Here is a 144,179-nt window from a genome sequence, read left to right on the forward strand (position 1 = left end):
TCGGCATGCACCCCGAAGTGCTGGCTGTCCAACTCCTACCCCACACGGCCACCTCCACCCATCGTGAAGCAGCTCCGTGTTCGCCATGGTGATTTTCGAGTGGTGCTGTCCTTGTTGCCGCCCCACGTGTCCAAGCGAAATTCTTCCTCTCATCCATGGCTTGTGCTGCCGTCTTCCCTTCATCTACCAATGCGCCACGCATAGCACCATCCATCGCCATTTTGGCCTATAAATAGGCCATAGCATATCCAAATTTTGGGGGATTCCGATTCGAGTTTTATACCCCTCTCTCAAAGCTTTTCTTCTTATTGTAATTTGAATGTTTTATGTGAATTTTGTGGTGAGTCCAAGAGTTGTGAGAATTTTTGTTGTGCTTGGTTTTGTTCTAGTTTGAGGGAAAATCATTTGGGTTGTTGCCGTGTAGTGAAACCCATTTTTGGGTATTATTTTGCCGTGTGCCGCTGTGGTGCCGCCTCTTTGTACAACTGTTCTTTTCGTTTGATCTTTCAGATTATTTACATTCGTCGTGTGTATGTAATTTTCCAATTTTATAAATAAACTGTTGTAATTATATTTTGTAAACTGTTATCTTTGTTGTAAATATTGATTGTGTTTGAATTGTTGGAAATTGGGCCTTGGGCCGGATTGGAGGATGGGATTACGCGTGTAGGTGTGAAACTGTATTTCGGTGTTTATTGAGAATTTGTAAATGAATTATTTAAATGCGTATTCTAATAAACTGTTGAAAAGCATATTTATCGTTTTATTAAATTGTGCAGTGATGTCACGATATCTGTTGGAAATTGATACTGTTGCGTGGGTGTTTGTGTTTCACGACCCCAAGTCGAGATGGGGCATTATCTCGGTGGAGCTCCTCTGGCCACTCGGGAGCGTAACAGACTGAAGTGACATTCCCTGAGTTGTCGCAGGGCGACGACGGGAACGGACGAGACGGTAACGCTCTTGTACCGATTCCGTGACCTTTGGCTAGCGAGGTTAGAGGATGCTTGGCCATGTACGCGTTGAGCGCGGAACTGGGCATCGCTCATTACGAAGTCTCATGCACGGACGTTACCCGTGATGTGACGAAGAGAGCCAGGTTGTGTGGACGGTCCATAGGGGAGATTGTGGCGCATGCTTAATAAAATAATTGGACCAAAATGAGATTTTGGCGTGAGTGGTTTAAAAAAGGTATTTTGGAAAAAAGAACATGTGCTGTTGTTTTATGTGGATTATGTCCGTATGGGGACGCGTGATTTTTATATATCTCTTGGATGTTATTTTGGCTAATTACTTGCTGAGATGTCATAATCTCATTGTGGTGTTTTATCCTACGATTCCGTTTTATGATGCCGTAGAGTCTGATGCAGAGCCTGAGTTTGAACATGAGGGGCAGACTCCGCCAGAAGTATAAGTTGCTGATTTGTTGTTCAGCGTTTTGGGATTTGTTTTCCTTATGATATTTCATGTCTTTAATTTATCTGTCGGATGACTGTATAATTCTTGTAAAGTTATTTTACTTTTTTTGAACAAATTTCTGGTATTGAATAAAGAAAGACCTTTTTATTTCTCCGCTGTGAATATTATTTTGTACACTTATTGCATGTTGTACACACTCTGAGCACTGGTCGTTGGGATGAGTGATCCGTGTTGTCATTATCTCGGTGTCACGAACTCCACTAAAATATCACGTGGGGATCGAGGGCGCCACAAGTGAGACCCTGCTGGGATCACCCTCACCACCCATGCCCGCCCCGTCCGCCCACCCCTACCAAACATAATCTTAAGCAAATATGACAAAAATAATATTTCGACCTTTTGTTTGTTTCTTTATTGTTTAATGATAAATAAAGTAATAAGTCATTTTCCTATCATTATCTAGCTTATAGTTTTAAACTTTTAGGCTCAATCCCCTGAATGAATAAATAAATAAATAATTAAATAATTAAAAAAGCCAAATTTATATGAGAAAATAAAGACAAAATCCATGAAGCAGAAAAATAAGGCAATCTTGTCCTATAAAAATGGTGAGCAAAGGCAGAGAGATCTGAAGATGCGGAGCTAGCTAAGTAATAGAAGGTAAACATGTGTACTCGTGGATAAGGCTTGACAATTAAAGATATTCCAAAAGCCATTGAACAACTTTAACGGACAAATTGCCATAAAACAGGGTCAGTCAAATAACGCAGAATAGTAAATATCTCTTGGGTTTATACTTTATTCCTCTTCCATCCTTCAAAAGGATGAGATGATATAAAACAAAAATCTAATCTCGAGTATTCCTCCAATAATTACATTCTCTTGGATGTCTTAAAAAAATCAGATTTTTTTTGAGAATTTTAATGATTTGATTGTAAGTAAATTTATTAATTATTGTACTAATAAGTCAGTCATTTGAGTTATAAAATAATTTAATTTTAATTTAGATCAGTCAGTAGCTTAGAAAATATAATTTTCATAATAACTTAGATTGTTATTATTCTATAATTTGATTTTTCTGGATATATTGAATACGAAAATATTATTTATATACTTATAATTTTTACTCACATAATAATACATACTGACGTGTTAATTATTAATATATTAAAAATTAAAACATCCAATCATTTAAAGAATTATACTGATCTGGCTTCATGAACTAATTATAAGAATTATTATTATTATTATTATTATTATTTTGCATAGTGAGAAATCAATAAACCTCAAGTCGATCTCATTCCTTTAGTTATATTTACGTAAATTGCCATGCACCAGTCCACCGTCCGAGTTAAAAGGCTGGCCATTGCTTGTCATCCGTACTGAGCGGTAGCACGTCACCGTGCTATCACCTTTCAGTGGCCACGTTTTGCCAAGTGTCGAACACCCAGAAAGCCAAGGAAAAACATTTATAAATAGCGTATTGAACTGCTTCAGACACTCTCACAAAACCAAGGTGTAGCGTAGGGTTTAATGACTGCTTCTTCTACACCCTCTTCATATTTTTAAGAACTGTTTTGAATCAAAACGATTGATTTGGTTTTTCTACCTCACCTTCTCTCGCTCCCCATTATTGGATGATTATTTTTAACTGTTATTTATTTTTTATTTTTTTTTGGGAATTCGGCATTTTCCACCGGTAAGTGCTTTTTTTCTTCTCTATCTAGTTTTCGTCCCTATAATGTATTGCCATTGGAGTACTGATGCAACGGTGGAATCGATTATATAAGTATTTATGTTATATATTTTTGAGTTTTTGCATATGAGTGAAAATGTTTTATGAATTGATCTAGTGTTTATGCAAATCATTTTTGATAAATACCATGAAAATGGTATTGTATACGTAATCATATTATGGTCTGAATGACAATTTATACTGAGGACTATTTGTAGGACACGTGCTTCTGCAAACAATTTTTATGGGTTTTTCATTCTTGTCAGTTTTTAATGATATTTCACTTCTTGGGTGGTTGTGGAAGGTTCAGTTAGGAGGAATAACACGTTTAAACTAGGTTAGAGGAGGGAAGTATGGAGCCTCTATGTGAGTTTTGTAGGGTGGCGAGGGCAGTGGTGTATTGTAAATCAGATTTGGCTTGCCTTTGCTTGCACTGTGATGGGTGTGTACATTCTGCTAATTCTTTGTCCCGAAGGCACATGCGTTCTCTCTTATGTGAAAAGTGCTACTACCAGCCTGCAATTGTCCGATGCATGGATGATAAAATGTCTCTTTGTCAAGGCTGCGACTGGAATGGCAGTGAGTGTTCAAGGCTGGGGCATCGGTGCCACCCATTGAATTGTTATACAGGTTGCCCTTCTTTGGAAGAGTTGTCAAGGATTTGGTCCTCACTTCCTGATATGCCCCCTTCAAGTGGTTTTGATAGTGGTTGGGAGCACGTGAGCACACTGCCTATAGATGAGAATTGCATCAGCAACTGTTTGGAACAAAGAGACAGTGAGGGATCCTTTGGGTTGGTGGCAAGCAAGCTGAATGAACTAGAACCTTGCTCTAAGTCTGACCCTTGGATGGAGCTGTCTTCTGTGATTCAACCGAATCCAAATTCCATTCCACGCTGCAGAGATCAAGCACCTCTCTTCCCTGAAGAATCAAGTTTGCCAAAGGTAGTATTTTTCTTTGCTCTTAACTTGGTGAAGCAGATAGTTATGTGCTAAGATTTTTGTCTATTTTATTTTTAAATAGTTACATGGTGTCTATGTCTATTTGAAGGATATAGCCTTTTTATTTGCTCTTTGAGATTTAAAGAACTAAAAGTAATTCCCTAAAGTACATTTTATCTTCCTTGTCAAGTACGTTTTGAAATTCTGAGCCATTCATTGATTTCCTTCATGTGCTTCAGGATGCTTCTGATTTCAAGGATCTTGGAATTTATGATGGCAATGATCTCTATGAAGGTCTTAACATGGGTGATATTCCATTAACCTTAAAAGATGGTGAGATATTTGGCTGTCCACAAGGTACTACCAGATACCAGTTCGAGGATGGAGGAATGGAATGCCAATCGATGGAGAAAAACTTATCAGTCACTGAATCTAATGGTCCTATTGAGAGTGCTTTGGAGGTTATATCCTTCACTTGGATTTTATTTCTTTTTTTTTACACATAATCTGCTACCGTTATTCCACTTCTCTTTTCGTGAAATTCCCTTGTCCAATCTAGAACATAATGCATCCATAAATATCCAAGTCAATTTGTTTGCATCTCACATGATTATGGGCACATTTTCATATTGACATGTGAATTACTGCTGAGTTATACTTCTAATAAGAAGCAATAGTTTATCACAAATCTTATCTGTATAGTGCACAAAAAAATTGCAAAGTCCTATTGATCAGCATTTTAAATTACATTCCAAAACGCACCTATTTTTGAGAACTTCTTATAATCGAAAATGATAAGATTCATTTTCATGAGTTTTGTGAAATTCAATTCCTTTATGAACCAGAAGCCTACTATAGATCCATTTTTGCACCATTTAATTTGGTAGGGCTCAAATATGGCTTTTAAGCACTGCTACTACATTAAACTATTCATTTTTGCTTTTGTAAGCTAGGTGTGACCTTTTATTCTGTTATTACTTAAGTGGAGAACTTTTTTCGGTGGGCAAGACTCACCTTGTGTATTGCGGCAGGCATCTTCGTCAGGACAACAAAATTGTGTGGCTTTTCAATCTTCTCATCTTGGTGGGTCAACTAGTGTTATGCAGTCCATTAATGGTAATGCAAATTTCTTACCAATGAATCAACCTTGCACTGGAAACCTAAATCTGGGGTTACCTACCGGGCAAGTTCACTCAAGCATGTCACTTTCATTATCCAACATCACGGGTGAAAGTAGTGTAGCTGATTATCAAGATTGTGGATTGTCACCCGTATTCCTAACAGTTGAATCACCTTGGGAATCAAATTTGGAGGCTAGCTGCCCACAAGCAAGGGAAAAAGCTAAGATGAGATACAATGAGAAAAAGAAAAGTCGATCGTATGTGTCTCCAATCTCAATTTATATATATTTTTTAATTCAATCTTGATATATATGTGTGTGTGTATATGCATCCTTTTGTTTTTATAATATAAATACAATCTTGACGTATGCATCGTTTCATTTCCAAAAGTACTTCAAAAAGGCATCTTTTTCTATTTCTACCCTTTCAAATGCTCTATATGATAAGTCTAAAAAAATGGATTATTTTGGTATTCATTTCAGTCTTGATCCTGATATATTTAGGAAAAGATAAATGTGGCCTCTGACACCTCTTTTGTACATCAAAGTACCATTTACTCCCATATAAACATTTCGATAATAAATGAATACTGGTATTGCTTCTCAATTACGATTAAATTCCATAGATTATCTTTATCTTCCTTGTACATCGTTTATTCACTGAGGTGTGCCTTAAGACATCTATCATTTCATAAAATCTATGTTTTTGTTTTTGTTAATGTATAGGTTTGGTAAACAAATAAGATATGCCTCACGCAAAGCCAGAGCTGATACTAGAAAGCGTGTGAGAGGGAGATTTGTGAAAGCTGGAGAAGCATATGATTATGACCCTCTTGTGGCAAGGAACTTCTGAGCCATATCACCCAATGTCCACTCCTTGATTTGCATGGCAATGCCTGCTCGGATGAGGTAGTCCTTGCAGTAACTAGATTATGTTTCATGTCTGAGATTATGGATATCAAGATGATCTATATTAAATACAATTTTTATGATTTATGGGCACTTTTATCTGATAAAGCTATGTTCTATCACTTTATGAGATTAGGTGTTCAACTCAATCATGCACGTATAAAGAAAAAACTTATTGCAAAATTTTACTATGAGGATGAATCTTAAGGTCTTTTTCCTTATCACGTGACAAGAACTAGTTGTCTCATTTTATGCTATAGACTTCGTATCATGCTCTTATATCTGCTGGCCTGTTTATTTTTCCCGATCTCAGAGTGGGATAGTCCACGTTCCACTGAACAATCATCTTCCTACAGGTTGTTTACCTTCTCTGTCTCTTTCTCAGCCAATCCAATATTGTAACATGTGCTTTGTTCCTTTATTTTGGAACCATTACAATGCACCCTTAGTTTGATTATGCACCCTTTCTTGGAATTATCTTGATTTTCTCCTTTAATCAAATGGCAGCAGATTTTGTGCACATTAGCATATCTTCAGCACTGGTAGCCCTTAGAATAAATTAGACATTCACTTCTCTGGATTCTGGAATCCGTATACTGCCTCACCTAATATTTTAGTAAGTCTTCCAACTAATTTCTTACGTAATGTAACTTTTTATATTTAATATATCACATACACTCATATATAGGCAATTATTTCCAATTTCACCAGTCAATATCTTACTCTTTTGTTTATGTTTTGGCAATGGCAACAGATAATCAGTCGGGAGATGCAATTGACGAAGAACCTCCTGTGAGAACCTTTGGTTCATGTCCTTTTGTGTATTCTAGCAAAAAGCCTCGTTCCCTTTTGCTGCCCCCACCTCCAGAAACCTTGCCATAAGGTAGAAACATTGTCGCAAGTCATTTTCTATTGTCTTTGTTGCATTATATATTTAATCAGTTTTTACTCAGATGTAATATTTTTTTAACCATATTCCCATTTTACAACTTGTAATAAAATTACAGCTTTCATATCAAAGAATAAATAGCCAATACACTTTCTGTTCCATTACTGGAATATTTTTGTTATAAGAGTACATGTTTTAAGAGCACTTTCCTACTCTAGGTACTTTCTCAATTCTTGTTTCTGTGCTAGAAATTAAAAAGAGGGTACGATCTACAGCATTGCTCAAGCTGGTCAGATATGAACAGACCAATTGAGCACTTGACTAGATATTTGATTTATGGTTTTCTTCTTGTCCTCTTTTTGCATAGAAAGACTAGAAGTAATGATCCATTTCATTTAACAGGAAAAGAGCAAAATTAAACTTCAAGAGTGTCTGGCTGTTCTAAAGTTAAGAACATTGGCAAAGGAAACATTATATTATCTCTTATAATTAAAGATTATGATTAAATGATTATGAATAAGACTTCTGTTGGGAAAAAAGTACTGGCTACAGTTTGAGAGTGCGCTATTTGGTAAAATTTCTTTAGAAGGATGGCAAGGAAGTCCAGAACATGAATTGAAGCAAGCTTTCTGGGTAAGAGTTTGCAATCATCTGGGAGCTGTATATATCAATCTTGTGTGCTATTTTAGCAGCAACTTTAGCTCCCTTTAAAGGACGAATCACCAATAAAGAATTAGTGAAAGATCACGAGGCAGCAACTGAGCTGACATTTTATAATGTTGAGCTATTTGGACGTACTCTTGGTGCTGACGGTATTCCTCACTACTACTCCACATCCAGGATCTCTCCCTTCTGCTGAACGTCATTTTCTTTTCTTTTTTTTCGTTTGGCTAATCAGTGCTACTCTACCAATTACCTCATGTATAACGAGTGCAAACTGCAAGGCTTGGCTTAACTACAAGAAAACTATTTATTTGCGGCTAGTTAATTCTAGCGAAATGACTATTTACAGTTAAAATGATTATGTTTTGGTCACAAATAGACTTTTCGTCACAAACAAATGGTCACAAATATCTATTTTTCTTGTAGCGTGCGCTTGTGGTATTATTAGGATGGGTGTGTGTTGGGACATCTCACATCTCTCGCATATGAATGGTTTATCTCTGTGATAGTCTAGCAATGATCAGAACAAAACAGGTGGTGGGGTAATAAGAACAATACATGAGGTCATACACTATACAAATGTTTTAACAGAATGTGGAACAGATGATGGAGCCATGAATTCTTGGAACTTCTGGGACATTCGGGTTTGCTCTTTATATATGATTTTAGTTCCATTTCCTTATTAGATAGTGACGTGATATTGTCCTTCAATTATTATATCAACTCTTTTTTTTTTCTTAAATAATAACGTACTAAGATACGAGTGGAACAAGGATATATAGTATATAAATCGCTTTTTCTTCATATTTTCTTTCCCAAAATCATATTCAAGGGTCATCTTTTTTTTTTTTTAGAGTTATAAATCTGTATCAACCATTGATCAAATCTAGAGTAACATGAACAATCTATTCATTATTTTGAGGCTACTACGCATCCTTTTTGTAACAGATATTTACCCACCAGCATATGATATATGGATCACCTTCTTAATTTACCACCACAAATTCCTTCTGGTATATGTGGTGAGACAGATTTTTGTCCACAATATAGCTAGCTAGCCATCTTTGTGAAGTAAAGTTCAACAATTTATATGTGAATGTGAGGAGGATCAAAGAAAAAATATGCATCTTGTTGAAGTAAATATGGTTAATTAAATTTTATACCCTTGTGATTCATATTACCATATATCATTGGTTTAGACTTGTATATGCTGTTGCAACTAACAAAAGGTCGATGATCCCCTAGCGAATCCGGTAACCCAGAAACATATGAAATTCACTGCTCTATGTAATGGCCAATATTTATATATATATATATATATGCTTCATAGATACAAATCCTCTATGCCAATGGACAAACAAAGAGTACTGACAGCCTCAAAAGAAAAGGAAAAAAAAAGGAAAATACATGGTGAAAGATAAGAAAATACTGATCTGAAACAAGAATAAAAAAGTGAATATCATAGCAGCAGAAAAGGCATTTTTAGCTTCCTCGAGCACTGCTTCCCTATGTCCGAATTACATGAATGATCACTTCCCTCCGACAAACTTACTATTGTTGGAAGCATCACCTCGAACGAAGCTCCAAGAAGATATCGTTGAGTAAGGTTTTGGCATGTGTTGCAGAGAAAGCACCTAATATGCCTGAGGGCTAAGAAATTAGCCCCATGAACACATTTATCGCATTTTCTGCACAGAAAAGCATCATCGGCTTGGCAATAGAGTGAAGCCCTGGAGCCACAGAGCTCGCAAGGCACCGTGACGGCGGTGGCACCAGGCGGCGTATCTTCTGCATCTAGGTGGGTGGACTGCAGCCTGCAGAGGCCACCTAACTTTTCCTCTTCTAGTCCTCTGCACATTCTTTAGAAGCTGAGTATGGCGTGGCAATGGCATAGAAGTTTGAGGAATTAAAGTAGCCTTTTATAGAACGTACGTACACAAAATGCAAAAATTATAATCCCACCTGAAAAGAAAGATTAATTTTTTCTTCTTTCGTTGGCCACACGTTATTATTTCACACATGGGGGCCATGAAACTGAATTATGTCCGAGAATTCTTCAATAATGACAGCCTTTTCTTTTAGCTTCGTGGGTTTTGGTCATGTCAAGGAATGATAAAGTCTACAAGAGGTTTGGAATTTGGATTAGAGATGAATTGAGATGGTTTGTAAATAATAAAATAAAAGTTAAATTATTTATTATATTTAGTGTGAAAATTTAAAAAAGTTATTTTGAGATTTGAAAAAGTTGAATTATTTATTATATTTTGTATACAAATTTGAAAAAGCTGTAATGATGAGATGAGATGAGTCGAGATGAGTTTTGAATCCAAACCTCTCCTATTAGTTTAAGTAATGAGGTAATCTCATATATTCTGTGAATAATAATAATAATAAAATATTAAATAGTAATAAAGGGTAAGTAAAAAATAATAATAAAATAATAAATAATAATACTCTACTACCCAAACTAGCCCTAAGACTTATAGTAGAGAAATTATATGATTTATATAGTCTTAGGTATTTGGATAGGAAATTTTAGGTCTAGTTTATTTTTACAAATTATTTCATCTCATTTCATCTAATCATTACAATTTTTTAAATTTTTACATAAAATATAATAAACAATTCAATATTTTCAAATCTCAAAATAAAAATAATATTCTAATAATATTTTCTTAAATTTTTAACTCTCATTTCATCTCATCTCATCTCATCTGTATATAAAAAAAAAGAACGAGAAAAATTATACTCCATCCAACACAATATATGAAAATAGAAAATTAATGAATTGAAGAGCTGCATACCACAATCGAAAAAGGAGTGATTGGGGGAAGTAGTAGTAGAATATAATTTGATTGATCCAAAGGTTCCTTTTAATAATCGAGCAAAATGGAGAATTTTTGTGACACCACTAAATTTGACAAAATAGGCAAAGATAAAACTTGAATAAACCCTTTATGCTTTATGGGATTCTTGGGGAGTTGTTAATAGCCATGATTTATGTTGTTGGGTGGTTAGCAAGTCAAATTGGGTTTCTAAAAAGAAAGCTTTCTTCTATGGCCATGAATTTTTTAGCCATTTTTATTTTGGGACCCACCTACTTGGAATAGAGTTCTTTGCATGTAGGATAAGTTATGGGGTTAGGATATTATAAATATTATTATTTAAAAAATTCTTATTATCAATTATTATTTATTATCTTATATCACATATTTTATATTTTATAAAAAATATTATCATATTTTATAAATAAAAAATTATAAATATATAGTATGAAAGTAAATAGTGATTGATATATATATATAGTATTATTTTATTTATTTTCGCACTATTTTTCGACCAAAAATAATACGAAATTGGAAACTGATTTGACTTGTTTTGTATACATACGTACACCCTTGGTTGCCTGCCCACTCTCTATTGGAACCCCATATTTCATGGAGCCCACGTGGCAAGCGGGGAGAGGAGAGGGTGTCCTTGTCCACACATTGAGAGTTAGCGTTGGTACATCAAGTCCACATGTGTGGTTGAAACTTGAAACTTGAAAGCTTGGAGCTCTTATAGATTCCATCCAGATTGTGACTGAATTTTTGGAAATTATAAAAACGACTGTAGAAAAAGGTTTTAAAACCATAACCTTTGTTATAAGCTGTTTTGTTCGATTTTTAAAATTGAATTATTGTAAGACATAAATAATTAATAGAAAGTTATGGGTGCTGCTGTCAAAGAAGACTGAACTTCTTGACGATACATTCGTTTGGTTAGTTAACTACTCTCAATTCATCTTAATTCATCATTACAATTTTTTTTAATTCTAATATAAAATATAATAAACAATTCAACTTTTTCAAATCTCAAAATAATAATAATATTAAAAAATAATATTTTAACAATATTTTATCATCTCAACTCAACTCAACTCAACTCACTTCAACATCCAAACACAACCTAAGAAATACAAGTTTGCAAATTTCATCTAGGCTTACGTGGATATATTAGACTAGACTCAGTTTAGATTCAGAAATATTTATAATCTATCTAATTTTATCTCATTATTATAATTTTTTTTAAATTCTCATACAAAATATAATAAATAATTTAAATTTTTTTAAATCTTAAAATAATAATAATATTAAAAAATAATATTTTAATAATATTTTATTTAATTCATCTAAAACTATCTCATCTCATTCCACTATCTGAACGAGTCATGAAGATTCTGTTTCTACTTGTGTTTTATTGGTTATATTTGGACAAGTATGAATCAAGACCGTAGGCATACATTCTTTTTATATTTTTCATGCGCATTCGATTCGAATTCCTTGCAATTAGAACACACATTTCTACAATTGATGCGTGCAAACATAATTCTTGTGAATATTTTCGATTTGGATAAAGATACACTTACAATTCTTTTATAATTATTTTAAAATTTATTTTAAATCAATCAATATAATTGTGACAATTTATTAAAATATAATATTATTAATTTTACACAATAACCCTTCAATTTAAATAGAGTGGTAAAATAATTATAGATTAATTATAAATTTATCGTTTTTCATAAATAAATACATGTATATGTGTGTATTAGATTATTAGTTGAGAACGAAAAGATCACAACTTTGGTCAAACCAATGAAGGAAAAAAAAAAAAAAAACAAGGGTTGTAGTTTATGTTAATGGGACCGACGGTCCGAAACCATACATGAGTAATATCCCGATCGATCGAATCAACAATATCTACTTGCATGATCAAAAAAGAGAAAAGAAAAACAATATATACTTGCAAAGGGTTTGCAACCTCGATCCTCCCTGCAAAACCCTCTTCTCTTCTGATCGCCACAATTCCATATCATGAAATCGAAAAATGACACGATAATAATTGTAGGATTCTTATAACTTTGTAATAATTGTTGGATTCTTATAACTTTGTAATTCGTTACTGTCCAGTGATTTTTAGAAGAGTAATATTAGATATAGTTATGAATTGTATAAGTGTCACATGTACACTCATTTTAAAAAAAAATATAGTTCACTATTAAAAAATTAATTTTTTATATGAGTCTTATATTTATTCATTTTTTTTAAATGAATAAACGCACTTACGCACTATATTATAATTACAAATATCATTTTTCTTAATTTTAAAAATGTTATTAGATAGAGTTGAGTTGTCGACTGAACTTAATTTTAACCTGCTTAATTTTAATATATAGTTGGAATTAATGTTTCCTTTACAGCGATGGAGCAGCATTGTTAACGATTATTAGCTACAAAGTACTGTTCAATTAGGGGCAATGATTTTATTTCATCATAGAGCTCTTTAGAAGAGCTCTTTAGAAGCTTCAAAGTTTCAAAACCTATGGAGGTCTCGTACCCTTGTGGTTGTGTAAAACAACATTTAAGATGTGCATGTCTTGTGGTTGAAGTCTATGATCTTCTTCTTCATCTTCCCCTTTGCTTATATATATACGATGATAAACAACTACGAATGTTGCTAACATATAATGAATAATTTTTTTGAATAATCCAAACTATTCCAATTTATTGCACGAGAGTTTTTAAACTAATGTGTTGCTGCATGAGTTTAATAAAGTTATGAAAGGCTATTGGTGGAGTCAGTTAGCTGATGAGAGGAAAATCCATTAGATGAGGTGGGATCAAATGGGTAAGGCAAAGTCCCTAGGAGGCCTGTGTTTTAGGGATTTTGAGAATTTTAACTTAGCACTACTGCCAAGCAATGTTGGAAAATTGTTCAAGACCGTATCTCTTTAGCTGCTCAGGTACTCAAAGTTAAATATTTCCCAAAGGTTGATTTCAATCAAGCTAAACTAGGAAGAAATCCTTCATACATATGGAAAGTTTATTGGCAACAAAACCTCTACTGGAAGAAGGCTTGATATGGAGAATAGGAATGGTGAAACAACAAGAATTTGGTATGACGAGCTCCTTCAAGCCTCATAGGAGCTCGTCATAGTGCAATCTGGTTCCTCAATGCAGATGCTAAGGTGGAAGCTCTAATAGTGACGTCGGATGATTCGGCGTCAAATAGACTCTGATACAAAACAATGGAACCAGACCTTACAGAAGGACATTTTCTCGGATGAGGAAGTAGAAATCATTAGGACCATTCCCATCAACCCCTGCAATAGGCCATATAAGCTAATTTCGAGAATCACTTTCAATGGCCTATTTTCAGTTAAGAGCGTTTATCATCTCCAAGGCGAGTTGCAAGAAAGTGCTAAAGTCGATCCTCCAGTAGCAAACCAAATAAGGAAGTATGGATTAAGATCGACATCTGGTTATCCCAAATGTAGGTAAGACTTTCATGTGGAGAGCCTGCTTAAATGTCATTCCCACAAAATCCAACTAGGCCTACTCATTCGGGCCAGATTTGTTTTTCAGTCTGATCCGAAACCCGGTTATCAGGGTTTCGATTACGGGTCCCGACCTCACGTCCTGACTGTGCATGGCATGCACAGTGCAGGTGCACCCTACAGCACACCAAGAGGCTCGCAGCAACCCGATTGACTAGCCCTCGCCGCCTAGGACCAAACGCGGCACGCCTAACAGGCGCATGCCGCCAAACGCACGAGAAGCTCATGGCAGCCTGCCATGAGCCCGCTGGACTTGCCGACAGCCACCATTAGGACCAACGATGTCCTCTGTCCCCATTGGGAGGGCCCCCGGCCACCCCCACGAAGGCGGGGCCCATGTAACACGTGCACTGGTGGACATAACCAAAGCTACACAGCTTAGCCCAACCCTGGCACACCAAGGGCATCGGCGGCCACCATGTGGACCGTAGGCTTTGCTTGTCCCTAACTGAGTGTCCACGTGAGTGAAGACTGCACGACGGGCAACAGGTCAACAAGGCACCGATCTGGAGGGATGAAGGGATCATCCCTCCAACCACTAGGGGGACCTAAGACAACCACCAGTGGCCACCATTAGGGTCACCAGTTCACCAGTGGTCTTTGTTTCCGGTGGAGCCTCCCCCTTCACAAAGCTGCGACATTCACTAGAGTACACGCATCTAGGATGCGCATCGTGTAGAGGCTAACGGTGGCTGTCGACAAACCATTAAGGCTGCCGGCATGCTGCCTCTCAATGACAGAGAACTTCAACGAGACCTTTCCCACAGGCCATGGACTTCCTAGCCATGTATTACCGTGTGTTGCTCGGCCAAGGTACATCTTGACTCGCCTAGTACACAGCCAAAGAGTCTCAACCCACCCAGTGCACGATCAGAGGAGTCTCGACTCGCCCAGTGCATGGTCAAAGGAGTTTCGAATCTCCCAGTGCACGACAGAGGAGTCCCGACTCACCTATGCACGACCAGAGGAGTCCCAGACTCGCCCAACCACCATCCAGACTCGGCCACATGGCTACGTGCTGCATATTTAGGTGTGACAAGGTGTATTTTTAGGTGCAAACAACCACCTCAGCCACTCACCCGCCACAGACAGCCACCATCTCGACCCAAGCTTTAAGTTGCTCAAACACGACCTCCTTGAACTCAGTGTTTATACGGCCACACGACTCCACGGCAATAGGGCTTGGGCACAAAGACCCTTGGCATGAAGTCACACGGTTTAAAGCGATAAAAAGGCATACAACTCAGCCACACACACAAAAAAAAAAAAAAAAAGGAAGAAGGAAAGAAGGAGAACGAGGAAGAAAATAAACAGCAACCAATACTGGGCAATTTTCAGTCAAACGGAAATTGTCTATAGAAGCTAAAAAAACTCAGTTTGTCTTTCTAAATTTATGTGAATTCCATTTGCAAAACTGGATCCTGTAGTGCGAGACACTGGATATAAAGCCCCCACACAGGCACCGCCTAGACAACTTAGCATGTCCTCATCGGGATGGTCTTCTTGGCATTAACACTCATGCGGGCACCCCGGGCCTCCGTTTTCGTTGAAACACAGCTGCTCATTAAGCCCCGCCGACACACCTCAAACCTTCGTCGCACTCCTACTAGACAAATCAAGTTCGTAATCTCATACTTGTGATTGGTAATTATCCATGCTAACCGGCTTGGCTTCTGTAGCATGGTCAAAGCGTCCCAACTACTTATCTCCCTCACTTTTACGAGGGTCAAATAGGCAAGTCCAGTCTGATTGTACTGCTTGACCTCCTAAGATTACAAGACTTAGGGCGAGTCCAGTCTAAATGTACTACTCAGCCCCACTCGCGACGACTAGGGCCAACGAGGCAAGTGCAATCTAAATCTACTGCTTGACCTCCTCTAAAGATTACAAGACTTAGGGCGAGTCTAGTCTAAATGTACTGCTTAGCCCGCCCTCACAACGGCGAGGGCCAACGAGGCGAGTCCAGTCTGAATGTATTGCTCGACTTCCTCTAAAGTTTACAAGATTTAGGGAAAGTCAAGTCTAAATATACTGCTCGGCCCCCCTCATAATGGCAAGGGCCAACGAGGCGAGTGCAGTCTAAATGTACCCCTCGCGACAGCAAGGGTCAATGAGGTGAGTCCAATCTAAATGTACTACTCGACCCCCCCTCACGACAATGAGGGCCAACGAGGCGAGCCCAGTCTAAATGTATTACTTCACCTCCTCTAAAGATTACAAGATTTAGATCGAGTCCAGTCTAAATGTACCACTTAACCTCCCTCACGGCGACAAGGCGAGTCCAGTCATACGAACTACTTGACCTCCCTCATGCGAAAGAAGCAGGTCTAGTCTTTTGGCTGCTCGGCTTATCACAATTTTCATAACAAATCAACAGGCAGGAAAGATAAGGGACTGCCTAGCCTCCTAGGCGCTTGAATAGATGAGCAAGTCACTTGACTAACCGGTCCGGTTTGGTCCGGTTTTGGACAAAATTTGGGATCGGGCCGGTATGCACCGGTTTGGCAGTTTTAAGAATCGATTCCGCATCGGTTACCCCCTAAACCGATACTTCCGGTTTTACCAATTCCAGTCCAATTTTTTGATTTTATTATACTATATTATATATTATATTATATAATACTATAGTGATAATATATTGTAGTATATTATAATATATGTATTGTAGTAAATCTGGAGTTGCCAGGTTTGTCCCACCTAATTACTTCAGTGGTCGGAAATAATGAGGAAAGATGCTTGAGGGTACCTCCAACTGATAAGGAGATTCACGAGGTATTGCTCTCTATCCCGAAGGATTCAAGTCCGGAGCCAGATGGTTTCAATTTTCTATTTTATTTGTCATGTTGGGAGATAGTGCGCATGGATGTTAGAAAGGCAGTAGCTGATTTTTTTTCAAGGTATGGAGTTGCCGAGATTTTATACTTCATCATTTATTGTTCTAATTCCCAAAGTAAAGGACCCTTCAAGTTTTGATAAATTTCGGCCCATTAGTTTGTGCAATGTGATCTATAAGGTTTTTGCTAAGCTCATTATGAATAGATTAGCACAAGTGTTGGACAGTATGATTTCACCAGAGCAGGGAGCGTTCGTTAAGGGTCCGAGTATTTTTCAGAACATTTCTCTCACTCAGGAAATGCTGAAATTATTACATCGAAATGCTCGGGGTGGTAATGTGTTTATGAAAATTGATATGTATAAGGCATATGATAGGGTCAATTTGAGTTTTTTGTTACACGTTTTGCACAGCTTTAATATCCCACCTGATTTTTGTGCTGTGATTAAAAATTGTGTTACAACGCCATGGTTTTCAATAATGTTGAATGGAACTTTCAAAGGTTTTTTCAAGTCTAAGAGAGGGCTTAGGCAAGGTGATCCACTCTCTTCGTATTTATTTATTATTATAGAGGAGGTCCTTTCTAAGATGATATAGGAAAAGGTGGCTGAAAAGAAAATCCAATTCTTATCCCATCCGGTACATTCCCCTGTGGTATCTCATTTGTTATATGCTGATGACATCGTTTTGTTTGCAAATGCTTCGAAAGGCACAATTAGATGTTTGATGAATGTTCTAAAACAATATGAGGGATGGACGGGTCAGAAAGTTAATTATGAGAAGTCGGCGATTTATTTTTCTAACAAGTTGTCTCAACAGCGAATTAGTGACATTCGGAGGGTGACTGGCTTTGTGCAAGGTGAGTTTCCTTGTAAATACCTGGGTGCACCAATTGTGGATGGTAGATTATCTGCTAGGCATTTAGATTATTTAGTAGTGAAAGTTGAAAATAAATTGGAATGATGGAAGAGTCGTTTATTGTCTGAAGGTCGAGGGCTCATTCTGTTGCGACATGTCCTTTCGAGTATGCCAATTCACCTTATGTCAATAGTTCAAGTGCCGAAATGAGTAATCAAGAGGCTAGAGAGTTTATTCTCATCATTTTTCTGGGGAGAAAAAAATGAAGAAGGTAAAAGAAGGTGGAAGACGTGGAATACAATGATTGTTCCACTAGAGGAAGGAGAAATTGGCATTAGGAAGTTGGGGGAAATTCAACGCTCTTTATTTCACAAATTTGGGTGGCAGCTATTGACACAAAATAGTTTATGGTCGAATTTTTTTTGAACTGAGTATGTAAAGAATAAGCAGCTAAGTCTGTGTTTGGGGAGTTTTTTAGGTTCCAGTTTTTGGCAGAAAGTTGTGGAGGGGATTCCTTTTATCCTAGAAAATTCTAAGTAGAAGGTGAATGAGGGTGACGTATCTTTCTGGTATGAAAAATTTTTAGATGATGGTCCTTTATATGACCTTGTGCACTAGATAGAATTTCCTGAGATCAGAATTAGAGAGATGTTGATTAATGATATCTAGGATATTGAAAAGTTGCAAGATATGGTCGGTCCTCAATTGGTGACAAGGATTATGGAAACTATTGGCAACTTGAATAATAAGAAGGATGTGTTAATTTGGCTTCCAGATAAGAGGGGTTCTTTCTCTGCAAAGTAGGCATGGGATATCCTTCGAGTTAAATCTCTTAGGAATGATTGGTTTCGATGGGTTTGGAATAATCTACTTCCAAAAACAATGTCTTTGTGCATGTGGAAGGCAATGTTCGGGTGTCTTGGTGTGGATGAAAAAATTAAAAAGGTTGGAGTAGCGCTAGCTTCTTGTTGCAACTGTTGTAACAGGGGTCAAGTTGAAGATTTAGACCATGTTCTGGGAAGCGGCCAGTTTGCAAGATCTGTGTGGTGCAAGGTCTCGGCTGAAGTGAATATTCCTTTTGACCCACAGCAACTGTGGCGTGATAGGGTTCGTGCTTGGTTCAATAGAGCATCACGGCAATCTCAGGTAGGTACTTTAATGGGTCTTATTCCTATAATTGTAACTTGGAGGTTGTGGAAAAGGAGATCTAATGCTCGGATGGAGGGAAAACATGAGAATTTGGGAGTAGTTTGGTGGTCAGTGAAATTCTGGGCTCGGAATGTAGCTGAGAAAATAGAAAATGTAAAAAAGCTTTCTAAGAGGGATATGGATGTTTTAAACAAGATGGATATTAAAATTGTGGAAACGTATAGAAGAAGGTCACGTATTGTTCGCTGGTCTGTGCCTAGTCCAGGAAGATTTAAATTGAATGTTGATGGCTGTAGCATTGGTAATCTTGGAGAAAGTGGTAGCAGTGTTAGAAGGATTGAGATTATGCAAACAGCTGGGTTTTAGTAAAATTGATATTGAATGTGATTCTTTGGTGGTTATAAACTGGATTGCCGATAAGAAGTGTAATGTTTGGTACCTCTGGGATTTTTGGGACAAATTAGTGGCTCTGTTAGAGGAATTTGATTTTTCTATTAGTCATTGTTTTAGAGAAGCTAATAGTGTTGTGGATTTGCTGGCGAAATCGGGGGCTCGATGAGTGAATAATGTTGTTCGGTGTGTTGGTCATTTGGATATAGAAATTAGGGGTTTGTACAGATTGGATAAGGTGGGTATGGCTTATATACGGGTTTAGTCTGGATTAGTAGGCGGCGTGGTGGTATTCTTTGTTTTTGATTTATTTATTGGTTGAAATAAGTTGGTTTTGTTTTTGGTTACTTGGGTTTTGGTTTTTTTGAATATTGTAACCCCCAAGTTTATAAGTTGTAGCTATGGTTTTCCTCCGTCAAAGGTGAGGAGTTATTAATAAACTTAGGACGGAGCCACTGTGTGTGGGGCTACCGGCTCTTTTTAAAAAAAAAAATTATAATATATAATTGTATTATAGACTACAGTGATATAAGATTTTAAAATTTATTATTATATGAATTAGTAATTTATCATATAATACAAAACTATTTTAAATATAATTATATATTACATATAAAAATTATATACAATATAAAAAATTATAATATATATATGAACCAGTCTGGTTCTGTTCGATCCGGTTTTAGAAAAAGAAAAATTGAAACTGAATCGATTTTGACTAGTTTAAAAAAAATAAAATCGGTGCCGAACCGAACCAAACTCTGTACTGGTTCGGTCAGGTCCAGTCCCATTTATCGGTTCACCGATTTTTTTTACACCCCTACCGACCAGCCTCGCGTGCATAGAAGCCGAGCTCTTTGCTTGCACCTTACGCGATCGAGCACATCTCACGCCCAAAGCCGAGCTCCCCATTTGCACCTTACGCGGTCGAGCACATCTCTCATCCAAAGTTAAGCTCCATGCTCGCACCTTACGTGGTCGAGCCCATCTCCCTCCCAAAGCCGAGTTTCGTGCTTGCACCTTAAGCTGTTAAGCCCATCTCCAGTCATAGCCGAGCTCCGTGCTCGCACCTTACGCAGTTGAGCCTATCTCCCGCCTAATTTTGCTCTTGGAAGTCTTTACTTCCTAACGCAAGCGGAAAGCAAGGGATCCACTCCCAAAATTTATTTTGTTACGGAGATCTGCATTTTTGTTGTATATTTTATCTTAAAGATTCTCAATGTCTCTTTTGGAACAAATTCCTCTTAAGAATTGCGGGCAACTGAAAATGATAAAATATCATAGGCCCATACTGGGTTTCCAAGCCCAGCACAATATGAGGGACTCATTAGGAAGGAAGGATGGGACAAAGAGCTAAGGAAAGAAAAGAGTACCAAGAGGAAAAGTGGAGATGAGACATAAATGAGAGAAGATGAGACATAAAGCGAGGGAGGAGCAGAGGATAAAGAGGGCTTCTACTAAATGACTAAAGGGGACTTCGACTTCTTGGACTTCTTCTTTGGCTTCAGCTTCTTCAACCTCACGAGAGGGACTCCAGCGACAAGATCTCAACCAAAAGACATAGCTTATATCTCCATCGTACAACAAGGATGAGAGATCATGAGAGACTGTAAAACAATCATTTTATTGTAGATCCTCCCTTCCCCAAAACCCCCCGTATATGTAGGCTTTACGCTAAACCACGTAAATCTGTTTGTCCTCGTCTCTTATTTTCTCTGCATAAATTTACTGTTCACTGCTATGGATGAACGCAATGCACACCATACAGTCACACCAAACCATCGTCAAGGGCTCCATATGGCATCGATCGAGGCCTGAATAGTCTAAGTGGGCTGGGAATAACTCTTTCTTCCCTTTCAGCCTGTTGCACTATTTTTAGGTATTAACAAAATCCTTAAAAGACTTGACTACCAGTAAGGCTATCAAAACTCTGAACAGTTGCTTGTTTGGCTACAAGGAAAGCTATACCAATAATGCCTTGGCTATATCTGCTATAACTGGTTTGGTGATGGTGCCCTTCTGCATACAAGCTGCCACTTGTGGTTGCCCAGTGAGAAATATGCTCTTCCAGTTGCATCAAAATTCACTTCTATAGTATCTCTGGCTGCTTGTCCCATACAAACTCACCCTGTTTTCTTCCCAAGTCAAGATGACCTTTTTAGAAAAATTTATTATATACTTTGGGAGTATGGAGGATGTGTTACTCTCGTACTATCATAAGATGCCATGTAATTAAAATTATTTTATGCAAGCAATAACTTTAATTGACATGACATCTTATGATATAATAGAAATTCCACGTATCCTATAAATAATTCTAAAAGGGACTAGACAAATTTTCTTGAAGTGTAACCATAAGAAAAGGTTTACAATTTAAAAATAAATAATAATAATAATAATAAGGAAAAGAAACAATAAAGCCACTAACACATTAATGTTTCGAAACTGCAGTAGTGCCTATATTCTCATAACAACTTCACAGACTCACAGTTGTCTTCTTTATACATATCCTAATCGTGGGTTGGATGCTTGGATTTGGTACGACCTTGAAGAAAATTTCTTCATACCTGTCTTGATGCCATAAACCACTGAATGAAAAGCTTCTACAGTTTCTTTTGTTAGTGATAAATACAGGCATATATAGAAACAGGCTCATAGATTTTGATAATATATCTTTGTCCAATCCTCTACATCAATTAGTATTATGATAACAATTTCCCAGGACATAATCCACCGAAAATACATATAAAGCAGTTGAGGAACAACCTGTCATTGCCATACCCATATGCTCTTGGTGATATGTACACCAACTCCAAAAACCAAACCATAAAACAACAATAATTTCATTCTAATGGGTTTGTCGTGTTTGTAATTCTACCTTTATATATATAATTCCTAGCTCGATCAGGTGCCCATATTCCGATCATTTCTCAGTTACAAACTTTCTTTCACTCTGCGTTCCACCATTGCTCTCCAATTTCTGCTTATTACCCAGAAAATGGCAATGCTAAGAACATTGATGAGCTTGGCTATTTCAGGCATGCTCATCAAATTAGCCATGGCAGCAAGTTACACAGTCGGAGGCCAAAACGGTGGGTGGGATACAACCACCAACCTGCAAACATGGGCATCATCCCAATCATTTTTAGTTGGAGATAACCTAAGTAAGTAACGTACACCTTTAAATGAATCACCTTCTATTTCACCAACGATCTGTTTATGCATTGTGGACTTCATCGTGCCTGCATGTTTTCAAATTGACATCATTCAGCTTTTAATGACTTATATGTTCACAGTTTTTCAGTATGCACCAAACCATGATGTGGTTGAGGTTTCAAAGGCGGACTATGACTCCTGCCAGGCAAATAACCCAATTCAGTCCTACAATGGTGGCACCACAACCATCCCACTTTCTTCTCCGGGCAGTAGATACTTCATCTGTGGAACAATAGGACATTGCAGCCAAGGAATGAAGGTGGAAATAGACACTCTTGCAGCATCAGCTCCAACAACCGCATCTCCTCCAGCAATCCCACCGGCTTCCTCGGTGACTCTGGTTCCTAATCCAGCTCCAGAAAGTTCTACTTCCTCACCAGTACCAGTACCAGCACCAGAATCAACTTCCCCGCAGCTGCTTACTCCATCACCATCTGACTCACCTTTGGGTAGTCCTGCCTCATCCTCTATTATTCCTTCAACTGAATCCACTCGAACCTCTTCAAGTGGATCTTCAACTGAACCACCTCCCCCATCAGCAGCACACAAAGATAGTTTCCTTGTCATCATGACAATGGGGTTAAGCCTTTTTGTAATGATGATGCTTCAGGCATACTAAGCATCTGATTAGTTTTATGTACGTGATGAATGTGGATGGGTTATTTCTGTAAGCTACCTGATGCATTTGGTAAACAAGTTCATGATCGTAAAAGCATTTAATACCATGTCATTGACAAATTTCTGATTCAGAATAGCATCAACCAACCTTCGAATAAGCACGTGATGAATCAAGTTGGCTTTCTTTTCCGCTTATCCAAAGAACATAGCCTTCCTCTAATCTTCTTTCTGCAAAGCCCTCTACAAATTCACTTTCTGCAAAGAAATTGATTTTTTTTTTTTTTTTGGCTGAACCACTAAATCCTGCCAAATAGATACTAATGCACAGTTGCTGATGGGTAATGGAGTAGTTAAAATATTCCAAACTAGTGGGAAAAATACAATATATATTAATCTCAGGCGGCTCTACCTTCTACAGTTGGAAACCAATCCCGGACCCAACCCCAACAGACAGGCTAAAAGATGACCAACTACAGTACCATTGGATTCACTAATAACCCCACACTCAACAAGTTCCAACCTCCGCAAGCTTGGCAATTAGATTCTTTACAAGCTGTAGAAGATTTTGACAATGCAAAAGATCCCACTCCATAATTTTCCTTAATGGCGTAGTGGAAACGATTAGAAGTTCAATAGTTGCCCCAAACAGAAAAAAGAAAATAAAAGGAAGAGTTGTGTCTTCCAAGCCGAGGCAATTTGCCACAGAAAATTGGTTCTTTCCCCACGTTTATTCAAAATCAAATCATCCCTTCCTCTTACAATTGCCATCAAATATATGTGAAACTTAACAAGGAAATCAAACGACTGAAAAGGAAAAAACATTCAACAGTATTGGTGACAAAAGTATTGAAACGTTCCATCTGTTATATTGAGGATAAAAGTCAAATTCAAATTAAAACAGAACACTACAAGCCACAGCTTCAGAAAAGTCAAATTCAAATTAAAACAGAACACTACAAGCCACAGCTTCAGATTGATACAAATCTGTTCTGTTCATTAGCATTGTGATATAATTTTTGAATTTCATAGCTTATGTATAGGAGGAAGTTGTTATCTACATGTATATTTAAACAGTCGTATACTCTGTAATTTATGTGCAACGCAGAAATATTTTATACATTCTATTTCTTTGCCTTTGAAGTTTTACATGGTATCATCCGCCAGTAAGACTAACGTCTAACCGATCCACTCCAAGATGCCTGCGTCTAGCCTTCCCACCTTCAACCCATCTTCCTCCATTAACATTACTAAACTCACACGTCTAAACTTCCCAACATGGAAAGCCACCATGTTACCCTACCTCAAAGGCCAAAAGGTCTTCGGCTATATTGATGGCAAAATCCAACAGCCAGCCAAAACCATTACTGCATCTGATGGTTCTACAACTCCCAACCCATCCTTTGATATATGGGAAACTCAAGATAATCTTATCCTTAGCTGCCTCAACTCTTCTCTTACAGATGAGGTATTGGCCCAGGTTGCCCACCACAGCACCTCTGCTGAAGTTTGGACAGCTCTAAATTCTGCCTTTGCATCCCAATCTCATGCTAAAGCTGTCCATGTTCGATCTCAACTCTCTACTTTGCGGAAAGGGAGTCAATCTGCAACTGATTATTTCATGACGATCAAACGTCTCACGGATGAATTGGCCATTGCTGGTCAAGCACTGAAATGTGATGATATTATCACATATTTACTTGCTGGACTTGGTCCAGAATTTGATTCTCTTGTTTCCATGGTTACTCACCGTGACAGTACTCCTACCTTGGAGGATATCTATTCCATGCTCTTGACGTGCGAGGCTCGCATCCAGCATAATAATCAGGCTCTCTCCATAGCCACGGCTTCGGCAAATGTTGCCACACGGCAACCATCTTTTTCAGGAGGACGTAGTCGTGGCCACCCATCAGCTTCTCGAGGTAGGGGGCGTAATCACTTTACTAGCAACCGTGGAAATGGTCGCAGTGGCAGCAATTTCTGCTGTCAATTATGTGAGAAGCCTGGTCACACGGCCTCTCGTTGCTGGAAACGATTTGATCCTCACTTTCTGACTCCACCACCTCGTTCAACACCTCAAGCAAACATAGCCTCGACCCAACCTCAGCAGCACGTGACTGAACAAGAGTGGCATCCCGACACTGGTGCCACACATCATTTGACCAATGACATAAGTAATCTAAATATCCGAAGTGATGATTTTTGCGGCACTGATCAAATTCAAATTGGTGATGGTACAGGTTTGCAAATCACTCATACTGGAACTGCCTCTTTATCAAATTCATCTTCATCATTTATTCTTGATAAAATTTTAGTAGTGCCCCAAATTACTAAAAATCTACTATCTGTTCATAAATTTACTGAAGATAATCATGTCTACTTTGAGTTTCACAGTTCTTTTTTTCTGATTAAGGATTACTCGGGGAACGTCCTACATAAAGGATCTGTGTCCAATGGCCTTTACTGCTTCTCTCCCTCTCTTCAACGCTATTTTTCCTCTTCTTTTGTTGGTGCTAAGATCTCTGTTGCAGACTAGCATCGTCGTCTTGGTCATGCCTCGTATGTTACTGTTCGACATGTGCTTGGCAATAATAAATTACCTGTTGGTTCCAATAAGAGACAAAATGTTTGTCCTGAGTGTGAGATGGCTAAAAGCCACAATTTACCTTTTTCTCCTTCCATTCATTCTGTTTTAAAACCTCTTGAATTAATTTGCTCCGATGTCTGGGGAACCAGCTCGGTTGTTTCTAGTTATGGATCTCGTTATTATGTTTGTTTTTTGGATGCATTTACTAAATTCGTTTGGGTATTCCCTTTAAAATTAAAATCTGATGTTGAAACCATTTTTATTCAATTTCAAAACTATGTTGAACGACATTTTGATTTAAAAATCAAGGCTATTCAAACCGATTGGGGGGGTGAATATCGACGTTTAAATACTTATTTCAAAACCTGTGGAATAAAACATCGTTTAGCTTGCCCTTACACACATGAACAAATGGGTTCCGTTGAACGTCGCCATCGTCAAATTGTTGAAATGGGCTTAGCTTTACTCGCTCACTCAAATTTACCAAAACCTTATTGGGAAGACGCTTTTTTAACTGCAACTTATATTATTAATCGTCTTCCTTCAAAAGCCCTTAACAACAAATCACCTTTTGAAATGGCATATCATCAAAAACCCAACTACTTATTCATGCGTGTTTTTGGATCCGCTTGTTGGCCCAATTTATGTACTTATAATAAACATAAAATTGATTTTCGTTCTAAAACTTGTATTTTTCTTGGTTACAGTCTCTCACACCAAGGATACAAATGTTTTGATTTAGCCACAGGAAAAATATATGTCTCTCGCCATGTCATTTTCGATGAGTCTTTATTTCCATATCAAAAAGAGAACTCCAACTCCACTCCTCCTGAACTAGAAATTTCTTTCTTACCACTCTCTATCTATCCCTTCAGTTCCCCAACTAACACTGCAGGTTCAATCATATCTTCACCTCACCAGTTGCCAAGTGATCACGCCGTTCTGCAAAATCCGACACATTTGGATATTTCTTCTACTTTGTTATGCTCAGATAATGCTCCAGTACCAGCAAGGGATATTCCACAAAATTCAAATATTGTTGGTGAAAATATCTCACGTGATACTCCACATATCACTCCGGCTATAAACCAGCGGCCCCGCATGCTTACACGATCTCAGACGAACTCCTTAAGGCCAAAAACACCTTATGTTGGTATGGCTCATTATCCATTGCTGGCTGCTTACTCATCATGCCTCCTCTCTTATAGAACCTACTTGTTTCACTGAGGCCTCTAAACAACAACACTGGTGTGAAGCCATGGACGTTGAGTTTAATGCTCTCGTCAAAAATGGAAATTGGGATCTTGTTCCACCCAAACAAAGCAATAATCTTGTTGGGAACAAATGGGTATTCCGCATTAAAAAACATGCAGATGGTAGTGTTGAACGTTTTAAAGCGAGACTTGTGGCGAAAGGGTATCATCAATAACAAGATGTTGACTACACGGAAACCTTTAGTCCCGTGGTTAAGCCCGGGACTATTCGGTTATTATTATCTATAGCTATTACAAAACAATGGAGTATTCGGCAAATTGACATCCAAAATGCTTTTCTTCATGGCCTCCTGCAGGAAGAAGTTTTTATGCAACAGTCTCAAGGGTATATTCACCCTGATTTTCTCAATCATGTTTGCCGTTTAAAGAAGAGTTTATATGGCCTTAAACAAGCTCCCCGAGCTTGGTTCTCTAGGCTAACTGAAAAATTGCAGCAAATGGGATTTATTGGTTCCAAAGCGGATACCTCTTTATTTACGCTTCATAACAATGACTTCTCTATTTTTATCCTCATCTATGTTGATGATATAATCATTACTGGGACCTCTTCCAATGAAATTGATAAATTTATTAAGGAACTCGGCGCTACCTTCCCAGTAAAAGATTTGGGCAATCTATCCTATTTTCTTGGTATTGAGGCTTTGTTTGTTGGCCATGATTTATTTTTGACTCAAAGAAAATATGTTGTTGACCTCTCACAACGAGTGAAAATGGATGAAGCAAAGCCTTGTTCGACGCCCATGAGTACAACCTGCATGTTATCTAAGTTTGATGGCCATGATTTTTCTGATCCTCAGCTTTATAGAAGCACGGTTGGTGCTTTACATTACTTGGGTTTCACTCGTCCTGATATCGCTTTCGTTGTTCACCGTGTTAGTAAATTCATGCACCACCCAAAGGACACTCATTGGCAGGCTGTCAAACGGATTCTTCGGTATCTTAAACTCACGGTAAGTTATGGACTTTATTTCACCAAAAATAATGATCACTCTCTTCAAAGCTTTAGTGATGCAGACTGGGCTGGAGATAGAGATGACAGACGTAGTGTGGGGGCATATTGCATTTTTCATGGATCCAATTTGATCAGTTGGAGCTGCAAACAACAACAAATTGTTGCTCGTAGCAGCACTGAATCCGAATATAAATCCCTCTCCAATACAGCAGCTGAGTTACATTGGCTTCAGTCGGTTTTACACGATTTGCGGCTTCCATTAGTATCCACTCCAAGGTTATGGTGTGATAACATTGGAGCTATTTATTTATCCTCTAATCCAGTTTTTCATGCTAGAACTAAACATATTGAAATTGATTTTCACTATGTTCAGGATCAAGTTTTAGCAAAAAAGCTTCAGGTTTCATTTCTATCAACTAAGGATCAGCTAGCAGATTTATTAACAAAACCACTATCTTCTGCTCGTTTCAAACTTTTGCGGGACAACCTTCATGTGCAAGACCTACCCATTCGGTTGAGGGGGCGTATTGGTGATAAACATCAACCTGACTGTAACAGAACACCATAAGCCACGGCAACAACTGATATGAAGAATCTTTCCAATTTTCAAGTTACTAATACTTCGGGCAATCCGTTCCATCTGTTATATTGAGGATAAAAGTCAAATTCAAATTAAAACAGAACACTACAAGCCACAGCTTCAGATTGATACGAATATGTTCTGTTCGTTAGCATTGTGATATAATTTTTGAATTTCATAGCTTATGTATAGGAGGAAGTTGTTATCTGCATGTATATTTAAACAGTCGTATACTCTGTAATTTATGTGCAACGCAGAAATATTTTATACATTCTATTTCTCTACCTTTGAAGTTTTACAAAAAGGAAACAACTGCAATATAAACTTGGAAACAAAATTTGATTGCGTCTACAGCTTGATAGTCGGTTTGTGCATCTCTGAAGTTTCCTTATTGGTGCCAAGAATAATTGAATCAAGGATCGGGTTCTGATATTGCCAAACTGATATCGCCCACGTCCTGCATCAATTCCTCCCCACTTAAAATCAAACTTGCCTCAAAGTTTGGCTCTTCCTTAGACTGTTCATCAGGTGGGTGATACTCAAATAAGTCAACAACATTGAACGTGGGAGAGATGGACACGTTCTCGGGGAGATCAACCACGTAAGCATTGTCACTAATTTTCTTCAAAATGCGACAAGGTCCATATTTCCTTTCTTGTAGCTTGCCATACGTACCTGCTGGAAAACGTCCCTTCCTCAAGTGGACCATCACCAAATCCCCTTCTTGAAACACCTTAGCTCGCCTATGTTTATCCGCAACTTGCTTATACTTCATATTGGCCCATTGTAAGTTGCTTTGCACTTCCGCTTGGACTTCATGGACCCTCTCTGCCAAGTTCTCAGTTGTCACACTCATCCCAGGAAATCTTGGAAGGGGAACTAAGTCAAGAGCATATTTTGGGGCCGTAATATAAACTACCTCAAAAGGGCTCTTTCCGATTGATATGTTCTTCATGCTGTTAAAGGCAATATCGACTTGTGGAAGATTCACATCCTATTGTTTCGGCTTATCACCTGACACGCAACGTAGCATATTTCCAAGCATTCTATTGGTCACCTCAATTTGGCCATCAGTTTGTGGGTGACATGTGCTGCTATACTTGAGAGTAGTCTCAAATTTCCTCCATAAGGTAATCCAAAAATGACTCAGAAATTTTATGTCCCCGTCGAAAGTGATGGTCTTTGGAACACCATGCAGGCAGACAACTTCTTTGAAAAACAATTGGCTACACTCAAGGCATCTGAGGTTTTTTTGCAAGGGATGAAATGAGCCATCTTTGAGAACCGGTCCACCACCACAAAAATGGAGTCAGCACCACGCTGAGTCCACAGTAGTCCAAGCACGAAATCCATGCTCAAATCCTCTCAAATATTCTGAGGAATAGGTAGAGGCGTGTACAATCCTGTATTCTGAGCTTGGCCTTTCTTCACTTGACAAATGGGGCAACGCTGTACAAATCTTCCCACATCCCTTCTCAGTTGAGGCCAAAAATAACGGTCAACTACCAGAGAAATAGTCTTGCCGCACCCAACATGGCACCCCAGTCCTCCCCCATGCAATTCAGGCATAACATGCTCACGTAGAGATGTCTTGGGGATGCAGAGTTGGTTTCCACGAAAGAGATACCCCTCTTGTATGTGGAAATCTGATTTTGGTTGTCCCAATGTGCACTACTTCCAGGCCTCGGCAAAATCCTCATCACCTTCATACATTTCTTTTAGTTGCTCAAACCTCGTTATCTCTGTTTTCATGGTCACCAATGCAGATGCTCGCCTACTGAGGGCGTCGGCCACTCTATTTTGTTGTCCCGATTTGTGCTTGAGGACCATTGTAAATTTTTACAAGAAGCTAATCCACCTAGCATGCATCCGATTCAAACTATTCTGTGTATTGATGAACTTCAAGGCGTGGTGGTCACTGTATAGAACAAATTCCCGCTGGATTAAATAATGCTCCCAATGCTTGAGAGATCTAATCATAGCATAAAACTCAAGCTCGTAAGTCGTCCACTTGCGCCTAGCTTCATTTAATTTTCACTAAAAAATTCCACAAGACGCCCTTCTTGACATAAAACTGCACCAATGCCAGTAACAGAAGCATCGTACTCAACTTCAAATAATTTGTCAAAACTAGGAAGGGCAAGCACAGGTGCAGTGGAAAATTTTTCCTTGATGTTGTTAAGGCTTTCTTCTTGCTCTTTTCCCCAAAAGAAACGCCCCTTCTTCATGCATTCCATAATGGGGGCTACCAACGAGCTGAAATTCCTTATGAATCAGTAGTAGAAAGTGGCCAAGCCATGAAAACTTCGGACTTAGGTCACTGTAGTGGGGGCCGGCCAGTCCCAAATTACACGAACCTTCTCCTCATCTACATGGATTCCTTCAGCACTCACCATAAACCCAAGGAATAATAGCTTGTTGCTCAGAAAGACACACTTTTTCAAGTTAATAAATAACTTGTTAAGAGAAAGTGTTGACAAAACTTCCCTGAGATGTTCCAAATGTTCACTCTCGCTGCGGCTATAGATGAGGATGTCATCTCAGTAGACCACCACAAACTTCCCAATGAACGGCTTGAGGGCTTGGTGCATAATGCGCATGAAGGTACTCGGCACATTCGAGAGGCCAAATGGCATGACTAGCCATTCATACAAGCCCTCTTGGTTTTTAAAGTCGTTTTCCACTCATCCCCCAGCCGGATTCGTATTTGATGGTATCCACTTCGTAAGTTAATTTTAGAAAAAATAATGGACCCTGAAAGCATATCCAATAAATCGGTTAATCTCGGAATGGGGAATCGGTATTTTATCGTGATTTTGTTAATGGCGCAACTATCCACGCACATCTGCCAACTCCCATCTTTCTTCAGAGTGATCAATGCAGGCACAGTACACGAACTCATGCTTTCTCTTATTAACCCTTTGTGAAAGAGGTCTTCGACTTGTTTTTGTAGGATTTCATGCTCACTGGGACTCATCCTGTAATGCGGCAGATTCGGCAAGCTCACTCCCGGGACCAAGTCAATGTGGTGTTGTATATCTTGCATGGGTGGCAACTCCTTGGGCAACTCAAATGGCATAAGATCAGAAAATTCTGTCAAAAGATATTGGACTTGAGGGGGTGTGTCGAGATGGTCACTCACTTCTTCTCCTTTCACCACTAGAGTCCAAATTTCCCTCGTCTCCTTAACCTCCTCCAAAAACTGACTCTCACATATAGTAAGTAGATTATTTTTTTCTTCAACTCGTTGGGAGCTAGTGGCCTTGTCTTCGGTGGGCATTAAAACAATCTTCCTATCTCGCCACCAAAAAGAATACAAGTTGTCCCTCCCTTTGTAGGTAGCATCCACATCAAATTGCCATGGCCTTCCGAGAAGGATATGACAAGCATCCATCTCCACCACGCCGCATAAACCCTCGTCTTGGTAGTATTTTCCAATCGAGAAAGTAACACGGCAAACATTACTAATCCGAGTTTCTGCTCCTTTTCGGATCCAGCTAATTTTGTAAGGACGTGGGTGTTTTTCAGTCTTCAATTCCAGCGCATTAACGAGGGCTTTAGAGACTATATTCTCGCAACTTCCATTGTTGATAATAACGTTACACACCTTGTTTTTGATAGTGCATTGTGTCTTAAAATGAAGTGCCGTTGATTTTTCTCTTCCACCTTCGGAGCAAGGAGAAGCCGTTGTATGACATAGTTGATAGGCTCCCCTTCATCGCCTTCCACAAATTCCTCTACCTTGCCCTCTTCACTACTATCAAATTCTCTTGGTTCATCATCTCCTTCTTCAATCATGTGGATTGAACAGCGTGTGAGGCATTCATTGGACTTATGTCCTTGTTGGTTGCACCTGAAGTAGTTTCCAGTCATTGGGCGAGCATACGGGTTATTACTTCCTCCTTCCTTATGCACAGGGGCTTCGAATGTTGACTACTGCTCTCTCCTCTTTGAAATTTACTCTGTGGTGGTGGTCGTGCTTCCATAGACTGTTGTGGCGAGGTGTAAGGTTTCTATTGTGGTGTCTGGTTCGGCATCCTTGGTCAGCCAGTTGCATCTCAATCTTCATGGCCAAATTTACCGCTTCTGCGAGAGACCACGCAGTGTGCAGAGACACTTTGTCTTGTATAGCAACATGCAAGCCTCCCATGTACCTTGCGATTTGCTGCCCTTTCGTTTCTGACAAATTATTGCAAGCATTAAGTTGATAAAATTCTTCCGTGTACTCGTGCACTGTCCTTGCCCCCTGTTTGCAATTTTGGTATTGCTGATAAAGGATCTGCTCATAGTCCGGAGGAAGAAATCTTGCCCTCATTAGACGCTTCATCTTGGGCCATATGCGCACTGGTTGCTTACCTTGCCTCCTTCGGTTATTTTGCATTTGTTCCCACCAAGCCCAAGCACCACCACATAGTTTATAGGCGACTAGCTTCACCTGTTGTGCTGAATTTGCATATAATCAAAGAAATTTTCTACCTCGAGCATCCAGTCAAGAAAACTTTCAACGTGAAAGTGCCCATTAAAACAAGGCAGATCAATTTTGATTCTGAAATTGCTGTTGTTATCCAGAGCTCTCCTAGCCTCAGGGTTCCCACGAACGAGCCCCTCCCCTTCTTCATCACTAGAGGAATCATTTAGTGCTTGATTCCTTTGTGAATGTGCAAAGTCACAACCTCCTCTTGGTTGATTCTCAGTATCCTGGTTCCTATCGCCCCCAACACAAGCTCCAGTGACAGTTGCTTGAATTTCTTGCAACATACGTTCTATCCATTCGAAATGTTGTTGGTTCCTTTGATCTTGAGCCTTCACAGCTGCCCAAATGGCCTACACACCGTGTTCCTCCTCTTGGGTGTTGTCTCTCGCCATCAAGCTAGGTAAAGCCTTACTCTAATGCCAAACTTGGCATAGCGGACACTATTAGAAGTTCAATAGTTGCCCCAAACAGAGCAAAGAAAATAAAAGGAAAGCTGTGTCTTCCAAGCTAAGGCAATTTGCCACAGAAAATTGGTTCTTTCCCCACGTTTATTCAAAATCAAATCATCCCTTCCTCTTACAATTGCCATCAAATATATATGAAATTTAACAAGAAAATCAAACGACTGAAAAGGAAAAAACATTCAAAAGGAAACAACTGCAATATAAACTTGGAAACAAAATTTGATTGCGTCTACAGCTTGATAGTCGGTTTGTGCATCTCTGAAGTTTCCTTATTGGTGTCAAGAATAATTGAATCAAGGATCGGGTTCTGATATTGCCAAACTGATATCGCCCACGTCCTGCATCACTTAAAGAGGAAAATTCTGTGTAACGATGCCTCTAAGGGCCCGACCTCTTTTGTCACCCAACTGGCATTTATGGGGACGGACACTTTTAATTTCCATGTATGGTGAAGGCATAAAGCTTCGGAAAGGAGATTCTTGATCATCGACATGACACGGTAATTCTAGAATTTCCGAGTCTGGTCTTCATTAAGACCTTTTCCGGCCTATCGAGATGACGCTAGAGGCATTGTAACACAACCTAATCCAGTACATACTAATGCTCGGCTGCCATTTACGACTAATTCAGAGACCATGAAGAAAGGATTTCAGAGACCACACTCGGAAATTACAAGTTTATATACATAGATGTTTCACCCATAACAGTTACAAGTTTACATAAATGTTTCACCCATTTACATACTCTTTAAGAAACCAACATAAACGCAGTTAAGAAGTTACAGAAAAACAGAATTAAAAGAAACATCCTTGCCTTACAAATAAAATGAACTAAACCATGGATGTCTTCAATTTTAAGCAACTGGAGGGCGTAATACATGATCCTGTGATGTGTCAACTAAAGCAGGTGGCATGAATTGCCACATGGCAATACTGGGGTAACCAATGAAAGGTATTAGCTTGTTTCTAGAAGCCTGTCCTTCAGCAGCAAATGCAGCCACCATTGAAGAGGAATGAGGCAGGAAGCCTGATTGCCCACTCATTGCGCTGACCTGCTGCTCCAACTTCTCTTTGTCTGCCTTGAGCCTCTGCTTCTCATCCCGAAGCTCATTCTTCTCAGACTGCACAAAGAAGGGCAAGCAAAATTACACCAATGCACCCAGTTACCCATATAAAATGGCAAGTACTCAGCCAAAGATGACAGGATGCGGATGCGGATGAAGAAGCAATGTCTAAATTAGAAACATCATGCAAATAGATAAAGAGATCTGACTCAGAAATAACCACACCTTCAATTCTTTAATCTTCAATTGCAAATCCTCATTTGATTTCTTCAGCTTCTGAGCTTCGCTTCGTAACTGTGTCATCATTCGAATAGCATCAATCAAAATAGCAGTCTTGTCTGTTTTGGCTGGCCTTCCAGGCTCCACAATAGAACCCAATTCAAGGAACCTTGAAATCATGCCAAATTTGATTTCCAAATTAGGGTACAGAAAATATGGAATGAGAGAAGATAAAAAACACTAGCATGCCTCTCATTTAGACAATCTCTACGCAATTTCTCCCTGCATGCTTTTGAGCCAGTTGCACCATTTGTTTCAGGCCTCAACCTATAAAACAGTTGGCAGAAATATTAGGTAACATGACATGAGACAGAGAGCGCTACATATTCACACCAAAATGCATGGTTGCCAATCCAACATCAAAAGTCTGCCTATGTTGTAAGATACGTTTTTTTTTTTCCTTTTTTTTTTTTTTTTTGTCTTTGGAAAGTCTATAAAATATGCATGTCATATTAAATGATTTCCAAGGAAAAAGTCAAACAATCCAATATGAATAAACAGAATATCAGTAGCTAAAGTAGCACATGTGAAGTCTCAAGTGCAGACACTATTTATTCCGAGAAATGTGAACATAACTGAAGAATCCATCAGGTTATGAAGAATATAACGACAGGCACAAAGTTGAGGCTCAAGATGACACCCATCCTCATCCATTTCTAACTGTCTCAATTGAGAGAATCTCTTAATGGTTGAGAGTAGAAATGTCAGGAGTTCCTGCCTATTGGCAGATAGTTCAATGTGTACATGAGTTGGGTGGTGGTGGCAACTGAAGTTGTGTCCATTGGCAGATGGGTTTTCACAAGGCGAATGTTCAGTTCAATCTATTTCTGTTTCAACTTTGAAACAAATCACAATCTACTTCTGTAAAAATTATATATAATATATCTCTATATAAACATAAGTAGGTTGATAATAACAGCCTATGTTACCCATGAAGATGATCACTGAAAACCTTACATCAGAAAATGACTACATAAACTTTTTTTTAAAAGGAAACTTGTTTTAATATTTTGTAGCAACTCTTTCTAAAGAAAAGGGAAGAGATATTTACCGTTTTCGAGAAACGACATCCTTAAGGTTATCTGAATCTCCAAAAGAGCATTCCACTATCATACTGGAAACAAGGAGTGTAGCTATATATCAAGATGTGAATTAAAACTGAGTGAAAAAAATAATATCCCTTTATGTCCAAAATATCAGACGTGTAAGGATAATTTAATCTATTGCTTCTGTTCTGAATTAATTACACGTTATAAACTTTCTTTTGCATCTGACTTGTAATTATATGATCCTAATCTATATTTTCTGCATACATGGGTAGCTGTCTTTTGTTCATTAATAAAATTATCTTTCTGGTAGGAAAATCTTTTTTTCTGAATCCTGTCAAAGAATTATATTTCGAAAGGAAAAACAAAAAACAAAAAGAAATTATGAACATCGTGTCATCAACAACCATTAATTAAACAGAAAAATATTGCAATTTGAATAATTATAAGTTGTAGGTTCAGATTTTTGTATCTGAATAAGGTAAACTTACTGCTCTTAAATTATAACAAATAAAGCGCAACTCAACAACGCTGATTGAGACCATTTGTTTCCAAAACATGCTGTCGTTTAGGAAAAAGCATATGTTTTTGGAATTCAAATGGACTTCAGCCACTTCACTGAACAAACAACTAAAAGGAAATAAGTTTCAGAATCCCCACTATCTCCTTTTATTTTCCTTCACTTTCCCGGTAACCAAACATGAAGTTAAAGGAAATAAGGTACAAAAACAGATCCCCCCACCTGCTATTGGAGGAACAGTTGAAGGGTTGTGGTCCCCAGCTGAAACTACCGGAGGCCGGTGCCCGCAACGGGCCGCCTGTAACGGATATGTCACCCATAATTTCATAGTCAAAGAGCCAATTAGAGCTCTCTGAGGAATGAAGCTCCATATTTCAGTGTGCGAGGGAATTCAAGTGTGTCAAAGACTAAGAGCACTGCCCAAGTGGCAACTATTTAAAAGTAACGAGGACTTCTTGTTTGTATGTATGGAAAGGGAGAGAATTGGGAAGAAATTGAGAGAGTGATGTCAGCGGTGCTCGAGTATCCCACCACGTCACAGCATGTCATCCACTTCTTAAAGTCAACAAGGGTTTTTAACGCATGGTTTGGATACGAGAATAGATTAAGGGCAGGATTGAGTGAGATGAGATATAAAATTTTTATTTTATTTTATTATTATATTTTTTTAAAATTTTTATATAAAATATAATAAATAATTTAATTTTTTAAATTTTAATTTATTTTTTTTAAATCTTAAAATAATAATAATATTAAAACATAATATTTTAAATTCTCAAATAAATTACAAAATTTTGATCTTATCTCCAAACTTGCTTAAACAGAAAGAAAAGAAAAGAAAAATTTGTTAAGAGTAAATTAGTACTGAAATTATTTATAAATAGTTTTAGTTAATATTTTTATTGACTTTGAAAAAAAAATAGAGATAAAGTTGAATAAAAAATTATAAAATTAAAATATTATTTTTATTTTAAAATTTAAAAAAGTTGAATTTTTTTTATTTTATTTAAAAATTTGATAAAATTATAATGATTTAATGAAAATATATGAAAGAGAAATTGAAATGCGTATGTGTTTTGACTAATGTTTAAATATTAAGATGTGATTGAATGGGATGAAATGAGACCAATTGCGTATCCAAACAAGGCCTAATTTTAAAAAGATTAATTCTAAGGATTAAACGTATATGTAGTTACTTTATCGTTTTCACACGTATGATGAATGCCTAAAAAATTATTTTTAAAGATGAAGAATATAAATAAGTAGATTGAGATTGCTTGTAGTGTATGTTTAGATGCGTTAGAATTGGGAATAATTCCAAGAAACCGGATCTTAATATTTTGGGTCACGGTTCTTATTAAATAGTGAGCTATTACTAATATTAAATTGATAATATAAAGAAATTGTCTATTTTGAATAAATTTCAAAAAAAAAAATTGTCTATTTTGAATAGTGAGATGAAATAAGATGGTTTTATATAAAAATTAAAAGTTGAATAAAATATTATTAGAATATTATTTTTTAATATTATTATTATTATTAGATTTAAAAATGTAGAATTGTTTATTATATTTCATATGAAAATTTGAGAAAGTTGTTATGATAAAATGAGATGAGATTAAACCGTTTCTGTATCAAACGGGACCAGAATAACAAATATTAAGCATATAAAATTTATGTTATTTGTGAAACATAATATATCAATGATTATTAGTGATTATTCAAGGAGAACAATGACAGTGATAATTATATCTATATGACTTACAATAATATAAATATCATAATAGTAAATTAAAAAAGAATGAATGACTTCATAGGTTGGTTCAACGGCGCTGGTTTCACCTAATATCTATATAAGAGTAATAATTTATATAAGTTTAAGTATATAAATCTGATATTGTTTTTTTTTTTTTTTAAATAAGTGGATAACATCATCAAGAAAAGTGATAAATCTTTTTTTTTTTTCTTTTCCTTATGAAATCTACATTTTAAAAAAATATTTATTGGAGGCTTAAACACCAAAGATTTGTACCGAGCATTATTATATATAGGGTAGTGCTACTATATCATTCAAGTTTGACCATTGGTTATGCTCTTTAATATAAATTGTATTTTTTTAAAAAAATATTTTTTAAATATTCTTAAAAAATAAAAAAATTAATACTTTATTAATCACTTTATTAATTATTAAATAAAAAATATTAAAAAATCAAATAAAATACATGAATGATTAATTTAAAGAAACAAATTTAAAGGATATAGTATCATTCATATATATATATATATATATATATATTCAAGTATTTTCTGTTACTGTATTTCGTGGCATGTTTACGCAACCGATGAATTATGTGGCATGCGCACAACCAAGAATTAAAAAAAAAAAAAAAAAAAACTACAAAGTATAATGTCATGTGCTGACGAGGACTTAGATAAAGATTCCACTAAATACTTTATTCACTGTCATATCAGTGTCCCACGCCGCCGGCCCACGCCGCCGGCCTTTACAATAATCACATAATCTATAATACATTTCGGAGACCTTTTGATCATTAGGCGTGGAATAAAAAACGATTAATCAGAATCGGACCGGACTGAATTGAATTGGCGGATTTAGAGCGATATTGATTTGGTTCGATCCAATATCCATATTATATTATTTAGAACTAGTTAAAATCGGTCTAATTCAATTTTTTTTTTCTAACGTAGGATCGATTCATCTATATATATATATATATTAATTTTTTATATCATATAAAATATTTTTATATGATTTTTCATATTTTATATTATATGAAAAATTACTAATTAATATAATATTAAATTTTAAAATTATATATCATTATAGTCTATTGTATTAAGAGTTATACTAATATTATATATTATAATATATAACTATAGTCTATAATATAATTATAATATATATTATAACATACTACAATATATTATCATTATATTATTATATAATATATTATATTATATATACTACATAATATATCGAAAAAATCATACTAGAATCGATAAAACCAGAAATACCGGTTTAGGGGTGTAACATGTGCACTATTGGCTCTTCAAATCTTAAAACCAGTATATACCGATTCAATTCTTCAAACACCGAACCAGACCAGTGTTTGTTTAAAAGGAATTTTGCCATTAAAGTTAAACAAATGATCGGGAGAGATTGTCAATAAGGCATGATTTGTTTTCAAAAATGAGATGAGATAAATTGAGATTAAAGTTAAAAGTTAAAAAAAATATTACTCGAATATATTTTTTTAATATTATTTTCGTTTTGGGATTTGAAAAAGTTGAACTGTTTATTTTATTTTATGTAAAAATTTAAGAAAGTTGTAATGATTAAATGAGATGAGATGAGGTGATAAAAGTTGTGAAAACAAACGAGGTCTAAGGCCTAATTTGGATAGAGAGATGCTTCAAACTTATCTCATCTTAATATCCAAACATCACAAGTACAAATATTTTTTAATTTCAAATTTTCAATTTCTTTCATTTAATCATTATCTAATGATTACAAATTTTCAAACAAAACACAAAAAATAATTCAAATTTTTAAAATTACAAAACAAAAATAATATTAAAAATTATATTCTAACAATATTTTAACTTTATAATATTTTTATTGAACTTTTTCTCTCATTTCCCAAAATCTCATAAAACATTTTAATTCAAACTATTTATAACTATCTCATTTCAACTCAAATATCTAATTAATATTCACAAATCATATAAACTCACTATTCAAACCAGGCCTTATTTTAACATCAAGCCTTAGCCTCAATTGTTACCCGAAATAATACTATTCTTATATAATAATGAGTGATTAGTTGTTTGCCAAATTATTTGTGAATGTAAACATAAGAATAATAGGAATAATCAACTTTACAAAATGCATATTTGTCCAATTGTAACGATATACGTGCAATTTTTTTATAATTTTTTATACAAACATGTTCTAAAATGAGAATATTTTTATAAGATAATATTACTTCTATAAATTGTTTTACCAAAATACCCCTTATTTAGAATATGATTGTAAATAAAGTTGTGTGTCTATCATTTTCTGTATAACCAATATATGATCCTAACTATAACACATTGTTTAGTTGGTTATAAGTATTAGGCCAAGGCTCAAGGTTTTGAATACCATGTCGTGTCAGACTAGTAATCGACACAGGGAGATATGTGTTTTGTACGGGATCAAATACCGACCGCTCTGGTGCATTTCGGTCAATACCGACTGGTTTTCAATTTGCCGGCCGATATTTTATATTTTTATATCTTTAGTGTATTTTCATAATTTTCACTCAAATTTTCACATCTAAAGACTATTTTCTTAAATTTTTTTAATCATCTTTTCCCAAGAATTAAAAATCAAATCCCTACTCCCCTTTTTGTGATGAAGATGAGTAATTTTTTTTAATAGTTGAATTGAGATCTTAGAAGTATTATTGAGTTTTATAAATATGTGTTTTAACTTTTTAAGACTTGCATTGATGTTATTTTGAAATATAATTTATACATATATAATTAATTTATCTATATATAGACTATCCCGAAACGGTATCCTAAAGGTACCAGTACCCGAAAGATATCGGTATTGAAATATTTCGTTCCAGTACCTTAACCAAAACGGTCACTGAAATGGTATTCAAAACTTTGCCAAGGCTACCTTTGGGAAGGATGGTCTTCTAAAGCTGATGTGATATCCCGTATTTACGTGTATTTTGACTAAGGAATTATTGCATTTATTAAGATTATGAGCTTTCTTGTTTTAAATTTTAGATGATTTACGTGATATTATTTTAAGATTTTTAATTGTTAATTCAATGTGTTTTCTTGTTATTAATTATTGTTCATTATTTAAATTGCTCTTTATTTTAAATTAATTTATTGTTGGATTTAATTAATTTATTTTTATTTAGTCACTATGTTTAAATTATTTTATTTAACTCGTTGTTTTGAAATTATTTTCGTTGGAGCATTTTTGTGATCCAAGTTGTGAGGATTAGATCTCATTTCTTTCCCTCACATTTCTTTTTTCTTTTTTCTTTTTCCTCTTTTTCTTTCCTTCTTCTCTTCTTTTTCTTTTTTCCTTCAATTTTTTCTCCTCTCTCTCTCTTTTCCTACGCGTGACTCATCTCTCTCTCCCTCTATCTGTTGCGTCGTCCTCCACAGCATCGTCGTGCGCCACCCATTTCTGTCACCACCCCTCCAAACCATTTCCCCACCGACCGGCGACCTCACTCCTCCATTTTCAGGCCCTCTCGTGTCGCCGTGAGCCTCCACGCACGGCTTCAAGCAGCGGCACCCATTGAGCTTGCACGCCGCCGTCGCGCCGCCATTGGCTATCACCTCTTCACCACATCACCGGCGATCCCCCAGCTACCTAACCCACCCACCTCAACTCCGATCCGTCACCAGTGAAGTCCATCCATCTCTATTTTCGATTTGAGTTTTTTGGACTTCAATCGCCGCCTACGCCGCCACCCATAGCCAACCACCACCACTATTAGCTTCACTAACATCCATAAGCCCTTCCCTAGTAATCTCAAGTCTTCGTTTGTCTCCGTTCAAAATCTAGCATTTTGAGACCTATGACATTGTGCATTTTCTCACTGTTATTTTGTTGTGTTGCCACTTTTAGCACATCCGTGATCCTTCGAAAATTATATTATAGCACTGTAAGTATTTTTTCAAAGAACTTTTGAGATTTAAATGTATTTTTACACTAACTCATATTTACTGTGAACTAGTTAGTTATGCCGGACTGAGTCCGAGGAGTAAGGGGGTCGGTTGGATTGGAGGATGGAGTTGTTGTGTGATTTGATTATGTTGGGTTTTGTTGACTAATGAATATTTGTGTTGTGGCATATACAATGCATTTACACGCATGTTCATGTCTGTAAATGAAAACTGAGTTTTCGTATAATTGCATACATGTTCATGTGCATACTTGAAATACTGGGTTTTCTTGTGAGAAATGATTTTGTGTATGTTTGAAATGATTGGATTTACTAGTTTGAGAGAAAGGAAAAGAGACTGTAGGGATAGTGGTAAGCAGGAATGGTGGAATAGTCCTGCCTGTGATTCCAGCCTACGGTGCACGCGGTAGTGATGGTGGTATAGTCTCGCCTGTGATTCCTGCCTACGGTGCATGCGGTAGGGATGGTGGTAAGAAATGATGATGGCAGAGTCCCGCCTGTGATTCCCGCCTACAATGCTCTGATAGGTACCCCTTGTGTGGAAATGAATTGTAAGGATGGTGGTAAGCAATGATGGTGGTAGAGTCTCGCCTGTGATTCCCTCCTACGGTGCATGCGGTAGGGATGGTAGTAAGAAGAGATGGTGGTAGTCCCACCTGCGATTCACGTCTACAGCGCGAGCTGTATGGATGGTGGTAGTCCCGCCTGTGGTAGGAATTCTTATATAGTTGGTAAGCAGGGATGGTGGTAGAGTCTCGTCTGTGATTCTCACATACGGTGCACGCAGTAGGGATGGTGATATAGTTTCGCCTGTGATTCTCGCCTACGGTGCATGCGGTAGGGATAGTTATAAAGTCCGGATAATGGTAGAGTCCTGCCTGTGATTCCCGCCTACGGTGCATGCGGTAGGGATGGTGGTAGTCTCGCCTGCGATTCCCGCCTATAGCACAAGCTGTAGGGATGGTGGTAAGCAGAGATGGTGGTAGTCCCGCCTGTGGTAGGAATTCTTATATAGTTGGTAAATAGGGATGGTGGTAAAGTCCCGCCTACAATGTCTGATAAATGACTATGTTGAGTTATTTTTTGGGTAAATGACGGATTATGATTTAATGGTTACGAGCACCATTTTCTGGGAAAATGGTTGGTTTATGATTGGACCATTTTCTGAGAAAAATGGCGGATATTATTTATGGCGTGTTTTGGGTCAAATGAGATTTTTGGCGTACGTTGGAAAATAATCATTTTCTAGGAAAATGAGATTTTTAGGTTACATTTGTGTTTCATCCTGTACTCATGTTTGTTGGCTACATTAATGCATTTTTATCTCTTGGATTGCTTGGTTGATTACTTCCTAAGATTCATAATCTCAAGGGTATTCGATACCCTGCGGTACCGTTTTATGATATCGTAGATTTTAATGCAGATGAGGATGAAGAGCTTGAGGATTCAGCTCTGCCGGAAAAGTGATTTGGAATCACTTGCTCGTGTATTGGGATTTGTCTCCCACTTTTTGGCTATGTATTTGGTTTGTATTATATTTATATTAGATAACTGTATAACTTTTTAAAAGCAATTTATTTTGGATATATGTATTTAAATATCTGGTATTTAGTTGGCTAACTCTTAATTATCCACTACGACTTTTGTTGTGCACTTCTTGCATGTTGTACACACTTGAGCGCCTATCGTTGGGATGTGTGACCCATGTTGTCATCATCCCGATGTCACAATTCTTGCGTTTCCGTACGTGGGGGGTCGGGGGCGTCACAACTGATGTTACTACCATTTCATGGGATAATTTGTCATCTTTCTCTGTTAATGTAAAATGAGTGTGACAACCTGTGTTAAATTATGTTGTAACTTCTTCAGTGTTAAGTGGCTGAAGAAAACTGATAAAATGACAAGGGATTGAAATCAGCTCAATATGGCTTGAGCTAAGCTTCATACAAAAAGTTTGCTTGACTTGGACTCGATCTATTGCTTGAGAGAAGCTCATTCAAAGAGTTCGTTCGACAATCGCTCAACATGACGCTCGAGCCAAAGCTCATATAGAGAGTTCGCTCGACTTAGTGCTCGAGCTGAAGTTCATACAGAGAGTTCACTCAACATTCGCTTGACATGGTGCTCGAGCAGTATCCCAGATAGAAAGTTCGTTCGACATATGCTCAACTCATGATTGGAGCGATGCTTGGAAATAACGTGCGCTCGACACTCACTCGACATATTGTTCGAGCGAATGTTCAAGAGTATGACCTTGACTAAGTTTTCAACGTCGTGTCTCATTGTGGCTATGAAAGGAAACTTGTTTGTTCCTTCATAAAGCAAGCATGTACAGAACATATTGAGAGCTAAGAAAGAGAGAAAAAGATTCTATTTCAGATACTTCAGTTTTCTCTTGAAATCAGATCCTCATCCTACTGTGCTTAAGGTCAACTATTGCTAAATCAGTTGGTGTGAATGTTCTTTAGTTGAAAGGGATTCCAAAGCTGCCATTGAAGCAAAGATCAAGAGGTTCTCATGGTGAAGCTATAGAAAGGCTGGAGCTTTGGAGCTACATGTGTGCAAAGATCGAATAAGTCACTTGTGATGTTGCAAGCCAGATTTAGCTACTACAAGGGTTTTGTGAATGTTTCTAAATTAGTTGTAACAAACTAAATTTCTATAGTGGATTTTTTGTGGTCACTTACGCTCGGAGTGTTTTTAGATTTTGAAGAAGTTCTTCAAATGAGTTTCGACTTCGTGACCAAATTGTTTTGTTTATTATTTTTATGTGAATTATTTCATTGATTAACTGCTTGTTTGACAACATTTTTAAATAGTACAGTAAAATTGAAAAACACCTATTCATCCCCTAAGAGTTGTGTTAGGTTAGAATCATTGATTTTTCATTCTCCACTCATATTCTCATAGCCCTTAAATGCATAATAATTTTTAATTTCCATATATTTTTGTGTTTGTCTCTCATATATGTGAGGTATTGAAATTCGAATAACAAGTTGAGAGAATATTTTATAAAAGTATAGCACGAATATCTTGTGAGAATGTTTTCTGAAAGCATATAGTGTTGTCTAATTATAGTTGTTTAGTAATACAATTCACTTGACAACTTGCCCAACTCGATGAGGTGGACCTGATATGTACGTAGCTACGTGTCATGATTGTCGGTAGTACATATAAAATGCCCACTGCAGAGGGGTCGTACCATAAATTTATTTGCGCATCATATGTAGCAAAAGAGCATGGGGTCATATGTTAAAAAATTTGTGGATGTGTCGGTCGATGGCATGTGCTATGCATTTTCTTCAACCTTTGTTGCACAAAAGCCAAAATTTTCATAGGCCCACACGTTCACTAACTTCATGCTAGCTCTGATTCTGTGCTCCCAAGGCTTTTACCTTTATGAATTCTGTCAAAATTATTACAAGTCCCGACTGAAAATACACCAAGAAAGATTAACGCCCTCTTCCCACGTGAACACCCTGAAAATTGGCACTGCAAGACTACTCAGAGCATCCCTTTCCAGTTTGTCCTGTGGTTGGGGAATGTTCAGAAAGCCACGAGACGCCCCCCCCCCCCGGCACACAGAAAAACTTTCCTCGTCTAAATGCCTAGGATTCTAAACCTGTCACCTCAGACCTTTTGACTCTGTAGGTCAGCCACTCCATTCATATAAATAAATAAATATATATATATATATAAAAGAGTAATATTACATATAATTATAGAATATATAAATGAAATATAGTTATTTTAAAATAGAGTAAAATTTATTATTAAAAAATTAATTTTTTTCATATAAATTTTATATTTATTTATTTTTTTTCAAAATGACTGCATAACACTTATACACTCGCGATTGCAAGTATAATTTCTCTATATATATATTGTAAAGAGTACTGCTAGCCTGTATTTTTTTTTTTTTTGTTTTTATCCCTTTTTTTAGAGATTTTTTAATATTAAAAAATAATAAATTAAAAATATTATTAAAAAATACTTCCTTAATTAAAAAATAAAAAAAATCATTAAAAATACTTTAAAGTAAAATAAAAAAATTATTTTTATGAGTTTTTTAATAATATTGTGATTTTTTTTTATTTTTTTTAAATATTTAAAATTTTTTAAAAAATTTATATAAAATAAAAAAAAATACATGTTAAAGTCAGTGGTAGCTCTCAATGGTGGCTCTAACATTATTCTAATGTAAAATTGCAAAAAACAATTATCCCGAATCTTGTCATTTACCAACTTACCAAGTCAGAATTGGTAGCATTACCCTTTTTACCATTATGCTTTTTAGACCATACCATTCATTAGAGATATCACTACTTGTCTTTTGCATATATAAATAGTAATATGTTGTGAAAAGTAATGTATATTTATATTTTTAAAAAGCCTACTCTGAGTGTATCGCTTGAATTTTTTTTTTATTTTTATTTAGTGATTAAAGAAGTAATTTTAAGTGTATTGATATATTTTTATTTTTTAAAAATATTTAAAAATATTAAAAAAATATAAAAATAAAAAAATAAAAACTCAAAAAATAACGTGTTGTCAAACCGAGTAAAATACACTGGGCGGCAGAGTAATCTAACTCTTATATTTTTTATAAGAATAATACGAGGAATTGAACACCATCCCAAAGGAATAGAAAAGCAAAATCTGCAAAGGAGTTGACAAAGCAGGAGGTGCACGAGGAGCAAGCATTGCTTATGACAACAGCCAAAATAGGAGGTGCACGAGGAACAAGCATGCTTATGACAACATATGGGCATCGCGCATCGGTGGAGAGCAATAAGATTGGTGGAGGCAGGGACGAGAGGCCAAGCACCGCGGGGGTGCGCCGCCAAAGGCTCTCATTTGTATATATTACAATTTATAATTGGCATTGGGCAATGCTCGTAAATGTCCGATCTTAAGGGCTGTTTTGCAAATTGTCAACAATTTCTTAATAGATCTTTCTTCTATATCATCAAATTAGGATTTGGTCTCATTTAAAATTTTATGATAACTATATTTTTTTTCCTATTTTATTTCAAGTAATTAAATTGTGAATTAGATTATTTTTCTTTTAAAATTTATAATTATCTAGGTGAAACATATTTAACAAAAGAAATCTTGCATTTACTAGATAGCTAACTATGCAGAATGCAATTGTGTTATTTAAATTTTTTTAAATGTATGACGTTAATGCTATACATTATTTAGCAAAGTACAAAACTTAATTTATGGTTTACATATATATTACCTTTTTTTATAATTTCTATATAGATCGTTTTCATAATTCAATCTCTTCTCTTAATTGCAACATATAAAAAGTATAGATATAAAATTACTGGTATTCATAGAAGAATGCAAGTTTGAAATTTGTTTTCTTTCTTATTTTTTTACTTGGTTTTTTTTATCAATTTGTTAGATGTGTTCCAAAAAATTTTCAATTCAACTATTCATTCTAGACCTAAGCTGTATTTAGATGTTGAGTTGAGCTTAGTTGAATTGAATTCTTTATAAATAAGAGTATGTTGAGTAGTATAGGAAGTTATGTGGGACTCATCTAAACTAAGTTTAAAGTGTGTTTGGATGTTAATATGAGTTTAGTACTTATATGAGAAATTGAAAAAGGTTGTGGGTCATACGTATAAAAATGTTTTAAGTTAAAAAGGGTCGTAGGTCCTATGTGTAATATGTAATAAGGTTTTGGGTTGGGATGAGTTTAGTAATTTGAATGTTTAGATGTTAGATTCAGTTTAAAGTTAGACTGAATTCAATTGAATTTAGAAACCAAACGCAGCCTAGGTACTCTACTCTTCCAAACTTGTAATCCTGGCTTGGTTCTTGGGTGAAGGCATTGTTGCAAGGTGTGGGGAGAGACTAAGAGTAGAGGAGAGGCACATGGTAGTCGGCAAAGAGAAGAACAGAACACATAGGTCTAGAAAGAGGGGAGGCAAATTGCGGGAAAATAATGGGGTGAAGGTGAACAAGAGGATTGCAAGCCTCCCTCCCCAAATACAAGAGGGATCGAGTCGGAGTCAACCTTACACTGCAACTTCAAATCGGTCAATATATAGGGCAGACAAGATTAGGATTTTCTATAATTTGGAGATATATAAATAAAACTCGTCGATCTTACTATATTTAAAGGTTTTTGTGGACAATATTTAAAAGAATAGAGTCTACATGTTGCACTTGTTTCTCTCCAGATTATAGAAAATGTTTAGGAATAAAAAACTACAATAAATCTCAGCCAGGACAAGTAAGAAAACAAATGCAATGAATGGTAACTGAAGTAACTAACACTAAAAAGGCAAAAAAAAAAAAAAAAAAGGTTAAACGAGACATATGCACCAAACGTTTGGATAATGAGATGAGATGATATGATTTGAGATGAATTATATAAAATATTATTTTTTAATAATATTATTATTTTAAGATTTGAAAAGATTAAATTTTTTTATTATATTTTATATAAGAATTTAAAAAATTATAATGATGAGATAAGATAGATCAAAATTGTTTCTCTATCCAAACAGGCCTAATTCAAATGGCCCAATGCAGGCTGGTCCCTCAGCAAGCATACAACTTATAAAGGATGTAGTCAATGTAGCTCGGAGGTCCCATTTATTCAACTATTCTTTATTTGAATTAGTGTAAAAGAAATTCATGATGGCATATTGTAGAAAAGGAGATACCTGTAATCCAATCAATCAAACAATTAGACAAACCCATGAAAATCAGATAACCATTGAACATTGCGAAAACTTGACAGCTCGACCTAAACATTTAGCCAATGTTAGTCCTAATTACTCGCATTAGCAACAGCCAATCCACTGTTAAAAAGACAACCTAAACGGGGCAAGTTGGAGTGACAGCAAGAGTCGGACAAATTCAAAAAAAAAAAAATTGTATAAAAAAATGCATTGAATTACCAAAGATTCGTAGTAACAGCAGGAAAAAAGATGCTCCAAACCGAGGAAACCAAATCCACAGTTACGAAAAACCAGAACCAGGAACAGCCCACAACGTCGACCACATTGTCCTATTCCTAAGATTTACGTTAAAAAAAAAAAAACCAAACAAACAAAAGAGCTAACCATGCACAGGGCCGGGTGTCACCAGCGCAGGACTCGGGAGATTTGATGGCGGCGACGCTATTGTAGGAGGCTGCGGTGACGGCGGAGGAGGAGGTGGGTCAGAGTATGGTGGGGGTGGGCTTAGGTTTGAGTACGGTGGAGGTGGGCTCGGGCTTGGGTTAGGATTAGGTGGCCTGGGCTGGTTGGAGGTGCCGGGATCGGGGCTTGGATTCGGATTAGGTGGGGTAGGTGGGACAGTAAGAGGGTTGGGGAGGGGCACCGCTACCGGAGAAGATGAATAAGAATGGCAGGAGTCGCCGGAGCATTTATGGGTCTTCTGGAGGGCGTGGCGGAGAAGTCCAAATCCCAAGACAAGACCTAGAACCACCAACACTGTGACAATGAAGATGAAGATCTTTGTAGCTTTACCCACATAACACATTGCTTCTTTTTTCACAGTGGTGGACTGAGGGTTTGCTGATTCAAAGATTTGAACTCGGGAATTCTCGAATCTGATATGGGTTTGTCTTTGTTTGTCTTAATTTTCTCATCAGTCATGGCGTTGTGGGTCTGAGCTAGAGAGAGTGGGGTGAGCATTGGGGGGTTGGTTGGTTGGTTGGTTTTGCTGTCTGTTGTTTTAAGGATTGGGACAAGGGTTAGATCAAGACGCTTGTCACGTGAAGTCTAATTAATGTGCTCTTTATTTTATTTTTTCTAAGAAAAATAGTATTTTATGATTATATCAACATGCGTAAATTTTATGATGAGTAATGAAATCATATAATACATTTCATAATATATTTTATAATATATTTCAGTAATATTATTTTATAAAATATTTAATTAAACTATCATTTATTTTAAATTATGGTTATGTAATATATTGTAAAAAATAATATGTTTATCAAGATGCATGTCACGTGTAAATTATATATATATATTTTTTAAAAAATAATAAAAACGAGATTTATATAAAAAAAATTAATTTTTTAATAATTAATTTTATTATTTTTAAAAAAATAATAAGTAATACTTGCATAATTTATGATTATATCAAACATTATTCTTATTTCTAAACAACTTTATGCTCGAAGCCTCGAACGAATTAAATGGTATAAGAGTTAATGTGCAATATAAAATAGGATTTAGCTTGAGACCAATAGAGTTAGATGTGAACAGTCTGCGTGTCTCGTAATAAAGAACAAGGTATAGAAATTGTTTTGGGATACGTGTCACACAGTGATATATATATATATATATATATAGAAACAGAAATAATAATTACAATCGTAAATATATAAATACTATACAATCATTTAAAAAAAATAAATATATATGATATTTATATAAAAATAATAATTTTTCAATAATAAATCTAATTCATTTAAAAATAATTACACGACACATACATACTTAACCACTGCATATAACATTATTCCATATCTAGTAGGTTTAGTACTTACACGGAATTGATCCAAATCTTGCCTTAAAAGCATTCCGATCAGCTTTTTTAAATCCTTCAAATATCTAAATTTTAAGAAATAAATTTAATTTTTGATAAAAGTACCTCTTCATTTCAGACTTTATTTTAAGATAAAGTTTTAGAAATGAACAGTAGCTCTCTATATTTGGAGAGTACTGTTAACCCCTAAATCACTTTATATAAATATATATATATATTTTATTTTGACAAATAAAATAAATTTTTATTCCAAACATCTATATTTTTTCTCATAATCATATTTTTTATAGTTGAAATTAAAAAAAAAATGTCACTATTAAGATGATCCAAATATTTTTTTTTTAAATAGTATTATTACAAAAGTACTAATTTTAAAAATATTATCATTTAGAGAGATGGGTAGTTTAAAAAAATTGTTACAGATAAAAAATGGAAAATATGAGTGCAACAAATAATGACATAATTACGAAAATGTGAAAAAAATAAGTTAAAAAGTTTTCTTCAGATCATTCCTGAAAAGACAAAAAAATGAGTAATTAAAGATTTACAAATAAAAGAGTAGAAAAAATAATAAAGAAAAATTAAAAAAATATTATTTTAATAGAACAGAGAAAAAATAAGAAGTGAAAGTAGAAGATTTTTTTAAGATGAGTAAAATTTAGAAAAAAAATTTTAAGAAGTATGTTTTTTAACCAAATTATAAGAAAATTTATAAGAAAATCGATGAGAATTCCTAGGATATAGATCTTATAAGAAAATTTATTATCAAGCCCTTTCTTCCTTGTTTCGAAATATGTAGGAAAAAAAAAAGAATTTAAAGTTGCATTTGGGTGTAGAGAATCTCATAGATCATCTCAGATATTTTTGTACGAATGATCATTTCAGATACCCTCGTCCCAAACACATAACGGGCTTGTTTGTTTTCGGAGATAAGATGAGATGAGTTGAGATTAAAATTAAAAAATTAAATAAAATATTATTAAAATATATTTTTTAATATTATTTTTGTTTTAAAATTTGAAAAAATTAAATTGTTTATTTTATTTTGTATTGAAAGTTTAAAAAGTTATAATGATTAAATGAGATGAGATGAGATGTTTTTTAAAATCAAACGAAGAGTTTCAAATGTCAGTACATCTTCAAAATTTAAATAAATATAGATGAAATGATTTATATTAGAGTAGTCAAATAGTGAGAACTCCAAATTTGAGCTACGGTATTTCCAAATCTACCTTCATACGTACAGATTTTCAAAAGTGATATTTTATTCCAAAACATCATACCAACTGCATTCCAAAAGTAATATTAATACATTCTGCTGTTTTTTTTTTTTTTTTTTTTAACTTCACATTTCTGGTTGTTTTTTTTTTACTTCACATTTCTAGTTGTTGTTTTTTTACTTCACATTTCAGGTTGTTTTTTTTTTTTTTTAGTTTTTTGCTTCACATTTCTGGTTGTTTATTTTTTACTTCAGATTTCTGGTCCTATAATCTACTCCTCATTCCAGGTGCCCACATGAATTCAAGGCTTCAAATGATTTTGGCCTTCTCTTGATTTGACCACATGAATTCCAAACTGCAATTAGGTTGAAGAAAAAAAAATTAGTTAAAAAATAATAATTTAAATAAAAATTAAATGATTAATTAACATATAGTTACTATAGTTGCAAAATATAAAAAAAAATTAAAAATATTATTATTAAAAAAATAATATTATATTATTATTTTGACTAATTCAATGTGAGATTATAACTTGAAAGATTTTGACTTTATGAAAACATGTACTTTTAGCTAAATTTTAGAGATGACTTTGATAAAACTAATATTAATGCTCTTATTTCATCTCAATTGATGGGACTTACCGCTTTTTCAACTTTTCATAAAAAGTTATCTATATCCCAACTTACTTCGTACATCCAAACTCATTATTGTTCACTTTTTAAATGGGATCCACTCTTACACAAAACTCATTCAAATATCTTAATTCACTACTATTTTAAAATATTCTTATATATTTTGAGATACTCTTAACATTCAAACGAAGCCAAAACAATCCCAATAGGGATTAATATATTTCTTTGCTTTAAAGTCACATTTGACAATGATCAATACTACACTTCATTCTAGGTTTTATCGTTCATAGTACATTAATCAATATGAAAAATATATTTCTTTTTAATTATACTTAAAGACTAATATTGACATGGCAGTCTTCTCTTTTTTTCTTTCTCCAATTTTCCTTAAAAAAAACTACTTAAAATATGATGCACATTTCTCATGAACTTCTTTTCGTTCCTCTCTTTTTTCTTCCAACTTAATGATGACACTTAAACCGAAGGGTTGCTTTCATTACACACATAACCCAACACTCTACAACACGAGCTCGCGACAATCATGCATCACATATATTTTCATTTATTACTAATTTAATGGTAGATATATGATATATTAAAAAAAAAATATGTCTACAATAGCATAAGGTTACATTCTCTGTTTTTAGTTTTAATCATTATCATATATGTTGATATACAAGTTGGAATAGTCCTCTTCTTCCCAAATTTTGTATTCCTTTGGATGAAACAATTTATTATTTTTTTTTTGTTATAAATAGCCTGTGATGTTAAGAGTCTGATGACTTAATGACATATAGTCTGGTTCTCTAAATTAAGAATCTGATTGAAAACTCTCCACCCCCTTATAAAATATAGCTTGTGATTTGAACATTTAAGCCAGAAATGTCTTATTAATGGAAATGTCGTAATTACTAGAAAAACAAAGGTAGGGGTATAGTCAGTATAAAATGAGAAGTTAGGGAGTCAATCTATAATTAACGAGGATATAAATACGGTGATTGGAATTAGCCGTCAAAAGAGGGAATACATTGAGAATCGATTCAGACAGACAGGCATGTATGCCATATCACTCCTCAATCATGATGCTTCATAGGTGTAACTCTTCCTTAATTATAGTTTACATTTGTTTATTCATTATTATTTTTTATATAACTTGATTAATTATTTTGAGTAATAATAAATAAAAAGATATGAGAGGAGAGAGATTGAGAAACTCATAAAATTATATTATGAATTGAAGAATTAGGGGCGGGGGCACCCCTTCCCCACACCCCGAATGGGGGGGGGAGGGTGGTTTTCACCCTCGTCCCCAGCCCCTAGGATGCGGGTGCAAGGTACCCCACCTAGGTGGGCGGGGCTGATTCCCAATCCACCCCGCCTCCTTCTACTTAAAAAAAAATATTACGTTTTATTTGATTTAAAAATTATTTCTAAGTATAAAAGTAATTAAAAATATATTTTAGATCCAAATTATAAATTTAAATTTTGTAAATATGACTATAATTTAAAATTTATGTAATTTTTAAATTTGCTAATATATATTTTGTGTAAATTGTAGTGTATTAATTTTTAAACTATGTAGTTTTTTAATTTTTCAATGCATATTTTGTGAACAAGTTTAACAAATTGTAATATATTTATATATACACAATTTGTAAATATATAAATATATATTTATGTTTATATATATATAATATATATATATATATATAAATGTAAGCGGGGGCGGGATGGGGGAAATGCGGGATGGGGTTGGGCCCTCCCCGCCACCCACCTCCGCTATGGGCCCTAGATGTGGGGTAGGGGGCGGAGCGGAAGCGGGGCGGGGCAGCGGGGGCGGGACCCCGCTATCCACCCCTATGAAAAATGTCTAAATGTGAGTTAGTATTGCATGTAACAAAAAATAGATTTTAGATGTCTTTCTAATATATAAATGCAATAGAGTGAATCTTTTGTGGAATGGCTAGCTTTTCTGCATATAAATGCAAGAGAAATACTCTAACTATAAAGTGATTCCACAAAAATAATCCCGAAGGAAAGCTGTCATTCATGAATAATTAATGCATGGCTACCACAACCACAAGCTAAGTTCATATATATATATATATTGAAAAATATTTTAACTACAAAGATATTTTATAAAAGTAAAATCACAAACTAAAATTCTATCAATAAGTTAATTTTGGTCGATTTATGAGATTGATATTTTTTTATAGGAAAATATCAATAACATTGAAACAAAGAGCATTACAAATTGTTCTTATCAAGTCATATAGCTTGAGATTAAGACATAGGGACATAGTCCCACCACATTTCAATATTCTCCACATTCCATGCCTATCTAGCCAATCGATGTGCAGCCTTATTACCCATTCTTGAATATGTACTACTTTTCACTCATGAAAGTTTTTCAACAATCTATGTATTTCTTTCAGTAAATTTTCAAGAGCTGAAAATTCTCCCCAGATAATTGAAGTTCATTAACAAGTAATAAGCAATCATTTTTCATAATTAGCTTCGAGATACCCCATTGAACACAAAACTGCAACCCCCTCAGCATAGCTAGAGCTTCAATAGATTTTGGATTCTTTTTTTTTTTTAGAAGAGCCGGTAGCCACATGTCCAATAGTGGCTCCGTCCCAAGTTTATTAAAGAAACTCTCACTTATAGCGGATGAATGCCGTGGAACAAGAAAAACAAATGGGAGAATACATCAAAGACTCTCAAACAAAAACAACCATACTCTAAACATGCCTAGCAAAACATGAAAGAATACATCAAAGACTCCCAAAAAAAAAAAAAAAAACCAACAATCCCCAAAACAACAACTACTATAAACAAGCCTAAAAAGACCTCTAAAACTGCCTAGCAAACAGGAAAACTAAGACTGAATATAGGAATACCCAATTTGTTCGGCCTAGCCAGGCCTTAATATGACAAGGAAGACTCTGGGTATCCATGTAAAACATATCCACACCCATTGCACCTTCCTTAGCTAAGGAATCCGCCACTGAGTTCCCTTATTTGAAGCAATGACGACACTCAACATCCATCTCTTCAAGATGATCAACAATAAGATCCCAGAAATCCCACAAATATCAAAGAGAGCAATTCCTGGACTTAACCCAGGACACCACCACCTGTGAGTCACAATCAACATCAACATCCCTCCAACCAGCATTTCTACAAAGCCGAAGGCCCTCAAGCAAGGCACGGAGTTCAGCCTCTGTATTGGTATAGGACCCAAAAGTTTTAGAGAAAGCAAAAATAATTTTGCCATCCTTGTCACGAAGCACTCCACCACCACCACCACTCCCTGGATTACCTAAACTACTCCCATCCACATTCAATTTAACACGATTATAGGCCGGTTTGGACCACCAAACCACTCTTTCATTTTTATGCTTAGGAACGACAAGGGGAATGTCAAGACTTGCTAGAAGCCTAGTATCGCCGATGCTCAACTTATCAACTTTGGATATACTATCTATCACCACATGCACCCAGAATTTAATCGAATGCCAAACCTCATTCACAGACTCATTCCTATTTTCCATCCGGGCCTTACATCTGCGTTGCCACAATCTCCACACAACAATGGATGGAAGTAGATCAGTAAGAATCCCAACTTAGGATTGACGCGTAGCATGTCGAAACCAAGCTAAAATACGTTCCCTCCAGCTCTGGATAGCCACAACGGAACACCCATCTCAGTGGAAACTTTCCTCCAAAGGGCAGTAGCAAAATCTCCACTACCCAGGACATGATTAATATCTTCACATTGCCGATTCTCACAACAATTACAACAAGAGACAATAAGAATACCAATCTTGCGAATTTGATCATCCACACTTAGACAATTAAATAAAGCTTTCCACGCACAAATGAAATCTTACTAGACAACCATTTATTCCAGATCCACAACGCACCATCCATTTTTGTAACTCTGACACGAATAATCTCCCAAGCCGACTTGGAAGAGAAATCCCTGCGTTTATTCGGAGTCCAAATTAACACATCGTCTTTATTCTTCACCCCACCCACCGAAGCCATAACCTCTCTGGCCAGTTACGGTCTAACGAGCTGATTGAGTTTATCCACGTCCTAACAGTTCTACACCACTATATCTTTCACCCTAAGATGAGTCTCCGAGATGTCATTAGCCCTCATACATAAAGGTCCTGCCTCCATATACTTGTCAAACCAAAGAGAGACCTTGCCTTCCCTTACTTTCCATTGAAGAACATTTGTCGCCTCATTTTCCACTTTACTGCATGCTAGAATAACATCACCCCGTTCATTTCTAAGAAAATCACCCACTCCCGCTTTCCTTTGATAAAAAAACATAGCATCATCTACATTTAGCTTCAAATATCCTGGTGGAGGGGATTTCGAGTAGCACAACAACTTTGAGTCTTTATTCATAGAGGGTTGCACCTCCTTTTGAGCTTTTTGCAAAGATATAGCAAACTCAATTACATGTGTTGGTTCATGATACACATTTTCAAAAATAAGTTTGTTCATTCTGAACAAAAATTCCCATGCAATTGCAAAGAAAGTAGACAGATCCTCATGATTGCCTCTTCCTTAACTAAATTTTCCAAGTCCCAAAAAGACATAAATTGATCAACTTTTTGTAGAGCTGGGATATAATGGTTCCAATTTTGACGGATTTCTTTATAGAAAAACATGCCATGTGAAAGGTCCTCCATTTGTTGTTGACAAAAAGTACATTTATCTTCCACAACTACATGTTTCTTTTTCGGATTGTTGGCAATCCATCACGACAAGCTATCCATGTAAAGATCTTTATTTTGTTAGGGAGTTTCATCTGCCATAATCTCTTCCAAAATGACACATTTCTGGATTCCATGGAGCTTGCTCCTACACTCTGCTTTAATTTGTTATAAAAAGAACTTACATGCACTTCTTACACAATATATCTCATTCTTTTCTTGATTCCAAAACTACTTTTCTTTATTGGAATTGGGATAGATAGTATTTTTAAAATTTTTGCTGCAGTATTTGGATTGAAAAGAGCTCTAATTTTTTCACATTCCACCACTAAGTATTTTCATCAACAGTTGCCTCCCTATCTTCTACAATAGTCTGATCAGTAAGTTGTTTGACAGTAATGTCAGGTATCCAAGGGTCATGAAAAACTTGAACAGATTTTCCATTACCAATTTGCCATTGACATCCTTATTGAAATAACTTGGTAGCTTCTCATATTCCTCTCCAGGCATAAGAGGGATTTGGACCCAATGTACAAGCAAAAAAGTTTGTTTTAGGGATGTATTTTGACTTATATATTTTGTGAAGTAACGAATCCTGATTCTGCAAAATTCTCCAGTCTTGTTTTGCTAAGAGGGCTAGATTAAAAGTCTTCAACTCTTTAGACCCTAGTTATCTTCTATACTTTGATTCATACATCTTTTCCCAGTTGATCCAATGAATTTTGTTTTCCTCTTATCACTTGCCCATAGGGAAAACCTTTTGTATCAAAAGATTCACTTTTTACCTTCCAGTTCTCAAACTCTCGATGGTTATGTCCTAGTTTTCCACAGTAGTAACAGAAGTCTGGTAATCTCTCATATGTGAATCAGACCCAATAAGAGTTGTTTATTCCAATATTTATTTTCTTTCGCCACTAGAGAGGTTTTGTTATGTCTAAACAGATTCTAACTCGTATAAATTCACTCCATTCCAATTTCCATTTCTCCAAATCCACTTCCATAACTTTGCCTAGAGAATTCCCAATGAGATGACAAATATACTCGTTACGTGTCGTTACGAGTAGGTCATGAATGTGAACCAGAATAACGACTCTGTTATTTGAATTGGGTGCACCAGCTGAGTGCCATCAAATTCCTTAATCAGCACCATATTTTTATCAAACGTCTATGGCCCCCCTCACGTTGCACCCTTTCCTTGTCTCTAACATCTTCAAATTCAGCAAGTAAAAACACAAACCCTACGTCTTGAAACTTGATAGGCTTCACAGGTCTCTATATCTTCTTCATCGTCTACTTGAAAAGCCTTTCTATTGTAATCTTTCGTTGTGCGAAGTCTAATGATGAAACAAATTTCTCTTGGTATTGCATCTTCCAGAAGACTTGTCTCTACTTGAATCTCTTCCTGCTCTTGTTTCGTAAGGGACATCCTTGCATACAACTTCTCCCAGTCGTCCTCCATATCAAAATCACTTCTATCGAAAAAGATGAGAAAAACCTTTACACAGACAAGATGAAGACCTAGAGAGAGGAGTATTTTGCTTAAGAATTTATGAGACTGATATTTTAATTGATTCGTGATTGATTAATATAACATAATCGAGCCTAATATTCAAGGTTTTGATTGGATAATATCTCAACATGAATGATGCTATATTGAGAGATCCATTTCACCCCAAAATGGTCGACATTATGTTTAAAAACAAATATATAATCGACATTATTACTTCAATCTTTACATCTTTATCTCATGCTGGTCTCATGCATATCATGTAGCAATTGATTTTGGATCAAGGTTCCCTTAATTTTTTGTTAAATGCCAGCCAATCAAATATGCAATCATTTGTCTGTTTATAAATGTTTTGAAATTTAATACGGTAGAAAATTAGTATATTTATAGTTTCCTTGCGAAAATATAATTATGATGGCTAAAATCAAAGTCGATATATTATAAGTAACTACAATTAGCGTTAATTATATGAAAAAATCTATTCATCATCCTAATCCTCTCATTATCTCATGATGTGGCATTAGACGATAGGCTTACAAGTGATATATAATAAATAGTCTCCAATCATCTTATGCCACATCATAGGATGATAGAAGGATGATGAGAATTAGGATAATGAGTAATATTACTCTAATTATATACCGTACTATCACTCAATTATTATGTATATTTCTCCCACATATTAGGTCCTAAAAGTCTAGGGATCCAAATCGTGCAATCAACTCCAGAACGTGATCTTCAAATAATTTTGAACCCCAAAAACTTCATACAAAGTAAAGAAGCTAAAGCGCGGTATGGCCCTGGGCCTGGGCCTGGGCCTCGACCCAACCTAAAGCGTTTACCTGTTGATAAAAGTTAGGCATGGGTAACTTAAGCTTAATGGTTGTTTATTTTATGCTCTCCATTACCTTTTATCTCTGGGATGTTTCAAATATCATTTCTCTTCCATATTAATTTGTTCAAATGGGTTTTTCATTCATTTTTTCCTTCCCAATATATAAAAGTTTAATTGTTTTTGCTAATTCTGAAAAAGAACAAATAGAAGACAGCGACTTGGGATAAGAGAAAAATTGCAGAAGAAACATGGCCAGGAAAAGTTTGATTTGGGATTGCGCTTTAAAGGGTGCATGCAAACGTGAGGACTCCATTAAAACTCCACAAGGATGATATATACACTATTATCACAGTCTCTTATAGAGCACACAAGCTGGAATATATGCTTTAACCATTAAACGTACGAACCTATAAGCCAGTATACTTCTCTTGCAAGCAAAAGTTTCTTCCATAATTCCAGTACTGACACTAGTTTGTTCATTCTATCAATCTTTGCTCTGCTGCTCGACTATAAATAGATATATATATATATATATATATAATATATATATCAGCACAATATCATGAGCTGAACGCATGAGTGATAACCATAGAAAGGAAAGAAGCCATAGTCAGGATGGCAAGCATTTTGCAGTCAACACAAGGAGCAATTGGTAAGATACTGTGGCTTCACCATGAGCATTTTCATTGGGAAATGCCGCCATCTAATCGGGCTAAAGGTGCACGAGGAGGAGCAAGGCAATTAAAGAGGCAAGAACTACTGAAGCATGCTCTCGCCTCTAGTGTGAGTCGTATCGTGAGGATTCCTCAAGCTGTGGCATCTGAGATTTCCGCCACAGAACAAGAGGTAAGTTAATTACAAGAATTCTTGTGCATCAATGATTTCTGCTATCTAAATATCATAAGCTGTGGTGACGGCAACCCTCACTGAATTCAATAGCCTTGTCAAATGTGCATAAAAACAGTTTTGTCACATCAGGGGTCATCATTGTCATTTTGGAAACTATAATGGCAAGAATAGCTCAAATAAGCCAAAATGACCACAATCCTGTCTCATTTGATTTGGCTGTACGCTACTTGTGTGTAGCCAGATGTTAGCTTTTCATGAGACTGACACGAATCTAGCCAGCTATCTCCCACTTCTGCAAAAGGGATTGGGGGCATCTAGGCCCTTAAAAGTGCGGTCCAGAAAGTAGTTCTCATGATAATGATAAACCACTCGGTTCTTACTTCTCATGGCCCAAAGACACAGTTATATTTATGTGCACTCTTTTTCATCCAAAGATCAGGTACAGTAGATAATGACAGATTTTTTTCCCTATAAAAGGAAGTAGGACTGAAGTTAAAGTGGAAGCATTTCATCCTCTTTGTACTAAAAAAATGCAGGCTCAAACATCTCTCACTTGCAATGAAAAGATGATGGCAAACTATGTCCCAGTCTACGTAATGCTCCCGGTAAGTTTCAACAAACCGATCCTCTTCACTCGCATTTGATCTATGCATTCTAAGATGGTAGTTAACTGCTGACTTTTTTTCTACGGCCAGTTGGGAGTTGTTACAGTTGACAATGTCTTAGAAGACAAGGACAGGCTTGAGAAACAGCTCAAGGAGCTACGCGCAGCTGGTGTGGATGGCGTAATGACAGATGTCTGGTGGGGGATTATAGAATCCCAAGGGCCTAAGCAGTACGATTGGAGTGCTTATAGGAGCTTGTTTCAACTTGTTAGAGAATGTGGGTTGAAGTTACAAGCCATAATGTCCTTCCACCAATGTGGAGGGAACATAGGGGATGTTGTCAACATCCCACTTCCCCAGTGGGTACTTGACATTGGAGAATCAGACCCCGATATCTTTTTTACCAATCGCACCGGTAATAGGAACATGGAGTACCTCAGTCTTGGTGTTGATAACCGGCGTCTCTTCTATGGACGAACTGCTGTTGAGGTAAGTCTAGTGAGAACTTCATTCTGCAATTTAGGCTCATGCTGCTTATCCAAGTACTACAAGTGGTATTGGTCATGTATACACTAGTATTCAAATCACATGGTTTATTGCAAAACAAAATCCATTGTCTGGTGATCTTGTCCTGGGTTCAATCAATGATGTTGTCCGATAAATCAAGGAATTAGTAGTGATATCTTCTTCCAAGGGTGCTCTCTGAAACTGCAATATATATGACTGAACTCACTGGTTGCTGTAAATGCAAGCAGATGATTGCCCGACATCGAGCAAAGTAACCAAGATTAGATGGGTTATCCAAATCCAGTTTCGTAGTTTGTTCAAGTACGATGATGATTATGACCTTTGATGCCAAATGACTTGGATTTTCCCTACCTGCTTCGAAAGTTATAGTCAACATGGTAAATCCAATACAAGTATCACCCACCTAGGTAGAAACCTGCCGATGCATTCGTATAACTTGGATTTTAGGGTGGCCAATAAATACAATTGAAAAACCATTGACAGACCTCCTCACCAAGTCCAATATTGCCAACCTTGATTTGGATTGTGATTAGTTCTGAAATCCACCAAACACATGATCATGACCTGTTACATACTAACTTTGATTTGTACAGATATACAGCGACTGCATGCAGAACTTCAGAGAGAACATGTCAGATTTTTTAGAAGATGGATTTATAATAGATATTGAAGTGGGACTTGGCCCCGCGGGGGAGTTAAGGTATCCCTCTTATCCACGAAATCAAGGATGGGTCTTCCCGGGCATTGGAGAATTTCAGGTGAGAGTGGTTTTTTGTACTTGTCTGTCCTCGGGAAAATTCCTCTAGAAATAGGTTTTAGTTTCGTTTTTTTTTTAAAGATGTTTTCATCTCTAAGACCACACACTACTTGTTTAAATGCTGCAGTGCTATGACAAATATCTCAAAGCAGAATTCAAAGAAGTTGCAACAAGTGAAGGTCATCCCGAGTGGGAAGTGCCAGATAATGCAGGGACATACAATGACACTCCCGAATCTACAGAGTTCTTCGGATCAAATGGTACATACCTCACTGAGAAAGGGAAGTTCTTCTTGACATGGTATTCTAACAAGTTACTGAGCCATGGTGACCAGATCCTGGATGAAGCGAATAAAGCTTTTATGGGCTGTAAAGTCAAGTTAGCAGCCAAAGTATAATATCTCATTACATTACAAACATCTCTTACTAACAGTACTAACCATCTTCTAGTTTCTATCCACAAAAAACTCATACATCATTTTGAAATCAGGTCTCCGGAATCCACTGGTGGTATAAAGCAGATAATCATGCTGCAGAGTTTACTGCAGGATACTACAACTTAAAAGATAGAGATGGATACCGACCTATAGCAAGGATGCTGTCCAGGCATTATGGCATTCTGAATTTCACATGTCTTGAGATGAGGGACTCTGAACAAAGTGCTGATGCCAAATGCGGACCTCAGGAACTCGTTCAGCAGGTAAGACTTATAATATCCTGATTCTATTTTTAAGATCTACTGTCATATTTATCAATTTCTTATTGAGATATGCTTTTTCGTGTGGTGGATTTGTAGAAGATTTTCATTTTAAATATGTCTTTTTTAATAACATCAATAAATTTGATGTTCCTTTTTTTCCCTTTTGTTTTTGACTATTATATATTAGGGGAAACAGTTCCTCTGAGTGTGTCTGTGAGAGAGAGAGAGAGAGAGAGCTTTTCCAACCTCCCAACTTTGCTTCTCATGGAGGTTCCAGTCACCTCTAAAAAAATTGATTCCATTAATTATGCATCTTTTGGAAGAATAATGTGAATGGACAAGGTCGTTACAAATCCACTCGGTTGATCTGTGGCACATGCATTTGCAGGTTCTGAGTGCAGGTTGGAGAGAGAACATTGACGTTGCAGGAGAGAATGCTCTTTCAAGATATGATCGTGATGGTTATAATCAAATCCTTCTAAATGCTAGACCTAATGGTGTCAACAAAGAGGGCAGACCAAAACTAAGGATGTATGGGGTGACGTACCTTCGTTTATCTGATGATCTAATGCAGAAAACGAATTTCAATATATTCAAGACATTTGTGAAGAAGATGCATGCTGATCAGGTAAGGCAATGATCCTATTGATTGTTATGTACTTCAAAAAGAATATGCTTCTTGAACTTCAAATGATCAACTGCTCTCTCTCTCTCTCTCTCCCTCCCCCTGTAGGATTACTGTCCAGACCAAGGAAAGTACAACCATCACATAGGTCCATTGGAGCGGTCTAAGCCAGAGATGACAATTGAAGATCTGCTAGAAGCAACCGAACCAATGGAGCCATTCCCATGGGACAAAGAAACAGATATGAGTGTCGGTGGTGCACTTGCTAATTTGATAGACAAGATCTTTTCTATGTTTAAGTGAGAACACAACCAAATGAGGAAATAATTAAAAGTCAAAGAATCAATTGAAAAACTTTTTGAGTATCTGATGTTCAAATAAAAGCTCCGAATTTCCTATTTCTGTATTAAATGTATAATTACATCCTAGTTAAGTATAACTCACCAATAATCACCGCATGAACAGATTCCATCTTTAAAGTGGTGAAACCTATGGATATCTCGCATAATAATTTCTCGACATGTGATCTTAGAAATTAATTTTGTCACCGTGTGGCAATCCCCACATATGCGAAGGTTTTTTGTGATCCTAATGATGGTCCCGGGACCGGTGTTAATAAGAGCAAAAGCAATGGCTAGTCTTTCACTATGACCCCAAAGCATCTTCTCCTTTGCTTCTTCATCAACATTGTAAAAAACTGAACTTGTATCAGGCTTGTATCCAGCCTCCTTCAGTCGCTGATTTAAGCTCTCTAACTTGGTGTATATATCTTTTGTCTGTTGGTGAGACCTATCTCCAACTATGAACCGATGAACCATCTTGTCTACCTCAACAAAACTGCAGCCTGGGGGCTTTTTCAGTCCTTTCCTTCTGACCATGGCTCTTACCCTTTCAACATCATCCCACCGTTTCTTGGCAGCATAAATATTGGAAAGGCAAACATAGGCACCCACCCCATTTGGGTTCATTTCAAAAACTTTCTGTTCCAGAATTTCGGCAAGATAGACATTTTGGTGCAGCCTGCAAGCTGAAAGTAGTGCAGCCCATATATCACTGGTAGGAACAACTTCCATAGTTTTGATAAGCTCATATGCTTCATCTAAGTGCCCTGCTCTTCCTAGAAGATCTACCAAACATGAATAGTGAGCAGGTGTAGGCTTGACATTGTACTCACTGAACATTTGATGGAATATTTGTCTTCCCTCATTGACTAATCCTGCATGACTACATGCTGATAAAACAGAAGTAAGAACACCCTCATCCGGAAGAATATTGTTTGCTATCATAGCATGAAAAATGGAGATGGCCTCTCCTCCCTTCCCATGAACCCCATATCCCATAACCATAGCACTCCAAGAAACCAAGTTCTTTTCCGGCATCTCATCAAAAACCCGACGTGAACAAGTCAAGCTTCCGCATTTGGAATACATGTCTATGAGGGAAGTTCCCACAATAGTATTCATACCAAACCCTTTCTTAACAAGACATGAGTGAACAGAGGTGCCGAATTGTAAGGCTGTAATCTGATCACAAGCTCCAAGAACTGTTACAACAGTCACTTCATCAGGCCCTTCTCCTCCTTTAACCATTTCACGGAAAAGTCTTAAGCTCTCAAAAGCATCTCCACTCTTTTCACAACCTGAAATCATAGAATTCCAAGAAACTTTATCTTTTAGCTTGATCTCATCAAATAGCTGCCTTGCGTATGCCATACAGCTACAACTGCAATACATTTCAATAAGAGCATTCCTCAAAAACTTATTAGAAAACTCAGCATTGTTTCGAACAATGTAACCGTGTAAAGTTTTCCCTGGCTTTAAGGCCATTAGACCAGCACAAGCAGAGAGGATACCAAGCAAAGTAGTCCCATCCACACCAAATCCAGAATTTGCCATCATATCAAAAACCACCAAAGCCTTTTTGGGGTTATTATTTTTCAAATAGCCCGATATCATCGTGTTCCAAGACGTTACATCTCTCAGAGGCATTCTATCAAATAGCACCCTCGCCGTTCCCATATCCCCAAACTTCGAGTACATCGCAAGCAGAGAATTACTCACGTAAATATCAGACTCCAATCCACTAATCACTACATCACCATGAACCCTCCTCCCGATATCCACAAGCAACAAATCGCCACAGGCCTTGAGAACAAACGGGTACGTGAACTTGTCCGCCTTCCATCCAAAACTCAACATTTCACGGTACAAAGCAACGGACTTTAAAGAACACCCACTACAAGCATATCCCCTGATCATGAAACTCCACAAGAAATTATTCTTCGAACCAATCGCATCAAAAATCAACTGGGCTTCTGCCATACGGCCACAACTCGCGTAAAAGGCAGCGAGTTTGGTGTTCAGGTAAGTGTTCTCTTGGAGAGTACCGCAAGTGGTCACGTGAGCATGTAGTTGCTGGCCTTTTGCAAAGGATTTGGTGTTGGTGAGGGACTGCAAGAGGGTTCCACATTGTAGGGAGGAGAGAGTGAAACCAGTTTGTAGGAAGTGGGAGGTGGGGATATGAAGAGATTGCTGGAAGAGGGCTGGGATGTGGCCCTTGTGGGATTTGAGAAGTTTGTGCGCGAAAGTGAGGGTGCCATTCATCAAGGAGAGTGGAGATGCTGAGAAGTGGGTGGGCGGCTCAATGAGGGTTCTATTAGTTTCAGTTTCAGGGGTCGTTTGGAAAGCACACTGGTACTGGTACCACTTCAGTTGAAAAAGATTGTTGCGCTGTGAATAGGTATTGGTACTGCTTTAAGAGAGAGTCTATATTTCGAAATACCGATAGTTTATTTTGCATCAAATATGCTACCCGTTTCCTGGAATTGTATACGTAGGTGTCTGCTAGCTTGTGATATAAAGGATTCAGAATTAATGGCGGAAGATTCAGCAGATTCTAATGGAAGAAGATATAGGTACCAAGCTTTGATTTCTTGAATGGTATTGAAGATATAAGCTTTGTTTACGTCTATTTTACAACTCAATTTAATTGTGTTACTTTATTAAAAAATAATTTCAATTTTACAAGACACCATACCACCCTTCCAGATCGCCATCATGGGATTTGAACGGCCTCATCTAGTCTTGTACTTCCTCAGTAGGCTGAAAATGATTATTTCTCCAGTTCTTGTATGATTTTTGACATTAACATCATCTATAATATTCTATTGAGTAATTGATTACAGAGAACATGAAATCGGATTATCCTGAATATTTTCTCCCCATATGTTTTTAATAAATTATCGACTGTTCAACATACTAAGCTGACTATTATAGTGATCATGTTTTATATTTTGGAATGTTTATATAAATAAATACTACTTGCCGAAGAGAAATTGGGGTCCAACCATAACATCAGAATGGATGTCAGTTAGCAAGTTAAACCAAACTTGGTAACTAATTCTAAAAAATGCTAACCAATTAGCCTATTAATATCAAATCAATTCTAATCAATAAATAAAAAATTTCCAATTTCATGTGTGGCCACTTTAACCAAAATTAAGCAATATTTACAATTTTAAGTTATGCAAATCATGCACATTGTCTTAAAAAAAATAGATAAATTTAAAATTCACATAAAAAATTTATTTTTTTAATAATAGATTATATTTTTTTTCGAAAAAAATGACTAAATTTTGTACATCTTAAGACTGTATCTAATATTATTATTATTATAAACATGCATTTATAGGATACAAAGAAAACATAAAAAATAAAAGGAACTATAATAAAGAAGTTGCATCTCATGATTTTCAGCTCTACTTTATTAGGACTGAATATAGAAATACCAACATAAATATATGTGAAAGAAATATTACGAAATTGGGGAAGGCAGATGGGTCCCAAAATCAATTAATAAAGACAAACCAAAAAACAAAATAAAGCCAAAAAAACACAAAATCATGGGTGTCCGACATCGTTCTCCCCACGTTTCTTTGAGCCTTGCACGAATCACGCGTCATTCTCTCTCCCCCTCTCTCTCTCCTCCAAAAGCATGACATAACGAACAAAAATCCCAGCGCGAAAATCTTCCATTGGAAATCACTGAAAGAACAAAACCGTTTTCACCATTTTTTATCCGTAGGACCCAAAACTCTGATTTACGCATGGTCTTGAGTTTCTTCGGTTGGCATGGGGGCTTTGCATGATTTGGTTTCTTGATTCCTTTACATTCGTTGGATTCTTGCAAAACATATTGCATTCAGGTCAGCGACATTGAGTTTTATATCTAAGATTCGATTAGTATTGATTCTGTATACGTATCATGGTCACGTTCCAATCCCGATTCTGAGCTTTCTAGATTGAGAAAACATTGAGGCTTATTGACGAAACTGTACATGAAAGGCTTTTTGAGAAGAAGGAGGACTAGGTTTTTTTCTTGTTGTAGAGACTTGAAGGATTTTTATTTAAGTTTGATCAAATGAGAAGGAAAATATGTGGCGGTTTGAGTGATTTGGAGAACATGCAATGGGATTGAGAAGGGCAGGCTATGCAGTTGTTTTCGTGATTTTGCTTTGTACATTGTCAATAAGAGGTTCAGACGTGAAGATCAGAGAGATAGCAGTAACATTCTTTAGCAATGCAGATTCCCCAGAGACAGATGGTAACATGGTATGAAACTCATGCACTTCCCTTTATTTTTAAGCATTATGGGTACTAAAAGAGTTTTAGATGTGATTTGAAACCATGATGCAGTTTTGGTTTAAGGATGTTAGATGTTTTGAATAGGCTGCCTTTGGACTCTGCTTAGTTCTTTTTGTGGAAATTGTTAAAGGAGGAAAGTTTGTCAATTCGGAGCTGTTGACAAACTACTTTTAACATATTATTAATGATTACTGCTTCTAGACGATCAGTTGAATCTATCAGGCCCCTATCTATGTTGTAAAATAAAGTTTGGGTTATTAATTTTTGGAATGGAGTAGTCTGAAATTATATCGAAGTGGCCAGGTGTTCAAGAGAAAGAAAAAATTTATCAAAATTCTCTTTGGCACAAAAAAGTACAGGGAAAAAGAAAAGAGTCATTAGTTCTGGCCTTTGATAACAGGACAACTCCTGGAACACCTTAAGCCCCGTTTGGTTGTTAAACTCATCTGAGTTCAACTCAGTTTAGTCTAATTTTGAGCTAAATCTAATATCCAAACACCCAACTTTCAAATTACTAAACTCATCTCAACTCAAAACCTCTTTACACGTGGGACCCACATCCTTTTTCAATTCAACACTTCTTTATACGTGAGACTCACAATCTTTTTCAACTTTACATTAATACATCTAAACTTATCTTAACATCTAAACACATTTAAACTCATCTTAGGTGGACTCTACAAAACTCACTCTACCATCTCAACTCACTACTATTCATAAAGAACTCAACTCAGCTCAATTCAGCTCAACTTTTTCGTTCTTAAAAGTTAAAGGAGGATCTTAGATAAATGTCCTTCCTGAGGAATTTGAGCATTCGAATTTTTTTTTATAGCTAGACAGCTAAGAAATGGTTTCAATAAGATATGCTTTTGGAATGGTGGGAAGGAAGAGTAATTTTCTGATGTCTTGCCTCCTGTCTCATTTTCATAGTTTGAAGTTTATACATGACACTTTATTGCAATTTCTTAGGAACTTTTGCACCTTCTTGTTCTGAAATGATTTCCATTGAAAGCACAAGATACTCTTTTTGTATTGGAAGTTTAGCAAGCTGGGTAATCGAGCATTCAAGGTTCATTGAACATTTGTGTTCTACTCTTTGTTAATTTGTCTCTTCCCCAGGCATGTGACATCAGGGGCCTCAAGTTAGGATGAGAAAAAATTTGATTTCTATTGAAAACCCATTTACAAACATGGGTAGATCAATAAACTAACAACACATTGGGGCTTCAAATGATATGACGGTTTTCTTATTGAGCTATGTCAAGATTCCCCTACCTTAAGTTCAAGGAACTAGTCTTTTTGTTGTTGTTTGAGTTGTTCCAAGGTTTTCCATTAGACAGAAGCAAGTGATTCGTGTATGAAATAAGTTCAATTCCTATTAATGTCTTCCACATTTGAGACACACAAGATCAACTAGCTCCCAAATTGCCAATCCAAAAAAATAAAAATGAATACCAGATCTATTGTACCATCCGAACGCAAAACTGATGCATACATCCAGCACTAAATGATTTCAGTTTTTGTAATCCTAACGTAAATGCATATTTCTTTGCGTACATGTATAGAAAACCTCATTTTTTACATCATTCTTTTCTGAAAAGCTTTTCCTTGATAAAAGTAAGGCTTTCAGTGAATCAAGATATGTCAGTGTGGAGATATAGCAACTGCAATTAAGGATTGGAATGGGATTTTGTAGTTCTTACACTGAACTCACAGAGAAATATTAGGAGTTTCCATAATAAGTTGATCAATTTCGGGGTATTTGATGAAATATTTTTACTGCAGGTGGAAAAGATATGGATTCGTTGCAGGAAAGAATTGATAGACAGGAAAGAGACTCTTAAAGAACTTGAATTGTCTATCCTTCATGAAATAACAAGGGATATAATACCAGCATTTTCGACAAATGGAAACATAGACAGATCTTTGAGAGTTCTACCTCCCCATGTGAGACAAACAGTTTTGGATTGCTTAAGAAGAAAAAGTCTTTTGTTTCATGGACCTAGCAAAGGGGCTTGCTCCGAGAATGGGATCATTAATTGTGTTGAGTGGCTTTTCAGTTGGCCTAATGTCCCTAGAAGATATCTGGTTAGTAAGTCAAGTCGAATGAAACCACCAAGCCCTGCTCCAGCTCCTATCCCAGCATCAACATCTCCTAGGAGCGGACTGGCACCATATAATCAAGTACCTGCCAGTGCTCCATCTCCAAGTCTAGGGGCACCTGTTGGGGCACTAGAAGAGACATCTTTTTCACCAGATATTATTGACCCAATTGCTCCACCTCCTCCTCATAAAAGTTCTCCGCCTGTTCACCATGTTGTTCCACAAAAGTCACCAAAAAAGCATGATAGCAGTCAGAAGGAAAAAATAGTCCTTATTACTGCCACTGCAGCAGGAGTCCTTGCCTTTGTTGCATTGCTCCTACTTTGTTGTCTGAAGGGTAGTAACAAAAAAAATGGTGCAAAAGATGGAAAAAGAGATGAAAAGCCTCTTCTCATGTTAAGCATGAGCGACTTTTCTGCTGGTATGCATTTATCAGGATTTTTTGCTCATTATTATCTCCAATTGTGGTGCATGTTGTGATGATCTCTATAAAATTAATCCTTCAGGTTCCTCACAAAATTCTGTTAGTCCAGGAAATTCAAGTAGGAAAGATTTCATTTTTGACAGTGGAAAGAGTCCTTTCCTTATCAATATGTCTTTGAAGCATGGTAACAATGACCCATCACCAGCTGGGGCCCCAGCATCAGAAGGTGCAGAGCCAGCACCGTTTCCGCCTTTAAAACTTCCACCTGGAAGATCAGCTCCTTCGCCTCCAGCTCCACCAAGTACACGACCTACTCCTCCTGCTCCTCAGCCCCCACCACCTTCTAAAGTTGGTCGACCTCCACCTGCTCCGCCAAAACCGAGTGGGAGAAATCGACCTTCATATCTTGGGCCACATCGTCAAGGAAACAATGGTTCTAGTGAGGGATGTGATCTTGATGGGGAATCTGAAGCTCCAAAAGCCAAGTTAAAGCCATTTTTCTGGGATAAGGTTCTTGCCAACCCTGATCAATCAATGGTCTGGCATGAGATCAGTTCTGGATCATTCCAGTAAGAACAGAACTCTACTTTTTCCAATAATAAGCAAAAGTCAACTGCGTCAACTTAACCACTAAATGCTCTACAAAATTTTTCAGGTTCAATGAAGAGATGATAGAGTCTCTATTTGGTTATACCAATATCGATAAAAATAAAATTGAGCGCAAGAAAGAGTCAACTTCACTTGAACCTACCCAGTATATTCAGATTATTGATCCTAAAAAAGCACAAAATTTGTCGATTCTTTTACGAGCACTGAATGTGACAACAGAAGAAGTCCTTAGTGCTCTTCAAGAAGGTCTCTCTCTCTCTCTCTCTCTCTCTCTCTCTCTCTCTAACTCTCTATTTCTTTCAGTGTCTTGTTTCACGTCCACCTAGACAAAGTTTTTAGTCATGGATATGATTAATTGTTGGTTTTGAGGCATCGAAAGCATATTAGTAATTAATTGAATCAGGAAATGAGCTTCCCGTGGAACTCCTTCAAACTTTGCTGAAGATGGCACCAACAACAGAAGAAGAACTGAAGCTCAGGCTATTCAGTGGTGATCTTTCTCAACTGGGCCCTGCAGAGAGGTTCCTTAAAGTCTTGGTTGACTTCCCTCTAGCATTTAAACGAATTGAGTCACTTTTGTTTATGAGTTCAGTTCGAGAGGAGGTCTCTACTGTTAAAGAGTCCTTGGAAACTTTAGAGGTGAGACACTAAAGATACGAATTCTGTCTCCCATCTAATTTTATACTGCAAGACATCTCATATTATATCTTCTCTTTCAGTAGATGTGCAGTGCTTCACGATTGTGGACTATGGAACTTTCATGGTTTATATGCTACAGAGTATTTATATGGATGAATTTAACTTTAATGTTCCAGATCCTTTGTCCTTCTATGGAAAGGTAGCCAGATGTTTATGGTTAGATAATAATTTCTCATTTTCAAATGCAGGTTGCCAGCAAAAAACTAAAAAGCAGCAGGCTATTCCTAAAACTCTTAGAAGCAGTTCTTAAAACCGGAAACCGCATGAATGATGGTACCTACAGAGGTGGTGCCCAAGCGTTTAAGCTTGACACACTCTTGAAATTGTCTGACGTAAAGGGAACTGATGGCAAGACCACACTACTTCACTTTGTTGTCCAAGAGATCATTCGTTCTGAAGGCATACGAGCAGTCCGTACAGCCAGAGCAAGCCAGAGCACCTCTAGCATGAAAACAGATGATTTTGCGGAGGACTCCACTGAAGAATCAGCAGAGCATTATCGTAACGTTGGTCTTCAGGTGGTTTCAGGTTTAAGTGGTGAACTTGAAGATGTCAAAAAGGCAGCATTCATAGATGCTGATAGCCTAAATGCTACAGTGTCAAAACTGAACCAATCAATGAAAAAAACAAAAGATTTCCTATATGCTGAGATGAAGAGTTTGGATCATGAAGAGAGTGAATTCCATCGTGCACTGGCCAATTTTGTGGAGTGTATGGAAGCTGACATTTCAAGGTTACTGGAGGAAGAAAAGAGAATAATGGCTCTGGTGAAAAGTGCTGCAGATTACTTCCATGGTAAAGCAGGAAAGGATGAAGGCTTGCGGTTGTTTGCAATTGTACGTGATTTCTTGAGAATGTTAGATAAGGCATGTAAAGAGGTTAGGGATGCCGGCATGAAGCCGTTGAGGACTCCAAAGAAAGAGGCTCCATCAGCGTCTTCTTGTAAAGAAATTCATCAGCAATCTTCAGATATACGTCAACGACTATTTCCGGCGATAGTGGAGCGGCGAAAGGACGACTCGAGTTCAGATGACGAGAGTCCCTCTACCCTGTAGGTTCATTGTGTCCAAATTGTCTTCCTTTTATGAGTTTGCTTCTCAAACTACCGTTCAGGTTTTTTTTTTTTTTTTTTAATAATAATGAAGAAAATAACTATTAGTAAAGTGATATATTTTTTATTTTTAAAAAATATTTAAAAATATTTAAAAAAACTGTTAAAAAAAATGAAAACAAGAAAAAAATAATTTGAACTCCATGTACACTTGAGGAGACAAGTTCATGGAACTATCATCAACCTATTTTAAATGTACAAATTATTTCATTTTATCTAATTATTATAATTTTTTTAAATTTTTATATAAAATATAAAATATAAAATATAATAAATAATTTAATTTTTTAAATTTAAAATAAAAAAATTATATTTTAATAATATTTTATTTAATTTTTATCTCTTAACAAACGAAATCTTATTTTGGCACGTGATAGCTAGCGGTTATTTTATAGCTTTTTTAAAGGCTAGGAAAATAAGAATTATTTTATTCTCTTTTAGGCTTGTTTGATTCTTAAATCAATTTCAATTCATTATCATAACTTTTTTAAATTTTAATATAAAATATAATAAATAATTTAATTTTTTAAAATTTTAAAATAATAATAATATTAAATAATAATATTTTAATAATATTTTACCATCTTATCAAAACTGAATTTAACATTCAAACATAACCTACTTTATTATAGTTCTAATTATTTTCATTTTCTTTAACACCAGTAGCCAGTAGGGCTTAGCTCTATAGTTCCCGTAGATAGGAGAAGGAGATTTTAGAGAATGAGATAATGTTGCGATTGAATGTTAAATTGATTTGAGTTGAGGTGAAAGTTAAAAATTAAATAAAATATTATTTTAAAATTTGAAAAAATTGAATTATTTATTATATTTTGTATTGAAATTTAAAAAAGTTATAATGATTAATTTGTGAATAGTAATGTGATAGTTTAAGTTAATATTTTATGAGGTTTTGAGAAATAAGAGAGAAAAAGTTGAATAAAAAATATTATAAATTTAAAATATTTTTAAAATATTATTTTTATTTTGAGATTTAAAAAATTGATTTTTTTTTTTTTTTTTAAGGATTGAGAGAGTTGTAATGATTAGTTTAAAAAATTTATAATGATTAGTTTGAGAATGCTTATTTAAAAAAAAAAAAAAAAATCTATTATCTGTTTAAACTTAAAAAAAAAAAAAAAAAAAAGAAAAAGAAAAACCGATTCAAGTAAAAAATTTATAAAATCTTTTTATCTAAAACAAGATTAAAAAAGTCATTTTAACTGACAACTTTTTCCACTATAATGTTTTTGAGTAATTCTACTTACAACCGTGAAGTGCGTAACCGCCGCGTAATCGCTTTAGAAAAGAGTGGGGTCCACTATTAAAAAGTTAATTTTTTTCATGTGGGTCTCATGTTTTATTCATTTTTTTCAAAGCGATTACGCGACGGTTACGCAATTCACGGTTGTAAGTATCTTTTCTCAATGTTTTTAATGACGGGGAGGCCCTGCCGCGGGGGACTATACGTTTGGTCACAAACAGTAATAAAAAAAATAAAAAGAAAAGAAAAAAAATTTTATTTGAGTCTCCAAATGAAAATTGCATGTGTAAGTCATTTACTAAATAGAAAAAGAATACTATTTTAATAAGGATATTATTATAATTTTAAAAAAATTTAAAGATAAAATTAACTAGACTTGAAATACAATTCTCATTTAAAGAATATATATAGCATTGCTCTAAAAAAAACTTCATTTTAGTGGCGGTAATAATGTGATGTTGGGAGACAGTTTTTCGTCACAAAATTTTTCATGATGGTTTTTTTATGACTTTTTTTTATTATTTGTAAAAGTTTTCCCCCTTAATCATTCCCCTAAATTATGGAGAATATTGTAGTAAACCGGCAAACAATATTATCTCTGAATTAGAAAAGGAAAGAGAAAAAAAAAAAAAAAAACTAATTGGCAATTATATGATCACATTTGCCATTCTAGAGAGCTAAAACTTCAACGTGAAGAGACCGATTAGGAAATGAGTAATGTTAAATATAGTCATCTTATTCGTTAAGAATGGCAGTGGTAGAAACGTAATATGCAACACTAAACAGAGCATGAACAAAACACAAAATCCCCCCAATGGACAGAAAATGATGGTGTGTGAAACCGCAAGAAGCGTTGGACTTGTGATTTGACCATGTCCCAATCACCAGCGTGCCCAATCCGACGGCAAATATTATCCTGATCATCAGAGATCAAACATCAGATAAATTAAATCATGGCGTGCATGCTAATAATTAATTAAGACATGATTAATTACCAAGTGAAAACGAGGCATGCCACTGAGAGTTGCCTGCTTGGGGAAGCCTTTTCGAACTCTTCCTGAGAGCAAATGCAATTGCACCCACCAAGCAAGTTTGCTATGACATGGGCTATACACAGAACTCCTGCTGCTGCTAACCCTAGCTTCAATGCCTGTTTGCTTGGGTCTCGACACTCGAATATCCACAGCCTCATGTGCTTCACCTTGTTTTCTTCAACTTCGGCTTCAATACCCAGAATACCGGCCACGACATCCAGCCCCACGATCAATATGCAGATGAAAGCACCAGCTACCTTGCCCATTTTGGTGAAGTACACAGATCAGCACTTGAAGATGGGTCTTTGAAGAATAAATCTTCTCTCTCTCTCTCTCTCTCTCTCGAATATTGAGCACTTGCTAGCTATAGTATGATCTTTTAGATATTGGAGCGAAGATTAAGGGGGAGAGTTTTAAAAAGAGTAGAAAAGTTTGTAGCATAGCATGGATACCAGCTAATAGTTCATGGGGTAAGTGGGGAAAAGCTTCTTTTGTCTACACAGTGCATAAATACTTTAATTTGCTTTCTGTGTCTTCTTTCTCTTCTTTTTTCTTCAAATCTTGGATTCTTTTCTTGGGGGAGAAAGGAAAGTAGGGCATAAAACAGCTCATAGATGAGCGTGCAGATCGAGGCATCCATCTGATATATGGCCCAGATGAATCGGTGCAATTCATTGTGTTTCTTTTGACTTTTAAGCCATGGTTTTATATTCATTCACTTCAATCGAGTTAAAGTGGGGGCGCGCATGTCACTCCCCTGTCAAGTGTGCGTTTAATGGTACATATAGATTGGCTTCAAGTACTACATATTTTAGCTTCCTTCATATATTTTTCTATAACCAAATAGTACTAAGTAACATTTGTACAACCTTCTTACAATCATATTTTCTAGGGCTGTAGAATTGGATTGAATTTTTTGCCCATCCGATCTAGAAACTGGCTATCCAAATCAATTTGAGAGGATAACCGTCCGGATGGTAACCGGGCTGTTAAAATAATTTTGTACCCGCCCGGACCCAGATACGAATCTGGGTTGGATATGCAGTATTAGCAATATTTAAAAATAATTGTGTTTACAACGATGTTGTTTTAGTTTTCTTACATAAAATTGATGATCAAGAACTTGTAATGGATTGTTTTTGTTCGCTGTGATTTTTGAAATCTGGAAGCAATGCTATGTTCTCTACTAACTGTGCAGGTTAGTTCTTGGTTATTATGTTCATGGTTCTTTGAGTTGCGTTTCAACTTCACTGAACACACCCTCTTGAACTATCAAACTTCCTAAATTTATAAATGCATTGCATCTCCCTAATTTGGGGTTAATGATGCTCAGAATAACACCGACTTGAATGGTCACAATTAGTGAAATGAAAAAGATGGTTAAACCTTACTTCTGTATTTACTGCTGTAGTTTATTAGTACCAACATACTTCCTCATATTCACATCTTATATTTAATTTTTTTTTTTATAGAGTGTGGATGTTTTTTATGAAGTGTGAGATAGTAAATAATAATAACTGAGAAGAATAATTTTTTTTTTTGCATAATACTTAATGCCACCAACAACATAATGTAAGGGAGGATGTGAATTTTGGACCTCGTGTGTGTGGCCCCCCCAAGGCTTTCAAGTATGGGTTCATTTTTCTGAGAGGCGCACACCACGCAATCACATTTTTATGAGGATGCCAAATTTCTTTTCTTTGTTTAATTCTACACCACTTTTTTTTTTTTTTATATATAATCAAGCTTCATGTGTATATATATATATATATATATATATAGTTACAAGATATTAGAGTTTAAAGGGTTGGAGGCTTCAACAATCATCACAAACTAGCTAATACAACACGAGAGAAAGAAAAATAAAATAAAATAAAATAGAGAGAGATTTGAAGCCAATGGCTCCTACCCACTTCCCACGAGTGGATGTCGCTTAAAGTGGTTTTTTTGCAGTCTGATAAACAGACTATGACACTACTACGATTAAAAGTCGCAATAGATCATTGTGTTGTGTTGCACTTTGTTGGTCCAATTTGGTTGAAAAAAAAACGCTCACTTCCTTTTTCTCATGTTTTTTGGTAATTAGGATAGGCGGTAACATAAAAAAATAGCATCTGGTAGATGGTCCAATATGCCGGTGGATAACCGTCAATGGCTGTGAAGGCGTGTGGGAATCACACGTCTCTATTGGTGCGAAGACATTTGTTGAATCTATAAGATCCAAGGCCGATGATCCCATTTCTTCCACGCATGGCGGCAGAACGCGAACTGTGACGTGACGACTTATGGATCTCACACATGGCATAGGCCGCGTGTGAGACTCATGCGCTACTTGAATGGACACGGTTCTTCCAAAAGCCAACAAATCGGCAATTGGGAAGTCCTATGGAGCCGCGTGTGACTGTCTAAGGTGGCTAGAAAGCAATAAATAGGCTCATCTCCATGTTATTTTTGAAAAACAAAGGAAGAGACCGGACAAAAGTTGGTAGACAGCGTCAAAGAGTACTGAAGGGAAGTTGGGGAGGAGGAGCCGAGCTCCTGCCCCTTCTGGACGACAGAGGGAGAATATTAGGAGATGGTTTTTTAGAGAGCTTCTCAGAAGGAGGGGAAAAAAAAAAGCATTGTTATATAATGCTACACCACATTTGCTTATTACTGAAGTATTCTACTACATTTAAACTTAAACTGCCATTGACTTTATTTTTTACTATGAAGTGTTCAAAATTCTTTTAAATAGGATTGAAGTTATCCCAGATAAGCAGTAGAGGAAAATTGAAGATGGTTATACTCGTAGATTTGGATCATTTTGATGTAAAATTTATAGATTTGTTCCTTGTAAAAGTGATGTTTTGCATTGTGATGTAAATAATGAAATATGTAGTATGCTGTTATGCAGTGTATTGTGTGTGTTGATGTCTATTATTATTTATTTTGTTTTATAAAAACTTGAATGGGCATTAAAAAATTTTAAAAATACCTATAAAAAGATTCATTATAGAAAAAGTAATAAGTGTAAATGCCTATAGAAAAAGATACAAAAAGCCTACTTACTAGGTCTTGTTTGTGTAACAAGGTGTTCTTAGATATTCTCATATATTTCATTCTCAAATATCATTCAAATACAAAAGATTTTTCAATTTTAAATCTTCAATTTTTCCATCTAATCATTATAATTTTTTCAATTTTACAAACAAAACATAAAAAATAATACAACTATTTCAAATTTAAAAAAAAAACAAATTATATTAAAAAATTATATTCAGACTTTTTAACTTTATAATATTTTTGTTCAACTTTTTTTCTCATTTTTTAAAACTCAATAAAACATCTTAATTTAAATCATTTCACTATTATTTATAGGTATTCTAAATATCCAAATTGGTCTTTTCTTTCTCTCTAACCTCCCAAGAAAGTACTATTTACTCTCTAGAAAACAACTCTTCCTAGAGGGGGAGGAGCTTCCTCGGTCCCTCCTGATCTACTACGGCAATATAAATCTAATTTCTCTCTCTCTTTTTGTTTATTTTATATTAAGCTTTTTTTGTTAATATGTAATTTTATTTTATGAAAATATTAGTTTTCTTACATATTATTGGTTTGGATATTGATAATAAAATATTTTATCATGAATCCAGTTGTAATTGTAAATTATTTATATAGTTATTCTTGTATTATATATATGAAATTATATTAATTGGGATAAAAGATAAATGTACGCGTAAGCTCAACTCATTTTTATTAAATGGGTTGAAACGTGTTCAATGAGTCGTATTCAAGTTAATCCAATTAAAATTAATTACTAAACAGATTAAGCATGCAGGTCATGTCACTTGTTAATTAAACGGGTTGAATATTGACCCATATAGTCTAATACCCATAACTTGACACGACACGAATACGACCCGCAACTAGAGTTGCCACCCCTATTGTTGTACCTCTATTTTCAATTTAATGCACTTTGCTTATAAAAATAATGTTGCTTAATTACTTACTAGTATCGCCATCGCTTGAAATGTAAATAAAATGATGCTTGGGTTCACTTTTTAAGTGCATTATTGAAATGACATACAATATAGTTTAAAATGCTTAAATATATTTAAGTGATTAATTAGCCACAATATATATATAATAATAAAAAAAATCGAAATAAAACAAGATAAAATAACAAAAAAAGAAATACACTACGTAGTCCATTCACCAACACAAAAGACATGCATGCATGAAATAGACTCAAGAAGTGTTAATTTTGCTTCTACAAATAACAAATATATATATATATATATATATAAATTGATGAGACTTCAAATATTATCTTAAAAAAAAACTTTTACAATATGATATATTACATCCAGCAAACGTAGGTTGATAAGTTAATAGCCACTATAAATTTTGTTATACACCAAACATTAATTGTCACATGACTTTAAACCACATTTTAGTATGATCAGGAGGTTGGGCCTCAAAACTCCTGGAATTAATGCTTGCTTAGGCAGTCCTAAACTTTCGTGCCAAACAGTAAATGATCACCAAAGCCCAAACAAACGAGCTGGACACGGAATAAAACTCCAAAACAAGCAGAAATGATAGGTAGGGCTAATAGTAGGTAAGAAATTAAGTATGAAAAAGTGGGAGTACTGACATGAGAGAGCCAGCCAGCCTTGTTGATGCAATACATGAGTACTGTGCATAGCTCATCTGTTTGTAATCTGTAATTGTCTGTTGAGCATGACTTTGCAAACGACAGCAGTACTCTAAACCATGCCCCAAAATCAAATACTAAGTTCAGGATATCAATAACATCATGCATGCACAAACATGATTACCCACCAACTGTCAGATTAATTCAGAAACCAGCCAAATCAATCGTCTCTGCCAAACAAAACCACTAAAAAATAAGGTATTAATGATGTTTTACTCATCCATTGGACGTAACAATTTCAGCATTAACATCGCCATCACTAAGTTGTAACCTTTTTGTATTCCCAGCTTTACTTGTAGTTAACTATATATATTTGAAACTTCTCTTTCCAAAAACCAAAAACAATAAAAGAAAAAAAGAACATCCAAAAGTCCTAAAAGAAAAGGAAAGGGACCTGAAACTGTTACTCTTAGAAGCAGAGCAAGATCCACCAAAACAGCAAACACCCAAGAAAGTGACAGCAAGTGCGTTACACGCGCCGCCTCGCTCGCTCATGGAAGAAAGAACCCCCTGGAAGTACTGGAACTGGAAGTTGAAGAATGGTTGAATGCCACATTCTGCTGCTGCTTCTGCTTCTGCTGCTGGAAAAGAAGCTTCCTCTCGGCAATCTTCCCGAGCAAAGCCATCTGCTCTGCGGCGAACACGCAGCAGCCTTGCGAGTAGAGCATGGTCTGGGCCACGGGGGAGTTCACCAGCACCTGGAGAATCTGGTTCCTGGTCAGCCTACCCAGGCCTCCGAACACGCCACTGTATAAACTCTGGGCCGGCGTGAAGGCCGAGAATGAGGAGGAGGAGGGCATGGTCTGGAGGGCCTTGACTTGGGCCTGAAGGAACTTCACATACTTGTGCGCCTCCTCGAGCATGGTGGCCATGTCCATCTTGGTGTCCCACGGCATCAACTTACGCAAGCTCTGGGTCTTCTCGCTCAGCTTCTGACGACGCCGGCTCGCCAACTTGCTGTGGGGCATAACCGCTGGTTGGGATGAGAGAACGACCGTAGAAGGATTCAGGTTGAGGTTAAGGCTGGGAACGTGGTAACGGTAGCAGCTCTGAACGATTGACTCTAGGGTTTGGGAGTTGGTGGATGTCGTCGAGTCGAGTCTGAGGCGTTTGGATGGCGAGACGGACGCAGAAGGAAATAGTTGGGGTTGGGGTTGGGGTTGGGAATGGGAGTGTTCGAGGGACTGTAGGAGGGGTAAGTGTGGGAAGACAGAGGAGCATTTGAGCTGATCATGAGAGAGTACTGGTGAGTTGGTTAAGAAATGGAATGGCTCATGAGCGTGAGTCGACTCGGCATCGAACTGCTCGTAGGCAAGGGGTTCGCTTTTGGGGAGCTTGAGCTTCTTGTTGTCCTCCGAATCTTCATTGTTGTTGAAGTTGAGGGGTGCTCCTCCAACTCCAAGTCGGTGGCAGTTATGAGTGCTGGGATAATCCTCGCTGAAGAAGGAGAAAGGAAAGGACGTCGTCGTAGTGGGCTTGGAGTTCACATCTTCGAGTGGGAAGTAGTCAGCGTAGAAAGGAAGTAGGGTATTGTCAGTGAGAAGTGACTGAAGGCTGACGCCGGAGAACATGGAGTTGAAGCTACCCTCTTCACAGCCCTCGCCGCCGGCGAAACTAGTATCAAAGCCTCTCTCCATTTTCATTCACACGTACAGTACCGTTTCTGAGAGAGAGATGTGATGGAATGTGTTTATAAAGAGGGTAGGGTTATCAGGGGTCTGCGTCTCGAAGGGATGGGGGGACACGCGGAGAGATGAGGGAATAAATGGGGCACGATAGTGGGCGGCTAAGCTTAGGTTAGAATGTCGAGGATGATATGGGGGTCCGTACAAAGAGCCAAAGCGGCCGGACAGGGACAGTGCAGGTGTGTGTACAGCTGCTTTGTTGTTGTTGTTGTCAGGGCTTTTGTTTTGTCTGCTTCTCCGATTCGGTTTCATTCATTTTCAGGTCACCGGGCAGGCGGAAGGGCTAATTAAAGGCCAACCGTTTTCGGCATGATAAAGAGGTTGCAGCAGAGAATGTTGGCTTTAGGCCTGTATTTTAATTATCACTTGCTATTATTTTTACACGTGCTATGAGTAGTGATCGAGACATTCCTCTTTTTTTTTTTTGAAAAATAACAGATACCATACTTTCATTCCATATAAGAAGGGATACAAAGTTTTTTCAATTGGATACAAGGTTTAATCCAATCTGGATAATCTTCTAACTAGACCACCTCATCCTCACATTGTAGAGCAAATTTAGCAAGTCTATGAGCTACCACATTACTTTCTCTGGAGGTATACTGCAGCAGCCATCTCTAACCATATCGGCACTTCAGTTTTATGTCTTCAATTACTTGTCCATACCATGCACAACTCTCTTCACTGGCTTGCACTTCCTTTATGACTTTCATAGCATCCCCTTCCAAAATAGCAACCTCAATACCAATTTCCTCACAGAAAATAATAGCTTTCCAAAGTGCATTCGCTTCAGCCACCACAACATCCTTAACAACATTCTCAGGCATACACAAAGCAGCTATAACATCTCCTGCACCCTCCCTAATTATAATCCTTGCCCCCATTTTAGGTTGGACTCCTCAAACCTAGCATCCCAATTCCCCTTGTAAGGGAGTTGTGTTGAGGCTTGCCATATAACATTTCAATCCACAGGAGCAGAACCAACAAAGTCATCTTTGTTTGCACCCTTAGCCAGAATATACTCTTCACTGTTTGTCATAGCAGCATCAATTACTTCAAATGGACTTTGAAAGGATTTCTCAAAGATCCAATTGTTCCTTCTCTGCCGAACCTTTCTGAAGATAAAATCTATACTTTCTAATTTACTTTTCAGCAACTTTTGTGATAATTCAGTCCATGTAGCAAGAAAATCTTCTTCTCTGCATATCAGCTTCTGTGCTTTGCTCATGTTTTCAGACCACACATCAAAGGTGGCCACACAGCTCCATAACATATGGCCACTCGTTTCCTCCAACTGCTCACATATTGGACATAAACCAGATTCAACAATCTTCCTTCTAAACAAATTATTTTTAGTAGGCAGACAATTAGTTAGAGCTCTCCATAGAAATACCTTAATATAATTAGGTATATTATGCTTCCAGACCATAGTTACCCCATTTCTAGTAGATTGCTCCCCTCCATGCTGCCTTTTAATCTTCATTGCAACATAATAAGCACTCTTGACCGAAAAAAGTCTATTCTTAGCAAGTACCCAGTAAAGTTTATCCTCTAAACTCATTCTGCTCACAGGTATAGTATAAACAATAGCAGCCTCTTCTCTGTTAAAAGTCTGCCTAACCAAATCATGCTTCCAACAGCCAGTATCCTTATCAATTAACTCAACCACAATTGCTTCCCTTCCCAAATTTGAAACAGGAGATTGAACCATATATGATGAAGGAGTTGGCATCCATTTATCAAACCATATCTTTATATTCCTTCCATTTCCCACTCTCCATCTCATCCCTTTTCTAACCACATCTCTAGCCTCCCACAGACTCCACCATATAAGTGCGGGTCCTCCACCAAGCTTTGCATCCATAATAGAGCAATGTCTATAATATTTCTCTTTCATAATAGTAGCAACTAATGACTCAGTCTTAATTAGTAATCTCCAAACCTGTTTTGCAAGCATTGCCTTGTTAAAACAATCAATATCCCTAAACCCGAGCCCCCTTCATGTTTTGATCTGCTCATGCCACTCCATTTCCTCTAATGGATCTTATTGTCATTCTTCAAATGTCCCCACCAAAATTTTGCTATTAAGGAAGAAATTTCTTTACATAACAGTTTAGGCAACTTAAAAACACCCATAGCATATGTTGGAAGAGCTTGTAAGACAGCTTTTATCAGAACTTCTTTCCCTGCTTGTGTTAAGAAATTATTCTTCCAGTTGCTGATTCTTGCCCAAACTCTTTCTCTAATTTCACGAAATGATTTATATTTAGATCTACCCACAACACTAGGCAGACCCAAGTACTTGTCAAAAACCCCACAACTTCTTACTCCTATCTCTTCTACTAATATGTTCCTTGTTTGCTGAGGGGTACTTGAACTGAAAAAAATTGAGGTTTTCTATTTGTTCAATTTATGTCCAGAAGCAACTGCATAAGAATCCAAAATTCTCACTAACTGTCTCCACTCATCTAATTTGGATTTACAAAACAGAATGCAATCGTCAGCAAACATTAAGTGACTAATGGTTGTTCCACCCCTTGCTACTTTCACACCCTTCACCAAACCAGTCATTTATGTAGGCTTAATTAAAGAACTTAGACCCTCTGCACACAAAAGAAATAGGTAAGGAGATAATGGATCTCCTTGCCTAAGTCCTCTTGTTGGAATGATTTTGTTCCCTGGTTAACCATTAATAAGAACAACATATTGAACTGAACACACACACTGCATAATCAACTCAATCCAGTGATCATGGAATCCAAGTTTCTGCATAACAGCCCTTAAAAACCCACATTCCACCCTGTCATACGCTTTAGACATATCCAACTTAACAGCCATATTTCCATTCTTTCCTTTTTGTCTATGTTTCATAGAGTGTAAGGTCTCATAAGCAATGATAACATTATCAGTAATCAACCTTCCAGCTATGAAAGCACTTTGACTTTGAGAAATGACATTAGGTAAAACCACCTTCAATCTATTAGCAAGAGTTTTTGCAATAAGTTTATAAAATACATTACATAAGCTTATTGGTCTGAACTCACCAACAGAAACTGGACTCTTAACTTTTGGAATCAAAGCCAAAAAAGTGAAGTTACAATCCTAGTCTAGTTGTCCCCCATTTAGAAAATTCAAAGTTGTAGTACATACCTTGTCACCAATTAAGCTCCAAAACTCTTGATTGAAACAAGCCCCAAATCCATCAGGTCCAGGGGATTTTAAAGGGGCCATTTGTTTCAAAGCATGCTCCACTTCCTGCTTAGTGAATCCTACAAAAGGAAATTATTCATGTCACTGGTAATCTTTTGTTCCAATCTCTCCACCCCTTTGTCAATAACATCCTCAGTTGGTTCAGTAGAGGTATAAACCTCCTGAAAATGCATCTTGAAAGCCTCCTGAATACCACCCTGGTCTGATCTCAGCACAGATTGACCATCCACGATTTCCACAGTCGTATTCTTTTTTTGTCTTTGAGTAGCACAAGCATGAAAGAAGCGAGTATTCCTATCACCACTAGCATACCAACTCCCTTTGCCCTTTGCCTCCACTTTAAATCCTCCTCCTCCAATAACATCTCCACCTCCTTCTCAAACAACGGATTTTTCTTTAATCACCTTATCCATCTGCATAGTATGCTGTTTACTTCATTGCTGCAAATAATTACCACATTGTTTTAGAGATACTTGAATTGAACTGCCCACTGAGTTAATACATGTTGTTCCATTCCCCCAGCTAGCAGCTATAACTTCTTTACACTACTCCTCCTTGCACCACCAAGCCTCAAACCTAAACAACACCAAATTATAAACTCCTTGAGATATGCCTTTTGAAGATGCCAAAACGACACCATATTTATAAACTAAGCATATTCTAAATCAATCTCCGTTACATTTGAGTGTTAGATTCTGCATGCATCATTTGATTAGCTTAGTCGCTTCATTACGTTGAATCAATCAATAATTCCTACTTTTCCAAATTATACACACCATGTCCTTTCCACCTTTCCCAATTCTTGCATGCATGCATGATGCATGCATACATTCGAATAAGATTAATTAATTGAATTCCTTTTTTTTTTTTTCCTTAAATCATGAGTTACTACCATGGTACCTTCTCCCATCTTTCACATTTGATGGATTATTGAATTATTTTAGCCAACCCCGTAACAATTGTGCAAATGTCAAGCCCAAGGATACAAAGGTCTATGGCTTGATTAGCATAATTCACAGCCTCCAAAATGTAGGTCTGGAATTCGAAACCCCCTCCCTCAAATGTATAAAAATAAAAAAAATAAAAAATAAAAGCTTGTTGCACAATTGCTAAACATACCCCTCTTTCTTTGAGGCCTGTCTGTATCAAAATACAAAAAGGGGGAGGGAAAAGTCAAGTTTTCTATCTCAGTCATATGCATCCGTTTGGGGGGTAATTGTCCATATTGTAACAATATCTGGGCAAATCTTGTATCACGACCATGATAACCAGGGCATATTCGCAAACTAACTCAAATCACCTCTTTCCTTTGGGGAAGAAAAAAAAATATATTACAACTACAAAATCCTGATCAAGGTTTGTTTACAAACAAGTTTAGTTAAGAATCTGCCTAAAAACTTCTGGTCCTCGCAATCCAAGCAAGTGCCGAGCTCTTTCCATCCTGTGCTCATTTCTAGTGGGTCTGAAAAACACACGCAAGCTTTTAGAAGTAAAAAGTGAGCGTCCAAGTATGTTCCTAACCAGTAGTGAACAAGACATGAGAATGAAAATTGTAGCAGAAGGGCGCCACCAAATCTCATCATAGCTCATTGTCTTGTCCTATGAAAATTTACAAGCCTTACTCTGGCGGGAAAGAAACGCAGGAACTAGTTTAGAAATTGTGTGACAAAAATACCAATTAACAGCTAATGCCTCCGACTTTTTCTTCCTTTTCATTTTTTTCTCATAAAATTAGAGAGAAACAATGCTACTTACTGCCATAATGAATCACAAATTACAAAGGTGGGGAAAAAGAAAAAAAAAAAAAAACTGTACACAAGAATGAGGAGAAACTGCAGTACAAAATGAATGTGACGCTTTGGAGTGATTACCAACTTCCCACATATTAAAGGGGCAGCTGTGGACTAAAATTGACAAATCATTCCAGACCAATTGACAAAGAGTTGTCTAATGACGCCTGCTGCTTTCCCAATCTCTGCAATGGGTCACCGATCCCACATGGCCTGAAATATGGCAGGTCTATGCTTCAGCCATTGCACCATCTCCCTGTCCAGTGAAGAATTATTTAGAACAGCATCCAACATCGGGCTGCCAAAAACATTTGAGGAGCTCTTAAATGACCATATTCGGTCCTTAGGCCACGGTCTCTGGGGCTGCTTCTCCTGGAAAACATTAGGATTGCAACAGATAAGCAACCAACGGCAAATAAAAGCAAGTTGAGAATAAAAAAAGGCTAAGGGGCATAACATTCAAAATTAAACAAGTTTGCTAGTGTTTTTAAACACAGCAATGGGTAATCCCCTACAACCTTAGTGGGTCCCTTCAAGTTCATTAATTGGGAAAGCTCGAATATAATTTGAGATAAAGGGCAAGTTTTCAGTACTGTCACAGAACCATAGGAAACCAAATGTAATCACTATTTGTCAGTTCAAAGTCGCAATGGGTTCTATCAAAGGTAATTTAGAAGTACCAACTATTCTCCTAAAAGAGTCCAAGAGTCCTCACGATGCTTAAACATACATATGCGTTAGTGTTGCTTACCCATTGTTTTTTATGGGCCAGGTTAGGGCAGAGTAAGGTCATTTATTAAGTAATTAAAAGAACCCGAGTATAACTCGATATAGGCATGTCAAACTCACCATTCTTGCCAGCATAAATCTCACAGTCCTTGGGCCATAAACACGATGCCTTGATGGTTTCAGAACCTTGGCATAGAAGGAACCGATCTCAGGTAACAGCAAGCAACCCCTACTTGCTCTGGCCAAGCTACAATCTGGGTCCGCACTGGTTTGGTTATGCCAAAAAATTAGCTGTCCTAAACAATAGTTCTCACCGTAGGTCTTGCAATACTCTTGAAAGCCATCCCCCAATATTTCAGCATACTTGGGGCCCAAGTCAAGTGGACTAATGTAAACCGGTGGAGACGTTACAGCTTTATATTCCTGCATGTAAAAATAAAATTTGCTTAAGATCAAAGGAACTGCAAATGAAAGGTAGAGAGACTCCAGTAGTTCTATGGCTGTAAGAAGTACCCGTATTCTAAAAAAGCACTTTGTGTATGCATAAATATGGATCAAGTCAGCTGCCGCATCATGCCGAGACTTGTAGGTACATGGAAGATTTCGGACCTCATCTCTCAGCCTTTATAATAATGAACATCCCATAAGATTACATGTTTTAACACTTGAATCATCGTAAGTTTGAAGAATACTGGAACAAAACTGAAGAAGTGCACGCTCACCATAGTAAAGATCTCTGAAGTTCTTTCTGAATGTCATCCGACCCTGATGGATCATGAGCATGAATCTTGGACTTGAGATCATTTAGCGTGCCTTCTTCCACATGAGGAGCCATGCATTGGAGAAGCTCATCGACAAATGATCCTTCTCCTTTCCAGAAAAAGGAAACAACTTCTTCGGGACTCAGCTTCTCCAGAGGAGGTGGTGCTTTCTTTGGGTCACCAAAAATGCATCTCATAACATATCTCACCTGTATAGACAATTCAACAGATCAACATCATCAACCTAGGCAATCAGAAAATGACAAGTGTAGGATCTAAACTCAACACACAGAGACATCATTGGCTACATGATATTATCGACATGGGAGTTAAGAGTAAATATCCTAACAAAGATCCAGAATCATCGAATAATTCAAAGGTTTAGCATCAAAACTTTGACTTAGGACTCATGATTTATAGACCCCAAAATAGCAGGCCTAAAATCATCTTAAGTACCACTTTCAGGTTGAGAGAAACATGACAGTAAGCCCCATTACAAGAAGAATGCATGCTATATGCGTCTTGACTGCTCCTTAACAAAATTAGAACCGACAAACTCCTTAACAAAATTAGAGAAGGTAGTCACCTTGTCAAGAGTAACAGCCAAATTCTGAAGCCTTTGATTGTACACACCCTCAGCCTGCCTCATGCCAAAATTTATGAATACCACAAGTTAATTGCAAGCCTGCCCAAACACATGCACTCACACCCACACACAATAAAAGACTAGGGCAGTGAGCGCCAAACCTGAACCTCGGCATCACTCTTCTCAACCTCAAGACAAATATCTGAAAAATATTTCCTTTTTTCCTCCAAATTATGCTTTAGAATCTCTGCAGGTAACTTTGTCCTTTCAAAATTTATAAATCTCACCTGCATACAAAATGAAGGAGTCAGGAGAAACAAAAATGACAACTAAATTACTTGCAACAAAAATTAATCTGAAAACAAAAGCTGGGGGCAGCAAAAGCACATACCAGGCGAGCTGAATAGGCTACTACCCATTCAGGCAGCCCACCAAGCAAACAACTGCCTAAACCAGCCCTCCCCAAGTCAAGATAATCCTCTTCAGATACTGAGTTTAATTCGCAAGCTTCTAGCATTAACTGATGACCATCAAGAACTCCATGACAGTCCTCCAGTACCTGTGGATGGACGAAATAAACTACATAAAACAAAAAGGCAACTTTGAAACTACGGCTATAAAAGGACCAATAAGATTCTGCTAGCCGTATCAACATCAGCAAGACAATTAATAATCAGTTACAATATCAGGATCACAATCAGACTGGCCTTCTATGCTGATCAGTATACTAATTCAACATGATAAAAATGTGATTCTGATCAGACTAGTTCAGGATTTTCATTTTCATTTTCATTTTTTTTTTTCGACATCTACAATCAGGAAACTGCCATAAATCCTGTACCTTTTGGAAAGCCCCTTCACCTGTCAGATTCAAGTAGCTGCCCCGGCAAACTTGGCTGCCACACAAACAAACTGACACTTCATATTCTTCTTTACTCTAGCAAAAGGAACAGAAACTAGTCAGTAAATATTGAAATACATATATTATTCTTCTCCAGACTCCATAGTGTACGTAAGCCAAACAGCAAAAAGAACACACCTCTGTAACAGAATTATAATCAAATGTGATCTCCTCGCCATATTGAATTTTACGTACAGAATAGATTCCAATCTGGTAATGACCACCTACAGCAGTAACCCTGCATTGAAGAATAAAATTATAGGATGATCGAAATCCGGCTTCACTCACGATATATTACATTTACCAAATATAAAAAAACAATAAACATATATATATATATATAGATGAAGTAAGAATAAAATATAGAATATTAGGGAAGAAAGTTAAAAGAGATAAATTGTTGGATATGTTCCTCCAGACCAATATAAAAAAATAATAGATATGAGATTTATTACTCTCTACCATATACAACAAGTTCAAATCTGTAGGGTAGCTTGCAGGGTCATTAAGTAGTAACAAGCAAAGTCTTTCGCATTGTACCAATAACATTATCAACTGGTTTACAACTCGGCAGTTAGGGTTATGAACAGCAAAGATAGTACAATAACAGGACTCACTTTGCTTCACAATTAGGTCGACACGAGTGGCATATTCGACTTGCATAGTTTGCCTTATGCATTGCATCAACAACCACCAAATCATACCCATCAGCATCACCCTGCAAGGTTATATACAGTTCGATCAGATTAAAAAGTTTCGCAAAGCAAGAACAGATTGAGCAAGCATGACTAGCCTACAGCACAACGCTTGTTGAAGAGAGGAAAACCTTTGGCCTTTCAAGATAGATGTTGTAAAATTCCGGAGCTGGATCTTTACTATTTTTCTGCAAAGATCGAATCCCATCTTGCTTCTCGAACCATTTCCAAACAGGATAAACCTACAAAATTATTTTCAAAGAGTTTCAGAACAATAAACCTCCAAATTTTATTATTATAACAAGTAATTGTATTACACTAACAATTGGCTGCCCTACCTCTCCCAAAAACTCCACAACAAAATCCTCTTCTCCAAAACCTTCTTCTTTGTTGCAAACAACACCAAGCCCCTGATATCAGAACCCAATAGACAATAAAAAAACATGAGAATCAGCATCAAAATAGGAGATAAGTCAAGCAGCATGTCCAAAAGAGGGGCAACATGATAGTACCATCTGCATGCACTAAATCAATGATGCATACATACCTTTCTGTAAGCAACATATTTGTCATCGGCACGACTGTCTATGGCCTTCAAAATACCCTGACACATTCTCACAGTTCGTATATCGCAGTCTTCTTCAGCAGCCTTTTCGATTTCTTCAATAACAGGCTGCAAGGGATACATCATAGGAGTGTTTCCAGTTCCAGTGAATTGCCTAACTTGCTTATTCAAAGCTTGAAGGAGCACATCTTCGATAAACAAATGCTTCTCGAGTAAAGGCCAATCCAACTCCTCTGGCATTGAATCAAGCAAAAGATTGTGAGTGTAGGGATCAATTCCATAAACCTCTTGCTCTAAAACCTCAACTCCAAGCTGTTTTCTAGGTTTATAATCCTTGACTTCAGGAAGTTCCATATCAGACTCCTCAGTGCCACTTTTCTGTGCATGGAGTTTCTCAACATAGTCCTCTGGTAAAGATACTCGCATCTTCCGTTGCACGTCCTCATCATCCGCAACAGTAACATATTGATCAATGACTTCATATTTTCTTGTAACAGGAGGAACCAGGCTTGCTTTGGTCATGCGAGCACCCCATTCACGATCATCAGTCATAGAATCCAAGCCCTCATCTCGAATAAAGTGTCCATTCCCTCTTGAGTCTGCAGGTCGAACTTCTGACCGAATATCCAAATCACTTTCCACATCTGAGGCTGTGCTCTCACTCTCACTCTTGCCATCTGAAGACCTGTCAAGGTCATCAGATGTTTCACTCTCCGAGTGCATAGATTTTTTATTCAATTTGGATAACCGCCTTCTGATTTCTCGATCAGATGCATACTCTACATAATCCAAACCATAATTTGAGAAGGAAGTGCCATTACTCTTATTCACATACTTCCTTTCAGTCAAAGATTTATTGAGCTTCTTCTTATACTTTGAGGCAGCAGGTGAATCATCTTCCCAGGACTTCATCATCTCATCTCTTTCATATGACGACTTAGAACTGTCTTCCAATCGTGTGGCAAGTTTAATAAATAAAGGAATAATATGATTCATGTCTCCAGCATCGCCCCGATTCTTTGCTCTGTACACAAAATAAGTCAACAAAGAATAAAGAATACAGTTGAAACAAGTGCTTAAGCTAATTTATATCATTGTTTATGCTGCATAAAAAGATATTTATGTTGCCTGACTTGCATGAAGAAAGAAAATATGCCCAGATAGAGTACCCATAAATCCACAGAAAAATGTTTGAGTCATGACCACCTTAAAAGAACTTTGGACAACCAAAATAATAAAATACAACAGCTTTGAGTTAACCCCATCAGACTTCAACCTGAGCATAGAGCTGTTAACCCATTGTTAACAACAGCATCTATGACCTTATTTAACAAAGCACCAAACACAGGCCCAACGGAACTTACTTTATTGCGTCTCTGCACATTCGACTGATATCCTCCTTGACAGAGCTCAATCCATGGCCAATGTAATAACCCTTTTTAATTCTGTCTTCAATTTCTGCAACCTGATCAATAAGGAGACAACAAGAAAGTATGTACTTATGATAGAGAGATTTTTTAATATGGCAACATGCAAAACAGATGACTAGCTATACCTTGGGCACAAAGAAATCAAAAGTATTCTTATTCATTATGTCCTTAAGACCCGAAAGAATAAATTCTTCCATTCTTTTGTAACTATTATCAGATTTCTTAATGGCCCACCGCCTCATTCGAGCATCCCTAGATAGAATGGAAGACGACTTTCTGGCGTCAAATAGTTTTGATCGTTTGTATAAGCTTCGGCGGAATAACTGATTTGCTGAGTCTCTCTTATCCACACTATCAAAATAGTCCTTTAGTTCACCAAAATCATCCATATCACCACCCAGACCCTTTTTGGAAATCGATGAAGTTCTCTCAGTAATCTGTTTAAGACTTCTTATTTTAGACGGTGATTCCTCAAATATCTTTGTAACACGTGAAATTCGGGTCTTGATCCAGTTAATGTTCGCAAATTTGAGGACCAACTCATCAAACTGGCTGCAACCTCTAATATCTATATAAGATATACAAGGAAACGAATGCAAAATCTCTTCAAGCAGCTCGGAGGTAATGTTTGTACAACCTTTAAGAACCATTGAATTCATCCTTCCTTTTCCATAACCATTCTGCAAGCAAATCATTACATGAGACCTATCAACAAGAGAACAAAAATTTTGACTTCAAAAATGCAAATTCAAAGTAAAACCTACCATGATGTTCAAGAGAATGGAGTCAGTGCAGTTAGGACCCAAAGTTGACAGGTCAATATGTCTTGAGATGTCCTTGTAAAAACTGCTCGCGGCTCTCCAGTGTTTACAAGTCAAAGAAATAAAGGCAAGGGATTTGATATCTGATCTCAGAAAATGAAAAACCCGTGCCAGGACATGACCATCCAATAAACCCCAGCTTCCCATTTCAGATTCAGAATTTTCATTCTCCTCTCGGTTAAAAAAAACATCACCACAAAGATCATCAAATGTGGATTCATCCTTAATTGTGTGCATGTCCTCTTCTACTTCATATTCTTCAATCTCATCCCCCAGCAGCCGTGCTCTCTTGGCAGCATGTGCATCACCTTCTGTAGTTAACCAGGCCCCAACCAAGCACACAGTATATAAAAAATTATTTCAAAGAAACAAAGATAAAGAACAAAGTAAAAGTCCGAAAGAAACAGCGATGGAATGTATTAAAGATAATCTACTAATATTCATATAGGGTTAAAGACTACGATAAAACTAAGAAACATACATAGACACACAGCACACACACACACACACAACAAAACGAAGGGGGAGCAAAAAAAACCTAAGGGGCCAGCCATGCATCAAGGTATTCGCAAATTCATGACGGCACAGTAAACCACGTATGCACATAAAGAAGTTTGACAGAGAGCCTCACCACAAAGATGCCTCGAACACATTATGAATGACTTGGTTTAAGTTCAGTTGCTATAAGATAATGAGAGAGAGAAAGAGATTGACCTTTGACAAAGGACATATTCTAGCAGAATATTGAATGGCAGGTTCATTACTTGAAACACTACCAGAATGAGATTAAAAAAAGAATTGATTGGGACCAGTATAAGATTAAAATTAAAGAAATATCACTCGTGCCTCTTGAATAGAGAAATCTGCTTTTTGCCGAATAAAATCCAGAATGCCAATGGAAACAAAGAGATTAACCCATACCTGATTTACGGTATATATGCTTCTCCATCTCCTTTTTAGGCTGCCTAACATTGATCCATGGATCTAAGACTTCATTAATGGCTGCAGCAAACTCACGGCTCTTATATGATTTCATTACCAATTCATGCAGCTTCCCACGAGTATAACCGATGAACTGAGGATGTAGGTCGTGTGAGAAACTTGGTTTCGTTTTAGAATCACCAAGGGCAGTGCCTTGAGATTGTGAAAAAGGTCTTGAAGAATCACCACTCGCAGAAGTATTCTCCTGGTCGCTCTTGACACTGGCTTCAGTGGTCTCTCCAGCAGAGAGAACTGGAACCCAAATTTTATCAAATTTTCTGAAAACACTGATGTGTTTCTGAATGACACCTTGATCTGCTAAGACCTGCAGGTGTGAAAATGAAGAAGGCCCTAGTTCATGCCCAGCACCATCAAGGTAGTACCAATCCCCCAAATGCAATTGCAAATCGTCAACTGAGCAAAGACGGTCTTTTGGAGGGTTGATGGATGCCCCGCATTTCCAGGAGTCTTGTGAACCTTGATCATTAGCACTTTTGGATTGAGAATCACATTCTGTTGACGATCTCTTGCCATCACTACCTGAAGAGTATGGACGAGAAGACCTTGAAGAATATCTCTCCTTTCCTCTGACTTTTGTTCGTGGATCAGAAATAAATGAACCATGGTCTTTAACCACACATGCATTTATCCTGACCACTGTAAGCATTGTTCCTTTCACTCCCCTAACAATAGCAGTAGACTTGCTCTGAACTGGTCTGCTCACGCCACTGCAATCATTCTTCTCATCTGATAAAGAAAAAGCCCAAGGAGGGAGATCAAGCCTCCTGCTGTGAGATGGATAGTACAAGTCATCTTTTCGATGCCAGCGAGGGTCCTCATAACCAGACTTTGGCATCTGGCATAATGAGAAACCATCATTGAGAACAAGCTTCTTTCTGAAAGACTTATCCTGTCCAGCCTCATCATTCCTCTTCCAGTCGCCACCCTTACATGGCCATCGGCCAGAAAACCAGTCACCAAATTCTCCACAGGCAAAACCATGATCCTTGTCAGAAGTCGCAATTAACCTGGATTCTGCATCTTCTTTTGATTTGATGTCGGAAATTCTAGACAATTGATCATTTTTCTGATCAAAAGCTTCGCTTCTGTGAGTTTGATACCAAGCAAAACCTGTACAAGGACCAGAATAAACTCTATGACATGGGATGCATATCTTGAAGTGATGGTTAGTAAAATTTTTATGAATTTTTTAGAGGTTCTCAAAATTTGAGACTTGTTTACAATGGATTTTGTGAAAGTAGGAAAAATGAGAAACTGTTTGTATAAAAATGTTTTGAGATGTGTTTTTAATAGAGTTTGTGAAAGCTGTAGGTAATTTTAAAATGTTCTGGATAAATTTTTAATGATTTTTTTTTTTTTTTTTTATGAGTAAGGATAACTTTTCTTTTTGGATTTTTTTGAAAGTTATAATTTTTGTGTTTTTTCATGGAAACAAAAACAAATGATTAGATACAAAGTACGATTTTTTTAGAAATGGAATTTTTTATATAAAAAAAAAATTAAAGATGTTTGAATTAAAATTGGACATTTTTTAAATTTTTTGGAAAAAATAATGAAACCAAACAAGTCCATAGGTTTTTTCCTAAGCAAGTCCACACAGGTTCAATGAGTATCTACAGAAGTTTTCAAAACTTGCTCATAGAAGCTTTGAACCGTAAGAACATTAATGGCTCGTTTATAAGTAATCCAAAATAAAGATAAACACATGAATGAATAGAAAGCAATGTCAGAGATAGTCTACCTTCAGAATTTCCCCATCCCTCCCCCCATTCAGTAGGCTCAATCCTCATTTGTAGAGCTTCTGCAAAATCATAAGGTTCCACAAACGTGGGAAGTAAAAAATCTCGACCAAACAAAAATGGCGCAGGAATTACAACCAGATCCTTACTAAAAATATTTGGTCCTAATTAAGGGTAAAAGTAATTAACAGACAAACTAATACCTGCAACAGTCTCAAGTTCCTTGCCAGGAACGACAGGGAAGCCATGTAACAGAGCCCCAACCCTTTCATCAATGTGAAGATCTTCTGAAGGCTCAAAAGCAGCTGCACTGTTATCCGTGCAAACCAGAAACTCGGATAAAGTGACGGGTATTTCCTCACCAGGACCAAATTGCCTAGTATCTCCAGTATCAGCCAAAAGATTACCAGGAGCTTCGGGAGGCTTCACCAGCTGAGTTATGGTGTCCGATGCAATGAATGGGAAACTCACAGTTATCAACGGAGACGTTGCATTTTCAACAGTTACCCACCTATCACTATCTAAGTGCCTAATCAAGTGATCTGACATTAGAGCCCCTTCTCCCACAAGTGTTTTAAGATCGCCTAATTTAGAAGGCCCACATTCCATGCCATAATAATCGAGGTAAAACCATTTCCCTGTAGCCGAATCAGCCACCACTGGGATATGTGGTGGCGTGTCACATATATCCATATCTTCTTCCATAGATGGTAGCTCTTCAGGAAGAGTCCCATCAACATGGGACGATTCTTTGCAAGCAATGCTTGGACTCTGAGACTGCTCTTCTTTGTGAGTCTCACACTCGACATCTTTCTCCAGAGAGCCATTAACATTATGTACACTGCTAGTATCTTGAGACTCTTTAGCTGAATAATGCGAGTCTTTTTCAATGGGATCCCTCTGGCTGGGCTTATCTTCTTGCTCTTTACTACCAATCTGAGGATTACGCTTCTCACTTGTTCCTCCTTTACGACTTGCTTCTCGGTAACTACTGGGCCTACTTCGATCAATTGGGGACCGCTCCTGATAGTTAGGGGTCCTATCCCTACGATCATGGTTTCGAGCTCGATCGTGTGGGGACCGCTCTGCATGAGTAGGAGTTCGATTTCTATGATCATGGTGTCGATTCCGACCATGTGGAGATCTCTCCCGACCATGAGGTGATCTCTCACGACCGTATGGTGACCTCTCCCGACGGACAGGACTCCTGTCACGATGATCATAATACCGGGCCCTGTCAAGTGGTGACCGCTCGGAATGTCCAGGGCTACGCCCATGCCTGTCATAAACTATTCTTGAAGATAAAGAAGATTCATAATGCCTGGAGGAGTACTTTTCTGATGGAGTCATCTTTGATGAAGCTAAATTCCTGTAAGACCTCTCAACAGAACGGCGTGAATAATGATCTGAATGGGCAGTGCGGTTGCTGTCTTCAGAAAGCCTCCGGGTTTTTGAGCCCACATAATCCCCGTAATCTCCATGATACTTCCGCTCTGTGCTATCCGAATCAGTGCCATACCGCTTCAACCGGTTACCAGAAGAGTAATCTCTCCCATGGTTCTTCCCATTACTGTATTCATTCCTATACAAACCTTCCTCGTCTACAATTTTTGAACTGATCCTTATATTCCTCTCCTGACCACTCTCCCACCTGGGAGTACTTTTGCAGAGCTGACTTCCATTTCTGTTGAACTCTTTCCTACGGAAACTATCATCCCCCGAATACTTCCCAGAAGGTGGTGTACGCTCAACCTCAAATCTACTCCCCTTATCATTACCCAACTCATACCTGCGTGATTTATAATGATTGTACTCATCCCTTGGTGCTTCCCCTTTATGCCATCTATCTGGAATGAACTCTCCCTTTTCAATCTCATCTTTTGAGCCTCTCCACGACCCAAAATCCACTCTCTCTGCTTCTCCTCTCCTAGTCTTCTCCGGCACTATCTCACCCTTCTCCACCTCATCTTTCCTCCACTTACCATAAGCAACCTCTCCTTTCTCCACCTCACTTCTTCTCCATTTATCAACAATCTCTCCCTTCTCAATTTCACTTCTCCGAGACACAAAATCTCCATTCAAAGTCCCTAATTCACCCTCTTCTACCTCTTCCTTCTGTACCTTCTCAGCAAAAGTTTCACCATTTTCAACTTCCCTACTACTCTTTTTACCTCTATTGAATCCCAAATCACTCTTTTCGGACTCTCCGTTCTTCGCGAATTGCTCTTTCTTCACCTTCATCTTCTTCTTTCGCTCCGTGTCAGCCAACTTGAGCGACTTGGAATTGAACCCATTGTTGTTGCTATTGCTCCCATTCTTGCTTCCGTTACCATAGAGCGTCTTCTCCGGAATTGGAAACCTCTCCATATGATGCTGCTGCTGCAAAGGCATGCATGCGACGCCTCCATCGCCCATGGAAATCCCCCAAATCCGCTTCGGCCGGAATCTTGAAAACCCTAATTCTCCCCTACTCCGGGGCTATCGATGCTCATGCTGCAATTCGCTTTCAAGATTATTGAATCGTCGCTCCAATTCAAAACCCTGTTGTCAAAAAATTGCACAAAAATAAGGCAACCCATAAATCAAAAGAGCCGAAATGCAGGGTTTCGGTTGCAAAGAAAAACACACGATTGAACACAAATAAGCATGAAACCTTAAATCAAATACGCTCTTGTCACAAAAACCCTAGGGTTTGAATTCCACAAAAAGAGGAAAAAGAATTGAGAAGAGAGAAAGAGAAATCGAAAGAAATTTACCAAGAAAATTGGGGAAGTGACAGAACAGATCGAGAAAACTCTCGGGAGTGGCGAATCGAACAGCGTGTGAAGGAAAACCTTAAGGGCACAGATCGAGGAAGGCCGAGAAAGCGGGAGCTCAAATTTTCAATACTTCTGAGAACATATCAACGTTCCTCTCTATTCTTGTTTGTGTATAGATACATATATATCTCTCTCTCCCGCTGCGCAATATGTTTAGTTTCGCTCTCGTTGTGTTCTTCCTTGGTCTGAAAGACGAAACCTTCGTGTTATTATTATTATTATTATTTTTTAATTTTATAAGCTTCCTGGATTTCTTTTATGATTTTCCATTTTTGGCCCTACAATTTATTTCGAGAAATGTTCTACATATTTCGTATACTCTATTTAAAAAATAAATAGATAACATTTCTTTTAAATAAATAGTATAAATTATATAAATTATTATCAAAATATAAAATGACAAAAGCGTGTGTAAATAAAATGTAAGTTGACGAGATGAATTTATTTACAATTCAATTGATTTTAAATGTTAGTTTATATAATCGAAACATTTAATAATTTTTTTCATTAAATGTAATTCAAAACTATAATTTTAGGGATAATATATTAATTTAAATAGTTTATAGACCACATTATAAATTGGATTTTCAATCGGAAAGAGGATACTATATTTCAATCCCCAAAGATTTATACATTCAAACCATTTTGTTGCTTTGTTTTGAAATGATAGGGTTAGGATATAATAATATATGCAGAAAATTAAAGCTAGAATATGAAGTTTTGGGTATGATATGAAGTGTACGGGGGAGGGGTGGTGGCGTTGTCGTCATTTCAATTGGCGGGGTTCATTTGGCGCTCAACTTTGAGCTAAATATTTTAGGGGAGTTGAAAAGCATACCTCTCTGTCCTCAGAGAATTTGTAACAATTTGCTTACAATTAGGTAATAAAATAATATTATTTTAAATTTTATTTTGATTTTCACTTTTGATTTGATAGATTTAAATATAATAAAAAATCTTATTATATTTAAAATGGTATATAAATTGTGAATAGGTTATTTCCGTTTGGATGCAAGAAGTATTTTATTTCATTCTATCTCATTATTACAATTTTTCTTAATTTTCATATAAAATATAATAAATAATTTAACTTTTTCAAATCTTAAAACAATAATTATATTAAAAAATAATATTATAACAGTATTTTATTTAATTTTCAACTTTAAACTTTCATCTCATTTCAACTCACTATCCAAACACTAAGTTCTGTTTAGATGTTGAACTAAGTTGAGATAAATTGTATTATTTATGAATAATAGTGAGTTGAGATAATAGATTGAATTTTATGGAGTCTACCTAAAATAAGTTTAGATGTATTTGAATGTTAAGATGAATTTAGATATATTTATGTAAAGTTAAAAAATATTGTGGATTCTATATATAAAGAGGTGTTGAATTGAAAAAAATTATGAGTCCTTCATATAAAGAAGATTTAAGTTGAGTGTTGTTTAATAATTGAAAGTTATGTTTTAGATATTAAGATAGGTCTAAAATTTAAATAAATTAAGATGACCTGAGCTCATTCAAGAATCTAAACCAAGAACTTCCTAAATCTCAAAGGTCCTTGTGATCTTAAAACAGGGCCAACATCGGCTTTCCTCAAATTTTACACTTTTTAAAAAGAATTGAAAATTTTTTCATATAAAAAACATAGAAAAAAGATTGTATGAAAAAAAAATTCAGAGAAATAGAAAAAACATTTGGAAAATTTATTGTGGAAGACTGGAAGTATTTAAAGATTTTGAGAAATTCTTATACCCCAACATGCAGTAGCTTTGTTTGGGCTTCTTATAGTTGCCTTATAGTTATGCCTGTGGTGCTTTTCAATCTCTAATGATCCTTTGGGCCGTGTTTTAGGTAATATGGTTTGGGTCCAGGCCTATTCCGGCTCTGCCCAATAGATTTCATGTTGGGCTGGAGCTCTTTATATAGTGATTAGGCTAAACAGGAATGAAACTTTCAACAATGACTATTCAAATAATCCAAGTAAAATAACGTGCAAAATTCTCATTTTGTAGGTTCAAGTTATCATTTTTTTCATCAAATTATTCCCCAAACAATCACAATCAACAATTCACTTGCAGCTCAAGGGGTCGATTAAAAATCAATGTTCTTCTCTCTTTTTTGCAGCAGTATTAAAAAATAAAAGATGAAAAGTTGAGAATATTTATCTGAAAGGAAACATTTATCTGAGAGGAGATTTACCTGCTCATTTGGAGATGATTTCGCAAGTCAAAAAATATCATTCTCTCACTTCCGAAGTAGAGAATAAGACGATCCCACAAATGACGCCATTTGTTGAAGCATAAAATCACCCAATAGACCAAAATGACAGAGGTGATTTGGGCCTTGATGAAGTGGTTGGAAGCCCACGATGGTGGTGGTTTGGCCTTTGGGGCATCGGTACGATACCCTTACGTACATCCATAGCAGTAAATAGATAAATATAGAAAATATAATTATAGATGAAGACACATGGATTTACGTGGTTTGACTCAAGACTTACGTCCATAGATCACTTGAAAGGCAAATCCACTATAATATGTGTGACGCTCCCAGATTCTGCTTGGGATCGAACGAACATCTGAAGCGTCGGGATATGCAACACAAGATTACTTGCCCCCGTTCATGACAAATAAGATGCAATGTTCCTAACATGCATATAGCATTATGCAATATTCGCAGCGGATAATTTTTTTTTTTTAGCAATACTATGCACCAAACTTATAATATCTCAAATAGTTAAAACATAATCCATGCATACTTAACAAAATAAACATCCACGATTACGGCAAGGTCTCAGAAGATTATAATCTCAAAACAATGGAGACCTGGCTCCATAATTACATTGCCAAAATATACTATTGGGCTAATTGGTTGAGTAACTTACGTAACTCGACTAACAAGGCCAAAATACTATCCAAAGACCTAACTATGGAGGCTGCAAGCTTCGTGTTGAATCTACGGCATCTAGTCAACCTCCTCCAGTCTGCCAGTGTCTGCTCCTTACTCTAATCTTGACACATCGCCTACTATTTGGGAGGAATGGTAGTTGAAACTACCACGGTGAGATTTCATTACAAATTTCAATAAGTTAACAGGAAACTTCCACACATATTAATGATGCATGCATGGTAGTAAAAGTATGAATGTATAATCAAAGTCATAAGTAACCATATCATAACTTGACATATAACATGACATAAATGACATAACTTGAATTGAAACTGAAACTTAGATTGACGTGACGTGACATGACATGTACGTGAACTTAAAACATAATATGGACTAGCAACTTCGCATGAACGTGAACTTGAAACATAACATGGACTTAAAACATAGCATGAACGTGAACTTAAACATTATATGAATTTGAATATAACATGATATAAACATGAACTTGAAACATATTCTTGTCTCATGGGATCACCATGATAGAGTAGTCTTATCTCATGGGGTTACCATGATTGCTTAATCTTATCTCATGGGATTACCATGATTGTGTATTCTTGTCTTATGGGGTCACCATGATAGAGTAGTCTTATCTCATGGGGTTACCATGATTGTTTAATTTTATCTCATGGGATTACTATGATTGCGTATTCTTATCTAATGGGGTTACTATGATTGCCTGTTCTTATTTCATGGGGTTACCATGATTGCGTATTCTTATCTCATGGGGTTACCATGATTGACATGAATGTAAACTTGAATATAATATAACGTGAAGCATGATTTGAACGTGAAATATATGGAATCTTATTCAATAGAGTTAATTAATAAAGTGACCATATGGGTGCTACACGAGTCCCCTTAAGCCGTGTGTCCTTGTCGATTACAGCATCACAACACATGTGTCTATACCAACTGTGAGTGCATTAATAGGTACTTCACAATTGCTGTGGCCCCACGTATTCTACGTGTCACAATCGCTGTGTCTCACGTAGTGTATGCTCCACAGTTGTTATGGCCCACTTGCTGTGGACATACATAAAATCAAGTGTGGCACCATTGGCATTAGTGTCTAGCGTGCTCTAGTGACTAGCTAGTTAAGCTTCATTCACAACCTGTTGACTATACTTCATCAACCTAGGAAATTTTACACCTATTTAGACACTCCAGCGTGAACAAAGGAGTTCCACTAGGATATTACCTTATCCTAGCGCTTAGGGTCGTGATTGACATGAATAACTTAATAAGACTGTTCTCGAGATACACAAACTGTATTCGAGACGGAATAACATGAATACAAAAATATAGAAGTCTTGACCTAGCGGAACGTGACGTGAACGTAAGACGACAGTCATGACATACTTTGAGATATAAATGTAACAGATAACATTTCATAACTTGATATATGTGTAACAAACAATATTTCATAACATGACATAACATATAACAAACAATATTTCGTAATATGACATAACATGTGACAGTGAATATTACGTGACATGACATGTATGTAATAGATGGCATATGGAATATGACATACTTGCAATAGATAGTAACATGAGACAAAATATATTGTGTAACAGATAAGTATTTCGTGATAGAGTAATTCGTGTAATAGATAAACATGTGATGACATGGCATGACATGACATGTGTAACAATATATGAACATAAACTGTAGTTCCCTTACCTATCAAACATACACAGTAAACTGATAGTAAGTTAGGAGCTAACTTACCTCGATAGTTGCGTTCTACGAGAATAAAATGTGAAACACGAGGAACTGTAAGTGGGTATTCTAAAAGTTAGAAATTTAATTACTAACAATTAAAAATGTGTAAAGAAACAACTTAGAGTAAAATTATCATTTTACCATCTACATGTGGGAAAATGACAATTTTACCCCTAACTTAAGGATTTCACATCCTAACTCCAAAAATTACTACCTCATATAAATTTTGTCCTAAACTCAAATATCAACTCAGAAAAATTTAAAACAATTTGCAACTATGGAAAACTCACTATGGCCAAAACCTACATAGGCTATTTTTCTTGATTTTGGTTGTAATTCTTTCAAATTTCAAAACTCATGATTAAACAAAAAATTTGTAACAAAAATTTCGTATCCTAAGTTAAAAACACACTTAAAATATCTATTAATAAAAAGCTAGTCATCAACATCAAACGTTTTGTAAAAAGACCCAAACTTTTTAACAAAAAAAAAACCCTTAAATAACAAGTTTTGACCTTAATAAAAACATCTCTAAGAATTTCAAAAAAATCTTCTAACATATTCATAACATCATCCTAAGATCAACCATGCTTTAAATCATAAAAAAAAAAAAATACCAAAAATCACAAAACAACACTTGGACACTTGGAGTTTTTGGTTTTAAACTTAGTCCAAAACATAAAATTTTCTCTCAACTAACTAATCTCTTGATCCATGGCTTAAAGACATGTGATCTTCAAACTAAAATATCACATAATTTAAAAATGTGTCCTAAAGACATCACATCAAACTTAAAATCACATGGCTAAAATTCAATAAAACATGGATCTAACCCAAAAACATCAAATCTTAGGCCTAACCAAAATCCTCTTGCATAGAAAATCATATCTTTAAAAATAATACTAGATATCTTCAAACTAACATGCTAACATGTATATAAGAGGCTTATGATCATCACATAAAAATATTAAAGCCTTTGGAATAAGATTAAACCACGAAATATTCAAACTTTTACAAAGCAAACACCTTTTTTTCTCTTCCAATTTTTAAGTTTCTAGATCTAAGAAAATGTATCGTCAAAAGCTTTAGTCATGCAATAAAAATTTAATGAACATTTATAAACACATGATAACAACACTACACAAAATTTTTGGACTAAGATATGTCCATTAGCTTGGTCAAAACTTTCAAAACATAACATACTCTCCAGTTTCATGACCAGAATGACCTTTCCATGGTTAAAACTGCTTTGTACCAATCAAATGAGCATGTAATGAGACTAATAAGATATATACAGAAACTAAATTCAAATAGGAACAACTGTTATGAAGGAGTCATCATGCGAAAATACCTACAAAAAGTCTAAAATGTCCACGCAAAAAAGACCCATAAATATGCCCGAGAGAGCTCTTTTGAGTTTCTCTCTAATAACAAGGTGAAGAAGTGATAAAATGGAGTGAAATGTATCTTGCATGACTTTAGACTCCTGGAGGGAGAAGTTATGGGCTTGAATGACCCTTGATTGGAGGTGGCTATTTGACATAAAGTGGAGATTAGTGAGGGGCAACGACTGCCGGCAACAACTGTGAGAGATGGAGGTTGATGGAGTGGATTTCTCCTTCACATCAAGGCACTATTGGGTGTAGCCAATGACAGTGGATGGTTTGCCTTGTGGGGGAGGAAAATTCTTCAAGAAGATTTGCCAATGTGGTCAAATTTGTGGGCCTCAACCAAGTGGGTTTCAAATTGGGGTTTAAAGGGGTTTTGGTTAGGGTTTGAGATGCTATCAAGCCCAAATCCAAATTTTCTTAGCCCCATCAAATTTCTAAGGTTTAAAAGGTTGGGTAATGATATCATAACAATGATTTAATTAATTAATAGCATGCGGAAGTGATTTAATTAAATGATTAAACACAATGCTAGAAATCGGATTAAAAAGGGTTTAGAGACCAACTTTAGGGTTTGGGGAAACCGTTTAGGGTTTCGGTTTCAATCAAGATTTTGGGGTTTCAATTGGATTTCAACCATTTAGGGTTTCGCTAGGATTAAAACCCTATTTGGTTTGGTGCAATTTGGTTGATCAGATGAAACAGAATTTTGCTTAGGTGGCATGATCTCACACCTTAACTTACTTCACAAAACTATCTAATGGTTCCTCTTTGTGCCAAGTGTCTAATACTATTCACTATGTATGGCTAAGATCTTGCCAAGTGTCTAAATAAAATTTCTCTAACCTAATTTGGACATTCCACACTGTGATTCTGAAAACACTGCACTTGGTGCATTTATCGAGGTTACTATTCACTCTTAAAAAATGCATAATAAGCTTAGTACTGAAAAATCCTAAATATTCATATTAACCTATAGTGAAAATCGTTTACTAAAATTCAACCCCAAAGTGCCCCTAAAAATAATTTCACAATTTTGAACAGGCGTTTTGTCCGAAATTATGAAAATGAGTTATTGAACCATAAAATCCTAAATAATCAACTGAATCTAATGCCGCGGATCAAAACACATTCTGACACTTCAAACTATCTCAAATAATTAAACTCATATTTCTAGCACCTTAATGAATGATAACACTGACTATGTTGACAAACTAAAACTTGTGTGATTGGTCAATTCGTAAAAATTTATGAGGTTTTCACAAAGTTCCTAAAGTTAATAGAAGTTTCACCAGTTAATTTTTAGCTGGTTGTTACAATGTGTATTTTACACTCACTCATGTTCTCTCGTTTCTCTATGTACAATAGAAGACAGAGACCCTTTTGACAAGAGAAGATAATATCTCTCGAGCTCTTGTTGTGAGGTTGAATATTATGATATATTTTTCCTCCAATGGTATTCGCTCAGAAGTCCCCCCTTTCTCTCCCTCGTATCCTCTTTTTATCTTGGGCCTTGGGAATGTTGAGGAAAGATAGTTTTATGTCACCTCACATTTTCCTTTGCGTGTCTAATTTGCTTTCATCCACTAGCATTTTCTTTGTCTTTTCCTTCCTCTCTTCCTTCTTACTACTGCTGAGGGCTACTGATAAAGTGTTGGGAATGCATAATTAAGTTGTTTAAGTGAATGATATGTTTCATCAAATAAGAGTTAAGCAACTTAATTACACATCAAATTTTAGTATCGGACTTCAAATCAATCGATGCCAATAATTTGCACACAAAAGTTTCACATTTGCCTCTAAAATAATTAAACACTCGTATCATACTTATATGTGCAAGGCATTTTTGGAAAGAATAAGAGCAGAGGGTATTATTGGAAGAGGAAGTGTGCTAAGTCATGAAGGATGGAGAGTGAGACAACCAACTAATGGTTAGTGGCAGAGTGGAACGCACGGAAAGCAGCTAGACGTGCAATAGGCTGGAACAAAAAGAGGCATGGGTGTACACGCCAGCAAGGGGAGAGCAGAGTCACGCGTAACAAAGGAGGCTTCGTTTCAGCTGGGTCAGTTTTGGCATTGCAATACGAGACGGGGGAAATTAATTTTCTACTATTTTTCTTTTCGCTGGGTAAGCGGGCACGGAAGGGGCGACTTAGCACGGAAAGGAAAGAGCCCAATTTTTCTTTAGTGTAGATTTTGTTTTGAGACGTAGGCAGATTTTTATTTTTTTCTCAGCATTTTTTTGGCATCTTCAGCGTTTCGGCATCTAGAGCAGTTTTTTCGTTTTCAGCTTTTTTTGGTATTCAACATATTATTCTTCTAGAGCATTATTTTTTTGGGGCAGTTTTTGTTTGGAGAGCAACCAGAGATGTTGGAATTTAATCTTTTTGGGCATTTTGCTAATCTAGAGATGATAGGCTAAATTTTTAGCTTGGCATTCAAGGAGTAACTCATGAGTGTTTGGGGTTGGATTTTCTTTAATGTATTGTGATTTTGATGATTAACTTATTGGATTATATTTCAATTTGCATATAGAAAGGATTGAAGTTCTTTGTTCTTAGTTTAGCTCAGTTGTAGACGTAAAGACACAATTGATACTTGAACAAGTAACAAGACTTTGATGGTTTTCTTTCACTATTTTACAGTTGCTATATACTCTGTCAAGTAGTTTTATTAGGCTAAAAATTGTGGTTCATTACTATATTATCCGACCATGATTTCTAGGAATGAGAGAATGGTTGAGAGAAGATGAAAATAGAAGTAAATCCATCACCAAATCAGTGGGCGAAAATTGCATCCCAAGTGTTTGTTTTATTGTTTCTTACAAGTTTAAGTCAATTTCTATACATTTCCTCTAAATCTCTTGGTTCTTAGTAATTTTAGAAACATAGATTCACATTTATTTTCAGTTTTACTTGTGCTTGAACTTCTAGAACAGTTAATAATTTCACTCTTAATTTAGTCCACACTTACTTAGTAAATAGCCCCCATTTTGGTGTCGATATAGTTAGTGGTCAACCTTTAAAATTTATTTCTCATTTCTTACTTTTTTTGTTCATTGCTAGATCTTTTAGTTTAATGCTTTCTCATCCTTTCGAAATTTCTTGTCACCATAAACGATAATATGTTGTCTTGCAAATATGGAATGTTTGCTTAATTTCCATTGTCCCTATGAATTCGATCTTGGGATTTATCCTTGTATTACTTTGACAGCTTCTACGCTTGGAAGTCGAAATTAAAAACTGATCAGCTACCTAATGGATTGGGTCTAGAATGCTATAATGGGCCTGATATATTTACCCTCAATAGATGCCCGCAATTCTTAAGCTCGATTTGCTCAACAAGAACGCCATGAGAATCTTCAAATCCACTGTGATAGAGATAGTTTGTGGAAAACTGTAGAAAAAATGAATTCTAGGAACTTGTCTCTAGTTTTCTATTTGTTTGTGCTAAGCAATGAAGACCTTTACTTGGAGAGGGGAGGTCTGTTTGACTTGGGGTGGAGGGGTGATAAATTTACTTTGAGCAATAAGCATGGGGATGAGACCTTTACCAAGGAGAGACTTTATAAAGCATTAGCAAATCTAAGGTGGAAAAGGATGTTTAAGGAAGGGTGGGTGGAGGTTCTTGCAGCTAGGTGCTCAAACCATAGACCCATCTTATTATGCATGAACCAGAAAAATACCAATGTATGGAAGAGGAAGAGGCTGTTCAGATATGAGGCCAAATGGTCCTTGGAGGAAGATTGTGAGGAAGTTATAAAAAGAGCTTGGCAAGTGAGAACAACAGAAAGGGACACAGACATGGCATTGCAAATGCTACTGGATGACAGTAGAGGAGCCTTTCAAAGATGGAGTAGGCAGATTGTTCAAGATAAGGGGAGATTTCTAAAGGAAAAAATATAAATGCTTAAAAAATTACAAGAAGATGAAGGGAGTCACAATATGGTGGAGATAGAGAAAATTCAAGAGGAGATAGGGACCTGTCTTGAGATGGAGGACTTGAAGTGGAGGCAAAGGGCCAAGATGGATTGGTACAATCATGGGGATCGAAATGCTAAGTTCTTCCATAGTTGTGCAAACCAAATGAGGAAAAAGAATATGATTAAGCAAATTTTTTATGATTATAATATGAGGCAGACCAATCCTGAGAAGGTTGAAATCGTTTTTAACAATTATTTTCTAAATCTTTTCACCTCCTTAGACCCGAGTGTTGAGGATATTGAAGATTGCTTGAGGTACCTTGTGTGACAGATGATATGAACAATTGCCTGACTAAAACTTTTACTAGAGGAGAGGTTGAGGAAGCTCTTAAGCAAATGGCTCCATTGAAATCACCTGGTGCAGATGGATTTGAACCATGTTTTTATCGAAAGCATTGGCATGTAGTAGGTGATGAAGTGTGCAAAGCTGTCCTGTCATGGCTCGATGGTAATGCTCTGATTCCCTCTATGAATTATACTTTTATTGCACTCATTCCTAAGGTTAAAGATCCAAAAGCGGCCAGTGACTATAGGCCTATAAGCCTTTGTAATGTTGTTTATAAGATCATGTCAAAAGTCTTGGCAAATAGGTTGAAAAAATTTCTGAACGCAGTAATTTCACCCAACCAAAGTGCCTTTATTCCTGGAAGATTGATTACTGACAATATAATGGTGGCATATGAGGTGCTTCATTCTATGAAAGATAGGAAAAAAGGCAAAGTAGGTAATATGGCTATCAAATTAGATATGTCTAAAACTTATGATAGGATTGAATGGTGTTACCTAGAGGCTGTCATGGGTAAGTTGGGATTTTGCAGAAAATGGATTGAACTCATTATGAAATGTGTTTCAACTGTGAGCTATTCTGTTTTAATCAATGGAAGCCCTGAGTCAAGGTTCTATCCTATGAGAGGTTTGAGACAGGGTGACCCATTATCTCCATAACTTTTCATTTTGTGTGTTGAGTGTAGTGCTAAATCAGTCGGACATGAAGGGTAACGCAAGAGGAGTAACTGTAGCAAGAAGTGGAACTCGTGTAAACCATTTACTTTTTGTAGATGACTGCATTTTGTTTCGAAGAGCTTTAGTAGGTGAGTGGGTAAAAATCCAAGAATTATTATTGAAGTATGAAAAAGCATCTGGGCAGTTTTTGAACAAGGAGAAAACAATAGTTTTTTTTTAGTTCTAAGTCAAGGGTTGAAGAAAAAAGGAAGATCTTGAAGTTAGGAGGCTCGGTTATGAAAGGCAGATATGAAAAATATTTGGGTTTGCCCCCTGTAGTAGGGAAATCCAAGTACAATACATTTAGAGGTATAAAAGAAAGGGTGTGGAAGAAGATTAGTAATTGGAAGAACTCATTTCTGTCTTCAGCAGGCAAGGAGGTTTTGATCAAGGCAGTATTACAAGCAATCCCAACATATACTATGAGTGTGTTTAAACTCCCAAAGAATCTGCATAAGGAATTAAACTCACTAATGGCAAATTTCTAGTGGGGCAACCAGTCTAATAGTAGCAGAATTCACTGGTGCAGTTGGGAAAAACTTGGAAAATCAAAAGGGAGGGGAGGTTTGGGATTCAGAGATCGAGAGCTTCAATGTGGCTTTGTTGGCCAAACAAGGATGGAGGTTCTTACAGAATCTAGGGAGTATGGCAGCCAAGATTTTCAAGGAAAAATACTTCAGTTCAGTCACTCTGCTTGAAGCTAAGTTGGGATATAGACCCTCATTTATATGGAGGAGTGTATGGGGAGCATTTAAGTTGTTAAAAGAAGGCTTAAGGTGGAGAGTTGGGAATGAGAGTAGCATAAGGATATGGGGGCAGAAATGGCTTCAAAGACCCTCATCTTACTGTGTGCAATCTCCTTGCTCGATACTAGATGAAGAAGCAAAAGTCGATGAGTTGATTTATGAAGGAAAATAGGATGTGCAGTTGATAGAAAGAATATTCTACCAAGAAGAAGTGGAGCAGATCTGTAGTATTCCAATTAGCAAGCTAACTTCTAAAGATAAAATGATCTAGGGAGGTACTAAGAAGGGACAATTTTCTCTCAACAGTGCATACCGGATTCAAATGAATAGGAAAGAAGCAATGAAGGGTGAAAGTTCAAAGGGCAGAGAAGGGGATACTTGATGGAAGGAAATATGGGGATTGAATATTCCAGGGAAGGTCAAACTTTTTATGTGAAGAGGTACGAAGGAGTTATTGGCAACTAGAAAAAACCTGTCTCTGAGGAAAATAACAGAAAGTTCAAAATGCCCAATTTGCAAGAATGATGATGAATTAGTGATGCATGCAATTTGGTTCTGTCCAGCAGTAGCAGATGTTTAGTTAGAATCAACCAATGTTATACAGAAGTGGAGTTCAAATGAAACTGATTTATTAGAGTTATGGGACAGTTTGATGGAGAAGGTAAGCAAAGATGTTTTAGAGGAGATAGCCATGGTTATGAGGAACATCTGGTTAAGAAGAAATGAGTTCATCTTTGATGGAGTTTTTAAAATTCCAAGCCAAGTGATAAAAGTAGCTAGAGATGAGTTAAGAGTGTTCTAATTGGTTCAATAGAATGCAAGACATATCCCAATTCCAAGAGTAGAAAGGGGGGTTGTTCTGTGGAGTAGACCAAGAGAGTCCTTTGTTAAAGCAAATTGGGATGCAGTAGTGTCCAAAAAAGATAGAAAGGTGGGGCTCGGGGTGGTTATTAGAGATGAGGAAGGGGAGATTTTGGTTGTTGCAAGAGAACATCAAAATTTCTTGACAGATTTTGCAACAGCTGAAAGTCTTGCACTTTGGAAAGCCATAGAAGTGTGCAGAGAGCTCAATTTCAACAGAGTTTTATTCGAAGGTGATGCTCAAGTCATAGTGAATGCTGTCAATAACGGGGAAGAGGATTTTTCCTCTTATGGGGGGGGTAGTTGAAGATGCAAAAAAGTTGTTAAAAGCTATAGAGAACTGGAGTGTTAACTTTGTTGATAGGAAAGCAAATGAGGCAGCTCATGTTTTAGTTCAAGAAGCTTTACTTTTACATCCTGAAATAGTTTGGATTGAAGAGATTCCTAATTGTATTAGGAGTATCATCTGTAAGGCGAAATCTTGTAATGAGGTTATAATTCTATGAATGAATACAGAGGATTCATTTTCAAAAAAAAAAAAAGTAGCCATCACTTTGCACATGCGACTTGATCCTAGAAGCTGCTTTCTGTAGGTAGTGGAAATATCCCCTTGCCCTTTGGCATTCGAGGCTGATCAATATTGAAGGGACAATGGTACACGTTGCACAGTTCTTATCATTGGGCTAACCGTTAGTTTATTTTTTTTGAAATATTTAAAAAAAAATATACAATTTTATTAATAGTAATTTTTTAAATATTTAAAAAAATTAAAAAAATTAAAATTCACCGACAATCCAACCCAATGGCAAATACAAGGGGCTAACTCGTATTTTCGTAAAACTTAAAGGTAAACAACGACACACAGTACATAACATACATATTGAAATTAGAAAATTGTTATTTATATTTAAAATTTTATTTATATAACTATACATATTTTTTATATAATCATTCCCACCCAAGGAACTCCAAAAATGCATATTTTTTGTATAATGAATGTTTTAGAAATTTTCAGAAATCTCTAGAGAAAAAAAGAAAAAAGAAAAAAGAAAAGAGTGAATTCAAACAGCTTTCGGTCGCAAGTGGAGTGCAATTGCCGAGAGAGAGAGTCACCAGATTCCTTTTGTATTGAATTGACAATTGGGCAGGTGTGGACTTCAAAGTTCAGGTGCACGTTGTTACAAAGACTAGCAAATGCTGATTTTTGAGGCAGATTTAGAATTCGGAGTCTTGCCATCAGAGGAGAGAAGACCTTAGATCATCCGCTTCCACAGCTTCACCACTTCCATTCCGCGGGGCACGAGAGAACTTCACAAGGCAACGTAGATAATTTCCATTAGCTTCGTACGGTACCCTCTCTCTCTCTCTCTCTGAGAATTTATATATATTAATTATGATGATTATAAATCTTATGTTTTCTTTTCTCAACCGTTTTGACTACTACTGTTTGCGGCCATGAAGATGTGTGAAGATCAGATGATTTGTTCTCTATCTATCTTACTCATGATCATTGATTTCCTTTTATGCTTAATTTTCTTGTTTGAATCAATTGAGTACACCTCCATCTGATCACTGATTAACTTTATGTCACTGATCTTTAATATAGGATAAAAATTAAACATGGTTCGACCAAAAGACCAGTTTTGGGTGTATGCAGAGGATTTGAAAAATGGTCGTTTTTCCTGTAATTTTTGTCATCTTCAATTTCCGGGAGGTATTTCTAGGATAAAATGGCATTTGTCTGGACGTAAGTGCCACGATATTAAAGTTTGTGAACAAGTGCCACGACATATTCAGTTAGAAGTGAGAAAAGTACTCGACACTCCCAATAAGATCAAAGCTGATAGATCATCTCTGGTTGAGGATGAAAATCACTCAATTCTTTCAGTACCATCTCGTTGCCCAAATCTATATACGGAAAACGATAGCATTTTGGTGGGTCAAAATAACAATAACGTTAGAGAGGGTGATAATCTTTCCACTCCAGCTTCGTCATCACGTGCGCAAAATGCATGTAACAAAAAGGATAAGTACTGTCAAGAAGTACTTGATGAACAATTGGCTAAGTTGTGCTTCTTCTTTGGTATTCATCCTAAGGCCGTTGTCTCTCCCATTTTCGAGGACTTTGTGAAGAGTATTGTTGAATTTGGACCCGGTTATCAACCACCAAGTCCTTTTACCCTCGGGACTGAGTTGATGTCAAATGTGGAAATGAAAGCTAAAAAATATGTTGAGGATCTCATAAATGATTCATTTCAAGCAAATTGTACCTTGATGGTCAACATTTGGATAGATTATAATGATTTCAATGAAGACCGTAATAACCGTGTGGATATCTTTGTTTATTCGCAAAGAGGTGTGGTATGCTTGAAATCATGTAATTATGGGTTAAGAGAAGGTATTCAAGAAGCCATATCTTCTACAATTGAGTTCCTTGACCCCAGCCACATTGTACAACTTATATACAATGATTACGAGGATCATCATTATTTAAACTGTGAGTTCTCCACAATTAGGAATACGGTTTTAGAGAACCATCCTTGGATTTGCGTGAATCATTGTCCTGTTGTTGTTATTAAGGACTTCCTTTATGAAATGAGATCATGGTCGAAACTGCGTTCTTTAATTGGTCTTGTGAGATTAATACTTTCATACACTTATCATCATTCCAATATGTCATTTAGAAGAGGGAAGAAAAGACCGAAAGAAGATTATGCATCCATTATTTTTATGTTCAAATCAGTTTTAGAAGTTGAAGATGAACTGAAAGCCGTGCAATTTTCTATGATAACATTGTCGAGTGATCGGGTGAAATTGCTTGATGAGCAGAATGTAGCGGAACATCTTAGATGTGCAAAATTTATTGATTACATTATCCGCCGTAAACAGTTTTGGAGTCGAGTGAAAGCAGTGGCACAAGTGTGGTTTTTAATGTTTCAGACTCGATGCCTGGTTAATCGCGAGGACTCAAGTATAGGATACTTGTATGAGATGATAGAAAGGGTGAGCGATGGGATTGACAAAAGTCGTAACTATGATTGTTCCCTTTATGATTTTGCATGGGAAAAATTCAGTGATATGAGAAGGAAGATTATTCATCTAATACATGCAGCTGCTGCCTTTTTAAATCCAGCTTATATGTGTAGTGATAATTTTAAGGAAAATGTTGAAATGATAGCTGGCATGGATTATGTGTATGAAAATATGGTCGAGTCAGAGGAAAAGGAAGCATTTACCATGCAAATACAACAATACCGCACGAAAATGCCAAATTTATTCACAGCTCAAGCCATGACAATGTTAAAAACATGCCATCCTCGTAAGTCAATAATTTTTTTTTTAAATAATATTTTCTGTAGATTCTAATTATGATATTTTGGTTTGCTCTTTTTGGCCGATTGTGTATGAGGAATATGGTGGGACTGTGGAAAACATACCCCGGTATTAAGGAAATATGCAATTGGAATATTGTGTCAACCTTGTAGTACTTCAGTTTGTAAGCGTTATCAAGTGCCGCAAGGTGATTGGAGATCAGAAGATAATTGGTCAGTACAAGTGAATACAATGATCATGAGCATGAATAATTATTCTGAATCATTACGGTTGGAACCGATCATTCTTGATAAACTTGGCGGCGGTGAAGATGACGATGCTCTTAAGGATGTGGAGGAACTGGTTGACAAATACTACATGGATCATGTTTTACCTCGCGCGATTCACTGACGATACTCTTGTTGATCGCATGATAGAAGATTGGAGGCTTTCATGGCTAGATAACTTTTCGAGTTTTCCTTACTTATATGGTATTTAACTACTTAAAAGTCATTTTGTTTTCTTTTCATGTCTTATATTTAAGTCTTATGAATTGTAGAGTCTTAACAGTTTCAAACCTAAACACCATTCAAAGCTACGTTGTGATAAACCTATATATAACCAACATTAATATAATAAATCTGCTTAATTAGATTCATGACTGATTATAAGTATGCATTTCAACAGGAAATACAGTACTACCAAATCAAGTAACATACTTTCATAGGAAGGCATAAGTAAAAGTAACACTTGTCAAGGAAGCAATTTCATAAATATTCAAGAAAGAAATCTAACCGGAATAAAAACAGGATTTCACGTCCAACAATGTTTCCATAACCACCAAGAAATTAAGCGTGCTATGTATCAAATTTGATTGGTTTAGATCTTGAGATAAGATGAGAAATCTCTTCATCATCTAAATATTATTCAAATACAAATATTTTTAATTTCAAATCTTCAATTTTTTTATCTAATCATTATAATTTTATTAAAATACCAAATAAAACACAAAAAATAATTCAATTTTTTTCAATCTCAAAATGAAAATAATATTAAAAAATAATATTTTAATAATATTTTAACTTTATAATATTTTTATTCAATTTTTTCCCTTTCTCAAAATTTCATAAAATATCTTAAGTCAAATTATTTTATTATTATTTATAAATTTTTCATCTTGTATCATCTCATCTCAATATTTAAATAATAAATCTATGCAAATTTGCTTTTAGAGATGCCGATTCTTAAAAAATAACACAGAGCATGAAAATATCTTATTCGATCAAATGCAATGATGATAAATTACTTGGATAAGTCGGCCCTTAGACGTTTATTGTCAGGTTTTGTTGGATTTGCCCTTCCGCATAAGTAATCTATTAAGAAAAGAGAATAGATCAAATAGGTTTAGTTGCCAAAATTCAGATGGGGTCTCATATCGGATTTCATTTTGAGATTTTAGATCTCATCATTGAGTGATGTGTTCTATTTTACCGGGTGGTTTGTCTTCCTTCTTTATCTTTAACTTTCGATAAGGATAATACTTTTTAAACCGATGATTTTGATCGATTAAGTGTTCGGATTACTTTATTTTGTATTTTTTTTGGATTTCTGAATTTTTTTTAATATTTAAAAAATTTATTAAAAAGTACTGAAATCTAAAAAAAAAGAATACAAATCATCAATCACAAACTTCGGTCCCCAGCAATGTCCTTTCGATAATATATGTGTAAAATGTTACTACTCTTACCAATGGTTTTTATTACTTGTTTTTATCGCTGTATTTTTTTAATTTATTTTTATTTAATGATTAAGTAAGTACTTTTTAATAGTATTATGATTTTTTTTATTTTTTAAAAAATATTGAAATGTGTAAAAAAAAAACATTTAAAAAAATACAAAAAGAAAAAAAAATCCCAAAACCATAAGGGTAACTCCAAACGGTAGCTCGGAGTGGTGGCTATAGTGCCACTCATATTTGTAAGATCACAAAGGGCCAGTTAGATGTTCTAGAATTAATCTGACAATAGCCGATGAGTACATCTAATCGAGTTTTTTATATTATAAGAATAATGTTAGATATAATTTTAAGACATGCAAAATCCGTGCATTGCCTTTAAAAAGTTGTAATCTATCATTTAAAAATGAGTTTTTTTAAGTGGATATTAAATTTATCCACTTTTTTTCAAATGGAACTACAAGACTTGGGGATACTTGAGAGTGAAGCATGCAAGTATTTTCAACGATTTTCATGTTCTGTTGCTGCACCTAATACTCCAGAGTTAGAAGATAATAATAATTTTGTGCTACAGTAATTGGATGTCGTTGCAAAAACAAAATAATGAAAACTTATAAAAAATCTTCTTTTAACTTTATTTTTCTCCGCTAGATTCATGAAGCGGCTAATTATGGGCTAGTTTAAGAGCTTCTACATCAATTGAACGGGGCTTAATCCTCTTCTAAGAGCCCGTTGGGTATTATCATGGACTCGAGCCATGAGCTATGGCATGGTCTAATAAGTTAATGAATCCAAGACCCATCACAATTATAAGTTCCATCAAGTTGTGCGTGACGAGAATTCGCGGAATAATTAAAAAGGGCTCAATCCTTTTCTAAGAGCTGCTGGATATTATCATGGGCTTGGACAATAACATAGTCTAATAAGATAATGAATCCAAGGTCTAACCCCATACGAGTCTAATCTGGATGGAGCCAGACCACTAAATGCCCGAGTACTTTGGGATGAAAAGATTATCGGCTCATTTGGAAATAAGATAAGCCATAATATTCTTAAGACTTGAATTTCAAATAACAAGTGGGACAGTTATCAAATATGATCTGAAGAAGTCACAAAGTTCTATTTATAGAGTTCAGATACAATTATGATCTCACTGAATATTTGATTGGAGAAATCATATTACTCTTCATTGACTTAGGTATCAGAGGCTTCCCATCGAACCCTCAAGCCCTTTATTTTTTAGTTGCAAATGATCGAGTGTGAGAAACTGTGAAACACATCCATAAGATCAACAATACCCTTTATTTCGATGGCATTTGTTAATTTTAGCTCTTCTTTGGTTTCAGCTCATAATTGGAGAGATTATGAGAGCAAAGATCAACGGATTTGAATCGACCATGATAGCTAAGAGTTGACGATTGTTGCAATAATACCAAGATGATCATGATATGCAGCAGTGAGATTGACAACCTGAACCTGACAGTTGGGCGCAAGCCTATCGAAGAACCAAAACCCGCACTAGCAGATGCTTCAAGCTAGAGGTGAACAAAAGCGGTACTGCTGGTGCCGCTGACTTCACACAAGTGAACTGTGAATTGCCGATATTGACTCCGTAACATTTAAAATAAATAATAAAAATATATCAGTTGATCTTATCCTGTATTCGAATTTTGATTGTATACTTTATCTTATTTAAATAAATATTTTACTTATCTAACCCACTCTCTGACAAAAAAGCTGTCCACATATGAGGAGGAAGGGTATTAACAAATAAAAAAATACCGGAATATGGTCGAACAACTCCAATCCGTAGACCTCTGTTTATGTGGCATCCAAGACGCATCCTTTCACCATAAAAAACACGTAAGAACCCAGTGACCGGATTATTGCGCACATCATCCTAACCAGTGTATTAGGCTAAGACGTTTCGTAGATCTTAAGTGTGAACATCTAAAGTGTCTGCTACACCCCAGGGCTCGGAAAAATGAAAAGAAAAACTAAACTTGCAGAGAAATAATGGATGAAAAATATTTGAATGATACTGCACAATCCATTCACAAGAAAACGGAATTTATAAATATTCTTGCTTTATATTAATCCATCCACAATACCAATATACAGAAAATAAATATAAAAGCAAAACAAAAAGAAAGAAGGACCGCCAATCGAACTCAGAACATAAACGGAGTGGGTGAGATTGCTGGAAAGAAGATCGGCATGGAGTTGATCCTGGAAACAAACATATCAACATATCACCAGATAATTCAGCAAGACCCTAACATAAATACTGATCCCTTTAAAAGCCAAGGGAAAACTAAAAACTGTTCGATCCCTTCGAAAGTCAATTCGTTGGGGAACGAATTGCAAAATCTAACAAACAATTACTACAAAGTACCCTGCTTTTCTTTAAGTTTAGTTCAATGATTTTGTCGTAACGTTATATTTACACGCAACCTTAACAACCCAAAACACTGCAAGAATCCTAAATACACGTACGTACCTGAACTCGTCTCTGTGAGTGGGAGAGCGAGCATTGGGCAGCGATCTAGATTTACAAGAAAATTTGTTTCCCGAAACCCGTTCTCTGTTTTCGTCGACTTTGTCCTCAGATATCATCGAAAGCGCTGGCCTCCAATGCTTAGCAGACGCGGACCTGGGAACTGCAGTCCGCCTATTATGCCTGGAGGAAGGTAAGGTGAGCGACACATAGGCGTTGGTGTTAGCTTCCTCCTGCGGCGGCGCAGGGGTGCCTTTGGGACGGTAACATGCAGACCTGAAGAACTTCATTGTTTTTGCGCCGTGAAGATGGTGGAAACGTTTTGGGACTTTGCAGAGAATGATGATCATACATATATATATATATATACACACATAAATGTTATGGTGATAATAGTCAAAATATTACCATGGAATTATATATCCTAGAAAAACCCAAGTGTTGAGTCTGTTCTAGTCAAATATTTCTGGTGTATCCTTTAAAGAAATGTTTGTGGGTTAAATCATGCATGATAAGTGTCTGACTTGGATAAAGATTCTTTTATAAATATTAACCTTATCCACAATAACTTGGACAAGTGCCGGTTCCTTAACTGGTCCCGTTGGTTTTTTCGGTCCAAAGGAAAAATCTTACATCCCTACTTGTCACCATTATGAGTGAATTTCTGTTGCATTTAGTCGTAAGGTGTGCAAGAGTATAATTCGTGCACTCATTTTGAAAAAAGTAAGATTTATAGTGTAAAAGTTAGTTTTTTAATGTAGATTTTAGATTTTTCTTAATTTTCTCATGAAAGAGATTGAACTGAAGTTGCACTCTCTAAGACTGCATTTGGATGTTGAGATAAGTTGAGTTAAGTTCTTTAGATTTGAGATCATAGAGTGAATTTTGTGTATTCCACCTAAGATGAATTTAAATGTGTTTAAATGTTAAGATAAGTTTTGATGTATTTATGAAAAGTTGAAAAAGATTATGAGTCTCACGTGTAAAGAAATGTTGAATTGAAAAAAGTTGTGAGATATGGTTTTAAACATACTGAAATGTAACAGAATATCATCGATCGGATATGGTTTTAAAATAGACACTAATAACAACATAATATCATGATCAAGCCAATGGAATCGCATATTACAATGAGCTTAAACCTTTGGGTTTGTGACAATATGACAAATAGCAATTAGATCTAATTACCGAGATTAATTCAGCAGCTTCCCTAAATATCTCTCTATCCACAGTTACTCGTATTCATATAGGCAAAATGAGCAACTCCAGTTAATGCTTTAACTAGTTTTTTCATTTCTTTTTGGCCCAAATGATTCCTGGTATTCGTTTCAATTAATATATATCTGAACAAAAGTACCACATCCCCGAATCCAAAACTAGTGTCGAAGTGTCACCATCCTTTGCACCCATTATAATTTTTGGGGTCCCTTGTCCATTGTATTCCTAGAATTTAAGGCCAAACACAATGACACATGACAAGAAAAGACTAAATTAAAAGAACATAAAAGGAAAAAAAATGAGTGGTATCTTCAATTAATTAAATGGCCCGCCACTGAGGAAAATATCAATGCATCTCGGCCTCATGTATCACAAATTTGCATTATGTTAGCGTGGCTTTTAATTTGATCTTAATTTGTTCATTGAATTCTTTGAAACAATGAAAGCTAAAAAGAAAACAAAATTCTCGAGGAAAGCCAATGAATATGGCGATATTTGGGGGCCCAAACAGTCCTCCTACAGTGAAGATTGCAAGAGCATTTGCACAAATAATTAGAAGGGGAGATTAATATATGTAAGATCATATAGTCCTTTTTATAAATGATCCAGTTACAACCATACATTGGAAAATAGAATAATGCATATATGTAGGTTGATTGAATGTGGGACAAAATGTCGTGAGGTCGAACTTACCCAACTTTTTTTATTTTTGGAAAGAAACAGCGTAGTGTATTTTATTCAAAAACCAGTCATTACAAGATTTATCAAACATTACATACTTAGAGATCGAGACCGGTCTCTCTTCCATCCAAACCTGCTCAGCATCGTAGGAAAAAGCAAGTTTTGCTAACTTATGAGCTACCACATTTGCTTCTCTAGGCTTCGTTTGGTTACTGAGCTCAGCTCAATTGAGTTCAGTTTACTTTTAAATTGAGTCTAACATCCAAACACTCAGCTCTCAAATTACTAAACTCATTTCAACTCAAAACTTTCTTACACATGGGATCCATAACATTTTTTCAACTTAAAACATCTTTATACATGAGACCCACAACATTTTCAATTAAACTCATCTTAACATCCAAACACATTTTAAACTCAGCTTAGATGGCTCCCACATAATTCTCTTCACTACTTAACTCATTACTATTCATAAAGAACTCAACTCAGCTCAGCTCAGCTCAGCTCAACATTCAAACCCAACCTAAAAGTAAAGTGAAGTTTCCATAAAAGTCTTCCAATAATAAGTTTTCTAGTATATATCCTCGATATATACGAATTCATAAATTAATTTTATGTAATTAATTTAAAAATATTTTAATGATTTCTTTTATATTAAATAAAATTTTTAATTAAATAAATATTATCAACCATACACCACATAATATAAATTAATAATAACTCTAGAAAAGACAAAATATTTAATTTATAACTAAAACAAATTATCAAAGCACCACACATATGTCCATAATTATAACAAAAAAATAGAAACTACTATGATGCGAGGTCTCTGCACACATCCTCGACTGCAGCTAATCGTGTCTTTACTTGTGTCTGTCGAGTACTGAGTGTGACCTGAGTTGCATTACTGACATTAATCTATGTACGTAACTCATTAATCTCTATTCGTAACTCAAAGACGCTATCAGTAATCTCTGTACGCAACTCAGACATGACAATATGCACTGCATGAATCACTGCTGATGTGTCTATGCCGATCTCAGCACGTAGTATGTCAGCCATCTCCTCGCGAATAGATGTGCGTGATGCCTCGACCTGTATAGATGCCTCACCAGCCGATACTCCAGTATCTACCGGCTATGCATCTATCTGAATATCAGCCCTGTCAAGAACAGGTCCACGAAAATGAAGTCTCGAGTGTCTCGTGCTCCGTGACAGGGTGGTGTTGTTGATCGGTCTCATCGGCTCCCGTGCACGCTTGACAACTTCTGGCACGACCCCGTAATGTAGAAAAAATCGAGTGATCAGGATTCCAAACGGCAGTATATCTGTCGTAATGTACCAAGCCTCTGATCAGATCCTCTCAAATATATACCCCACGAGATTGATCGGAATGCCACGAGCGACCCGTATCATAAATTTCGCTCAATCCATGCCAACCTCGGTCTTGTGCTGCCGATGGTCAATATTGTTAGCGATGATCAAATTCATGATCTTGAAGAAAGAAGATAAATCTGTCTGCCTAATATTATTTGTTAGATCGTACACTGGAGCGTTTGGACCAACAACAAGTCTCTTACCTCATGATCAACAAGTTCGGATAGGTATTGATTGGCCTAGGAATATTGAGATATGCAGCGAGTCCATCTGCTGAAAATATAACAGGAGCTCCTCTGACACAGATCCTATATACTTCTCAATCGCTGGGCTGGCACGACTGAGCTCTTTATAGAACTCAGCAACGATGTCAATGTAGGAAATGAGTTCCATTCATTCTTTTCGCTGATCTAAGATTGGTGCCCAACCACGATCATTGAAAACTGATTGGAGGGAATGACACTCCCATATAAGAGTAACAAAATCAGACAGTTTTACTTGTCGCTCAAATAAAATAGTCTACTCTCAAACTATTTAGATGGAAGGTTCTCCTGATCTACCACGTTTACGGACCCCTATAAGACATTATTATGAATCTGAAATTTAAAACATTAAATATATATTCAAAATTAGTGATAAAATCTAATATGAGAAAAGATTCACAAAATTATAAACTAATAGCAATTTAATAAATTAATTGATAGAACAATTTAATAAAACAATGAAAATAATTTAATAAGCTACTACAAAGTAAATGGTTCGAACAAAATATATAGCTGTCGAACGTAATTATAATGTTCGACCGAAAAAAAGTGGTCGAACGAAAAACAACTTGTTTGGTTCAAACCGTTTGAACGTCTAAAAAAGTGTTCGATCGGAAAGGTTAAACTTGTTCGAACTTGTTCAAACGGAAAACAGATCGAGCTCACCCTTGGCTGAGTCAACTCAGCGACCATGAAAACACTTAAAAATACATCGATTCCATGGGTTTCTTCCACAAAACACATACTACTCTTTATTTCTAAACATCCTACGGTGGATTTGTGGTGTTCTACGGTGCTATTGATGGAAAAATACAATTTTTCTAGAGAAAACCAATAAAAATATAAAACTCTAAAAATAAACGGTAAAAAAACTTAAAAAGAGCATACATTTACTTGAGGTGGAAGAGTGTTCGACGTAGGTGGTGATTATGGCAGTAGACGGCGGCGATTGATGGGCATTGAAACATTTTCTCTCATTTCCAAACAGTGGGGACGACAGCGTTCGAGAAAGCTCTGCCCGCGATAACTTATATGTGCAGAATCGTTCTAACTTTATATTTAACCATTCAAACAATTTTAAATGACTGTTTGAACGTTAGTATTTACCGTTCGAATGGTATTTGTTTCAAATTTAGTAAAAATGTATATTACAGTATATTGTATTTATAATACTATAATTTAGTTTAATATATATACTATTATAGTAGATTATAAATACTGTAATATATATGTAATATTATAGTTTATTATAATATATATATTATGATAGTAACTTTAAATGAAAACATAATATCTTATATATATGTATTATTATAGTATAATAGTAATATATTATAATACTTTACTATCAAAGTATTATATATAATATATAATAATAATATATATGATAGTATATAGTACTACATATATGAGTTTATACTTAACTAATATATATCATACTATATATTCTATTACATTTTACTATATATGTTATTTATTATAATATACAGATCGTATGTGAGTATATATTCCATCATACTTTACTCTATATGTTATATAGATCATATATATATGATTATTAATATATATGATCTTATAAATTTCTCTATACTTTACTATATGATCTTAGTATATTTGAGGCTATATATATGTGAGTATATATTACTAATACATATGATCTTATATATGATAGTATTTATACTTTAGTATAGTATAATATATATGATATATAATATAGATTACTATATATATAATAGTATAGATTACTATATATATGATAGTATATATTACTAATACATATGATAGTATATATTACTAATACATATGATCTTATGGTGTTATTTAATATGTATAATGATGAGAATAAATATATTTAACATTAAGGTGATGTGTTCAAACGGTATCCATAAACCGTTCGAAGGCTATAGCCTATATTTGGTTTGAACTTATGAAAAAACTATTCGAACGGTTTATTGTAGTGGTGGGAAAATATTCCGCCCATTAATGACTCTGGAGTACCGTTCGAATGTCCTTTGTAATCGTTCAAACGATTTATTGCAATGGTGGGAAAATATCCTGTCAATTAATGACTATTGGATTACCGTTCGAATGTCCTTTGTCAACATTCGAACGGTTTATTGCAGTGGTGTGAAAATATCCCGTCAATTAATGACTCTTGGAGTACCGTTCGAATGTCCTTTGTAGTCGTTCAAACAATTTATTGCAATGGTGGGAAAATATCCTGTCAATTAATGACTATTGGATTACAGTTCGAATGTCCTTTGTCAACATTCGAACGGTTTATTGCAGTGGTGTGAAAATATCCCGTCAATTAATGACTCCTGGAGTACCGTTTGAATGTCCTTTGTAGTCATTCGAACGGTTTATTGCAGTGGTGGAAAAATATCCCGCCAATTAATGACTCATGGATTACCGTTAAAATGTTTTTTGTCATCGTTCGAACACTTCGACGAAAACTTTTGCTGGCGGGAAAACTGGCGCGCTGAAAATTTTTTGTGTTCAACCTCCAATTATTTCCGTTCGAACAGTAAGTGAGAACTTAAAACATTTCCGCATGCCATAAGTCATTTAAGTGTTCGAACAGTTGTGCTCATAAGTTGTAATATAAATAACTTAAAAATAATAAACATAAGAATTATAAATACTTAAACTCATATTAATGCTTAAAAGATAATAGTTGTAAAAACTATCTTACAACTAACTTAAAAAAATAATAAACTTAAACTATAAATAACTTAAAAATAATAAACGTAAGAATTATTAATACTTAAGCTCATATTAATGCCATTGATATTACAATAAACATAAGAAACATAAGATTTTGAACTTAAACTCTTCTATTCTCGTATCATCTTGTATTCTCGTATTTTTTTTTTGTTATTATTGTGTTTTAATATCGTATATTCCACTTGCCATTGAAATAAACTTTAGACCCGTTCGAGAGTTATCAATCTTGTTGAACGGTTGATTGATAACTCTTAAATTGTCCAGAGTGGATAGTTTGAGATTGTAAGATCATTCTCGCAAACTATCAAACTATATCTGTTGCATCCGACATTATGATTTTGGTAGAGTCATCCTTTATTATTCTCTGGATATGCAGTGTTAGTGATGGTGTATCGATGTATTACTTGTCAGTGTGCATGTCTAAATGAGTATATTTGGAGAAATATGTGGAGATGCTACCGAAATTTTGTTAGACGTGACAGATAATAGTTGGTAGGTTGGCGATTATGATCTTACAATCCCGAATGGGATAGGACCAACTATCCGGTGAAATAAAGAAATTGCACAATATGTTAGATAATTGATTGTTTGTTGATGCACGTGACTATTTGCAATAGGATATTAGATATGGATAAGAGTTGGATGCGAGGTAGAGATCGGTTGGACGAGGATTACAACGTATATGCTAAAAGAGTTAAGAAATTTTTAGAGTTCGCTTCCTGTACAATTGGCAGTGACGGTCGTATTAGATGTTTATACTGACTTTGCAAGAATCTACGTTCTCATAAGATAGAGTTGGTGAGAGAGCATCCTTTTGTCAAAGGTATTGACCAAGGTTATACCGATTAGGTCTTACATGGAGAACCGTATCCAACGTCATTCGAATTTGAAGTAAGTTCAAATTAATTGTTAATTAGTCATTGAATTTACTTATTAAACAATTATATGAATATACTTACTGTTGGTAATTTCTAATTTTAGTGATCATATAAATGTGCTCAAAGAATTCAGAGTAAATGATATAGACCAGAGACATGAACAGGAGTTCCCGAAATGGTTCGAACAACGGATAATGACATTAATATAGATGCAATTTTGCACTAACATATTTAAAATAGACTGGATTGTTGACGGTTGAATGTTTATGCTTTATCTATTATGTAGGTTGTACAAATACATGCGAGTAATCCGAACGATATATCAGACGAACTATATGCACTGGTGCATGGCCCTCGAGAGGCGCTGCTCGATATTCTGCATGTATTTCTCGAGGAAGTAGGTATCACACAATTGATTGAGAACTTTACAGGAAAACACAAAATAGTGGTGTCCTTGTCGAAATGAGTCATGATGGAGACAATATTGATTTCTATTGAGTTATCGTAGATATAATTAGAATGAGATATGTGGGGGAGCTTGTGGTTTATATATTTAAGTGTGATTGGTGAGATTTAAGCAATCCTCGGAGGGAAAAATGCCACAATGAATATTTTCTGAGTATTAATACATAAAAAAAATGGTATGAACATGATCATTTATTTTGGCTTCCCAAGCATATCAAGTATTCTATTTAGACAATCCTTAGTTAGGAAATCAATGATAAATAGTACAAAAGTTTTCTCCTAAAAATATTTATGATATTATCCCTGAGGTGGAAGGACAAGATGAAGAAAAAGATGATCCATCTACTCAAGAAGCATACCAAGAGAGTCAACCTGCTCTTAACTTATTTGTGGATTTGAGTCAGTATGACATGATCTCATTACATAGGGAAGATATTGAGGTTGAAATAGTTGAGGTGACAGTTTATCAAAGTGTTGAGTCATCTGAAGTATCTATAGATGATGAGAGTGAATCTACAAAAGAAACTAATACAGATGATTGACTGATTTTGTGTTCACATTATACAATATCTCACAATTATGCTACCAAAGAGGAAGGAAGTTTGCATCTCATCTCCACATGTTCCTACCTCTCCGTTTGACTCGTCATCAGAGACTGACTCTACGAAACAAGGTAAATAGCTAATACCCATTTTTTCAATTAAAATAATTGATAATTGATACGAGGTAAATAACTACTAGAGGCACTACTAGAGGCGTGACATTGGAGAAATATCATAAAGTAGGTAAGACTAAGGTTAACATTCCTAACGAATATACCGGAGTCGAGGGACAACAAGCAGTTTGGCTTGCATCGCATGTGGGTGCTCTTACACGAACTTATGCACCTTTAGCTACGAGTTCATGGCATAAAGTCCCGCAAGATGTGAAAGAACTTATAAAGAAGCGTTGTTTGGTACATAAAATTTAAATAATAAATTTATATTGATGTTATTTAATATTATAAATGATAATATCTTTGTGTATATACTTTTTCAATGATGACTTCAAACTAAATTTTGGTCAGAGAGAGGAGCGTAAGACTGTCGAAGAGCTGATGTATAATGCATTCCGCAAGTATAAGGCGAGGTGTCACGAGCATTACAAGAAGTACGAGAATAAGGAAGATGCACAACAACAACCTTTTCAGGATGTCCGACCTGAAGATTGGAAAAACTTTTACGACATGTTTGAGGATCCATAATATAAGGTAAATTAAATGAATTCTTTATGTGTCATATTTGTAATTTTAACTTACTAATTTTTACAACTTTTATGCAGGAGTGAAATTCTCTAAACAAAACAAATAGATCGAAGTTGAAGATTCATCATCATGCAGGCTCAAGATCTTTCCATTGCCTCTATTAGAAATTGCTAATGTACTATTTTTTTTTTATTCTATATACTTTGTTTTTAATATTGACTTTATATCTTAATAATGTCTCTTGTAAAAAGAGTCAGACTCCAATTATGATCTGACAAAATTATATGTTGTATCACATACTAATAGTCATGGAGAGTGGACTCATCCCGATACTCGTGAGAATTATGTAAGTATTATAATTTGTTTTAATTAGGCATATTTAAATTATTGTGTCAATATTAATTTTATATGTTGTGTGTAGGATAAAATGGTTACCCTCCATGCTGAAGCTGCATCAGATATGAATTCATCAACAAGTGATGTTGAACTTTTTATGTAATACCAGGGTCCAGCCAAGTCTATTAAATATTTTTGAGCTTATGTAAGCTTATGTATGAATTTTTTTAGGCTTAATGATTGAAAGATATTGTTGGATGAGAGATTTATGTTTGAACATGAGGCCACCACAATACTCAGTGCATGCTAATTGCTAGGCACGTCCCTACGTGTTCGAAAACAAGCAAAGTTCCCACCGCCTCACCTAATTTACTCTTAGTAAAACAAATACTTGGCTACATACCACCTTTCTATTTTTTTATTCCCCTTAAACTACAGCAGTCCACGTTCACCACTCCATGCACATCTCTATCCCTCACATTTACGGCAGCTGTCACAATTCATATATAACACGTATGTGTTAGATGTTGGTGTTCTTTCCTATAGTGCTGCCACCACTAGATTTTATCAGTGAAACAATTTCTTCATGTTGTTAACTAGCAAGCACCCGAGGCCAAACAAAACAAATTGCACCGAACGCCATCCTCTGCACCGTAGCGTAACCAACCTCAGCATGTTCATTTTTTCTTTGCTAGCATGACCTCCGTAAACCAACCACCATAGCCCTCTGTCCAACAGCTCCAAGCATCAGGACGAGACTTCCCTCACACGGCAGAAGCCACCGGCACCACCACCCCTCACCCATCTTGCAGAAAACCCAGCTGTTTATCCCCTATTTTAGCTCTCGAAAACAGAGTACCGTCCCTATTGGAATACCACAGACCAACGCCCTCTCAGCCACCATGACCCTCCGAGTGTCACCCAAGTTGCCCAGCTACTATCACTACTCCTCCTTGTCGTTGGCGAAAGGCTACCCTTCCTCTGTAAGTCATTGCCACCTCTCTCTCTCTCTCTCTCTCTCTCTTGGTATTAACTTTTTCCTCATGCCATGATTACTCTCTCTCCATTCTCTCATCTTTCTGTTAGTGCATTGACGTCGGGACAACCACCTTCCACTCGCCCAGCCCGTCGTGCCTTGCCCCTCCACGCATATCTCGGTTTTAGTTGTAAGTCTATGCCTCTGCACTTAAATTCATTTGTTTTTGATGTTTGTTGACTTAAAGAGTTATATATTTATATATGGGTAATTCTGTAACCTAATAGCATAGGACTTAATTACCGTTACACCCTTTGATCATGTTTTCAAATGATAAGTACTACAGAAGCTATTGCATAGTTTGTCTACTAAATAAATAAAATTCCATTATTACCTTTGAGTTACAAGTTACATTCTTGTGTTTTAAAGTTTTAATATGTATTTGTAAATACCAAGTTTTCCATGTCTACATAATTTATTTTGGTAAGTTAATTTTATTTGAAGTAAAGTTTTCTTTCAAAAGTAAGTGATAATGTTGTAATTTTATTATGTTCTAGTTTATTAAATAAGTTAGAGTTTTATACTTTAGTCAGAGATTTAGTTGGAATTTGGGAAGTGTTAATATCTTGGTATTTCATGAATTTAGGTTTCTGAGGAATTAAAATGAGTTATTTTAGCATCTTAGGCTTAAATATCGAAATACGTGGATTGAGAATTTATGGAAATTACGTGACTATTTTATAGGTGACGGTTAGTATTCGTTCAACACTGTTGTGGAAGAATTCTGAAAAGCTAAGAAGTTCAGGTAAAAGATGATCCTATGCTACATTTTGCATAAAATAAAATGATCTGAGGTTGATTTTGAAAAATATGCATGTTTTGTTATGAAAAGAAATTTTGGAAACAACCTCAATTATTTGTTCTGCATTACTCATGAAATTCTGTATAAGAAGAAAGTATTTTCGGTCATGACTGTTGTAGACATGAGCTATTTTGGCATTTTGTTTTCAAATTGTGCAAAAAAGAGCAAATATGAATTTTTATGCATAAATTATATTTTTGTGATCTGGTTCTGTTCTGTACTCTGATATATTATGATGTGATTTCTAAAAACTCTGGCATGACATTCTGTTTTTGTTCTGACCTTACCACGGGTGTAAAATGGTGGCCTCTGTTTGGGTTGGTACCAACTTTTTTGTTTCTGGTGCACCGTCTTTAGAAACAAAGTGGTTTTATGCGTGGTTTTTCCTATGTGCACACTCGGGGCTCCAAGAATAATGAGGGGAAGATTCACATTCTGTTTCTGCTCGGTTGGCCGCCGGGGTTTGCACAACCCTACCACGGGGGTTAAACATGGAATTTCGTTCTGATATGATGCTTCAGTTATGCTGTGCCAAAGGGATTTTGATTATGAATATTTATGAACTTTCGCTGATATTTTTGATAACATCTTCTGATTCTACATCCTGAAAATAAAAATATTTTGTTTTGCATTCTAAACTCTACAAATGCTCATGTTTACATGCTAGTATATGTTCTCTGCTTACTGAGTTGTTGAGAACTCACCCCTTATCTCCATAATATTTTTCAGATAATTTTGATGCATCAACTGAAAGTCAGGAATTGGGAGTGCTAGCAAGTTTTGGTTGATCATAGAAGATTGAGTGCCTGAGGGTACAATGATTTTTTTGGAGAGTCTGTTTGGTAGTGTTGATATTTTATGCTGCTTTAGTAGTTTCCGTCATGGATATTTTTAAGTATTTATGAAAATGTTAATGTATATTATCGAGGTACTTTTGTTGTATCCTTATTTATGAAAATGTTAATGTATATTTAGAAGTGTTATTGGAGATGAGTTTAGTTGACATGAGTTAACTCTCCGGACCCACGGCGATGGGGAGTTACAGTTGGTATCAGAGCTTTAGGTTTGAGATTCTGCAGACTATAACTTGTGAGGTTTTGAATATCTATGGGTTTAGGAAGTAAACTCCAGTCTTAAGGTGTTGGAATATGAGGACTAGTGGTGCATACTATAGTATGTGAGTTTTACTTTTAGAAATGATTTTCATAATTGATGTGATAGTGGAGCGGACTATGAGGAATAATATTGTTGTTATTGGAGGTTTTAGAAATTGCAGACTTTAGGAATGATTTTGATGTGTAGGATTATAAGGTTTATGAACTGAATTCATATTCATTGAGGTTTAAACTATATGATTGTTTTATGGGTACCACTATTTAATTATGTTTATATGAACTCTATATATCATAAATAATTATTAAAGGTCCAAAATTTTTCAGGATGCCACATTGTCGTCGGGAACGAAATATTTTGAATCTACACGAATGACGAAACCCACAACGAAGGGGAAGCAAATACGAGTTCATCTAAAGTACTCCAAGCAGCAGCACATCAATTAATAGATGATCTTGTTCAGAATCCCCCAGGTCATCAACGCAACAATAATGAAGTAGGCTGCACTTTCGAACAATTTAATCATACCCACCATCCCACATTTGATGGAAGAAGTGATTCGAACGCAGCGGAGGATTGGATTCAAGACATGGAAGAGATATTTAGTGTCTTGGAGTGTACTAATAAGCAAAAAGTACGATTCGCAGCCTTTAAATTGACTGGGGAAGCGAAGAGATTGTGGAATTCTGAGAAGGCCATTAGGGAAGCTAAAGAGATAGGAGTAACTAGCTGGCCTCACTTTAAGCAAAATTTCTTTGATCGTTTCTTCCCTAAAGCGGACAGGGAAGCCAAAGTTCGAGAATTCACCAACTTGGTACAGGGGACCATGACTGTACACCAGTATGCTGCAACATTTGCAGAATTATAACGTTTCACCTCATATTTGATTCCAGATGAAGAGAAGAAAGCTAGGAAATTTTAAGAAGGCTTGAATTACCAGATTTATGAAAGAGTAATGGTCTTGCAAATTTACAGTTTTTCAGAGTTAGTGCACAAGGCAATGTTGGTGGAGCAAAATATTAAGAGAGGTGTCGAATTGCAAGAACAGAGAAAGATAGCTACTCCACAAGGATCCTCAGGAATGGATCAAGGGTTGTAGAAAAAGAGAAACGAAGGGAGCAGCTCAGGTCAAAAGCAGACGCAAGAAAATCAATCGAATAACCTTTGTAAATTTTGTAATAGTGAACACACTGGAGAGTGCAGAAAGGAAATGAGGACGTGTTTTCGATGTGGAAATCTGGACACTTAATCAAGGAATGTCCTTTACTTCTGTCGGATAACAAGAAGCCTAACCCACCTCCAGGTTCCCAACAAACAAATTAAGGAAATAATCAACGTAGGATGGGACTGGCCCGAGTGTTTGCACTGACATCTGAAGATGCAGAGGATGATAACGAAGTGATCACAGGTACTCTACTACTTTGTTCTTTTCTGCTTAAAAGCCATATGTGTTAGTTGAGTTGGGATTAATCTATCAACTTGTGTTATAATGGAAGCTTAAATTAGCATGGATTATGAAGGAGAAGTATTTTTGGCTTTACTTTAGATTATGGGTGTTAATATGTGACACGACCCATTAGCCCAACACGAACACGACACGATAAAAGCGGATTAGGGTTTACCCTTAACGGGTTCGGGTTAAAACGGGTTGACCCGTTAAGACACGATAGTTTAACGGGTTGATAACGGGTCAACCCGTTATGACCAGTTAAGAAAGTTAAAATTACAATTATACCCTTATACCTAAAAAATAAAATTGTTGGGATTTTAATTTCGATATTTTTATTGTTTAGATTATAATTTTAGACTTGTAGTTAGTTTTATATTTTTTATAGATATTGTGATTTTAACATTTATATAAAATTATGCTAAACTTAACTAGATTAAAGAGGTTAATTTTGGATTTGTTTCAATCAATTTACATAAATAGGTCAAAACGGGTTGACACGACACGACCCTTTATGTTATTGGATCGTGTTAGAGTTTGAGATTTTGACACGATAAGGTTAACGGGTCGGGTTAGGGTGGACCTATATAGTATAATATATATGTCTTGACACGACACGAACACGACCCGTTAACACGATTTGACACCCCTACTTTAGATGCAACAAATTTCGAGGACGAAATTTTTTTTAAGGGGGGAGGATGTAAAACCAAGGTCCAACCAAGTCTATTAATATTTTTGAGCTTATGTATGAATTTTTTTTAGGCTCAAAGATTAAAAGATATTGTTGGACGAGAGATTTATGTTTGAACATGAGGCCACCACAATACTCAGTGCATGCTAATTGCCATGCACGTCCCTACGTGTTCGGAAACAAGCAAAGTTCCCACCGCCTGACCTAATTTACTCTCAGTAAAACAAATACTTGGCTACGTACCACCTTTCTATTTTTTTTTATTCCCCTTAAACTACAACAGTCCACGTTCACCACTCCATGCACATCTCTATCCCTCACATTTACGGCAACTGTCACAATTCTTATACAACACGTATGCGTTAGACATTGGTGTTCTTTCCCATAGTGTTGCCACCACTATATTTTATCGGTGAAACAATTTCTTCATGTTGTTAACCAGCTAGCACCCAAGGCCAAACAAAACAAATTGCACCGAACGCCATTCTCTGCACCGTAGCATCACCAACCTCATGCATGTTCATCTTTTCTTCGTTAGCATGACCTCCGTAAGCCAACCACCATAGCCCTCTGTCCAACAGCTCCGAGCACCAAGACGAGACTTCCCTCACATGGCATAAGCCACCGGTGCCACCACCCCTCCCTCATCTCGCAGAAAACCCAGCTGTTTATCCCTTGTTTTAGCTCTCGCAAATAGAGTACCGTCCCTGTTGGAATACCACATACCAACACCCTCTCAACCACCATGACCCTCCGAGTGCCACCTAAGTTGCCCAGCTGCTATCACTGCTCCTCCGTGTCGCTGACAAAAGGCTCCCTTTAACGCCTCTGTAAGTCACTACCACCCCTTCGTCTCTCTATCTCTCTCTCTCTCTCTCTCTCTCTCTCGCAGTAGTAACTTCTTCCTCATGCTGTGATTATTCTCTCTCCATTCTCTCAATGCACTGTCATTGGGACAGCCACCTTCCACTCGCCCAGCCCGTCGTGCCTTGCCCTTCCATGCATATCTCGATTTTAGTTGTAAGTCCATGCCTCTGCACTTCAATTCATTTGTTTTTCATGTTTGTTGACTTAAAGAGTTATATATTTATATATGGGTAATTCTGTAACCTAATAGCATAGGACTTATTACCGTTATGCCCTTTGATCATGTTTTCAAATGATAAGTACTACAGAAGCTATTGCATAGTTTGTCTACTAAATAAATAAAATTCTATTATTACCTTTGAGTTACAAGTTACATTCTTGTGTTTTAAAGTTTTAATATGTATTTGTAAATACCAAGTTTTCCATGTCTACATAAATTATTTTGGTAAATTAATTTTATTTGAAGTAAAGTTTTCTTTCAAAAGTAAGTGATAATGTTGTAATTTTATTATGTTCTAGTTTATTAAATAAGTTTGAGTTTAATACATTAGTCAGAGATTTAGTTAGAATTTGGGAAGTGTTTATCTTTGGATTTCGTGAATTTAGGATTTTGAGGAATTAAAATGAGTTATTTTAGCATCTTAGGCTCAAATATCGAAATACGTGGATTGAAAATTTATGGAAGTTACGTGACTATTTTATAGGTGACGGTTAGTATTCGTTCAGCACTGTTGTGGAAAAATTTTGAAAAGCTAAGAAGTTCAGGTAAGCAGGGTTCCTATGCTATATCTTGCATGAAATAAAATGATTTGAGGTTGATTTTGGAAAATATGCATGTTTTATTATGAAAAGAAATTTTGGAAACAACCTCAGTTATTTGTTCTGCATTACTCATGAAATTCTGTATAATAAGAAAGTATTTTCGGTCATGACTGCTGTAGACATAAGCTGTTTTGACATTTTGTTTCTGAACTGTGCAAAAGAGAGCGAATATGAAATTTTGTGCATAAATTATATTTTTGTGATCTTATTCTGTTTTGAAGATGTTCTGTACTCTAATATGATATGATGTGATTTCTGAAACCTCTAGCATGACATTTTATTTCTGTTCTGACCTTACCATTGGTGTAAAACTACGGCCTCTGTTTGGGTTGGTACCAAATGTTTTGTTCCTGGTGCACCTACTTTGGAAATAATGTAGTTTTATTCGTGGTCTTTCCTATGTGCACACTCGGGGCTCCGAGAATAATAAGGAAAAGATTCACATTCTATTTCTGCTCGGTTGGCCTCCAGGATTTGCAAAACCCTACCAAGGGGGTTAAACATGAAATTATGTTCTTATATGATGTTTCAGTTATGCTGTGCCGAAGGCATTTTGATCATGGATATTTATGAACTTTCGCTCTGATATTTTTGATAACATGTTTTGATTCTACATTCTGAAAATAAAAATATTTTGTTTTGCATTATGAACTGTATAAATGCTTATGTTTGCATACTAGTATATATTCTCTGCTTACTGAGGTTGATAACTCACCCCTTATCTCCATGATACTTTTCAGATAATTTTGATGCATCAGCTGAAAGTCAGGAATAGGGAGTGCTAGTAAGTTTTGGTTGATCATAGAAGATTGAGTGCCTGAGGGTACAAGGATTTTTTCGGAGATTTTGTTTGGTAGTGTTGATATTTTATGTTGCTTTAGTAGTTTCAGTCATGGATATTTCTAAGTATTTATGAAAATGTTAATGTATATTGTCGAGGTACTTTTGTTGTGTCCATATGTAGAAACATGGATAATTGTGTTAAACAAATATGTTATTATGTTATGGAGATTTTGGTTATTTTTGAAGTGTTATTAGAGACGATAGGGCTGTGGTCCTACTTCAACAGATTCGGAGTTGTCGTTTCTGACCTTCCACTCCAACTAGAGTTGGAGTCAAATTGTCCAACCAACTTTGACTCGGAACGGGAGTCGGAGTCCGACTCCAATCGGAGGTCGGAGCTTCGACCTCTGATCGGAACTCCGACTTCTGAGTGGAACTCCATACAGATAGGTTCGCTTGAAGTGCGCTTGATGTGGTGCTCGAGCGGAATCCATTCAGAGAGGTTTGCTCGAAGTACGCTCAATGTGGCGCTCGAGCAGAACTCTTCCAGAGAGGTTTGCTCGATGTGCGCTCGACTCAGCGCTCGAGCGGAACTCATGCACAGAGGTTCGCTCGAAGTGCGCTAGACGTGGCGCTCGAGCAGAACTTTTCCAGAGATGTTCGCTTGACTTGCGCTCGACATCTCGCTTGAGCCAATGTTCAACACGACGTCGTTTTAAATCTGAATTTTTGATTTTTAAAAAAATCGGAGTACGACTCCTACTCCGACTCCGATTATCTATTCGGAGCTATTCTGAATTCCGACTCTGAATTTCAACGACTCCGACTCCGTCAGAGTCAGAATCAGAGCGGATGTCGGGTGGAGTCGAAAATTTTAGAATTTTGCACAGTCCTAGGAGACGATTTTAGTTGACATGAGTTAACTCTCCGGACTCAGGGGATAGGGAGTTGCATTTTACACAAGTTATGGGTCAACGTTCAGGATATTTGAGGCTTTTGGGTCGTTGTGTAAAGCCTTCAAACTCTTTATCAACTGCTATTGCGTTAAAAAATGTAAATTCTTGGATCGAAGAATTGATTGCAAAACAACATTAGTTAGAGGCTCAATTGACGAAACAAGCAGACATGGAGATGCGTATAAAACAACAAGAAGATTAACAAAGAGAGATGCAATTCCAAATGCAAGATCAACAAAGACAAATGCAGCTTCAAATACAGATACTTACGCAACAAATAAGGCCTCCAAGCAATTGATTTTCGTTAGACGTGTTTTGCATATTGAACAATTATATATGTACTGATAACATTATTAGTATTATTACTATTTTATTTATTTAGTTATGACTTATTAGATTAGTTTTATTTATATTGAACAATTTGTAATTTATTTTTGAAATATAAATATCTATTTGATTTTAAATTAGTATTATCCATGAAAATACTAACCATTCGAACTCTCATCAAACGTTCGAACATAAATACATCAGACACAACTGTTCGAACCTCTCAAGTTAGAGTTCGAACGGTAAAAAAAGCTGTGCCGCGTTCGAACATGCAATTCACTCTTTCCGTCTCAAATAGGTTCAAAAGGCTTAATTTACGTTCGATCATCAATTTGTTTGTTCGAACGTTTCTTCATGTGAATTTGGTCAAATAGATTTGTATCGATTGACCGGCCGTGAAGTATCCATTCAAACAGAAATATTGTTCGAACGTTATTTTCGTCGTTCGAATGACTTTTCGAGACGAATTTCAATAATCCCAGCAAAAAAAAAAAAAAAAATCGTTAGAACATGATTGAATAGTCCTACTAAATTTCGTCCCAAAAGATATTTTTTGGGATGAATTTGTGATTTTCTTCCCAAAATACCTTTTGGGACAGTTTTACTGAGATGACCTTGAGACTCTTGTTTTCGTCCCAAAATATATTTTGGGACGAAATGTCAGTCATTTGGGATGAAACTTTTCATCCCAAAAGACCTTATTTGTTGTAGTGCTTGCATGATTGCTTTGGCATCTCCTTATTTGCTGCAAACTCACCCTTGAGAAATGAGATCATCACATAACTCCATGGCTCTTCCCAAAACACAAGCTTTGATTGGCTACATAGGGTGGCAGCAAATAGTTGTAGCTTGCACACAAGGAAGCCAAAAATTCTCCCTCTGATCTTACTTTTGAGTTGCTTCAAAGCCGTTAACTCTGAATTGGTTGTGAGGATTTTGCAAGACTTGAAGCCAGAGGCAATATGTAGAATCGGTCTGATAAATGTGTGTTTTTCCAATATGACATAAAAATTTAAAGTATAAGCACCAACTTGCCCGTTATGCATGGAAGGTTAATAGTATAGAAATGTAGCAGGATTGTATTCCAGATTTCCTTTCTCAAGCTATTTGGCTTGATGATTGTTTGTAATTGTAATCTCCAATGAAGTTGTGTTTCTATCAAAAAAAAAAAGTATAAGCAACACAAATCTTCATATTGTTTGACAAACACTATATAACTACTAGATTATTTTCTTTTAACTAGAAAGAAACTTTTGTATTCCAAATCTAATTTTATTTTTTTATTTCATTACATATCACAGGCCAATAAATTAATGCACTTTGCTTCAATATCAGACTATTGGGGATTGTAGAAAATAAAATGAAATAGAAAAGGAGATTGAGAAGAGAGAAGGAGGGATATAGAATTCGAGAGCTACATCTTTGTTGTTCTCAATTGATCCTGAAGGGCAATGTTAGATACAGTCATGGGCTGTGCAAGTACCACGCACTCCTTTAGAAAAAAGAGTAGAGTCCACCTTTAAAATATTAATTTTTTTATGTGGATCTCATATTTACTCACTTTTTTTTTAAAATGAATGTGCATCTTTAGCACACTCTATGACTACAAATATAATTTTTCATTTTTATAATACGTATGGTAATATTCTAATAGGGATTTTTCATTTTGTACCCGAGGTACTATAATTAATACAATGCAATTTTAAACTATCAAAAAGTTGAGAGAATCTTAAAAATGGATGTGGTGAGAAGTTTGCTTTTACACCTTTCAATAAGAAGCCGACACATAAGTGATCTATATTGTTTACGGTAGAATCCTCCTGAACTCTCTCTCCCCCTCAGTTGCTCTTTTTCTTTTGCCGAAGCCTCTCTCTCTCTCTATCTCTCTCATCTCAAGCGCGTAACAAAGTTTTTTTTTCCTCTTAACAAGTCTGTTATGCATGTTTTCATTTTATTTTGTCCCTTATTTAATTTTTGTAGGAATTGGAGGGAAGGGCAATGTGGTGAGCTCAAATATGTGCATGTGGCTTTCCCCCCTCAGCTTCTCTCTCCAATTGGAGGGAATTGGAGAGTTGCCTATAAATTTTATAAGATGAAATTGATTCTATCGTAATTATGTTAGACGACATACGTGTTATCATCTAATTTGGGGTGTAAATTTCATATTCCCACCACATTAGATTTGTAGTCCCTCTAAAATGTTCTAATTTTTAGAAATCTTTAAGATTCGACTGTCAGGACGGTAACACATCACCACCTATTTTTGCATCCATTTTAATGTTCCAAAATTGATGGGATATTGATAGTTATTTGTCATAGTAAGTTGAAGGATTCAATGTACCAATTCGTGAAGTTTAGGGTACAGAGTAAGTAAAAAATATTTAACACTTTCAACATGTAAACTATACTTAATTCCAATCTCTCAAGTTAGAAGTTTTATAACTTCTAAGCAAGGGTGCACGGGTGGGGAGCTTGGAATAACTCAGTGTAATGGAGGGGATCCTTAGTACGACTCGTGGTTGAGAGCGATAGTTGTAAATCGGAGATGGATTGAGAGAAGGGAGAACATAGCCAATAGAGGGGTAACACTGGTCAGTGTAACCCTTCTAAGGTGCGCTCGGGGATGGAGGAGAATGAATGGGTGTTTTGGAGAGATAATGGGGATTGGGGGTTGAGGGAGGAGCTGAGGAAGGGGAGAGACAATGTGGGAGAAGGGGAAGAACGGGTGGATGAAGAATGAGAGGAAAATTGGCTTTCCCAGAGAGTTAAGGAAGTAGGCCTAGACCAAAAGACCCAAAGCCCATGCAGTAGTCTTTATGCCATTCAAACAGGTGTCGTGCAAAGTGTTTGCAAAAGATATCACTGCAAGTGCACAGAATCATAACAAGTAGTAAAGTGTTTTAAAGAAAACGGATATTGAACCCACATGGAATAATTATGCTATTGAGTATTGAAATTGACTAAATTAATTACTATTTGGAAAACCGAAACTTGAAGAATGGATTATCTAAATTAAATTGTAGACAAAAACATTAAAATTAAGATTTTTAAGATAATAATAATAAATCTAGAACGTTTGATTTCACTTAGAAAATCCCAAACAATTTATTCTTCCTTATTATAGAATTCCAATTATCCCAAGTTGATTATAAAAGTCCCTTAACTATTCAATATTTTCTCTCGAACAATACCAAAAATATATCCAACTAATAACTCCATATCTATATGTGAATTTAACTAATTGGAGACTCATTAAGTTTTTTGATTTTTTCTTGAAAATCACACTAGTCACGGTAAAGTATCTATACTTTCGCTCAATTAATGGTGTTTAATTTTAGAGCTTTAATCACAAATCACCTCTCGGTCTCACTGTGATTCAATAGATCGAATAATAGTTAGTTAGAAAATTGCAAGCATTAAGAACAAGGAATAAATACTTAATCATGAAAATATTGAAAATAAAATAACTTGGAATATAAACTGTTTGTTCGATACTAGGCTACATCAAAACTCTAGAAAATAGAATTAGTTCATAATGAAATTAAAAATAAAAACAACAAAACTGGTGTTCTTCGTTGGAGTCAGTTGATGAAACATGCGACTCTCACCTCTACTCCCCCAAATCTGCTTCTTTCAAAGAAACTCAATTACTAAACTCTGAACTATCAAAACCTAAACTCGGACTCTCTAAAACTTAAAAAAAAAAAAAAAAAAAACTTTCAACCTTGATTCAGATCTCTCTCTATTTATCACACAATACGGGATTAAATAGATGTCGATGTTCAAATCTGAAACAAGATAACTGCGACTACAATTTAGCCTAAAGATCTGAAAAATAGTTTCTAAAGATAAATGTTAACATAAAAGGAATTATCCCAAGAATAATGAGATTATCTAAAATAAAAAATTCAGTGATATGCGGCTTGACTTGCGGAGTTTGTGAGAATTTGGTCGCTAGCAAATTGATTGCGGAACTCGGATTTGGTGGTCAGCAACAGATTGATCCCGGTCGGGAGAAATTATCCAACCGAGTAGATGTCGTGTGCGTTGAATATAACTGGCGTGGAGGTCACAAAGACCACACAGCCCTCTCCACACCTACCGAGTGGAAAGTTTCCCGATCGGGATGAAAGACTCATCTCACATTTTTTAGTTGTTGTCCATGATTGCGTTTTGGTTGGTCTTTTAAGTTGGTTGTTTAGACTAGTCACCCAATCTAACCGCCTAGAGCCTTGTCATCAAGTCTTCGCACCTTCTGGTTGCGCCTTCTAATCGCAAGTCTCCTCGCCTACCGAGAGGTAAGTCTTCTCGCATTTGGGTGAGAGAAATCTCTTTGTTGCCCACAGGACAAGGCTTCTCACTCAAATCTCATCGGCTCTCTTCAGATTTGGCTGCCTCTCATCGGTTTGGATCCATAGTCTCTTATTTTGTACCAAAACACTCTTATTTTGCATGAAATCTTCTCATTCATTCAAATCCAAGAAAATAAATAAAAATATATAGAAATAAAACAAAATCAACAGTATTGAAGGGAAAATGACACTTTTATGCAAACCCATCATTCTCACTTCATCATTAGCTCACTGGATAGTTTTATGCAAACAAGTAAATAAATAATGGATCTCTAAAAACTCCATAAGCTTGCTTTTCAAATCACTCTTCACTAATGTAGAACAGAAACTATCACCAGAGATCAATAGGTCTTTATTAAGCTTGTAATGTAAGGCTAGAGTGAGGGCTACAAAGAAAATGTAAGATTAAAAAAAAGCAAGAAAACTTAAGTTTGAGCATCAACATAATAAATAAAGCATTCTCACTTCTAACACAAACATCTCTTCTCAATCATTGTAAATCTCTCAACATACCTCTTTTTATTGCACTTTCAAATATCTCTCTCTTTATCCCTCTATTCGGTAGATCGTATTTTTTTTGGAAATATTCCCTACCTTTTCGACTGCCTTTGTGGATGACTCTCATCGGCCTTTTCTTGTTTGCCACACAGTAGACGAGTTGACTTTTCACACTCCTAAACTTATGATTTTGATAATATTGCTATAATTACTTTGCTTGTAAACCTTCTACCTCTCTTGTCTTTCATGCTCTTGTGAGTATGTGATTTTGTGTAAACTTAATTCTTTTGAAAGGTAAGGATATCACTGTTTAAGCTCAAATAGGGTAGGGAATATGAGGTTTACAAGAAAGAAAAATATAAGACCAAAATATATTTCAATACAGCTCAAAGAGGTGACTAGAGATAAAGATAATGAACAGGTAAGCTTGAAAAGCTTAATCGATCCAAAGAATGCCTTAATCATTTCTCTAGTAATATTTTGTCTAGGATCTCGCATTGAGTGTAATCAAACAAGTTCTAGAGTAAGTTGAGACCAAACAAATTCACATAAAATTTCTCTAAGTACTAAAAACAATTAACGATTATAAGAGGCATTTATTGAACATAGGAAATACCAAATTAAGTAAGATCAAGTAAAGAATTAACAACTAGACTTAAGCAATGAGAATTTTTCCTAAAAATTATAATCAATTAAAATCATATTCTTATCATAGGTTGTTTTATTCATCAAACCATACTATTTTTATCATCATCATCATCATCATCATCATCATTATTATTATTATTATTTTTGAATAAAATAATATACTTTCCCCCAAACTTAAAAATCACATTGTCTTCAATGGGAGCAAGGAAGAAAAACTAAAGCAAAGAATGAGAGAATGTAAGAGATGCTCCCATGATTTTTTATTTTCTAGTCTTCCAATTGAATATTTTCCTTGAAGATAGAGTCGTGTACCCCTTGGAGATCTCCAAGGCCTCTTCGTTCCTTAAATTTGATGGAAGTGGTTTAAGTTCAAACTTGGGTGGTTCCTTACGTGGTAGATTTGGGAATTCAGCTCCATAAGTCTTGTCAACCATGACCACGTTTTGGTCACTTATTTGAAAACAAGAATGTAACTTGGAAGGGAATTCCATAGATTTAAATACGTCATAACTGACCTGCTCCTTGCCAACCCTCAAAATGAGTTTCCCATTCTGGACATCAATTAAAGTTCTCTCTGTCGCAAGCAAAGGTCGGCCCAGTATCAAAGGGATCTCCTTGTCTTCCTTCATATCGAGTACAATGAAGTCAGTCGGGAAGATGAACTTATCAACTTTCACCAATACATCATCAATGAGTCCTCTCGGGTATTTAATGGACCTGTCCGCCAACAATAGAGAGATGGTGGTCGGCTTTGCTTCTCCAAGACATAGTTCGTTAGGCGACAACTTCTTTTGTACAATTGCACTGCTCTCTTCGGTCGCCAACTGTAGAGAGATGGTGATCGGCTTTGCTTCTCCAAGACCTAGTTCCTTAGACGGTAGCTTCTTTTGTACAGTTGCACTGCACTCATTAGTCGCCAACTATAGAGAGAACTAATTATCAATTTTATTTCTTCTTAATTTCTGCGGAAAAGGAATTGGTGGATTATAAATTGAGGGATAATAAGTTTTAGATGTAAAGTCCCTGGATTTCTTGGATTTTGCAGCCCCTTTATTCTCTCTAGTCTTCTCAGCTTGCTGGTTGGTCACCTCGCGATCGGTTTCTTTCACCTCGTCCTCGGTTTCCTTCTTTTCGGACTCCACATTTTCAGCAGCTTCTTCATCTTGCTTGGTATTTACCGACGGGTCATATGTTCACCCACTTCTCAAAGTTATGGCTTTGACACGTTTCTTTTGATTGGTCATAGTGTTGCTTGGTAAAGTCTTTGTTGTCCTCTCAATAAGCATGTTTGAGAGCTGCCAATTTGTGCCTTAAGATTGCGGATTGAAGCTGAGTTGTTTTGGATCACCATATCAGCCTTTTGCATTGCCATATCAGTTTTTTGCATGTACTGGATAAACATATCCTCAAGTGTTGGTTTCTTCTCTTGCTATGGAAACAGTTGAGGTGGTCTAGCCGGCACTTGGTTATTGCTCCATGAAAAATTAGGGTGATTTCTCCATCCGTGATTGAACGTGTTTGAAT

General features: G+C 36.2%; 13 protein-coding genes across 19 annotated transcripts; 5 read left to right on the plus strand and 8 right to left on the minus strand.

Annotated features, from left to right (window-relative positions):
• Positions 1-2,924: 2,924 nt before the first annotated feature.
• Positions 2,925-7,174, plus strand: LOC109010156 (zinc finger protein CONSTANS-LIKE 12-like). Of its 4 annotated transcripts, none has more exons than XM_018990877.2 (6): positions 2,925-4,098; positions 4,335-4,556; positions 5,127-5,473; positions 5,942-6,124; positions 6,632-6,740; positions 6,879-7,174. In XM_018990877.2, the coding sequence occupies exons 1-4, from the start codon at positions 3,508-3,510 to the stop codon at positions 6,066-6,068; spliced, it is 1,287 nt and encodes a 428-aa protein (XP_018846422.1). In that variant the 5' UTR covers positions 2,925-3,507; the 3' UTR covers positions 6,069-6,124; positions 6,632-6,740; positions 6,879-7,174. The 4 variants fall into 4 exon arrangements, with proteins under 4 accessions (XP_018846422.1, XP_018846423.1, XP_035543378.1 ...); XM_018990878.2 differs by having other exon boundaries at positions 3,099-4,098; positions 6,635-6,740; XM_035687485.1 differs by lacking the exon at positions 6,632-6,740 and having other exon boundaries at positions 3,099-4,098.
• A 1,961-nt stretch (positions 7,175-9,135) lies between these two features.
• LOC109015440 (B-box domain protein 30) lies at positions 9,136-9,534 on the minus strand. The gene has a single exon (XM_018997908.2). It carries the CDS (start codon positions 9,532-9,534, stop codon positions 9,136-9,138), a length of 399 nt encoding a protein of 132 aa, XP_018853453.2.
• A 12,749-nt stretch (positions 9,535-22,283) lies between these two features.
• Positions 22,284-23,120, plus strand: LOC109019688 (uclacyanin 1-like). The gene is made up of 2 exons (XM_019002038.1): positions 22,284-22,449; positions 22,582-23,120. The coding sequence occupies exons 1-2, from the start codon at positions 22,284-22,286 to the stop codon at positions 23,118-23,120; spliced, it is 705 nt and encodes a 234-aa protein (XP_018857583.1).
• A 5,801-nt stretch (positions 23,121-28,921) lies between these two features.
• Positions 28,922-29,464, minus strand: LOC118348456. Its single transcript, XM_035690087.1, has one exon. It carries the CDS (start codon positions 29,462-29,464, stop codon positions 28,922-28,924), a length of 543 nt encoding a protein of 180 aa, XP_035545980.1.
• A 4,648-nt stretch (positions 29,465-34,112) lies between these two features.
• Positions 34,113-36,791, minus strand: LOC109010157 (transcription factor ILR3-like). 2 transcript variants are annotated; one of them, XM_018990880.2, is made up of 5 exons: positions 36,578-36,790; positions 35,841-35,903; positions 34,979-35,056; positions 34,736-34,898; positions 34,113-34,567 (listed from the first exon to the last, which is right to left on the minus strand). In XM_018990880.2, the coding sequence occupies exons 1-5, from the start codon at positions 36,724-36,726 to the stop codon at positions 34,301-34,303; spliced, it is 720 nt and encodes a 239-aa protein (XP_018846425.1). In that variant the 5' UTR covers positions 36,727-36,790; the 3' UTR covers positions 34,113-34,300. The 2 variants fall into 2 exon arrangements, with proteins under 2 accessions (XP_018846425.1, XP_018846426.1); XM_018990881.2 differs by lacking the exon at positions 35,841-35,903 and having other exon boundaries at positions 34,301-34,567; positions 36,578-36,791.
• A 12,370-nt stretch (positions 36,792-49,161) lies between these two features.
• Positions 49,162-49,587, minus strand: LOC109010140 (sulfated surface glycoprotein 185-like). The gene has a single exon (XM_018990857.1). It carries the CDS (start codon positions 49,585-49,587, stop codon positions 49,162-49,164), a length of 426 nt encoding a protein of 141 aa, XP_018846402.1.
• A 10,274-nt stretch (positions 49,588-59,861) lies between these two features.
• Positions 59,862-64,002, plus strand: LOC109010151 (beta-amylase-like). The gene is made up of 8 exons (XM_018990872.2): positions 59,862-60,383; positions 60,923-60,991; positions 61,082-61,480; positions 62,113-62,277; positions 62,404-62,667; positions 62,766-62,975; positions 63,364-63,603; positions 63,709-64,002. Exons 1-8 carry the CDS (start codon positions 60,153-60,155, stop codon positions 63,901-63,903), a joined length of 1,773 nt encoding a protein of 590 aa, XP_018846417.2. The 5' UTR covers positions 59,862-60,152; the 3' UTR covers positions 63,904-64,002.
• Positions 63,979-66,493, minus strand: LOC109010149 (putative pentatricopeptide repeat-containing protein At3g11460, mitochondrial). The gene has a single exon (XM_018990870.2). It carries the CDS (start codon positions 66,201-66,203, stop codon positions 64,041-64,043), a length of 2,163 nt encoding a protein of 720 aa, XP_018846415.2. The 5' UTR covers positions 66,204-66,493; the 3' UTR covers positions 63,979-64,040.
• Positions 66,494-67,558: 1,065 nt separating this feature from the next.
• On the plus strand, positions 67,559-73,236 carry LOC109010147 (formin-like protein 3). 2 transcript variants are annotated; one of them, XM_018990868.2, is made up of 6 exons: positions 67,559-68,210; positions 70,029-70,767; positions 70,853-71,339; positions 71,426-71,625; positions 71,783-72,018; positions 72,267-73,236. In XM_018990868.2, the coding sequence occupies exons 1-6, from the start codon at positions 68,067-68,069 to the stop codon at positions 73,131-73,133; spliced, it is 2,673 nt and encodes an 890-aa protein (XP_018846413.1). In that variant the 5' UTR covers positions 67,559-68,066; the 3' UTR covers positions 73,134-73,236. The 2 variants fall into 2 exon arrangements, with proteins under 2 accessions (XP_018846413.1, XP_018846414.1); XM_018990869.2 differs by having other exon boundaries at positions 70,880-71,339.
• A 1,917-nt stretch (positions 73,237-75,153) lies between these two features.
• LOC109010152 lies at positions 75,154-75,946 on the minus strand. The gene is made up of 2 exons (XM_018990874.2): positions 75,446-75,946; positions 75,154-75,366 (listed from the first exon to the last, which is right to left on the minus strand). The coding sequence occupies exons 1-2, from the start codon at positions 75,748-75,750 to the stop codon at positions 75,186-75,188; spliced, it is 486 nt and encodes a 161-aa protein (XP_018846419.2). The 5' UTR covers positions 75,751-75,946; the 3' UTR covers positions 75,154-75,185.
• Positions 75,947-86,756: 10,810 nt separating this feature from the next.
• Positions 86,757-99,100, minus strand: LOC109010146 (histone-lysine N-methyltransferase ATXR3). The gene is made up of 20 exons (XM_018990866.2): positions 98,854-99,100; positions 96,301-98,638; positions 96,100-96,159; positions 94,278-95,468; positions 93,300-93,667; positions 92,661-93,215; positions 92,470-92,570; positions 91,088-92,129; positions 90,879-90,950; positions 90,672-90,782; positions 90,463-90,563; positions 89,984-90,083; positions 89,786-89,881; positions 89,336-89,503; positions 89,106-89,231; positions 88,945-88,998; positions 88,320-88,567; positions 88,111-88,219; positions 87,718-88,020; positions 86,757-87,240 (listed from the first exon to the last, which is right to left on the minus strand). Exons 2-20 carry the CDS (start codon positions 98,510-98,512, stop codon positions 87,064-87,066), a joined length of 7,194 nt encoding a protein of 2,397 aa, XP_018846411.1. The 5' UTR covers positions 98,513-98,638; positions 98,854-99,100; the 3' UTR covers positions 86,757-87,063.
• Positions 99,101-112,777: 13,677 nt separating this feature from the next.
• Positions 112,778-115,480, plus strand: LOC118348134. 2 transcript variants are annotated; one of them, XM_035689087.1, is made up of 3 exons: positions 112,778-112,927; positions 113,185-114,897; positions 114,988-115,480. In XM_035689087.1, exons 2-3 carry the CDS (start codon positions 113,199-113,201, stop codon positions 115,299-115,301), a joined length of 2,013 nt encoding a protein of 670 aa, XP_035544980.1. In that variant the 5' UTR covers positions 112,778-112,927; positions 113,185-113,198; the 3' UTR covers positions 115,302-115,480. The 2 variants fall into 2 exon arrangements, with proteins under 2 accessions (XP_035544980.1, XP_035544982.1); XM_035689089.1 differs by having other exon boundaries at positions 112,778-114,897.
• Positions 115,481-118,628: 3,148 nt separating this feature from the next.
• Positions 118,629-119,571, minus strand: LOC109010153. Its single transcript, XM_018990875.2, has 2 exons — positions 119,126-119,571; positions 118,629-118,854 (listed from the first exon to the last, which is right to left on the minus strand). Exons 1-2 carry the CDS (start codon positions 119,470-119,472, stop codon positions 118,797-118,799), a joined length of 405 nt encoding a protein of 134 aa, XP_018846420.1. The 5' UTR covers positions 119,473-119,571; the 3' UTR covers positions 118,629-118,796.
• Positions 119,572-144,179: the final 24,608 nt, after the last annotated feature.

Source organism: Juglans regia, chromosome 1 (assembly GCF_001411555.2).
Source record: "Juglans regia cultivar Chandler chromosome 1, Walnut 2.0, whole genome shotgun sequence".
In the NCBI taxonomy this organism is placed as follows: domain Eukaryota; kingdom Viridiplantae; phylum Streptophyta; class Magnoliopsida; order Fagales; family Juglandaceae; genus Juglans; species Juglans regia.

Coding starts and splice junctions, on each gene's coding strand:
- LOC109010156 (XM_018990877.2), top strand. CDS start 3,508: ATGGAGCCTCTATGTGAGTTTTGTAGGGTGGCGAGGGCAGTGGTGTAT. Junction 4,099..4,334: donor AAGAATCAAGTTTGCCAAAG/GTAGTATTTTTC, acceptor CATGTGCTTCAG/GATGCTTCTGATTTCAAGGA. Junction 5,474..5,941: donor GAGAAAAAGAAAAGTCGATC/GTATGTGTCTCC, acceptor GTTAATGTATAG/GTTTGGTAAACAAATAAGAT.
- LOC109015440 (XM_018997908.2), bottom strand. CDS start 9,534: ATGTGCAGAGGACTAGAAGAGGAAAAGTTAGGTGGCCTCTGCAGGCTG.
- LOC109019688 (XM_019002038.1), top strand. CDS start 22,284: ATGGCAATGCTAAGAACATTGATGAGCTTGGCTATTTCAGGCATGCTC. Junction 22,450..22,581: donor TTTAGTTGGAGATAACCTAA/GTAAGTAACGTA, acceptor ATATGTTCACAG/TTTTTCAGTATGCACCAAAC.
- LOC118348456 (XM_035690087.1), bottom strand. CDS start 29,464: ATGAAGAACATATCAATCGGAAAGAGCCCTTTTGAGGTAGTTTATATT.
- LOC109010157 (XM_018990880.2), bottom strand. CDS start 36,726: ATGGAGCTTCATTCCTCAGAGAGCTCTAATTGGCTCTTTGACTATGAA. Junction 34,899..34,978: donor AGAGATTGTCTAAATGAGAG/GCATGCTAGTGT, acceptor CATGATTTCAAG/GTTCCTTGAATTGGGTTCTA. Junction 34,568..34,735: donor TGAAGATTAAAGAATTGAAG/GTGTGGTTATTT, acceptor TTCTTTGTGCAG/TCTGAGAAGAATGAGCTTCG.
- LOC109010140 (XM_018990857.1), bottom strand. CDS start 49,587: ATGTGTTATGTGGGTAAAGCTACAAAGATCTTCATCTTCATTGTCACA.
- LOC109010151 (XM_018990872.2), top strand. CDS start 60,153: ATGGCAAGCATTTTGCAGTCAACACAAGGAGCAATTGGTAAGATACTG. Junction 62,668..62,765: donor AAGTCAAGTTAGCAGCCAAA/GTATAATATCTC, acceptor TTTTGAAATCAG/GTCTCCGGAATCCACTGGTG. Junction 63,604..63,708: donor AGAAGATGCATGCTGATCAG/GTAAGGCAATGA, acceptor CTCCCCCTGTAG/GATTACTGTCCAGACCAAGG.
- LOC109010149 (XM_018990870.2), bottom strand. CDS start 66,203: ATGAATGGCACCCTCACTTTCGCGCACAAACTTCTCAAATCCCACAAG.
- LOC109010147 (XM_018990868.2), top strand. CDS start 68,067: ATGGGATTGAGAAGGGCAGGCTATGCAGTTGTTTTCGTGATTTTGCTT. Junction 68,211..70,028: donor CAGAGACAGATGGTAACATG/GTATGAAACTCA, acceptor TTTTTACTGCAG/GTGGAAAAGATATGGATTCG. Junction 72,019..72,266: donor AGTCCTTGGAAACTTTAGAG/GTGAGACACTAA, acceptor TTTCAAATGCAG/GTTGCCAGCAAAAAACTAAA.
- LOC109010152 (XM_018990874.2), bottom strand. CDS start 75,750: ATGGGCAAGGTAGCTGGTGCTTTCATCTGCATATTGATCGTGGGGCTG. Junction 75,367..75,445: donor GCATGCCTCGTTTTCACTTG/GTAATTAATCAT, acceptor TCTGATGATCAG/GATAATATTTGCCGTCGGAT.
- LOC109010146 (XM_018990866.2), bottom strand. CDS start 98,512: ATGGGCGATGGAGGCGTCGCATGCATGCCTTTGCAGCAGCAGCATCAT. Junction 96,160..96,300: donor GGAACTTGAGACTGTTGCAG/GTATTAGTTTGT, acceptor ATGATTTTGCAG/AAGCTCTACAAATGAGGATT. Junction 89,882..89,983: donor ATTATAATTCTGTTACAGAG/GTGTGTTCTTTT, acceptor TCCTTTTGCTAG/AGTAAAGAAGAATATGAAGT.
- LOC118348134 (XM_035689089.1), top strand. CDS start 113,199: ATGGTTCGACCAAAAGACCAGTTTTGGGTGTATGCAGAGGATTTGAAA. Junction 114,898..114,987: donor GTTAAAAACATGCCATCCTC/GTAAGTCAATAA, acceptor ATTGTGTATGAG/GAATATGGTGGGACTGTGGA.
- LOC109010153 (XM_018990875.2), bottom strand. CDS start 119,472: ATGATCATCATTCTCTGCAAAGTCCCAAAACGTTTCCACCATCTTCAC. Junction 118,855..119,125: donor ACTCACAGAGACGAGTTCAG/GTACGTACGTGT, acceptor GTTTGTTTCCAG/GATCAACTCCATGCCGATCT.